The sequence below is a fragment of the Microtus pennsylvanicus genome, chromosome X (genome assembly GCF_037038515.1).
Source record: "Microtus pennsylvanicus isolate mMicPen1 chromosome X, mMicPen1.hap1, whole genome shotgun sequence".
Classification (NCBI taxonomy): Eukaryota; Metazoa; Chordata; class Mammalia; order Rodentia; family Cricetidae; genus Microtus; species Microtus pennsylvanicus.
Window position 1 is genome coordinate 93,367,160 of NC_134601.1, and position 144,179 is coordinate 93,511,338.

The window sequence follows — 144,179 nt, forward strand, 5'->3', positions numbered from 1 at the left end:
CCTCTTTTTTCATGAACTGGTTTCATGCATATGTGTATGTTGATGTATATACATATCTACTTATAAATATAGCCCCTCAGTGTTTATCATGTTACTTGTATGTATGCTTCCAGGACTGATCATTTGGTATGGGACAAACAACTGCTATGCTCTTCTCTGGAGAAGACTGTTTCTTCAGCTCTCAGTATTCCTTAGTTGCCTCATTGTTCTTTGTATAGGGACGAGGCCTAGCGGGCTTCCCCTGTCCATTTGGGCATGTCTGTTTTTGTCCTTGTTCAGCTTATGTTTGGGTAGTCACACTGCTGACACATTATGGGTAACTCATGGCATTACTAGGAGACAGAGCCTCACAGCTTGTTCCCTGATCCTCTAGTTCTCAGAATCTTTCTGCCTCCTATTCTAAAAATCTTCCCAGAGCCTTAGGTGCAGTTGTTTTGCAGATGTATCCACTGGGACAGGCTCTACAACTCCACAGCTTGACGGGTTGTTGTTTTCTGTAGCAGTCTCTGTCTGTTGCAAAGAGAAAAAAAATGATGAGAGAGGACTCTACTTATCTGTGAATACAAGGAGTTAAGAGCACCGTTAGGGATTATGATGGTTTAGTAGAGTGGTGGTTGTGGGTTCCCCTCCAAGATCCATGACTTCACTAGCCCTGGGTGGTTGGCTAGGTTTTCAGTACCAGCCGTGGTTTCTCTCCTATTAAGCAGGCCTTAAGTCCAATTAGAGAGCTAAAATTTTTAAATGGTGATACCCTAAAAGAACGAATAATGCTGCTCACAAAAATCATAGATTTTGAAACAAAAATCTCAATGCCAGTTGTGGGTTATTTCCTTCTGAGTTGTTGGCTAGAGGCTCCCAAACAATGGAGGGTACTGCCATTGTTAGGTCAGCCGCCAGAACTAGATGGGAAAACTACATTACTGAAGGACGCTAGCGCTAAGCTGGAAGCTTCCACTCTGCTGGCTGGTGTGCACAGTGCTGGAAGGCCCCATGCAGGTTGTGGGGGAAAGCCATCAATGCCATTACCCAACCCTGGATCCTATCCATGGGAAGAGTTACATACGTGGAGCCACAGGTCTGCAATGCTGTGATAAAATACCATGACCAAGAGCGACCTGGGAGGAGGAAATCGTTTCCTTCTTCTTAGCTTGTAGTCCACCATCCAAGGAAATGAAGGCAGGAACCTGGAGCCAGGAACTGAAAGAGAGAACATGGAGGAGTGCTGCTCACCGACGCGCTTGCTCGTCATGGCCTGCCCAGCCTGCTTTACTGTTTTCACCTTTTAATGTCTTCTTAAGTTAATTGTTATTAGTTTCCTTTTTTCTTTTATATTTGAGATAATAGAACTCCAACATTTTTGTATTCACTTTCCTCCTTCCAAACCTTCCTGTATAGCCCTCTTTGTTCTCTTTAAAATTCATAGTCTGCTTTTTGTTAACTGTTATTTTACACACACACACACACACACACACACACACACACACACACACGTCAACTGTACGAGGAGCCAACTATATCCAAGCATGTATGCTAGTAAACATCTCTCAACATCCTCAGCAGGCCCACCATCATTGGCTACTGATTCTGCTCACCCAAACTGCATCTCACCACCTCTCTGAAACAGAGCAGTCTTCCTCTGAGCACTCTGACCGATCTTGCATCTCCTCATTGACTGCTGCCACTGCAAAACATGCTGTCTTCTGGACATGACGTGGTGACCAGAGTCATGAACTGACATAAGCTGTGTGTACCTGCAGAAGATCAAGTCAGCCCACACTCAGAGAGGGGTGCTCTTCTGGATTCTCTCCTTAAAGAAGAAACGCTATTGACAGCCAACAGCTGCGGGGAGAAGGAGAACCGTTGCTTTTTGAGGGTTTTTACTGCTAGGTTTCCTTTAGGGAGCAATAACTGGGCTGAGAGGTTACAAAAAAGAAGACATGAAGTTAAGAGGGGGCGTGCTGGGGGCTGGGGGAACGTGACAGAAGTTGGAGAAGGAAACTGAGGATCACACATAATTATCTTTCATTGTAGCTATGTATAAAATTCCCACCAATTGTATACAGATCTATAAGTAGACACACACACATAATAGAACATAAAATTCCTGGATGCCAAGGAACTGTCTGTTTGGTGCCATGTTACTCTAGGGTGGAACACACCAAAGGGAATCAAGAAGTCCAGGGGAAGGAGGAGCATTTTTTGACTTTCGTTTGGTAATATCAAAAGGGGTTTCTGTTTGACATCACTGTATACCTGTTGTTAGAAATTTTTCTTAATTACAGCAGCAAAATAAGTCAAATAGAAATGTACGCCAATGAATTTTCTAGTGAGTATCTTTAAGAATAACCTAAGATTGCACTCAGAAAGTATCTTCTAATATGTTTTAGATTACTGTATCTCTATTGCTTCCAATCTGTCCCACTGGAAGGCCAGACATTGCCTCCTTCTTCATTCTTGCTGGTACCGCAGCAAAAAAGCAGGATCACCTGGAAGAGAGAGCTGAAAGCAGACAGAAAGCCACGCTCCGCTGTCTCCACTCATTGCAGCAATAATGTGGCACTTTCAACTGCCCAAAATTAGCTCAGCAAACCCTATTTTCTGGACAGCTGCTCCCCCATAGTGACCTGACCCCGGTTCCACACATGGGATGAGGAAGGATGCACAGCTCAACAAAGGTAAGCACTGACCTCAACCTTCTCACTATCACGTGCTGCTCAGTGGGCTATTTTGTACTAGACCGAAGACATGTCCTTACTCACCTCAAAAACACGAACATACCCCACTCTAGCGCAATGACTCCATGTCCACATCACAGATCCATGTAGACAAAGGGCAGCAACAGTAAGCAGCCAGTGCAGAGCATACCTGCTTTCTTTTTTTTTAATTTATTTATTTAACTTTATTATGTTTGTTGGTGTGAAGGTGTCAGATCTCATGGAACTGCGTTTTCAGACAGTTGTAAGCTGCCATGTGGGTGCTGGGAATCGAACCCGGGTCCTCTGGAAGAGCAGTCAGTGCTCTTAACCGCTGAGCCATCTCTCCAGCCCCCATACCTGCTTTCTGTAGGCACTATCTCCGTTAGATATTCCGAGCCTTGCAGAGACCGATGCTCATACCTTTCCTGATGCCAACACGCTCTCAAGAGACAGTCAAGATGCACACTTCAACCCTGGGAAAATGGGAAAATGCAACAGGATCCTGTCCAAAGTCAGTCAGTATCTCTTAAGTACTTGTCAGGATCTTTGGCATATGCAGACATTTCAGCAAACCTCTATGCCGCTGCCAGTGCCTTTTCCTAAGTCACAGGGATTTGGCACAGAAGTATTCCATTGGCACAAGAGGATACCAATGAAGAAAACAGGTGAACAACCACACAACTACTTCCACATCACTAAGCAAAGAGTAAGGCAGCAAGAAATTGAGAAAGGGGGGAAAGTATGGATGCACAGAGAAAAGGAAAGGAAGGGAGGGAGGTGGGAAAGATGGACAGAAAAGAGGCAGTTTAATAATTGAAATTGTTTAAGATATATTGTTCTGAATTGTTTCATTTTTCCTTACTTCTTTTTATGTAAAGTTCACACACAAGCAAAACTTTGTATGTTTATAGACATCAATAAGTACACAAGTTCTAAATCTATAGGCATACAAAGGACTATTTGATTCTATGTGGCCGCTAAGGCACACCACAAAGTGATGCGAGAGATAGGGTCATGAGATGAGCTTCATCTCTATCATGCTTTTTCTTTCTTTTTGGTTTTTTTTAGCAAGTTTTAAAAATCTAATATAATTACATCATTTCCTCCTCCTCTCTCCAGCCCCTCTCATGTCTGTCCCTAACTCTCTCTCAAATTCATGGCCCTTTTTCTTTATTATTCTTTCATATATATAAATATATATTTACATATGTACATGTATGTGTACATACATAAATATATAAATAAATCTTCTGAGTCTATGTAATGTTACTTGTATATATATGATTTTCAGGGTTGACCCCTTGTAGATAAGAGATTGGGAGGTTCAGTCCTGGGGAGACTAATTCTCCCTTTTTTAGCATTCTCAGGTGCCTGCAGTTCTTTGTCTAGGGGTACGGTCCCATGAGATTTCCCCCTTTAAAGTAAGCATGCCTATTGGTGTAGTCATTATTCGGGTTCATTTGGGCAGCCATATTTTTGCTGGTATCATGGTTGTAACTTCCCTGTCACTTCTAGTAGACACAATCTCACAGCAAACTTACCTGTCCTCAGGCTCTTGAAATTTCCGTGCCCTCTCTGATGTTCCATGAACTTTAGAGTTGGGGGTTTTAGGTAGATGGATCAGTTCAAGTTGGCACCTACCATCACTTGTTCTCTGCACTGTGACCACTTGGGGTTTTCTGGATTGTCTCTGTCTTTTGTAAAGGCAAGCGTCTTTGATGAGGGGTGGGAGCTACACATATCTGTGGGTATAAGGACAAATATTCAGAATGCAGTTAGGTTAATTACTGTTACCAGATATGGCACCAGTAGGTTCTACTTGAAGATTCATAAGCTCATTAGCAACAGGTAGTTGGTTGAGTTTCCAGTACCAGGCATGATTTCCCACTGTTTACCGGAGCCATAAGTCCAATTAGACAGTCGCTGGCTGCCACCAAAATATAACTGTTACTATTATATTTCTAGATCTTACCAATGCTGCTCATGCTTTGGTCATAGGCCTCACAGACTGGTAGGACAGTTGACGGCTTCCCTCTTCCAGCAGCTTGTACAGCGCCTTCCATTACTGGGAAAGCTAGTCCTCAGGGAAGAGGCTTTCAGGTCAGCTTCAGCTCAAATCCTCTAAGTCCTGTGTCTGGAGAGCAAAGAGTCGTCAACACTAGGAATTTACTTCATGGGGGCAAAGACAATAGCAATAGCCTATATTGTTTTGGGAGTGTCTTGGACTCCCCTGAACAACAACAGGAAAGGAGATTTCTCAGACTTTGTACTGGGGGTGGGGATTTTTGGTCTATGGTTCTTTGAGGAAGCATTAGTGAAAAGTTTCTGCACCCCGATAAGTCTCTCTCTGCTAATGCAATAATCTGAATCAGACCAAATCAAACTGAATTAGAAAAGACCCAGGTTTGACGGATACCAATACTCCAAGATGGATTTCCATCCTCCTAGAGAGGAGCTGGGGAAGGAAGACTAGAAAACCACGTGTTTGTTCTCTGAGGGGCAGTTTAAATACCCTGTGGGAGTGGTCTTGAGCATCTCTGGGGAGGGGGTCATCATTTGGCAGGCTGTCTTGGAGGTGGAGTCTGGGCTAAGGCAACTCCCAGGGGAGGAGGCTTGGGATGAAACTTCCACCCAGACATTCCAGACTCTTTGGGTATATGGATGCCAGGGGCTGGGGTGAGGCCTTAACACAAACATTCTAGACTCTTTGGATATATGGATGACAGGGGCTAGGGTGAGGCTTCCATCCGAACATCCCAGACTCTTTGGGTATAGGGATAATCCGCCAGGGACTGGAATGAGGCTTTAACCCAAACAATTAGTACCCCAAGTGATATAACTTCACTGAAATTATTCACATATATAGACACATATACCAGCTACAGATGAAGACGAGGTCCTACAGATGAAGCCCCAGATACACTGCCCACTAGAATTTGGCCACAGCACCCTGGACCACCCCTCACTTGGACTGACTGTAATGATCTATTCTGTCTCTTTAAGAGACAAGCCACGCCCACTCCCTCCCCTGTCTGCTGAAACAGGCTGATCTTCAGCTTCTAGCCTGAGTTCCTTCTCTCTTTCCAGTCTCCCTCTCAAAGAGGCAGCTTCTGCCTCTTCCCACTTTTCCCCTTCCCCTTCTTTCTCTCCCCTTTCTTCTCTCTCTCCCCTCTCCCCTTCTCCCTCTTCCCTTCCATAATCCCCAAATAAATATCCAATCTCACTCTGCATGGTATGACTATCCATGTCTCTGTCGCCCGCCACCGTGTGTCTCCCTGCCCAGGACCAGCCACAGCTCAGGGACCTGCAGCTGTCCCTGCCTGGGACTGGCTGCTCCCAGGGCCCACTGCCTGCTGCCACATGGCCCGCTGCCACTGCTTGGGGATCTGCAGCATTTTTAATTTTTCCATTACACTGACCCCCCCCCCCCCGATTCCACCTCCTCTGAGCAGAAAGTAAGTAAAACAGTCAATACCCACTCCTCCAACAGCAGGCAGTATCAATCTCTGAGGAGGTGGTATGTCTTACTCATTGCTCTATTGCTATCCAGGGCCACCATGACCAGAGCAACTCTTAGAAGGGAAGACATTTAGTTGGGAGCTCCTTTATAGTTTGAGAGGTTTAGTCCAAAGTCACCATAGTAGGGAGCAAGACACCATACAGACAAGCACTGGAGCAGTACCTGAGAGCAATATCCTTATCTGTAGGCAGAAAGAGGAACACTGGGCCTGGCATGGGCCTTTGAAACCTCAACACCCACCCCCAGTGACACACTTCTTCCAACAAGGCCACATTTCCTAATCCTTAAAATCCTTTTGAATAGTTGCCACTCCCTGGTGATTAAGCTTTCAAATATGAGCTTATGGGGACCATACTTATTCAAACCACAGGGCATTAAGCATAGTTAGAGGGACAAGAAAAACAAAAGCTGGCTCTGTGAGAGGGCTACTTATTGTTCCCAGAGGACTCCATGAGGAGAAATGACTACAAAGTCGGGGAGGGGGACAGGTATCCATACAGGACCAATAGGGGAAAGAAGAGGAACTGTAAAGTACCCAAGTCAGCCTCTGTTTAATGGACTTCCAGCTTTAGACTTCTCCCATCTTGACAGGAAAAAACTGTGTCTTCTGTCTTCCTAGTCATTCAATTCTTTGTTCGTGTCAGGGAGCAAATTCATCAATCCCCTAGACAGCTGTCACATCTCCATTACAACAAAGATGCCAGAAACACCCTGGACAAAGACGGCCTCTTCAACAAATGGTGCTGGAAAAACATGCAGAAGAATGAGATTAGACTCGTATCTATCACCCTGGTCAAAAAAAAAAGTTCCTAGTGAATCAAAGAACTCAATATGAAACCTGAAATGCTGAAACATATAGAAGAAAGTTGGGGCATATCCTACAAGAGCTAGGTGCAGGAAATGACTTTGTGAAAAGGACTCCCTTTGCCCAGAAATGAAGGCCCAAAACTGACAAGTGGCACCTCATAAAACTAAAGAGATTCTGTACAGTTATGAAAATAACCAATTGGTTGGAGAAGAAACTCAGCTAAACATCTGACCGAGGATTAATACCCCAAATACATAAAGAACTTAAAGAGTTACCAAAACAAATGAGCAATTAAAATAGACTATGAATCTGAACAGAATTCTCACAATGAATGAATATGGCTTAAAATGTTCACAATCTTAGTAACTAGGGGAATTCAAATTACAGCTCTGATTTCATCTTACCCCAGTCAGAATAGTTAGAATCAACAAAACAACCAACAACAAATACCTTTGAGAAAAGGGAACCCTCATTCACTGTTGGGGGCATTCAAAACTGGTAAAGCCACTCTGGAAACAATTTTAAGAATTCTCACAAGTCTAAAAATAAGTCTAACATATTATAAAACTACAGCACCCCTTGGCATACGTCCAAAAACCTCAACAGCCTGGTCCATAAATGCTTGCTCAGCCTTGTTCACTGTCACTCTATACACAATAGCTAGGATAATGATTTGAATAGGTATGCCCCCACAGACTCATGTCTTTGAATACTTGGCCCAAAGGGAGTGGCATTAGGAGGTGTGGCCTTGTTGGAGGAAGTGTGTCACTGTGGAGCTTGGACTTGAAGTCTCATATGCTCAAGCTATGCCCAGTGTGGGACACAGTTGATTCTGCTGCCTATGGATCAAGATCTAGAACTCTCAGTTCCTTCTCCAGCACCATGTCTGCTTGTACACCATCACAAAGATAATGGTCTAAACCTCTGAAACTATAAGCCAGCCCCGATTAAATGTTTTCCTTTATTAGAGTTGTTGTGGTTATTGTATCTATTCACAGCAATAGAAACCCTAACTAAGACAGGTAGGAAATCCTAAATGTCTGTAACTGATGAATAAATAATGAAAATGTAGACACTATATGTAATGAAAAATTAAATTGTGAAATTTGCAGCAAATGGAACTATAAAATAATATATTGAGAGGAATAACTCAGACCAGAAAGACGCATACTGCGTGTTCTCTGTTATCTGTGATTCCTAGATCCAAATCTTCAGATGTGACTATGTAACCTTGAGTGATTGAAGTAACCAGGAATTTTAAGAAGCACATGTGGTGGCGGACGATCCCTAGAGAGGGAAATAGCAGGACATGAGTGCTATGAAGAGGGAAATTGGAAAAACAAGGAGCGGAGCTTTCACTGGGAAAGGAGGAGGAAAAACAATGCAGAAGAAGAGGGCACAAACAACATCAAATATTTGGAAAATTAATAGTGAATCATATTATGCTGTATTTACCTAAAATTCCATAAAATACATTTATGTAGACATATATATAATGGTTTCAATTGGTACAAAAACTAACACTAATCACCCTGGAGAAACTATGGTGAAGGGACTATTTCTCAACATAATATGTTATTCATCATAAAGCTAAATGGATGAAAGTTGGACTAAGTTCAACTGAAATCAGAACAAAACAAGGGTATCCATGCTCCCCACTCAAATTCTACATAGTACTTAAAGTACTAGCTAGAGCATTAAGACAAATGAAGGAATTGAAAAGAAGTCCAAGTATCCCTATTTGCATATAATTTTTTCTGCAACTAAAAGACCCTAAAGACTCCCCTACATCTGACAAACACTTTCAGCAAGGTGGCAGGCCACAAAAATTAACATACACAAATCAATGCCCTTGCTATATACCAAAGGCAAGCATACCTTCACAATATCCTTAACTTATATAAATAAAATACCTAACCAATTGTGCCTGTTTAAATAAGAAATGTCCCCAATAGGCTCTGAGTTTTGAATACTTGGTCCCCAGTTGGTGACACTGTTCAGGGAGGTTGAAGAAGTATGGCCTTGTTGGAGAAAGTATGTTACTGTGGTAAAGCTTTGAGAGCTTAAAGTCTTGGCCTGCTTCCAAATTGCTCTCTGCCTCTTGCTTATCTCTAGGATGTGAGCTTCCTGCTCCAGCTGCCATGCGTGATGCTGCTATACCTCCCTGCCATGATGGATTCTTTATCCCTGTGGAACCATAAACCCAAAATAAATTCTTTCTTCCATAAGTTACTTTAGGGGGTAGTATTTAATCACAGCAACAGAAAAATAACTAATACATCAAGGAAATGAAAGAGCTATAAAATAAAAACTTTAAAACAATGAAGAAATTTAAAAAGACACCAGAAGATGGAGAGACCTCCATGAACATGGATTGATTAATACGGTTAATATTGTAAAACAAAAAATTGGCCATCCTACCAAAAGCAATCTACAAATTTATTGTAATCGCCACCAAAATTTCAGAGGAATTGTTCATGGATATTGAAAATGCAATCTGAATTTCATATGGAAGTACAAATGACCTTGAGTAGCACAAATAATCCTGAGCAATACACACACTACTGGAGGTATAACCATGCCTGATTTCAAAGATTTCAGAGCCACAGTAAAGAAAACAGTATTGTACTTGACACATAAACGGGCAAACTGAAGATCAGATGAAAGAACATATACCTACAGCCACCTGATTTTTTCGATTTGTTTATTAACTGAATGTTTTCATTTATTTTGCATCCTGACTACAGTTTCCCCTCCCCCTCCCTCCATTCCTTCCCTCCATCTCTCCTTTAACTCCTTCCCTCCATCACCTCTGTTCAGAAAAGGACAGGCCTCCCATTGGTGCCAACAAAGCATGGCATATCAAGTTCAGGTAGGACTTTAAGCTCCTCCCTTTGTATTAAGGCTAAGCAAGACAACCCAGCATTAGAAACAGGTCCCATATCCACCGCCAGGAGTCCCACAAGTAGACCAAGCCGCACAACCGACACACACATGCAGAAGGCCTAGTCCAGCCCCATGCAGGCTCCCTAGCCCAGGGACCTGATTTTTGACAAATGTCAAAACTAGACATTGGAGAAAAGACAACATCTTTACCAAATGGTGTTGTGAAAATTGGGTATCTAAATGTAGCTAAAATTTGCTTCTTATCTGTCAGTGTGTGTAAAAATCAACTCCAAATGGATCAAAGATATTAACGTGACCCCTGAGCCCCGAACTCTGAAACTTCTGGGAGCACACACACTTCAGGATAGGCTCAGACAAGGACTCTCACAAAACAGAAGCAACAACCAACAAGTTGGACTTCATCAACTTAAAAGGTGTCTATACTGCAAGATAAACTTTCAATTAACTGGAGTCATACAGAATCCGAGGACAGAGGCATGAGTCTTCAAAAGTACGTGTTACAGAGAGTTAGTATCTAAGGTACATAAAGAACTCAGAATATTAAACACCAAGAAAGCAAACTCAATTTTAAAATTGGCTATGGAACTGAACAGAACACTATCTAAAGAACAAACACAAATAGTTGAGAATATTTTTTAAAGTATTTAATACACTTAGCCATCAGGGAAATGCAAGTTAAAATTACATTTAGATTTAATCTATCCTATTCAGAAATGGCTAAGAAAACAAGTGACGACACAGGTTGGTGAGGATGTGAGAAAAGTTGAGCCCTCACTAACTAGTGTGCAAACTGATATAAGCAAGAGGAAAATAGTTGAACTGGAGTTGCCCTGCAGAAATGATAATGTTTCTCCCAGAAGCCAGAGGTTGCCAAATAAAATCCCGCAGTCCCAGGCATGAAATCCCCGCCCTCACGCTATTTGTCTGGATTGTTCCAGATATCTCTCAAACAATACAGATTGCTGCCATTGCTCTTGGTTGCCCACTAGAACTTGGTGGCAAGAGCCTAAGTGCTGAAGACTGCGGATTCGGAGCCTAATAGCTGAAAAGCCACAGGATTCCGAGTAATCAAGTTGGTACTGAGTGGGGAGCTTCCCCCTACTGGCTAGCTTTCATACTAATGAAAGATACTGCACAGGCTTCTGGGAAAGAGAAGCTGTTAACAGCCGTACCCAGCTGTGAACCCTGAAAGCTATAATAATGACCAGCCTGTCAAGGCAGAGGTACAGTGTGGTAACTTAATGTAAGGCATCAAGGAATTAAATTACTGGTGACAAGTACAAACAACACCAAACTGAAAGGAAGTTGAACTGCGGCATTTATATTATCTCTGTGAAGGAAAGAACATCTCCCTTTGAATGTTTGTCATTTTATTCTAAGAAAAGTCAATATTGCTACAAAATCACTAGTGGATTTCTTGGTATTTACATGGCACTGAAAGGTACTTCATAATTATATAAAGAATCACTATAGTAATCAAATAAGTTAGACACAAAGATATTACTTTTCTAGAGGTATACATCAAAGTGTAAGTGTGGCAGCATTGTGTTCAGGGTCATTTCAAAAAGCATTGCAAATACCTACTATTCTTCTCTCGTTTTCAAACATGCCAGAGGCTGTGCACTTCAGAGAACTGCTGTACATATGTGTCTGGCCTGGCACAAGATGTATAGCCTCTGCTTCGATTGGCGGATGCTGATAGAACCACAATGCTTTGCAAGGCCTGACTTCTCTCTGTGTGAGTGTACCCACTCCAGAGTTCCCACGCGATTCTCCGTCATCGGGTCTATGACCACACTGGATGCCTCCTTGCCCCCATCTCCATAACTCCAGGTTTAGGGATCTGAATCTGTCTCCCTTTCAATCTGCCAAGGGAGGAGGCCACCTCCTGTCCCCTCAGAAGGTACTGGCCAGTCTCTCAGTAGTGGCTGACCCATGTTCAAGTGTGTTCATCTACTCTTCTATAATAAGACGGCGCCTGAACTAAAGTAAGTAAGTGAATAACGGCCAATGACTATGTTTCAAAAGGCAGATAAGCAGGGCATGGCGGTACATGCATTTATTCCCAGAACTAAGAATTCTGGGACTGTAAAATGAATTTCAGGCCATCCAGGGCTACATAGTGCAACCATATATTTTTAAAAATAAAACAGGAAAAGTATCTCGTGTTACCAACCTCATTTTTTTAAAAAAAAAAAGCTGAAATCACTATGCAATATGAATTTCACTGTGTTTAACATGCACTTTTGTTTTTAAATTATTTGCAACTTTTCTACCCTAAAGCCATAATAAATGGTGTGAACTAAAATGCTCAGGGGAAAATCCACATCTACTTTAAACACTCTACAAAGCTAAGGACAGTTGGAATGTTGCAGGACCAAAGCCAAATTATCTTGGGCTACCACAATTCCTAAACAGAGTTCCACCCAATAGATGTGATTCAACATCCTTGTGACCAGTAGGTAAATCCCAAAGCTAAGAACAGTACCCGAGGTCTAGAGTAGAGCTCCCCCACTCCCTCTCCACTCCTCACTATAACCACTGCCAAGGAAAGAAACCGGTCTCACCTCAAAGTTAAAAAAAAAAAGTGTGGTTTTTCTGGAGTCAAATATGAGTTGCCATGGCATAGGAACAGAGATTTAGATCTCCCCAAAATACCATGTTCTAATGAGGTAGCAGTTTCATACACTTTATCACTTTATTGTGACAGAAGAAATCCAAAAATCAAGATATTTTTCCAAATACATCAGTGGGCACATCATGCAGGCAGGTTATAGCGAGATTGAGAGACCTCTGCTGTAGGCCTTCGATGCCACCTAACAATACTGTCCACCGAACAATACTGCCCACGGAACAATAACTGCTCACCGAACAATACTGCTCACCGAACAATACTGCCCACCGAACAATACTGCCCACCGAACAATACTGCCCACTGAACAATACTGCTCACCTAACAATACTGCTCACCGAACAATACTGCCCACCAAACAATACTGCTCGCCCTTTGGTTGGCTTTATCTGTTTGTCAGGATAGTGGATCTACGGAGGGGAAAGAAAAGGCCGTTCAGTAGGCTAAAGATCACCCAAGATAAACTGTAATTAGGCCCTGGAATGGCAACATTCCAGCCTCTCCACATCACCGCGGTAGGTTGTTTTGTTTCTTTGTTTGTTTGAGACAGGGTTCTCTTGACAGTCCTGGAACTCACTATGTAGACTAGGCTGGCCTCCAACTCAGAGATATGCCCACAATTGCTGGAATTAAGGCGGACACCACTATACCCCACAAGGTTTTATTTTTGTTTGTTTGTTTGTTTTTTTTTTTTGGTTTTTTGAGACAGGGTTTCTCTGTGGTTTTGGAGCCTGTCCTGGAACTAGCTCTTGTAGACCAGGCTGGTCTCAAACTCACAGAGATCCTCCTGCCTCTGCCTCCCGAGTGCTGGGATTAAAGGCGTGCGCCACCACCGCCTGGCCCCCACAAGGTTTTAAACAGTCAATAAGCCTTTGCAGACTAGGCTTCTTCAAAGAATTCTCACATCTGGCTATCTGAATGCATTTGAAAAGGGTCCTCAATTAGGATTTCCTTTGTCTGTTACTATAAAATTTCATGAAACCATCACCACGTCTTAACATGGTATTTAGGGTAACCCAAATCTATGTTCCAGGGTCAGGGTTACTCATCTCCATAATAAACTCTCTTCTTCTCTTAGAGGTAAGAGTTATGTTTTTGTGGTGATAATGGATAGATATTTCACTGAGTATTACACAATAAATGAATAAACAAAATTTCACACACCTCATAAATATATTCAATATTGATTTCAATGTATGAAAAATACAGTTCAAGAAAAATAAAACGTACCATTAGGAATGAAAAACTTGTAAGGAAAATTATAAGATACTATGGTCATGGTGACTGGATACCTTATCTGGATTCCAAATTTTATACAGTGATGCTAACTGATGTCTATGAATCAAACAGTATATGGCCTCAATACAAAATCAGATCCTTATATGCCAAGACAACTAATAAAGAGAAAATATGAGTAGTTGGAGTTACCCAAAACCAGATATTGCGTTTTAGTAAAAGAACCCTGAAAAAAAACCCTCATGAAAATCCCATGGAATCTATAGCATTTAAGGGAGAAGAAAAAGAAGGGGGGCAAAAGAAAACAGGTAAAAAGAAAGACCGCGGCACTTCGTCGCATTTTTTTTTTCAAGCACAAAGGGCGGGGGGGGGAGGGGGAGAAGCCAGGCAGCAGGCGGCAGCAAGGAGCAGCACTACCATCTACCGGCGAGAAAGAAAAAAACAGATCCAACCACAGGGAACAAAAATCTAACTTTCCTTCCTTCTTCTACCCACCGCCCAAGTGAGAAAGGATGTGGCAGACAGGAGGCATAAATGAGGAGGTCGGAGGCTACAAGATTTCATGCACTAAGTGCACCGGCCTGGAGAACATGCCCGGAAACGCAGCCTTTAGTCCCGCCCTCGGAGCCATAGCAACAGCAGCAGGCCATGCCAGACACACAGGAAGTACACAAGCCAGCAAGTCACTGGATTGGTGGGCTTTGGGTCTGCACAATGATCGCATGTGAGGTCGTGAGCATCAGCCCTCACTTCTGGACCCTAACAACCTACCTCTGAGCCCACGTGAGTGGGCAGGCTGTCACTGCAGTCTTTCCTTTTCAAGGGCCTTCTGCTTATCCATTCTAAAGTCTCCCCACCTGCAACCGGGCCCTGGGCAGCACAAGAGACTGCTTTTCTGTGCTGTCCAGGAGTGGCCAGTCGCCAGCACGCATCTGAACTGGGCGGGAGGCCTGCTCCTAAGAAAGCATTGCTTATATAAACAAAAGAGGTTGCATCCCCTGGCCTATATGATCTCTAAGCTTTTCTCTGTGTTCAGTGCTCCAGAAAGCAAAGGAAGCCGAGAAGACAAAGGAAATTAGGAAACCGAGTAAAGTTAGCATTCCTTAGGCGTACCAGTCACCCCAACTTAACCTCTAAGCTCCAATCCACAGCACTGACAAGCTACTGCAGCACCCTTTGACTTAAGCAATGATTTGTAAGGAAACGTCAACCTTTTAAAAATCTCATTTGCTGCCTGCAAAATAGCCAGTGGCTCACAGAAGCAACTACAGAAGTGCATCATTGAAAACTAAGTTTCATAGAAATTTTCGTCCTATTTTGTTAGTTTTAAAAATATGAATATATTTTCACATTGTTTCATCTGTGTGTATACACATTTTTCCAAATAGCTCATCATATTTTTCCCTATGTGTAATTCCTACTCGAATGTTAAAAATTGTTTTGTTGCAGGACCCTTTGCTTGCATGTTTGAAGATGCAAAGAAACTCTCCCGATTCCAGGGCTTAAAAATAATCCTACCCATTATACCATCATGTGACTAAGGGTTGAATATGTACTTCTAAGAACCAAAGCTTACATGCTTCGGGATGCAGGGAGACACCAGAACAGAGTGAGGGGGAGGCCTTGCATTGTGACCTGACAGTGGCGCTCCAGAATGCTCTGCCGTTGTCTACATTTTAGTGTGGACAGATTGTTCAGGTCATCCAGGGCAAGGTGTCATGTCAAAGGGAAAAACGGAGTGACTCAAGTTTAAGGGCTATTCATCTGACGCACAGCAAAGAGGACAGTGAGGCCAGACCACACCAGGGCTGACGCAGGGTGGAAATTTACTTAGGGAAGGAGTACGGCATGCAACTGTCAAGAGTCCCAGCTTTTGAAAGCGGTTAAAGATACTGGAAAGTTTCTGACTGCCAGAATGATCCTGAGAACGTCTTTCTTTCATCATGTTCCCTAGTGCCAGAGATTGATGCCAAGGCCTCCCCATTCCATGTATAGGCCCGGACGCTGAAACTACGTCCCCAGTTACAAAGTACTCACTCTAAAATCATAGTCTCTTACATGAAATCTTACATATTTAAGCTGAACATAGTGACATGCACCCATAATCCCAGCACCTGGGAGGTGATAGCAAAAGGATCATGAGTTCAAATTATCCTCAGCTACGTGGCCCAGCCGACCTTGAACTCCCGGTAAACTAAAGTTGCTGGGAAGAAATAACTTCTGCAAGGCCGAATGGTTTGAATTCATGACTGTGGAGAGCTGAAATGTTATAAACCCACAGCCAAAACTATCTCAGTCCCCTTACATAGCTATCAGTGCCTCCCTTCTGCCTCTGACCTACCATCCTTTCAACTAGTAGGTGGAACCTTTGAGGCAGGAGGATCAAGAGTTCAGACATGTCTCACACACACACACACACACACACACAGAGAGAGAGAGAGAGAGAGAGAGAGAGAGAGAGAGAGAGAGAGAGAGAGAGCGAGCGCAGTGGAGCATGATCAAGTACTTGAGTTCTACACCTAAAAAATCATGCTACACTCCCACCATCCATTTATGTATCTTAATTTTTTAATTAAAATATAATTATATCATATTTCTCATTCCCTTTCCTCTCATTCCCACTGTCCACTCTGTCTCAAATTCATGACCCCTTTTCCTTTCATTGTTAGTATTATGTTGTTAAGTGTTTGGGGGTGACTGCCCCTTGGGCTTTTTAGATCTGTAAAGTGTCCACACAAAACACACAGTGCTCACCTCAAAACAAATATGAGATAGTTCTCTCTTAAGCAAAACCTAAGTACTCATGACCTGGGACTATAGTACTCAGTCAGGGCACTCTGAATCCAACACTGTTTTTAGTTACGGAACAAAACAAAGTCATAAATCAGAACATTTCTCAAATACTTTGGCAGAACAGCACATTATAGCAAAGCAGGGGTATTCTGCACTGTCTGTCTCAGCTACTATCAGCTGAAATTCTTAGCTTTTGGGCTGGTGGAAGCTCTGACAGAAACACCTCACGAGGAGGGAATGAGGGGCACTTTACAGGAATCCCTACAGGTGTTTTACAAGGGATTAAGTCACAAAGTCAACGACCTCAGAGAACCAACAGTATTACAAGCACCATTATTGGGCAGTCCAAATGTTGTGTCCATTGTAGCTATTCATTTTAGAAAGGGCTTCTAACCTCTACTTTTGCTGCTTTCAGCAAATGGTACACATATATTACTCTAGGTCAGGGGCATGGAAAAACTGTGTATTTTAACATTATGGCTATACATTAGCTTAGGCTGTAAAAGTTGATTACATGGAAAATGCAAGGCAAGCAAGGTTGCCTTTTCTTAAAGGCAGGTTAAACAAACAGGCTGAGTACAGGCAGGATAGCAGTCTTAAGTCTTAAGTAACCTCAAAGTATATTATTAACTCGAGCTGTGAGGTCCAGCAAAAGTCCCAGTCTTTTACACGTAAGAGATACTTTACCACCTCTCTCCTCCCTCTCTCTCTCTTCTTCCACCACTCTCTTTCTCTCTCCAAAAGTGAGGAAGTGTTTGAATGCTTAAAGATAAACCATCATCTGGTATTCTAGCCAGTTTATATAACTACTTACTAACTCGCAAATATTTGGAAACTATAGAGGTTGAAGTAAAGATAAAATAACATGTACTACCTCCAAACTGGTTTTATCTCATACACTTACACAAAGTCCTAGGCAATAAAAATTTCTAAAAACACAAATAGCTCGCTTTAATTCAAATGTAAAATGCTGATAAAACTGCTAATCCATAATAAAGAGCTTTTCAAATAACTACACGAGTTAAATTAGATGCTAAAACAAATTAAGATTTGAGTTTATATCAAAACTAAAGATAAAACAGCTCCCTGCTCATTGAAGATCCAAAATTCCTCCATTTTGTCCTATGCTCCATCTTTGTGTCTTGTGTAAGCTATTTTCTATAAAACATTCCAGTCTTCAGAAATGGCTAGGGGTAAAAGTAACAGGGTAGCCATCTGGAAAGTACAAATAACTGCAGAATGTCCCCACCCAAAGGTCAGCTGATAAGAACACTTGACAAGCAACAGGTGAGGTTTGAAAATAAAATTTCTGAGAAGTCCCTAGACACGAGCCAATCAGGAGTGAAACCATCACCACACTCTGCTAATGTAACTTCTCTGGCTTTTACCTTTAAATAATGCCCTCTGGTGGAGCAGGGTACCTCCTCTTGCCACTGTTACGCTGACGAGGTCCCTGCCAGCTTGTATGTGGACACAATAAGCCTTATTCTTGCATTTCGGTGAGTCAGTCTCCCTGGTGGCCTTTTGGGGTCCCCAGGGACTGGGCATAATACTCATCTCTTTCTCTGCCCTTGTTTCTTTGTGTCTTATATGTCTTACAGTTTTCCTTGAGCAGCTTTTTTCTCCTTTTAACTCCCCTGTTTACATTAAAGTGACGTTTTTGTACAAACAAGTGCTAAAATTCCTTCCAGTCTTAAACCAAAAATCTCTTGCCTGAGTGGAGGCCCCTAGCTTAGGGGAACTGCTCAGAATGTTAAAGATAACCAAGTGAAGCTAGGTCTGTGTCCCCACCACAATATTCCTGGAGATTTATGCTGAAATTCATCCTAAAAGTTGAGGGGCGGGGGTCCTTGTCTGTCATGTGTCTGATGGGTCCTGTTAAATGTGGGTTCTGGGTTCCTTGGCTTCTGTTTTTCTACCCAGAAACCTACTAAATGTCTGAATGATACTCCCATCAGAAATAGACATTGCCTAGAACTCTGCTCCTGGGTCATATGTAATAGCACCTTTTGGGGGGTTAGTTTGGGGGTAACATCATAAAACCTGATTCCCTATGTAACTGGTCTGGCAGAAATAAAGATATTATAAAGAGACACAATCTGGCTATCAGACTGTTGAACACAGACTCTAAAGCCGGGCGGTGGTGGCGCACACCTTTAATCCCAGCCCTCGGGAGGCAGAGGCAGGCGGATCTCTGTGAGTTCGAGACCAGCCTGGTCCACAAGAGCTAGTTCCAGGACAGGCTCCAAAACCACAGAGAAACCCTGTCTCGAAAAACCAAAAAAAAAAAAATATGAAATTTCCCCAGAAATCTCATGCTGGGAGAAGAAAAGAGCACCAGGCAGAGAGGGGACTTGTCTTAGGAAAGAGATTATTTTCACAGTTCTAACAACTTGTCAGACCACCTTACAGGAGGAGACTGAAGCCGCCACAAGTGGCCTTGACCACACACTGGCCAGGACTGCTTGCTTGGCTTTCTCTTTAAACCTTGACCTTACTTGGAGGCCCTAAAAATGGATGTGAAGAGGTTTCTGTATTTCTTTGCCCCCCTTTCCAATGTGACTCCATTGAGTAAATTCTCCCTTTTCTGCTTTTTCACTTTTAGTTCGACTCTTTTAATCGCCTTGTTGAGGAAGAGTGACCAGATCTGACTTGGTACAAATTGTGACCTCCAAATTCCCTACCATCTGCACATCCTAAGTCACTTTCTTACCTCCTAGTAAAGCAGCCTGGTGCACAATTAAAAGCCCCTTCACTGTCAGCTAACTAAGGAGAGAAAGGTGAAAGGGGAAAGAAAATGTGGTACATTAACACAGTAGAGTATTACTCAGCCATTAAAAAAAACAACAACAACAGCAAATGTGTAGAACTAGGAAAAATAATCCTGAGTGAAGTATCCCAGACCCAGAAAACAAATATCGACTGTATTCACTTAGATCTGGATATTAGCTGTTAAATCAATGACAACCACGCTACAACACAGAACCTCAGACGGTAAGTATAGAGACATTAAGGGACTAGAGAAACAGACAAGGAAGGGAAATAGACTAGATCATTATGGATAGATGGGGTGGGCTGGAACTGGAGAAGCAAGTGGGGAAAGTAGAAGAAGGGGTTGAGGAAGGGAGTATGAGGAGAGACAGCTAAAATGAAGGAGCATCTAAGGGGTGGTATGGAAACCTAATACAGTAGAAACTTCCATATATATACACATATAGGTGATTTAAATGAAACTGCTAAATCATGGGGGAAGCAGAGCCCTAACTAGCCATTTCTTGTCACCAATGAAGTTTCCAGTACCAGGAATGGATTACATCGAGTTGAGTTGTTGGCCAAAGGGGTCCCATGGGAACCCCCAAACCCAGCTGTTGCTAAGACAATAGGTTGCTCTCCACAAACTGATGACAAGGCCCTGTTGCTAAACACAACACCCATACAACTCACTGAACATGGAGAGGTCCAGCTGGTGCCTGCATAGAACTTCCATTCCTATGTTCTAGTGTCTTGGCTATGGGAAGGCACTCTGCAGACTAACAAAAGAGAAACCTAAACACTAAGCAAGCCATAAACCCTCTGATCTACAATAGTGTTCTGCCTGCAAGATATGCTAGGGTAATGGTATCGCAAAGCTTGTGGGAGTAACAAAACAAATTCTGATTAGACTCCATGAGACTGAACCCTTACCACCAATACTACTAGGGTAACCAAGAACCAGAGACTAAATAGCCCAGGGACTAAGGTAAAATCAAATACTACTTGTCTAAAAGAAGGGAGGGGAGGTGGTGACAAAAGGACTCCTAATGACATTCTGCTATACTTATAAATCATTGCCTCGTTCAGCCATCATCAGAGAAGCTTCCTCCTGCAGCAGAGAACAAATAGAGTCACGGCTCGACACTATACAGAAAGTGAGAGACCTTACAACACTCAGTCCTAAATAGGGTGCATCCATCAAATCCTTCCCATCAGGGCTCAGAAAATGATGGTTCATACATCATTATGGGGTTCAGAAGATAACTGAGGAGCGGTGAGATGGCTCGCAGGTAAGGGTGCTTGCAGACAAGCCTGAGGACCCAAAAGGAGTGGAAGAGTCAGAGGAGTTAGACAAACCTGGGAGAAGAAGGCCCTCTAAAGCAACTGGAGCACATAGAAACTCAGAGACTCAAGCAGCACATACAGCTGTGGCCTGCACGGGTTCTGTACCAGAACCTCTGCATATATATTATGGATTCCAGTTTAGTGTTTTTATAGAATTCCAAAGTGGGCAAATAAGTGGATATGATTTTTATGCCTTCTCGTGGGCTCTTTTCCTTCTGCTTGTTTGTCAGATTCTAAAGTGATAGTTTTTGTTTTATCTTATTATATTTTATGTTATATTTGAGTATTATCTCTTAGAAGCCTGTTCTTTACTAATCAGATCCAAATGGGATAGAAACTGGGAAGAACCTGGAGGAATAGAGGGAGGGGAAACTGTAATCAGGATATATTATTTATGTGAGAAAAAAAATCTATTTTCAATAAAAGGGAAAACTAAAATAAAAAAAAGAAAGCTCTATTCATGTCTTTAGCAAGAACTGAAAGAACCAGATGTTGGAATGAGGAGGGAAACTCATGTTCCAAATGGCCTTTACCATCCTTAAAGCCACGAACAAACCTGGCAGCCATCAGGGTTCTCAGATATAGGCAGTGTTCTCAGACATAGGCTTGTAGACAAAATAAAAGAAAATCAGAGACATGCATTGTCAGAGCCTGTTTGATTTTTTTTCCCCGTTTAGGATAAAAAAATGCCCAGTGTTATTTAACCCTTCGAAACCTTTGTCCTTTCTATACTTCCCTGGAACACTGTTTTTACCCAAATCTAGATTCATCTTGGAGTAATGTGCCACTTATATGTCTGATCGTCTCTGATCCTTACTAATAGAACTTCTAGACTTCAAACTAAATTCAATTATTCCAGCCTCTTGATGATACAAGAATTTGTTTCCCCTTTATTAACTATTAATAAGAGATAATAGTTTTGACTATAAAACTTTGTTATCAGCACAGATGAATTAACAAGAGGACAAAAAAGAAAAAGACAGTTTGTACGTCATTATAGGATTTAGAAGCTAACTGAGGCCCTACGAGACGGCTAAGCAGGGCGAAGTGCCTGTGGACAAGCCTGATGATTCACGTTTAATCCCCACGCCACACATGACGGAAGCACATGACTGCTACACGCTGTTCTCTGACCTCCACACATGGACTGTGGCATGTACTCACCCATAAATAAATGCAAAATAAGATTTGGAAAAAAGAGCAAAAGATAAATTATAAAATCCCTATCACCTGACCCTGCCAGGCTAAATGCCATTTCCACATGGATGATGACTTTTAGAGAACAGTCATTTTTCCTTATGATTTCATACAAAGGCCTTACCCTGCCAGTATCACAGATAGTGTGCTTAATTGTATGGAATACCAATGCACCCTGTTACGTTTTGTAGGCGGAAATATTATATAAAGCACTATAAAGTCTCTTTACAAAAGGAACACGAGAACTAACCTATGATCCAGCAATACCACTTCTGGGCATGTATTAAAAGAAAGGCAATCAATATTGCAGATGAATGTCTAGTGCCCCCTGTTCACTGTACCACTATCACAGCATCTAGGGATGCATAGATAACTGTTCTGTGTTCTGAAAACAATGACATCTTGAAATTTGCAGGCAAATGGAACTAGAAAAAAGCCATCGTGAGTGAGGTAACCCAGACCCTGAAAGACAAATATATGTACTCACGCATAAGAAGATAATAGACATAAAGCAAAAGACAACCAGAGAACCTAGGTAACAAAGAGGACCCTAAGAGAAACATACATGGATCTGTCTAGGAAGGGGAAAAAAAAGACAAGATCTGAGTAAATTGGGAGCATGAAGGACAGGGCGAGAGAGGTGGGAAGGCAGAGGGTGGAAGGGGAGTGGGGAAAAATGTATAGCATATTCCTATCCAAACAATTAAAATGAGAAGGATTTACTAAAAAAATAAAACTGTGTTCTGGGTTACCATGATAACCTGTGGATCTCTTTGTAGAAACTCTTGGCTATTTCATATGTGTCCTATACACTACAGCTTTAAAAATATGCATGCGTATTAAGATACATAGGAACACAACATGATGAAAGATATCAAGTACTGATATTGTTCTTAAATGATTTATTTGCAGATGGGAGTATTTACAACAAGCATGAAACCAGCAAGGATTGATGCATGGAGTATGAGAGATGTTACTAGATCAACCCAGGCCAGAGATAATATTGCCCTAGACCAAAAGGACAAGGTGGATTTGGATACGGAAGAATCTAAACACATTCCTAGCACTTTCTATAAAAAGAAATCAATGGAACGAAATGAGTACAGGAGAATATTTTAGAGAGGACAGGTCACACAGAGCAAGGGCTGCAGCTCTGTGCTTTAAAATAATTCCATTGTACAGGTTTGCTACTTTTAGGCTACGACACAGAAAAACTCATTTAACCACTCTGTCTCGTGTCTTCAGACCTGTTGTAGGGTAAAAGGGACAACTGGAGTAGGAAACCAACCAATCACTGAGCACCTGACTCTGAACCCAGAGTCTGAGAAAGAAACACACCCTGTTTTTGAGACCTGGGCCAGGGAGAGAAATATCTTTATCCCTAAACCCAGGACTAAAGACGTGTGCCCTGGCTCTGAAACTAGTGTCACAGAAACACACTTTGTCCCTAGAATTAGAGTCAGTGAAAGAACTATACCCTGGTCCTAAGATTAGAGTCAAAAAGCTAAAAAGGACCAGTGAAAGAAACACATTTTGGCCACGAAGTCAGAGTCATCTCTGCCCCTGCGCAACTGCACCAACCAATCGCAGGGCAGGAAACCAACCAATCACTGGGCACCCTGACTCTGAACCCAGAGCCAGTGAAAGAAACACATTCTGGATCTGAGACCTGAGCCAGGGAAAGAAACATCTTCATCCCTGAACCCAGAACCAAAGAAACATGCCCTGACTTTGAAACTAGTGTCAAAGAAAGAAACACACTTTGTCCCTAGAATAAGAGTTAGAGAGAGAAATATGCCCTGGTCCTAAGAGTCAAAAAGCTAAAAAGGACCAGTGAAAGAAACAGTTTGGCCATAAAGTCAGAGCCACCTCTGCCCTGACCAAACTAAACTTACCAATCCCTGAGCAGGGAAAAACTAACCAATTCCTCTTCTCCCTGGGAAAACTCCGCCCCTAAGAAGCCCTGTATAAGCCTCTCTGCCCCTTCAGTTAAAGGCCACCATTTATCCCTCCCTGGCAGAGGCAGCCACTCTCCTGGACTCCTCCTTCCCAAATAACTTTCTTTCTCCAAAGAGTCTTGGGTGACAACCTTCATTTGCCTGCGCAGACTAGAAGAACCTGGCTGGGATGTCCCTTAGGGGACTGAGCTGAAAAACCTTGCTGAGATGCCCCCTAGGGGGCCTCAGCAAGGTGGAGCAGCACAGAACCTTGCTGGGACACTCCTTAAAGGGGGCTGAGCAAGGCTGGGCAGAAAAAAGTAACAACTTTTCAAACGAGTAGGGGCTTCCCCTTTAGCAGAGTGTTAGCAAGAGAAGAAACATCTTGGGCTGGAGAAGGAGAAGAAGCAGATAGCCCTGCTAGGACGCTCCCTTAAGGGAGCAGAGCAGAGCTCAGCTATAGCTGCTCTCCAGGAGAAAAGTAGGATCACTATATCCTGCCGGGAGACCATTCCTCATTGCACCCCAGCTCCAGGTAGCCTGACTTCCTCCAGGGCTGAGCTGTCCTATTGTGGCTCGAAGTATAACCTGGCTTCCCGATAAGTCAGGATATCTCTCCAACTCTACAACTGTAACATATTCCCCAACACCTGTAACTTGGTATAATATTGCCCAGCTCACTGTGTTATAAAATTTACATGGATTACAATATACTTCAGATAGTCCTGAACTGTATAGTGTGGAAAAATCAAATTGAACATAAGCAATCATGCATGTTGGATGTGCCAAGCTCCTGCCCCTGTGACTTGCCTGCCATATTAGACTGGAACCCAGAATTGTGAGCTGAGTCACCCTTTCTCTGCCTCAGTTTTTCTCAGGATATTTTCTCACAAAAACAAAAATGAAACTAGGATCTACCTTTTGTGTAGAAATGAGAAACAGAGCCAGATAGAAAATGAAATGAAAGTACCTCAGAATATGACGGTCAAAGTATAGAAAAAAGGAATATCCAATTTACATGATCCTGTGTGTGTGTGCAAGATATTTTGAAGGAGATAGTGAGGAACAAGGATTTTCATTTCATCCCTCAATATTAAGAAACATGAAGATGAAAACATTTGGTCTCTAGAGAGATGTTTCATAATGATCGGCCATCAAAGGACCACAGAGGGAAAAAGCTCCCACAGAAATTGAGGAACTTATTGGCTGTGTACCATCAATAGTAGCAGAAAATTATAGAAAATTTTGGAAGTTATGGTGAGAGGGAAGAGATGAAGGAAGGATTGGATCAGAGACAGGAAAGGAAAAAAGTGTAATCCCAACAAACAATAATGTTTAACATCTTGGATAAAAATATCTTATGTATGATTATAAATATATACATTGTCTAAATGTGATTTTTTCAACATAATTTACTCAATACAAGATTGGTTTATAAGTAAGTGTTCCCAAATGTGACTGGACAAAAAAAATCAGTGATATGATTCCGAATGATATTCTGCTATACTCACAGATCAGATTGGTTCATAGTTCAGTTGTCATCAGAGAGGCTTCACCCAGCAGCCGAAGGGAGCAAATGCAGAGACCCACAGTCAAACACTAGATAGAGAGAGAGCCCAAATGAGATCTCCATAAGGTCCCTCCCTTGAAGTTCGAGAAACCACAGAAGATGGGGAGGAATAGCGGGTGTCAGAGGGACCGAGGACACCAGGAGAACATCGCCCACAGAAACAACTAAGAAGAGGTCATGGGGAATCACAGAGATCGCAAAGCCTACACAGGTCTGTGCTAGGTCCTCTGAGTATGTTATGGCTGCTACCTTAGTGGTTTTGTGGGAGCGGTGGTGTCTCTGACTCTTCTGTCTGCTCTCAGGATCCTTTTCCTCCTACTGGGTTGCCATGCCCAGCTTTGATGTGAGAGTTTGTGCCTGGTTTTATCGTATCTTGTTGTGCCGCGTTCGGTTGATGTCCCTGGGAGGCCTAGTCTTTTCTGGGGGAAGACGGAAGACCTGGATCTGGAGAGCAGGGAGGTGGGGGAAGGACTGGGAGGAATAGTAAGAATATATTGTAAGAGAGAATAAATAAAAACAAAAATAAAACAAGTGTTCATGTAAACTAAAGTTATTAATTAACTTGGCCCAACTTCATTTTGGCTTATAGTAAAGTTAAAATTTTAGGAACAAAATGACAAACTACAAAGGAATACATTTACAGAGATGGCCAATGGTCTTAAACATTTCTTTGGAACAATTAGAATGAGTCTTTAAATTTATTTTTTTTAAAAAAAAACAATATATACATAATCATACAATTCTGATAAAGATGTTAGCTCCTTGATCCTTATCTCAATTCTGGTTCTACAACATGGTCCCTACTAATTGAGGGTAAAAATTAACTTTAAGAGAAGAGTTCTCATACTCTAGGATATACCTATTAATTGTCCCCCTTTGAAATACTAAACTCCTTATTCCAAAGATTAAGAGAATAACTCACCTCTGTGCCTTTAGATATGTTTTGTATGTGAATATGCATATAAATACAATTTTAAAACACTAAAAACTTTTTAGCCGGGCGTTGGTGGCGCACGCCTTTAATCCCAGCACTCGGGAGGCAGAGGCAGGCGGATCTCTGTGAGTTCGAGGCCAGCCTGGTCTACAAGAGCTAGTTCCAGGACAGGAACCAAAAGCTACGGAGAAACCCTGTCTCGAAAAATCAAAAAAATTTTTTTAAAGGTTTTAAGAATATTTATACAACTACTGCCTTTTAAAAAACAAATGAGTTTTTCAAGAGCCATGTCTTAGCCAAGCCTATGTAAGAGAAAACCCTAAACATATTTTTTATTGTCATTTTTAAAAAAACACTTCAAAAAAGATTTGGAAGCTCCTGGCTTTGTGTGTGGGCACAAAGTGGTGACTGCAGGAGATTCCTGTGGCCTGATCCTCTGTGGGCCTGGCAGGGACAGGCCCACTACTGGTTCTGCTTTCTCAGGATTTGTTCGGCTGGGGCCTGCCAGGTGAGCAGAGTGTGGCTGCCCGGCTGCTGCCCAGCTGCTGTCCCTTGCTGATGTTTCTGGAGGCACTAAGCCAAAGAGCCCGTTGGCTGGGATGGGATGAAGAATGTCCCATATCAACCAGGCTGGCATGGGTGTGCTCTATGCCCTGCCAGATGTGCTGGGGGTGTTGCTCCTGATCAGGACTGTCTGCTGGGGGAGAGGTAGCTGCGGTGGGAGACCCAGAGCCCTCGGGGGTAGCATGGGTCTCTGTTTACACTTAGCTGATAGGGTGTCATGCACGGGTCCTGTGGCCTCTGCCTAACCCACCTGATGTTTACATGCATTTGTCTGGAGGAGGTGCCAGCCCAGCCTGTTGGCTGCTCCCCCACACATCCCACACATTGCCCACAGCCTGCTCCCATAGTAAATGGCTGTCCAGCCTCCCAGCCCTGGTCAGCACTGTACAATTGTTTTTTCAATGCACAAATTGGTGTACCTCCTCACATTTAGTTCCGTTGTCCCTCCAGCCTTCGACCTGGCGTTGGTATCCTAATTGCCTGGCTTCTGGAAGGTATCGCTGTACATTGTTCTCAGGTGGTCTTGTGGAGGTCTTTCTGAAAATAGTTATTTTATATGATTTGTCATGAAATTTGTTCTAATAAATCATTCTTCCATGTGGCAGCAAAAATAAACAAACAAAAAATACTTTAAGGCTGACCAAGACATTTTAAGAGTTTACAGATAATCTTAATGTGTTACATCATAATGATATATTTAAAAATAATCATCTGAGTCATAAATGCCAAACTTCATCCTGCTCTGGACATTTTACCCTACTTTTGATGCCTCACAGACATTCAAAAAAGGAAATGCTTAAGCCAGGAGTGGAGGCAGAAGCAGGTATATGTTATGCCTCAAGTCTTTAACAAATAATTTAAATTGGGTTAAGAATAAAAAACTATTAATGCATTTTACCTTTATGCCTTGTAACATACGCATATTCACGTACATTACCACAAACAGGAACGGCACACATGAGAATACTCTCACATGCACACATGAGAATACTCTCATATATGACCATACTTGGAAAGTGCATATGTCTGTATATGTTCATGCTCAGTAACTGTAAACATGAGAAAACATGAATCTGTACTGACATGTGACCATGATGAGAAACTGCCCACATATGGACATGTCCTTATGCATTGACATATAATAATAGGAATTGCATACACATGAAAACACATATATACACTCACATATGACCATATATATGAACATGCATAGATGCACTGATGTGTGACCATACCCGGAAAGTACATGCACATGAACATGCATATATATGCCACTCTGTCTAGTGTCTTAGTTTTTCTCCTGCTGAGATAAACACCATGACCAAAAGCCACTTGGGGAAGAAAGGGCTGATTTGGTTACTTACATCTCCTGAGTCACCATCCCTTGAGGGAAGCCAAGGCAGGACCTCAAACTGGAGGAAATTGGAGACAGGAGCTGATGCAGACGCCATGGAGGGGCGCTGCTTAGTGGCTTGCTCAGCCTGCTTTCTTACAGAACCCAGGACCACCAGTCCAGGGACTACACCACCCACAACTGGTTGGACACTCCCTCATCAATCACTAACTTAAAAAATGGACTACAGGCCTGACTACAGCCCAATCTTATGGGAGCATTTTCTCAATTGAGGTTCCTTTCTCTCAAATAACTTTAGCACACGTCCAGTTGAAAGAAAAACACACACACACACACACACACACCCCAAAATACTAGCCGGCAAACCCAAGAAGTGCACACATCTGAACATGTGCCTATGTGCCAACATATAAACATGGTCAGGAAATACACATATGTGAACACTATATACATTCACTGACATGGCCTTGTATAGGACTGCATGTAGGTGAGCATAAACATGTACACCAATATGTGACATGCAACCACAGGGGACTCCACATATGTGAACATTTGCATATGCACCAACCTATTCCAATGATCAGGAACAGTACACATGTGAACACGCACATACGCACTAGCATATGACCACTCATGCTCAGAACTACACAAGTGACCACATGCATATGTACCAACATATGCCAGGACTCGGGATTTTCATGCATGTGAATACACCATGTGCCAACATATGACCTTGCTCAGGAACTGCCAGTGTGTAACCACGCACATACACCACCATGTGGCCATGCTTGGGAACTGCACTTGTGTGGACACAATCATATGCACTGGCATCTTACTGTACTCACAAAGTGTATAGGGGTGAATAGCACGTATGTGTTAAGATGTAATAAGTAACACCTAGGACTGCCTGCATGTGAACACTCACAATATGACCCAACATATTCCCACCATCCAGAACTGCACACAACACGCTGGGCATGGTGGCACACACTTTTATTCCCAGCACTCAGGAAGCAGAAGTAGGCAGATGTCTAAGTTCTAAGCCAGCATGGGCTACAGAGCAAGCTCCAGGACAGCCAGAGCTACACAGAGAAACCCTGTCTCAAACAAACAAAACAAAAAAAATCCAGCTGCACACAAGTGAACATATGTATACACACTAATATATTTGAGAACTACATGAATGTGAACATGTACATAAATACTGACATATGACCACATATAGAACTGTACACAGGTAAACAAACATGTATCACAAACATGACTATGCTAGGAAAAGTATATGCATGTGCTGGCATGATCATATTCAGCAAATGCACATGTGAACACATGATTATGTACCGACATGTGACCACACTTGTAACTTGCATGTATGTGAGCATGCACATATGTGCTGATATATAACACACTGGGAACTGCACACAAGTAAATGTAAGCACATACATGTGATTCATCTGAGAACTTAATGCTTGTAAACACACAGATCTGCAGACATGTGACCACACTCAGAACTGCACATGTGGAAACATGCACATAAGCACCGTGTGATGCCTTTTGTAAGTTACACACCTGTCAACATGTGCATATGAGCCGGCATGTGCTCACTCTCAGAACTTTGTGCACATGTTAAAATGTGCCATGTGTGTCAGCATGCACATATGTGCCAATGTGATCAGGATCAGAACTTCCACAGGCATCAAAATGCTCATACATGATATATGACCATGCTTAGAGTAGCATGCATGTAAACACATTTACAAGATATGTGTCTACTCAAAATGCACACATGTGAATATATATATGTTCTGACATGTGACCTCCCTCAGTACCACATGTCAGTACACACATATGCACCAGCATATGTTTGCTCTTGGCACTTGGCATCTGTGTAAAAAGTGCATATAGTGATATGTTACTATACTTGGATACCTATCAAAACACACATGAAAAGGCTCTGGATTCAATCCCCAGCGCCACACTAGCATGCACATACGCTATACACATGCACACACATGAAAAAGTAAAAAGAATTTATGACATGGGACTGAAAAAACAACACACATGTGCTAACGTGAAGAATATGCCAAGGAAGTAAGTGGAAAGAGAAATACAATGTATTCAAATATGGGTTTTGGTTTTGTTTGTCATGCCAGGGACTGAGCCAAGGGTTTCATGCATGCTAAGCATGCAATCTAGCATTAGCCACAACCCAAATCCTTCAAATAAATATATTTTATATTGCCAACAGTTCAGGATCCAATGAAAAATGTGTTAAATATAGGAAGAAAACAGCACAAAATGAAAACAAGATCTTTTGGTCCATTAGCCATGATCAAAAAATAGTCCAAAGGCAACTGATCTATTATGGTTGAGCAGTAACTTCTGTGTGGCACCAAACATGGAACAGCTCTGTAAGACTCAATCCTATACCCCCACAGAGAAGTAAGTCTTAGCATAGCTTTCAATCATGACTAAGAAGACAGCAGTGGGAAGCCAATACCTTTCAGTTAGGAGACAGTCGAGTACTATTGATTAATAATCTCCGGAGTGAGCTGAGGTGTAAATCAAGTAATCTCAGTGAAGAAACTTGTGGACTCTCTACCCTGCAGAGGTGACAAAGATAAGCCAAATGAAGAAAGCCTAAAATAACAAGAACATAGCTGTAATTCTGACGAAGCTTAAACACACACAGAGTACTGGTCCAGTAAAACAAAAGTACTTCAACATAAAAGAAAACAAAAGGCTTCTGGGTGGCCAGGAGAATTCTTATATCATCAAATTTGTTTCAGCTCATTAATCAGGTAAGAATACCAGCACTATTCCTGTCACTTGGCCCTATTAAAAGTACCCAATATTAATTTAATAAGTACACACCTATTTGTGTGTTTACTGTCTTTCCAGTTGCTATCAAATCTGGAAGGTCAACTAAACTGACAGCACAGGAATACAAAAGGATTAGTTTCCAAATCTTAATGAAATTTGGAAAGTCTACATTCATTTTCACATGCTGTACACATGCTAACCTTCTGGGCTGGCTGACCAGTCAAAAGAGGCTCCTGTTGGTCCCCCTCACCTTGGTAATTCAGAGTTCCATGAGCTGTGAGCTGAGGAACCATGAGAGAGGAAGCCACAGACAGGGAGCCAGTACACAGCAGTATATTCATCGCCCCAGCAGCTAAGAGCATGCGCTACTTCATCCTGCATTTCTCCCAGGCATTCAAGAACTGAAGACCTATACAACCAAGACAACGAGAGTCATTGTTACTGGTTTCGGAATGTGTCAGTGTCTGAGTTACTGTTGTATTACTGTAAAGAGATACCACAACCAAGGCAACCCCTTCAAAAGAAAGCATTTAACTGGGGGCTTGCTTACAGTTTCAGAGGGTTAGTCCATGATCATCCGGGCAGGAAGCAGACAGGCATGGCTCTGGAGCAGTGCTTGAGAGCTTTACATCCTGATCCACAGACAGAGAGGGTGAACAAGACTGGACCTGGCATAGGCTTTTGAAACTGCAAAGCCCACCCTTAGTGAAACACCTCCTCCAACAAAAGCCACACCTCCTAATGTTTCCCAAACAGTCCCATTAACTGTGGACCAAGCATTTAAACATATGAGTCTATGGGGGCCACTCTCATTCAAACCACCGCAGTTAGGAATCTGGTTCCTTCTGTTGATTTCTGAAGCATCGCCTCTATGTTCTCCTCCTCATTTCTGGGCTGTAGGGTCCAATCTGCTGACTGCCAACTGGTGTGGCCCTAAAGAGCAAATATTGTCAGGGAAGAGCACACTAGTTGGTTATCCAGTGCCAGTCAGCCCTGAAAACATAATACAAGTAACATTATATGGACTGAAGAGGTTATAGTTAGGAATGTATACGTATGTGTGTAAATATGTATATATGTGTGTGTGTGTGTACACATATATATGCATGCAATAATAATTGATGGCAAAAGACGCCAAGGATATAAAAATATAATGGAGGGGTGTATGTGAATGTTTGAAGGGAACAAAGGGAAGCAGGAAATGGTGTAATTAAAATAAATCTCAAAAATAAGCAAAAACCAAAATCTCAAAGTGAGGCAAATAAAAGCCAACCCTTAAAAAAAAAGAGTAAAAACATTGCCTTTGGCACACATGCTCATGCTCACACACATCCTCCATACGCTGCACGTGTGTGCATGCAGACAAACAGATACACACAGAGACACACACAGAGGAATGAGCCTCGCACGCTAACCATGTGTACACATAAACCACACAGATACAGCACTGGAGATGCTCACTTAAGCTGTTACTCAGATCAGTAAAGAAAGCAGGCCAGCTCTGTTTGAATCTGGATTTTAATTATGTACATAAATAGTGATAGAAGAATGAGGAGTTCTAAGGCTTGTACATTATTTCCATGTGAAGGGCTGCTGATTAGTTGGCCTGTAATATGGCATCACCCAAGATAGCAAAGAGGCTTAAAGTGTTGTTTTTCCTGAAGAAAGCCAGTTTACTATATCCAATACTGACTCTCTGCCATTTGTCTGTAGAAATACTGATTTACCGTCTGGAGTTTCCAATGTTTACCTATAACTAAAAGAAAGAAAAATATAAGTTAACTGTACACAGGAAAACAAAAATGACGCTAAAATTATGCATTTTGAAATGTATTTAGGTTTAAATTAATAAACAGTATAAGTTTTTACATTACTATTTTATCACCATAAAAAGAATGAGCTAGAGAACACAGCACCTAGGCTCATTTTGCCAAAACTCAGACTGTGCTCCATCCATACTATATCCAGACTTTCAACTGGCTGAGTACCCGAGCATACTGACGTATGTGGATGATGCCAAGTACATGCCTAAATGGCACAGCAAATACATGCACCTCTTGCCCTCTGAGGACCAGGACATACTTCCATGTATCACTGAAGGAGAGCGCAATCCCATCATCCTCAGACAGTTGAATGCCTCTCCTCATACCTTCCTTTCCCTCACACCCTTCCTTCCAGGGATGAAACACACACAAACGCACACCAAAGCCAAGCTTAATCTTCTCCAGACTGTCTTTTCCTTCATATATGATGAGCCTGCACAGCTCTAGAAGTTTCTAAATCTTTTATGTGCTGGGGATTGAACCTGGGGCCTGACACACGCTAAGCAAGCACTCTAGCACTGAGCATACAGCCCAACATCTGAGAAGCCAATGACTGACTATTCACTTGAGCTTTTAATGTAAAATCAAAATTTCTTAAACATGCAAACAACTAGCTAATTGGTCTCTCTCAGTTTATTCACCTTTTAGTGACATCCTAAGAATATAACTGATTTACTGTTTTGTTAAATTCTGGAAGCAACCTATATTAACAAGGATTAAGTAAGCTATGGTAAAATATAGACCAGGAACTATGTAAATAAAGAAGGGGCAAAGTAGGCCAACAAATACGGATGGAGAATATACACAATAAACCCAGTTGAAGAAGCAAATTCCTTATTAAACACACCTAAGCATAGTGCTATCTGTGAGATATAGTAACAAAAAAATGAAGCCTAAATCTGATCAAGCTTTCAGATCCAACTGTTGCTACATGGGAAAAGAAGAAAAGAAGGAAATGAAGAGAAAAGGAGAGTTGGCACTAAATGGATATATTTAGCCACCATTTGAACATGGCAAACTTAAGACCAAAAAAGCCAAGTTTTTCAATGAATAAATGAGGAACAAGAAACTAAAAGCCAAGTTTTTCAATGAATAAATGAGGAACAAGAAACTATTACATTTAAACGACAAATAAGAGATTTATTCACTAAAATGTGAAGGACAAATAATATTTGATAAACCAACTAAAAAATTATTATGAAAGGCCAGTATGGCTGAACAAGACTGTATCCCCAGCACTCAGAAGGCTGAGGCGGAAGGATCACAAGTCCTGAACGATGTAATGAGGATGTATCTCAAAATAACAACACCAAAGTTATTACTGACATAAACAGGAAAATCTATACACTAACTAGATATTAGAGGGTATTAAGGAATTACTGTTAGTTTCTTTTGGTATGATGATAAAATTATACATACCTTTTTGGAGTTTTTTGTGTACTTGCAGTCAAAAAAACCAAAAGCATACAAATGTGTATTATTTAAATCCATGCATACTTAAATGTCTATAGTGTACCAAATTATGAGCAGAAACTATCTCTGGGAAAGGAATAATGACCAGAAAGCTTTTAAAATTTTTATCAGAGATAGAGTGCTTGTCTACCATGTATAAAGTCCCAGGTTCCATCCCTAGCTTCCAAAACAATAGCTACAACCAACATAGACTGTCATTTTATTTTATGTGTGCATAGTGTGTGTGTATGTGTATGCATGTGCACGCAGGTGCACATGTGCCTGGTGGCCAAAGGTCGACATTGGGGATCTTTCTCAACACTGTATACCTTATTTTTGAGACAGACTCTCTCAGTGAACCTGGAGCTCACTGAATAGGCTAGATTCTAGCCGTCATGCGCCAGGAATCCATCTGTCTCTGCCTCTCCAGTGCTGGGACCACAGGAACATGCCACCACACCTAGCTGTTTATGTGGGTGCTGGGAATCCAATCTTAGGTCATCATGTTTACATGGCAAGCACTTGGCTGACTAAGCCAGCTACCTAGCCCCCTACTGCTCTTATAATTAAAAACTAAACCACCAATAAAGTTCTAAAAATTCAGGACTAAAAAAATCAAGGTTGTATATAGGGTAAGTTGAACCCTGGTCTAGAACCCTCTGAACACTGAAATGGCTTATTACCAACTTTTTCTTTGTTAGATCTCATCCCTATAGAGAAATACAAACACATTCTATATAAAGTATCTAAGGACTTGTATGGGCCTCTGGAAGCTCACTCTCTAGTCTCCCTTCTGCCGCCATATCCACGGAAAAGCTGATTCTGGGGTGGAGCCTGGGCCGCTACCCTTTAACAAGAGCTCGGGGTAGTTATTAAATTGTTTGTCTAACAGCAGAGAACTACCGACTTTGCATTAGCATCAATGTCAAAGGGGAACTAGATTGCTGTGACACGTCAACCAGGATCAGGACCACTGTTCAGGAGTCACAAGACAATATCTTTCACTTACGATAAGCAGCAGCTTCCTAAACTGTCAGGAGTGTCCAAAGACAACTGCCTTGTGATGTGTTTCCTACCAATGGAAGCGTAAAAGGGGGTGATGAGCAGAGCAACAGAGGATTCTGCTTAGGGCTGGGGTTGCACTGCATGACCTCTCAAATTTCAAGTGATGTGACGCTCTGGCTCTCTAAGAACATGGAGATAGTTGAGAAAGGAAAGCCTCAAATGCAGAGTTTGGGGCATTTTAAACAGTAACTGTGATAAACAACAATATAACACAACTTTTTAAGATGGGTAGAATGCTTGCCTGGCATGTGTGAAACCTTGGCTTCAATCTCAGTGCCACACACACAACTTATCATAAAAGAAAACTCATATTCATGGCAGGAAATATGAAAAAAATAAAGTTCAAATAAAAATGCACATTTAAATTTTCTATATACCTCCGGATCTAACAAAATATACCACCTTTCTTCTCTAATTAATAATTGTAGCTCTGGGTTTGTCATCCTAGCTACACAGGAAGCTGAGACTTAAAGATCATAAATTCAAGCCCAGTCCAGGCAACTTTATGGAAAAAGTGTCTAGAAAATAAAAGGGAACGTGAGGGCTATGGGTATAGCTCAGGGGTAGAGAGAGAGAGTGCTTGCCCAGCATGTGTGACGCCTTGGGTTCAACCCCGGTACCACAAAAAATTGTACATGCTCCCATGCAATTAAGTATAACTGAAACAATAATGATCCTCTTTATAGATCTATCATAACTAAGCTAATTTCATGCAGCTGAATACCCAGGTTAAATTTTAATTCCTTATAATTTGCTAATTATCAGGAAATGACAAGATCTATTATATAATTTTAACATATACACAAAATACTAATAGAATTAATACTTTTATACTTAGTAGGTGCTAGGTAAGTAAATATTAAACAAACATGAGTAATAGTGAGTTGAATATAAGATCAAAAGAAATTGCATTCAGTTTCTAACCTCTGTCTGGTTCTAGTTTATCTAAAAAAATTCTGGCACTTCTCAAAAAGAAACACAAACATAATTAAATAAGCATTTAAAGCCAGAAGTTAAAGACAGAATAAAATATGACCCTTATGTTTCCACATCAAGGTGAAAGTGCTATAATTAATTAATTAACAAGAAATCATTTTAGCTAGCACTAACAATGCTGAAAATAACCAGGTCTTTGTTTTATTTTTTACCTGATTAAAATGGACAGAACATGGAGTTTTCTATTTATTTCCAGGTGAGTTCTTCACATTTCCTGGCTTGTAAAAGAAAATACAAAGCTTTAATGTCAAGATGTCTTCAGTATTTGGCTGAACATAAACATGAATTATTATTATTTCCTTGTAAGGTGGTCAAGTCATTTTGTTGAAGGTCTGAGGTGGGGTGTCAAAGAAGGACTTGAGACCCCGAATTATCAACTAGGACTGCAATGAGATATGTTAAAGGAGGATATAATACAGGATGACCCATTTCTCAGGAGACTGAAGAGATTAGTCCATTTCCTTCAGTGTCCTGTTGGGAAAAGTAGCTTAGGTACAGAGAATAGAGAAAAGGGCTATAGGAATTCTTATTCTATAGATCCAGCCAAACAGTTGATTCCATAAAAGCAAAATCAAATCAATATTCAAAAGATTTATTTCTTAAAAGTTGTATTTATTACTACATGCCACTATCACTGACGTAGAGGGCTTGAGAGACGTTAAGAGAGCTTCTTGCATTATCCACAAGGTCAATTCATTAAACGTACACTCTCAAAGAGCTTTTAATTGAGCCATAACCATTCTGCCTGACTATCCTTGGGGAACATATAATTAATTAGGTCATATCCATGGAAAGACATGTAGAAAAGGTTCTAGTGGAGAAAATTCATGTGCTTAAGTTCAGGCTTTCCTTTTCTGTATTTTTTAAGACTTAGATTCTGAAATCCTATTAATAAGACCTGCTTGGATATCAAAGATCAAAACTCATGAACTGGCAGTCCGAACAACTCTGGGTTGCAGCTGGGCAGGGCGTGAGGCTGTGCTTCGGGAGACTAGACTTGGTGCAGGTGGCCCTGGTGGCCTCTCTCTCATCAGCACTAATGAGTGAAGGGGGGTGCGAAAGCAAGAGCATGTGACCGACTGTCAGTGCACAGCATAGCTTCTGGGCAATTCTAAAGTCTGCTCGAGCGGTTTAGAACAGTTCTCTATGTGTTGCTTTATGCCCATCATACCAGCATAATGAACAGAGTCCTCTCTCATTCACAGGAGCATCCAAGTTTCGATGATAACATGGGCACCATGATAACACCATAGCACTTTATAGAGGAGTTCTGGGGAACAAGACCATATGCACTGCCTGGTGATTCAACACAAAATACAGAAGCTGGCCCAATGGAACTCTAAAGGACCTATTATTAGTGCTAAGCCCTCCCTGCACAGTCACTTCCCTCCTCCATCCCATGTGTGTGTCCATATGTGTGCACACCGCATTCAAATATTTGTTGCATGAACAAATGGAATAGGAGAGAGCTTAGGGGTCTAGCGCTGCAGACCTATCATCTAAGCACTAGGAAGGCAGAGGAAGGAAGACTGGGAGCTTATGGCCAGTCTAGTCTACACACAGAGTCTCAAGGGGGGAGCGATTCATTAAAAAATAAGAGATAAGGCAGGGGTGATGGTCCACACCTTTAATTCCAGCACTTGGGAGGCAGAAGCAGACAGATCTCTGTGAGTCCGAGGCCAGCTTGGTCTACAGAGAGAGTTCCAGGATAGTCAGGGCTACACAGAGAAACCCTGTCTCAAAAATCCAAAGACAAAGATATAAAAAGAAAGTTAAGAAAGTAACACAATCATGGCTAACTACTGGGGCTGCCCTAAAGTAATATGGCTTCCCACCTAATTAAATTTATTTACTACTTGCCAAGTATATCTAATGATATTCTTTAGACACATTCTATCCATACCTACCAATGTCTCAACCTCAAAAAATAAGGTGCCAAATTTTCAAGCTTCTGAAAAATAATTCAGATGAAGAAAATAAGCAGGCAAAGCATTCCATTCTACTGATTGAGAAAAACAATCTGTTGCTAGGAACATGGCCTTGTTCAGATATATAACACTTATAATAATACAAATCAGAACCAATATCTCACTAAAAAAAATACTGGACCTAGCCACCCATGACCACGTTACAAATTAAGAGCTCTCGAGACAGTACCATGATCTCAAAGGAAACAATATTCTCACTTCAAAAAGCAGTTTGTGGCTGGGCGATGGTGGCGCACGCCTTTAATCCCAGCACTTGGGAGGCAGAGGCAGGTGGATCTCTGTGAGTTCGAGACCAGCCTGGTCTACAGAGCTAGTTCCAGGACAGGCTCCAAAGCCACAGAGAAACCCTGTCTCGAAAAAACAAAAAAACAAAAAAAAAAGCAGTTTGTGATTTAAGAATAAGCAAAAAAATCTACTGTATTTTCAGAACAAGTTTTCTTTAAAAAGATTATTTTCCTTATGTGATTGTAATTCATATTTGTTTTTCAATGTTTTACTACCATGTCTATGAACACAAATAACAATTTATGTTAGAAAGACTGAAATAGTTTCTGAAAAGCTCGAAACATCAACACATTGGTCTCTAATTATTACGTACTGCTATGTCAAGGTGGACTGTCAGTGTGGTGGTTAATCTTCATTGTCATTTTAACTGGATTTGGAATCAGACGCAGAGTTGTGTCTGTAAAAGTGTTGCCAGAGAGGTTAAACTGAGGCAGGAAGCTCTCCCCCAAGTGTGGGGGCATCATCCCACGGTCATGGTCTCTGGTCGCAGACTAAGCATACAGGAAAGCGAGGGGAGCGCCAACACTCCTTGCACTCTTCTGCTAAGATGTAAGGAAATAAGAGTCACAGCAAGAGCCACGCCATCACCATGCCTTTCCAGCCATGAGGACTGTGCCTTCATAACAATACCCCAAATAAGCTCTCCCTCTCTTAAGGTCCCCTTATCAGGTACTCGATCTCAGTAATAAGTAACTAATACGGCCAGCCAAATATTAGAAGCTTTGCATCCTCCTAAAATCTGTGAGTCCTAGAACTAGACAGGAATTTGTGACTTTGACTCCCAAAATCCATGATTGAAAAAAAATGCAGGTATGGTGGCACGTTCTTGTAATCTCGGAAGTGGGAAGGTAACAACAGGAGAATCCCTTGGGCTCAGAAGCCAGCCAGCGTAGACTAGGGAAATCCCAGGTCAGTAAAAAAGCAACTCTCAAAACAAAAGAACCCAGATGAACAGCACTTGAGGATGACACTGTCCTCTGGACTCCACTCCCACGTGTGAGTGCACAGCAAACAGACACACAAACACACACGCCTGCAAGTGTGTGTGTGCGCGCGCACACACTCTAGAGTCCTGAACTATTTTCAGCAATTGCTTAACTCCTCAAAAATGCAATTTCCCTACTTGTAAAATGAAGGTAATAAAAACGTGCCTGTCAGGCTCCTGAGTAAAGAGCACTCTGAGCTAGGCTCAATGGATATAACCTACTGTATGATAGGTCACTTCTTTTTAATAAGAAAAAGTAGTTAATAAATGAAACCATCCTAAATGTCCATCGGTAGACGAATGGACAAAGTAAATGTGGTATGTATCCCTTAATAGATTATAAATAACAAAATTTTTGTCATATTTGCAAAAAAAACGTAGTTGCAAAAAAATGAAATGGATACAACTGAAGATTATTACGTTAAGCAAGGTAAGCCAGACTTGGAAAGACAAACACTGTATGTTTTCCTTCCTATGTGGCTCCTAGATTTTAATTTGTATATGTATACACACACATACATACACACACAAATACACATAGATACATGTCGGTATGGGTGTGAGTGTAAGCCATGAGAGGTGAAGAAGGGGTCCTTAGAGCAGGGGGGTACTAAACATGTCTGATATTAAATACAGGGGTTACTGTATAGAGAAAGACTAAAAGGGCATGGGGATAAGAGGCATGAGGAAGCAGGATCAACAAGAACAAAGTATGTATGGAAATACCAGAGAAAATCCATTATTTTGTATGCAAATGTAAGAAAACAATGCAAAGTATAAAATAAATAGGTGAGGACAGATGACCTGTTAAAGAGCCTATGATAAGCAGGATAGTGACGCCCCAGGTGTCTGTATCTGAGACCTGTTACTTTCTGCGACACCTTCAGATGGCACACTCATCAGAATTACCTTGGCTTATGCGAATGGGCCCAGTTGACCTTGAAGAGCTAATAGAGGCTAAGATGGAAGCAAAACAAGGGGGTCAGAGAGAGCACCTTGAAAAAGAAGGCCTATGCTGCTGGTTTTGAAGGCAAAGGAAGGAGACTGCCACGGAAAGTCTCCAGAAACTGGGTCAGCCTCAGTTGCCAGGCAGCAAAACAGACCTAGGTTTACAGCAGAAAGGAACAAAATTCTGTCAACAACCTAAGTCCACAAGAATTCTGTTCTAGGACCTCTGGAGAGGAATGTGGCCCTCCTAACACCTTGGGTTAGCACTGGACTTCTGACCTACTGGGCAAAGATAGTAAGTCCGCATTGTGTTCAGCCTGAGTACAGTCATTGGTTCAGGGACAACGGAGACAAGGTTGTGCTGTAAAGTTCCGAAGCTGTTAAGAGCAGAGAGCGTTACTCTTCCTACCTTAGAAAATTAAAAAGAAGGTAAGGGCAGCATGGTAGATTTTCCAGAAAGCTAAAGCTGTTCTGGATGTATGTCATTTCTCTTATATAAGACTATTATAAATAAAGAAACTAGGTAATAATTTTTCTCTTTTTTAAAATAAGGTTGAAGAGCAGACCTTCAGAACTTATTCATCTTGTCTGAAACTTTCTACCCATCAATCAGCAACTTCCCATTCCTCCCTCCTCCAGCCCCTAGCAACTCCTGCCAGTCAATCTTTCCTTTTGTGTGTTTAGTAACTCCACATACCTCACATAAGTGGAATCACATGGTATATGACTGCATTATTTCAAGGGCAAATTTTTTATATGTAATGTAACTCTTTATTGACTTCTCTGGGAATTTCACACCAAGCACCCAAATCCTGTTCACCTTCCTCCATATCTACCCATTACCCCTGCATCATCCTCCCCAAAAGAAACCACCCCCCAAAAAATTAATTAGAAACAAAACAAAACAAACAAAAAACCACCTTGCTCCTCTTCCATTTTCCTACCTCTCCAACCTCTTCACTCATCCCGCTGGCACTGGGAGTGTCAGTGTGGCACAATCAGCCCCACCCAAAAACGTTCATTAACTGGTGTGGTTCACAGCCTCCAGCCTCTGACACGCCATTATCACTGAACCTCAGGGACCTCCTCTTGTATACTCAAAGGCAAATCTTCGATCATCACGTAAGCTACTCTCAACTAAACTTGTGTTTAAAGAGCTAAGAAATCTAGAATGCAGAAAGAGAGTGCACAATGTTTACTTAGGGTGGTGGCTACTGTTTCTCTTGCATTTTCCTGTTGAGCCAGGAAAGGCCAGACTAAAACTATTAAAAGCTCAGCATGAGAGGTTCTACCCAGTTCTCGTGTTGAGAAAAGTTTGTATTTCTGTGTTTTTCTGACCTTTAAATAATTATTTTTGGCTTTTAGCAGTCATTTGAAAGTAACTTTTTGCAGATTTTAAAAACCTAGTAAAAAGAAAAATCTGCCATTTACTGGGAGACAGTTGTGTTTAGCTAATTGTAAGAGAACTTGAGCTCTGAGAAGCTGCCTATGGCAGGCGTGCATGCAATCCTCCCAGCAAACACAAAGACAGCCACATGTTCCAGCCTAGCCCAGATTACAAAAGAAGGCCGTGTCTTTAAAAAAGAGCTATTTGGGGGCTGGAGAGATGGCTCAGAGGTCCTGAGTTCAATCCCCAATATCTGCATGCTGGCTCACAAATATCTGTAATGAGATCTGGCGCCCTCTTCTGGCCTGCAGGCACACATGCAGACAGAACACGGTATAAATAAAAAAATAAATCTTTATCTGGCGCCCTCTTCTGGCCTGCAGGCATACATGCAGACAGAACACTAAAATAAATCTTAAAAAAAAAGATCTGGGTTGGCATTATTCTGAAAAGGTTTTAGAATACTCATGTTCTAATTAAGTTTCTAAAGTAAAAGAATTCTGGAGAAGATGAGTAAATCAACTGTATAAAGAATTTCCGGCTGTCAGTAAAAGACAGCAGCCACGTTTGCTGATGCACAGCTGGAACCCCAGCACTCCTAAGAATGAAGCAGGACCCTACCTTCAAAGTCAATCTGAAGTACACAGTGAGACTCTCCTTACAAAAACAAAACAAACCAGACTTCTGTGCCTACACAGAGCTTTCAAATAATCAAATAGGAAGGAAGCAGCCTCTGGATTAGCTAGAAGTCATAAAAACTTGGCATGGTGGTGCGCACCTTTAATCCTAGCACTCAGCAGGCAGAGGCAGGCGGATCTTTTGAGTTTAAGGCCAATCTGGTCTACAGAGTGAGTTCTAGCCTGAGAGGGTTACATAGCAACACTTTGGGGAAAGATACAGGCAGGCAGGCTGTGCCTCCTATCAGCTACCTCCCCAGAAGGTTAAGTGGAGAGCTGACTGATCCATTTTCATCTTAGGTCATAGTCAACAAGTATTTGCCTTTTAACAATGCACAGCTGTGAAAGTTTCTAGAAGGTTAAAAGCAGTTCAGTGGGGGAAACTAGAGAAATCTTGAGTGTGGGATATATATTAAGTAATATTACTATCAACAATGAAAGAGCTTTCCTAGGTATGATGTTACCATTGCTGTTCATATCAATGAACCTACATGTTCTTTGGAAATACATATTGAATTATAGATGATGTATGGAGAGTACAATGAATATTTAGAACTTTCTAATGGTTCCATAGAAGAACATACGTATGTGTGTATATGATCAAATTGCATATATTAAAAGATGGTAAGACAAAATAGCAGGTGCTAATGGGTGAATCTAAGTGAACAGTGCTAGTCTTACAACTCTCCTGTAGGTTTAAAGCTTTTCAAGCTGGTGGCTCAAGCCTTTAGTATCAAATTCGGGAAAGACAGACAGGTGGGTCTTTGTAACTCTGAGGTCAGCCTGTTCTATACAGTCAGAGTTACATAAAGAGAGACCGTCTCCAGAAGAGAAAAAAAAACCTCTTCCAAAATAGACACTAGTAAATATATTCTCTTTCTCTCTCTCTCTCTCTCTCTCTCTCTCTCTCTCTCTCTCTCTCTCTCTCTCTCTCTCTCTCTCTCCCCCCTTTCCCCTCTCCCTCAGAGTTAGAGGTGCTGGCACACTCCTTTAATCCCAGCACTCAGGAGGTAGAGGCAAGCAGTTCTCTTGAATTCAAGGCCAGCCTGGTGTACAAAGCAAGTCAAAAAACAACAAACAAACAAACAAAAAACGCCCATAGTTCTGTATACTGCCAACAGTATGCTGAAAACTACCCAATTAGCCATCAATGGATATATTTTTCCACACAAAAATATAGCCTACAGAAGTTAAAATAAATAAGCTACTGCCTTATATTGCTTATAATCATAATATTAAAGTACAAATAAGTCTCAACTGAGAGAGCTTATATGTCTGTAAGTCAAGATAAGGAAAATTACAAAAGCTGAACTGGATGTGAGGGCCCACACTTGTAATGCTAGCACTCAAAAGACTAAGGGAGGAGGTTCAGGAGTTCAAAGTCATCCTCAGCTATATAGTGAATTCAAGGTCAGTCAGGACAACAAGAGACTATGGCTAAAACCAACAAACAAAAAAGAACATGGAAGAACCACAATGCTTTATAATATATACATACACGGTTAAACAAAATACAAAACTTGAAAGAAAACCAAGGATTAAAGAAACACATTTCAGTTAGTGACTCCCTCTGGGAGATAGGAGGGGCCTGGGTAACTTCCTAGTTTTGAAGGTGGGTAGATGTGTGGCTTTACTGTTGGGTTTGAAACTGTACTTCAATACTTTTCAAATTTATTTTTTATGAATACAGTGTTTTATATGCATGTACACCTGCAGGTCAGAAGAGGGCACAAGATCTCATTACAGATGGCTGTGAGTCACTATGTGGTTGCTGGGAATTGAACTCGGGACCTTTGGAAGAATAGCCCGTGCTCTTAACCTCTGAGCCATCTCTCCAGCTTGAAACTGCACTTATAGAAAAAAGAAACACAAACCATGTTGTGATGCCCCTCTTTCTGGATGCACCTATCTTTACATTTTAGACATTTAAATTTTAGCTGAAGCAAAGAACTTTAAGTGACCAATGACAATGACAAAATAAAATATGCCTTTATCCTAATAACTACTAGAAGACAAAATGCAAATGTTTAGAATCAATTCCTAAAAGGAGATGGCATATGGCAGAGCAGCAAATTGCCACAGATTTGTTGTAGGTACTTGAGAGTGCTATAGTTACATGAAAGAGAATACAGCTAAGAACTGAGCCACTGACGGTCAGCACACACCTGGAAATCAAAGCTACTTAAGCAACTAAGGCAGGAGAACAGTGTTTGAGGTGTCCGACTCTCCTACATAGGAAGACGGTCTCAAAAAAAAACAAAAAAAATCCTGGCCATCACTCACACCATTTTAATTTGTGTATGTCTATGTGTACAAACACACATGCATAGTATACCTGCATGTGTATGTGCATGCATGTGTGTGTATATATGTATGCGTGCGTGTATGTGTAGGCCAGAGCATATTAGATGTCATCAGGTGTGTGTGTGCATGTGCGTGTGTGTGCGTGTGTGTGTGTGTGTAGGCCACAACATTAGATGTCATCGTGTGTGTGTGTGCATGTGTGTGTGTGTGTGTAGGCCACAACATTAGATGTCATCGTGTGTGTGTGCATGTGTGTGTGTGCGTGCATGTGTGTGTGTGTAGGCCACAACATTAGATGTCATCTTGTATGTGTGTGTGTGTAGGCCACAACATTAGATGTCATCGTGTGTGCATGTGTGTGTGTGTGTGTGTGTGTGTGTAGGCCACAACATTAGATGTCATCGTGTGTGTGTGTGTGTGCCACAACATTAGATGTCATCATGTGTGTGTGTGTGCATGTGTGTGTGTGTGTGTAGGCCACAACATTAGATGTCATCATGTGTGTGTGTGTGCATGTGTGTGTGTGTGTGTAGGCCACAACATTAGATGTCATCATGTGTGTGTGTGTGCATGTGTGTGTGTGTGTAGGCCACAACATTAGATGTCATCGTGTGTGTGTGTGTGTGTGTGTAGGCCAGAGCACAACATTAGATGTCATCGTGTGTGTGTGTGTGTGTGTGTGTGTGTGTGTGTGTGTGTGTAAGAGAGAGCACAATATCAGATGTCATCAGGCGCCACGTGCTCGTTTTGAAGAAGGGGCCTCACTGGCCTGGAGCTCTCCTGTTAGGCTAGGGCAGTTGTCTAGAGAGACCCTGGGATCCGCCTCCCTCTACCTCCACAGGGTTGGGATTATAAGCGCGTGCCAGCATGCATTAACTCTTCTTATGTGGGCTCTACGGTTCAGGCTCAGGTCCTCATGCTTGCAAGGCAAGCACTTTACTAGGTTTTCTCCCAGCCTGCATTTAAGACTTTAGGTTCCTGCTTTAACCATAATGTCCATTAATTTCTTTGACTGGACACAACCAAAAATATGTACTACATCACTACAGTACAAAAAATTCCAAATTAGAAGACACTAATTGAGACTGGTAATACACTTGACTTGAGAGCAGTGGTGCCACACACCTTTAATCCCAGCACCTGGAAGACAGAAGCAGACCAACCTTTGAGTTTGAGGCCAGCCTGATCTACAGAGTAAGTTCCAGGCAGAGCTACACAAAGAAACCCCACCTCAAAAAAACAAGGGAAAAAAAGGAAAACTAACTTCCAAACAAGTCTCCCTTTATGAAGTGCCCACCTACCCCAGGGTCCCTTCAGAAAGCCTTGTCTGTGCCTTTCTTGAGTGCTTCTGCTTGTTTGGATTTTCAGTTGTATGCTTCATCCCCTTAACTATATTGTGAGCTGATATATATGTAATTGTTTTGACATTCAGTGAAGAGAGTACACTCAGCTTCAAGGCCCCCAAAGATTTCTGTTCCAACATAGCTTAACTCTTTGCTTTCAATTAAAAAACAAATAAACGGAGCTTAACTCTTCACCATATGATTAATATGCATAATAAAAAATAAACACATGGAAATAAAAATAAGGGGGCTGGAGAGATGGCTCAGTAGTTGAAAGAACTGGATGTGCTTCCAGAAGACCTGGGCTCAATTCCCAATTCCCAGCCCTCACATAAGAGCTCACAACTATCTGTAACTCCAGTTCCAGGGGATTCGGTGCCTTCACAAAGAGGTATGTGCAGGCAAAACACCAATGCACATAAAATAAGAATAGATTTTTTTTTTTTTGGTTTTTCGAGACAGGGTTTCTCTGTAGCTTTGGAGCCTGTCCTGGAACTAGCTCTGTAGACCAGGCTGGTCTCGAACTCACAGAGATCCGCCTGCCTCTGCCTCCCGAGTGCTGGGATTAAAGGCGTGCGCCACCACCGCCCGGCGTAAGAATAGATATTTTTTTAAGTTTAAAAAAAAAGAAAAGAAAGAGAAGAAAGGCAGTACCCCTATAAAAAGGTAATCAACTAAAGGCTAAACCATTTTTTCCTGCTTTCCAACTGCAAAGAGCTTTGAACCATGATCTCCTTCTACTGGGTTTGAATTAGCATTTGATTAAGTAGTAAATTAAAATGTACCTGTGGTTTAAAAAAAAATTTAAAGAACTCTGAAAACCATGAAACCCAACAAGGTACTATGGGGGGATCACAATATGTCATCAGAGAAAAGGGTACTTCATTATCGAATACTGTCTGAAGTCTACGCCTATCAAACCTTGAGCTAACATGATTTCCTACTACTTTTCACTGGAAACTTGCAGTAAACATCGAACATAGTCAACATCAATTTTATTCTCTCTTGTTGAGGACAGCCATTGGGAGGAGCCCTGGGGTACATCATTAGTTGAAACAAAGCTTTAAAATAACTTCAGGTTAGATCAGATACTTTGATAATAGCTTAAAGATGAAAAACCCTCTGGGCCGTGGTGGCACACATCTTTAATCCCAGCACTCGGGAGGCAGAGGCAGGCGGATCTCTGTGAGTTCAAAAACAGCCTGGTCTACAAGAGCTGGTTCCAGGACAGGCTCCAAAGCTACAGAGAAACCCTGTCTCAAATAAAAGATGGAAAAACCTCAGAAAACAATCTAAAGTTCACTAGGATACATAACCGAGTTATGGATTCATTAGGTTAGTGATGGAGGAGGGTCATTTGTCTATTGTTACTTTCAATGGTTAATAAAGAAACTGCCTTGGCCTTTGATAGGACAGAAAATTAGATAGGTGGAGTAGACAGAACAGAATGCTGGGAGAAAAAAGCCGAGTCAGGCAGTTGCCACGCCTCTCCTCTCCGAGATGGATGCAGGTTAAGGTCTTCCTGGTAAGCCACTACCTCGTGGTGCTACATAGATTATTAGAAATGGGTTAATCAAGATGTGAGAATTAGCCAATAAGAGGCTGAAACTAATGGGTCAGGCAGTGTTTAAAAGAATACAATTTGTGTGTTGTTATTTCGGGGCATAAGCTAGCCAGGCGGCCGGGAGCTGGATGGCAGGAAGCGGCCCGCTGCTCCTTACTACAGGTTAGGGTCAAAAATACAAAGCAGCCCAATTGTTGCTAGCTGACACACTTTTCTTGCTAGGTTTGGTTGGTGATCAAGGGTGATGATTAACTCATTGTACCCATTCTTGCCCTCACTTTCCTGAAATAAGAAACTCTTGAGTATGTGCCCTAAAGATTTAAAGTACAGATGGATGACTGGTTTTATGCATAAAGGTTTAGATTTGTGATCCCTTTAAGATTATAAGATTACCCATCAAGATAAACAATAAAATGATTGATTCTTTGTAACTGTAATATGCAGTCTGCCAACAACAGAGTTGGCTGAGAAAAAAATGTTCTCTGCTTGCTCATGTTAGGTTAATCCATAACAAGTTACTTAGATGTAAATGTATGTGGGTTACCAGGGTGGCTTTGTTTTTAATAATGTAAGGAAAGGGAAAAACATGCTTTTACTCGTACTCATTATAATCATTCACTTGAAAAACAGAATGTAACCACATTGCAATTTTTATATTGCTTGAAAGATTTTGTTGGGGTATATAAGCTGTAGGAAAATAAGTATACAGAAGAATAGAGAATAAAGAAGGAAACTATTAAGAGAGTGTGTGAGAGTATTTTTCCCTAACCCCCTCAGATAGAAAGTCTTTGTATACTGCTGGAGGCTGCCCCCCCCCAGGCAGTGATACTTTCTGTTGTTGTACTGAGTGGTACTGGGGACTAAACCTGGGGTCTTGCACATGCAAGGTAAGCCCTCTACCAACAAACTACATCCCCAGTCCTTAATAAAAGAGCTAGTTTAAATGGGCTTGAAAGGGACTAACTCCTTATAAACCACCAGTAGAAAAATCAATCTTAGGGCTGGAGAGATTTCTCAGTGGTTAGAGCGCTTGTTCTTGCAGTGAACCTATATTCAATTCACAGCACCCACACAGTGACTCAACCATTTGTAACTGAAGGTCCAGGAATCCAACACCCTCTTCTGACCACACACACGTGAGATATAGACATACATGCAAGCAAAACATTCATATATATAAAATAAATAAACTCAGTCTTAAGACTGCACTGAAAGGATATTTATGTATACAATGAGGAGAGCTTATAACTTACTCTGGAGTGCTACTCCTAAATCCTGATATTTACACATATATATGTAAGTGTGCTTGTGGTGCTGGGGCCTTGTACATGCTAAGCTCACAGTTTACTTTTCCCTTTTTGCTACTAAGCCACACTTTGATGAATTTATTTAAAGACATTTTGATGGGTGTATATTAATGGTACAAAATAATGAGCTTCACTATGACATTTTCATGCATGTTTTTAATTTACTTTGATCATATTTGTCCCTGTTACCTTCTATTTACATATTTTATTTGAGTATTTTCTTTTGAAATAATTGGAGCCAAAATGAGCTTTCTGCAGAAAGTCTGTTAACACAAGAACCCAGTTTGCCTTTAGCTGGGTCTCTGCACACACAAGAGGCACTACACCTCGTTCTGTACTAAGTCTTTATCACAAAAAGAGACCATTTCTACAGGCCACTAGGAGACGTGAAAAGTGGCACATCCTTATGATGGCACAACTTCCTTTCTCTGCTACTCATCCACCAGATGGCACAGAGAATGTGTGGCCTAAGACTATTCCCCAACACACTGGAGCCTCAGATGGGAGATGAACAAATAATACTAGACAAGAACAGAGCTTATGATTAAGTGTAAAACCAGGGAAGGAATATGTCTCAATTCTGCACTTTTGTTTCTTGAGAGTATAATATATTCCACTTGAATCCAGGGCTTTTTTTTTCAAAGACAGGGTTTCTGTGGTGGCTGTCCTGGAACTCATTTTGCAGAGCTGACCTCAAATTCACAGAGATTTGCCTGCCTCTGCTCCAGAGTGCTGGGACTAACAGTGCTACCACCGTCTGACAAACCCAAGGCCTTTTTACATTACTTAATTACTTTCTATGTGTAGATGTTTTGTTTGCACATATGCATACGCACCTTGTATGTGCCTGGTGCCTTTGGAGGCCAGAAGAGGCAGATTCCCCAGGAATGGAGTGATAGACAGTTGTAAACCCACTGTATGGGTGATAGAAATCTAACCCAGGGCCTCTAGAAGAACAGCCAGTGCTCCTAACTGCTGAGCCATCTCTCCAGCCCCAAGTATTTTTAATCACATTTATTTACATGTGTGTGAGTGAGTGGACTTGTGGGCATGAGTTTTCTCCTTCCACCATATGGGGTTCCCAGGACCAAACCCAGGTCATCTGGCAGGAAGCACCTCTACCCATTGAGCGATCTCACTGGCCTTGAATCCATTTATGGTACAACCTTTATACAATATGCTACACTCTGAAGAAACTACATATAGAACAGAATAGAAATTACAGTCTAAGCTACACTGGAATGCATTTTAGTCACTATTTTTGACCTATTAGGAGACTAAAAGCCAACAAAAGCAGTAATTAAAGGAATAAGATCGTTTAAGTATTTTACAAAACTTTAGAAGAATCACATATTTAAACCAAAGGGAAAACAATGAAATCTCTCACCTTCTGAAAATGTTGCTTCCACAAATCTTCTGCAATTATGTACCCTTGTAATCCCCAGTCATACAACTTCTCCCCGCTGACCTTGAGATGCAAATAGAAAAGACTGGTGAACAATTCATTTGTGAATGATAAACAAGAGAATTTCTTTAGGCCTGCATTTGACTACTTTGTGTGTGCGTGTGTAACTACACAGGAAGTCTTGAGACACGTCCATTGTACCTGCATAACATGCCGGGGATACAGTTCAATGGTAGAGCATGTGCCCAAGAAACATCCCAGCTTCATTCTCTAGTACCACAAAAGAAGAAAAGACACTCCTATCTCAGTATGGTGGCTCACACCTATAATCTCAGCACCCAGGAGGCTGAGACAGGCAGATTAGTGCAAATTCAAGGCCAGCCTGAACACCACAGTGACATCCTGTCTCAAAGGCAAAACATTATAAAACAGAAACAAGTAAAAGATAAATAAAATATGCAAAACCAAAGTTAAGGAAAAAAGGCAAGAAGAAATAGTCTGGTTACATTTATAGTTATCTCTTAAAATGACTTGCTATAAATTATAAGTATACATCTTTTATTACTGCTGCTAATGATCAAACCTGGAGCATTATACATGTTACTGATACCTACATCCTAGCTCCCAAAAGGTATATCTTCTAAACTAAACGTATGAGACTACTGACAAGATGGGGAATTCCTAAACTCATACAGAAAAAGCAATTACCTAACGCATCTAGTACCCAGTCTGGTATTGTACAATCAACCAAGTCAAGGTAAAGTGAAAAAAATCATTAATTTTAATGACTTAGATGTAAAATATGTGGTCCCAATAAAGATATGTCCAATTTTCCCAGGCACAGTCATGATAAAGTCTTTTGATTAATATAGGGATTTTGTAGGTAGCATGATCCATAATCATCCTTCCAACATCTGATGAGGCCTGAGCCTGAGAAAGGTCATGACTTTAAAATGTTTTTGCCTATCTTTGGCTAGCTGACTTGAATTACTAGAATTTGTGTGTGCTTCAGTGTTTTCCTTGCATGTATGTAGCATACCACACATGTGTCTAGTGCCTGTGGAGGTCACAGGAGGTCAGAAGAGGGCATCAGAGCATCTGGGACAGGAACTACAAGCAGTTGTGAGCTGCCATGAGGACACTAGGAAACCTGGGTCCTCTGCAAAAAGAACAAGTGCTCTTAAGCACTGAGCCAACTCTCCTGAAAATGTTTTCCAAGTATTGGGTCTTCAAACAATGTTTCTAATAATTTATTCATTGGTTCTACTTATAACAAAGAATGCTGATTGATCCACTCCATGATAATACTTCAAACTGTTTTTATTTGGTGTGCATGCTCAAGTGCACACAGGCATATGTGTGCCTGTCAAGCGTACGCAGCTACACTTGGAGACCAAAATAGAGCCTCAGATCCCTTAGACTGGCTGTGAGTTGCCTCACGTGGGTGCTGGGAATCAAGCACTTCCTCTGGATGAGCAATGACAGCTCTCTACCCTGGGGCCATCTATCTAGCCCTAACACTTTTTTCTTTTTTGGTTTTAGAGGAGACATGGTTTCTCTGTGTAACAGTCCTGACTATCCTGGAACTCACATTGTAAGCCAGGCTGACCTTGAACTCAGAGAGCTGCTTGCCTCTGCCTCCCCCCAAGTGCTCGGAATTAAAGGTATATGCCACCACTTAAAATTCTCCTCTTGATTTTTGTAATTAATCTTCGCATAGTGCTATTTTATAAAACACTTTCACATGAGTTATCCCTATCTTACAGAACAGTAAGGACAGGAAGACCGTAAGGACACACTCAAAGGCCAAGTGACCTGTCTAAGTCCCAAAAGAGAGGCTCTGTAACATGCTGATTTCTGCATGTCACATTCCTCAGCTCAATGTACTGCTCTTAAAATGTATAATATGCTAACAATCTGGACCCTTGTTAGATATGGGGAGCATTTACCATATATGACACTGCTGTTGTTGGTGTTTCACATTTCCGAAAGGAAAATAACATTTGCCATCGATATGAGGGCATTTTCTTTCTTTTTTTGTGGTTTGGGCTTGGAATCTTACATATGCTGGACAAGTGCTCTACCACTGAGCTACTGCTTCCCCTGCCCCAATCTGTGGGATGTTATTTTTAGCTACAAACTACAGAACAGAGCAGGATTTAAGTGGCTAAGTGGTCTGTCCAAGTTTGAGGTTTCTCAAAAAAAAAAAAAACTGAAACTGTAAAAAAAGAAACTAAACAACATGATATAAGATCGGAGAATCTCTTTCAAAGTTGCTGCTCCTCTGGCTTGGTTTTCTTGTAGTAAAATATACAGGACATGATTTTTAATAGTAAAATTAAAAAGAGGAAATAATACGCAGCACAAAGTTTATCGCCTGCACTGTTTAGGAGTATAGCTCAGTGGCGGTGGGGCACTGAGGATATCCTTACTGCTCCACCACCACCACTACCCACGTTCAGATCCTCTTCATCACATCCTACTCCCTTGGGGGTGAATACAGAAAATGTTCTGCAACAAATGCTGAGGCGCAGAAGGCTGTAAAATAAGTGCCTCTCTCCGAGGACAACCACAGCTGCTTCACGACCAGCAGAGAGCCCCTGCCTACCAGCTACTTCTTAAACTGTAAGAGACTAAATGATGTCTAGTTTTCATCTTTTATCTCGGCAAGGCAGACATTATTCCTTCTTCCTGAGTTGGAGCAAGAGCAGGGACAGGAACATTAACTTTCTACTTCCAGAACGAAACCCATCAATTTCTAGATTCCCAACTACAACTGCAGACCTGTCTGGGAACTGGAACGTCTGTCATTAGGAATCCAAGGGCCTAGTGTCAAGCTGGCCTGATTCTGAGGACTATACCCACTGTCTCTTCCTAGGACAGCATTTCCATGAGATATGGAAGTTCTGGCCAGTGGGTCCCTATGTCCCTAAGCTGTTAGGGACCTCAAAACCTAAAGCCTGTCTTCCATGAATTATGTGTTTACAGTACCACTAATTCCAAACCAGCACCTAAAGCTTGTCTGTGTAAATCAGTGCTTCTCAAATATCTTGGCATGTGAATCGCCTGGAAGCCCTGCTAAAAACGGAAATAACTAATGCACACCCTTATACTGCTGGGTTCAATTAGTCTGGGATGAGACCTGAGAATCTGCATCTCTGACAAGTCCCCAGGAGATGCTGATGTTTCTCATCCTAAGGCCATGCTTCGAGAACCCAAGTTTTCAGTCAACTATTATCTACTTGATAAGATATCATCAAACTGAGGTCTGAAGGGTAAGAAAAAAGACAGTCAAATAATTGAAAGGCCCAAATAGGGCACCTCATGTTGCCATAGGGAAAGTGAGTAGGGCAGCAATACCAGGGAAGAGCATGGAGGCCAGAGCGCAGCCGGTGCCGACAATGCCAGGAAGGGCAGGCTGAAAGTGGCCTGTAAGTATCAGACTGAGACACTGAGTCTTTAGACTTCTGCATAAGTATACAAATGGTATCTTAAATTTTCTTGGATTACTATTCAAATTAGGATACATTCTTTGAAGATTGACATTACTGGAAGGAAGGCTGATACGGAGGAAAATAGTGAGGAGAAACAAATTTTAAGTTGGCGAAGAAATAATTCTCGGTTTGGTGCAATAAGAACTGCAAAATAAACTAAGCCAGTGGAGCTCCCAGGCGCACAGAAGCAGGAATGAAGAACATCTTGCTTCCTGGGTCTCACTTACCTGGGCAAAGGTGATGGCTTGTTGTGGGTAATAGACAGAGGCACCTAATCCCATGAAAAAAGGAGGGTACACCAGCTTCTTTAGTTTTGAACCTGATCGATTAAAAAGTGGTACACTATCAGTTGATTTGAAACACAATCTACATTATACTTTTAATGCCAAACAAGATATCTCTGACCATAAGTTGAAATGTTACTTAATAATATTCACAAAGCTATGTAACCATCATCACAATCCACTCTGATATTCTCAAAAGAAACCTCCACCTTTGATGGTAAAACACATGCTTAGCATGCACAAGGCCCTGAAATCCCCAGCACCAAGAAACAATGAAAGGTACGAAGAAAAGGAGGAGAGAGGGGGAGGGAGGGAAGGAGGGAAGGAGGGAGGGAGGGAAGGAGGGAGGGAGGGAGGGAGGGAGGGAGGGAGGGAGGGAGGGAGGGAGGGAACTGGCAGAAGCCAGCCAGCCAGCAACATCCCCCATCCCTACCAACAACCACCTAAGGCTGAGAGAAACCTATTTTCTTTTTTGTTTGTTTGTTTGTTTGTGGCAGGGTTTCTCTGTACCTTGGAACCTGTCCTGGAACCAGCTTTTATAAACCAGGCTGGCCTTGAACTCACAGAGACTCACCTGTCTCTGCCTCTCAAGTGCTGGGATTAAAGGCATGAGCCACCACCGCAGGGCAGGAGAGAAACCTATTCTCAATCTCTATGATTTGCCTCCTCTGGCAATTTCATATACACAGAGTCATATAAAGTGTGATTGTTTGTGACTGACTTCCTTCACTCAACAAGTATTTTTAGAGTCATCATTTATTAATTATTAAGGTGTCAGGTGGTGGTGGCAGATACACACCTTTAATCCCAGCATTTGGAAGGCAGGGGTAGGTGGATCTCTGAGTTTGAGGCCAGCCTGATCTACAGAGTGAGTTCCAGGACAACCAGAGCTACATAGAGAAACCCTGTCTCAAAAATAATCAAAAAAATAACTATTAAGGCAATGTAGTCTAAGTTGGCCTACAGGTATGTACTGCTCTGCCTTTTTTCCAGGTTTTGTTTGTTTGTGCTGCCTTGCTTTTCTGGATTCATTTTGCTTTTTGAGACAGTGTCACTATGTAGCCCAGACTAGTCTTAAACTTGTGATATTTCTGCCTCTGCCTTCTATATGGTAGGATCACAGGTGTGGAGATTACATTACAGTGTTAAGACTACCTGCACACCCAACTTGAGAACATCATTTCTAAGGAAACCGGAAGAAAAATAAACAGAACTTTTGCTTCTAGGGTTTGATTTTTTTAAAACAAACTGATCATCTTCCTTTTTAAACACAAAAGACAATTATTCCTTTCTTCTCCTTCCTGAGATTTCACTAAAGCAGCAGTAAGAAAATAAAACACAGTCCTGTAAAGAAGAAAAAATGTGTAGAGGGGGCACTGGCAGCTAAATCATCCAGGATGGGGATGGAGAACAGTGGTAGATTACATGCTTAGCCTAAGGAAAGCCCTTGGTTTCATTTCCAGGACCACAAAGCACAAAAAGGTATTAACTTCTACAAATATAGCACAGTTGGCAGAGAACTTGTCTGGCATGCATGAGGTCCCAGGCTGACCACACACACACACACACACACACACACACACACACACCAATTTAAAAAAGTATGAATGGAAATAAAAGACCAGCTGGTACTGTCTTGAAGAAGGGATCCGTGGCAAAGGAGAGAGCGTATCTTCCACAGATACAGATGGGAATGACTATGGGCAATAGAGTGTGCAACCAGGAAGACAGGAAGACAAATACAAGTCCTGGCCTTTCCCTCCATGTCATCCCAGTGCAAACTTGCTCCTGGGTGTCATGACAGGCAATTTTAAAAACAGGCAAAGTCTCACTAAAAAAAAAATCATGACTTTTATGCTGAGAACCAATACTGCACACACACACACATACCGATGTTAGTCTTAAGTATAAAGACCTTCTCCACACAAAGCCAACTCCCATCCAGCTTACCCTAACATAGAACCTGCCTACCAGCAAGCCAAATCTATACACAGAATTCTTACTAGCATTTCAATTGCCTCATTCAGAAACATGACTGGACAACCAGGGATCAGCAGACATTGGAGGAGAGCCTGCAACATAAAAGAGAAAGACCAAGACAAGCAAGAAGAAAACAAAAATGACCCAACAGGAAACAAAACTTTACAAAGAAAGCTAAACCTGTTAGGTGTCATGAAATCAACAGAAGAAGCTACTACACTACCAGAAAACAAAGTTCAACATAAAAACAAACATCCAGAGAACAAGACCTCATGGAAATGACCAAAGGAAAATAAAAACTGAAAAAAAAACAAGAAAACTTAAGACACATTATGGGCATTTAGAAAGAACTATTAATTAAAAGCATTCAGGGAGGAAAAAGAAAGCGAATCCTCAAAGAAAAAGCAGATACGGATCACTCGAACTAAAGAAGGCACACCACCAAAGGCTGAAAGTATCTGTGTGGAGTCACCATGCCACAGAAATTCAGAGCACTGGAAAGCCTCAAATTTTCCAAGATTTAAAAAAAAAAAGGAGAAGCAACAAGTATCCAGACTGGCTATCCACTCTGCCATCTGCCATGCCAGATGCTAGTTTGAATGGAAAAGAACTCCAAGCTATCCAAACTGTCAGCATGAGGAACAGACATATAAGGTGTTAAAAGTTTGCCTTTCACATGTAATTATTTTAAAGCAACTTAGGCACATACTTCAACAACATGGCTGAATACACCAAGGAGAAGGTGACATAGAAACCCAGAAAACAGGGCTCCACACTGAGCGTGAAAAGTCCATGACAACCGTGTGTTAGTCTCAGGCCAGGTTACAGGCCAATATAGAACTAGGGGGAAAGTGCACTACATACAACAATCAGCAGGATACGAGGTTTGGAGAAACCTAACAACGAAATGGACACAAACTGGAAGAGGATGAGTCAGGAAAATGCGCAGGACTTTTCTCCTCGGGTGAACCAAGGGGGCACCAGTGCGGTGCTCACCGTCCTGACTCTAAGATACACCTGATGCATAGAGGGAAGTGGTCTCAAATTAGAGCAACCGCTGGAAAACTAGGCCTCTCTCTCTTTTATGGTGGTCAGATTAGAGCTCTTTCCTGGGATATTTCTATTTTGAATTTTTGTTTGTTGTATTTGTTTGAGAGAGAATCTCACTCTGTAGGCCAGGCTGGCCTGGAACTCACTATGTAGCCCAGATTGGTCATAAGGCAATCTTGCCTCAGCCTCCTGAATGCTAGAATTACAGGTGTGAACTATCACACCAGGCTTCTAACTGAAATTTTCCTAATATCTGCATTTTATGCCATAAACATTTATTTTACAACTAGTAAAATTTCACATAGATCATAAAAAATAATCTCTTCATAGAGAAGCCTTTTATTACCATTTTGTGATAGAGCAGTAGAACACAGTGGTATTTCCTGTGCTTGGGATAGATCCGAGGGCCTCAAGCAAGCCAGGCAAGCATTCTGCCAGAGCTAGATGTCCCAGCCCCTACAGTAATATTCGGGGATACTTACTAGGTTCTTTCATTTTAAGCATTTTTAAAGTTTTTATATCATCACTAACTGAAGGTGTGATACCTGTTAATAAACTCCCAAATCACTGTCTACTTGCTGTGATGTGATTAACAGCCTGGCCGCAACAGCTGAAACATTTACAGTCTGTCAGGCGTGAAACACTTTGTTTACTCTTTCTGTACCAAAGAGCAACAGGTATTTGAACTGGCAGATGTGTTTATTAAGTATACCTAATTTATTTTTCTTACCAAGAGTATACAATTTCTACATATGTTTAAAATCAAATGAAATGAACAAGAAAATGAATTATATGTTAAGAAGTCCACATTCAGGAACCAACTAATCAGAAAACTATTAATATAGATAAAGAACCTAACATATATCCCATATAAACTGAGGGGGGAATAAATCTACACAAACTGCACCTACCTCTAGCAAGAAGGAGTCCAACAAAACCAGCAAAACCGATAACACCAAGTCTTGGGAAAAATCCAGGAGGTGCGTTTTGGAGATATTCATAGTTGTCTACAATAGAATCAGATTAGGAAATAACTCCATAAATGACTCATTAAAACCAAAATCAAAAGTCTCATATATAACTAGAATATATAGTACCCAATGTTTCCCAACCACACACCCTTTACTTTCTGCTAACCAACATCTGTTTTTTTATTTAAGTCTGGTTTCATTTAGTATGGAGTGGCCTTGAACTCATGATGCATGATCATCCAACCTCACCTCCGAAGTGTTGGAATTAGAGGTATGTTTTAGCAAGCCCAGACAATACATTTTAAAGACAGTCTTGCTATGTGGCACACACCAAATTTAAACTTGCTTTGTATCCCAAACAGGCCTGGAACTGACAATCCTGCTTCACCTTCTGAGTGATGGGATTATGAATACACACCATCAGGGCCAACTGTGCCAATATGCTTCTTTGCAGCACATTCTTTTGGGAACCAAACACATTCAACTCAGAAAAGCAAGCATCCTTTGGCATCTGAACTCGTTATTTGAACTCAAGAACAATATATTTGGATAATTAAGGAAATTTTGTACTGGCTAGGTTCTTGTCAACTTGATACAAGCAAGGGTCATCTGGCAAGAGGAACCTCAACTGAGAAATGACTAAATCAGAATGGCTTATAGGCAAGTCTATAGGGCATTTTCTTGATTGATGGCTGATCATGTGGGAGGGCCCATCTCATTGGGGGTGGAGCAACCCATGGGAAAGTGGCCCTGGGTGCTATAAGAAAGCAAACTGAATGAGAAACCTTGGAACACAGTCCTAAACGGGAAGTCTCTATCAAATCCCTCCTCTTAAGGCTCAGAGAACCCCACAGAAGAGGAGGGAGGCATAGTGAGTATAAAAGCCAGAGAGGATGGAGGACATCAAGGAAACAAGGTTCTCTAAGTCAGCATGAGCAAAGCTCACATGGACCCACAGAGACGGAAGCAGCATGCACAGGGCCTGCACGGGTCTGCACCAGGTGCTTTGTGCATATATTATGGCTTCCTGTTTAGTGTTTTTATGGGATTCCTAAGTGTGCAAACAAGTGAGTCTCTGATTCTTGTGCCTTCTTTTGGGCACTTTTCCTTCTGCTTGTTTTGTCAAATTCCAGTGTGTTAGTTTTCATTTTATCTTATTATATTATATTTTAATATCTCTCAGAAGCCTTTTTGTTTTCTAATTAGACAGAAAGGGAGTGGATACAGATGGGAAGGGATGTGGGGAGGAACTGGGAGAAGAGGGGAAACTATAATCAGGATATATTATGTGAAAAAAAAATCTATTTTCAACAAAAGAAAAAATTCCATTAGTGTGAAAAAGAAAAAGAAAAGAAAAGCAGGCTGGGCAAGCCATGGGGAACAAGCCAGTAAGTAGCATTCCTCCATGGTCTCTGCTTCAGTTCCTGTCCTGACTTCCTCCATAATGGGCTATACTATAAACTCTACGCTGGAATAAACCCTTTCCTCCCCAGCTTGCTTTGGTCATGGTGTTTTGTCACAGCAATAAAAAGCAAATCAGAATAAAGCTGATGCTGAAAATAAATAGCCACTCTTGGTGGTGACAGAATTTAATAACTGAATAATAATAAACACAGCAGTAGGCCTACTCATGTAATAAATAAGACAACACAAGACCTTATTTGCCATGCCTAAGTACGTCTTCAGACTTGGATTTGCATGATGTCTCCTCTCCTCTCCTCTCTATGGAGCCAGTCTCACAGCGAATTAGAGCCTGCTCAGGCACTGTCTCCTCTGGAAAGCTCATCCTAAGCTCACTGGCACAGACCCTGCCTCCTCTGAAGTACCATCAGATGTTTTTCTCCGTACCACCCTTGCTATCTCATCCTCGGGCACCTTGTATTTCAGCATGCATGTGAGTATATTCTCCCCATACGGAACATATGTTCCTTTGTGGTGGATTGCTTAGGCATGTTTTAAGTCTGCACCTGAAGCCAAAGCCTAGCTTCTTCTGGCTACGTGCCTTAGCTGTGACTGCTGGAAAATGGACTCACTGTCTTGGCATAATGGAATGCTTCTTCCTAAGAGTCTTTGTAGTAACTCTGTGTTCAGGAGGTAAAAAACAATTATCTCAAATAATGCCAGCTGCCATTGATCAGTGGGAAATGACAGGTTATCAGTAAGAGTAATTCCTCGGTCTTATTCCACCATGAGAGCAAACCCCTGGGAAAGCAAGACCCTAATATGCTGAGATGCCCCAAAGAGAATAGAAGCTCAATTCCTTCCTGCATCTAGATTTGTACACCCTCTTTTGAAAGTTTTTTGCCTTTGTTTTTTGCTTTTTGGTTTTTTTTGGGGGGGGAGGGGGGCAGGATCTCTATATATAGTTCTGGCTGCTCTAGAGCTCACTATATAGAATAGGCTCCCTTGAAATTGCAGAGTTCCACCTGCCTCTGCCTCCTGAGTACTGGGATTAAAGGCATGCACCACCACGCCTGGCCTATGCAACATTTATTAATGACAACTAATGAATTACCATGATTCAGAAAATCTTGTGAGGAGTAAGCACGTTATATTGCATTGCAATTTTTTTTTTTAGCACTGGACCTCACAGATGCTAAGAAAACATTCTGCTACTGAACTACATCCCAAGCCCTGAACATTTTTTTTAATTCAGGGCACAAGTACTTGCTAACCCAACAATCCTAATAATAGTTTAGAGATTCATGAACTACTACTATGAAACCAGATTCAAACATAGATTGTCTTCAGAAAACATCTACATAGCTCTAAATTCTCCATACAATTTCAATGACTCTATGGTCTCGAGCACCTATTCACGAAAACCCAGTTCAGTACTTCAACAGGATGAAGTAACTGATTATGCCTAATTAAAACTTAGCATACCTATTCCCCACTGGACGAAGCGTTCCACCTTGGGTTTAGTGTGGGAGTATATTTCCTAAGAAGATAAAAAGAAATAGAATGAATAGGGTTTGTCAATTGGAAAGCAGCAGAATAAATATACTTGTCTTTACTGAATAAATTACCATTATTAACACTGTTCAGTACAAGGAATAAATCTGGGGCCTCCAGCAGGCTAAGCATATACACTACCTATATACCTCCAGCTATTACGTTTTTAAACTAAGGGATACCCTTTCAGTTTTATTGCTTTATTTTCTCTTCTGTAATTTCCCTTTCACTAGTAGCCTGGTCATCAGCATGCTTTACTACTGTCATGGGAAGCAAAGACTTGAAATAAAATGGTTTGACAACCTTCTCTTCTCACTCCTGAGATTGAAGGAAATAAGACAGAAAATTGAGTGGCTAGAGAGATAGCTCAATGGTTAAGAGAACACACTTGTTTTGCAGAGGACAAGAGTTCAATTCCCAACAGCCATGTCAAGTGGCTGACAACTACGTAATTCAAGTCCAGGAGGATGCAATGCCTCTGTTCCTCACAGGCACCTGAAGGCAGGTGCACATAGCCACACATGTAGACACAGACACACACATTTAAAAATGACAAAAAAAATCCTAAAATAGGGGGCTGGAGAGATGGCTCAGCAGTTAAGAGCACTGATTGTTCTACCAGAGGTCCTGAGTTCAGTTCCCAGCAACCAGATGGTGGCTTACAACCATCTCTAATAAGATTTGGTGCCAACTTCTGGCCTGCAAGGACACATGCAGGCAGAACATTGTATACATAATAAATAAATCTTTTTAAAAATCCTAAAATAAGACAAAATTGATATTCTTGGTAATCAGAGGTGATCATTTCCCCATTAGGTTATTAACACCATCTTTCAAATTAAGTCTATTTTATGATTTGCAATACTTTTAGAGCCTACATTTGGAAAATGCTTCTTTGAAGCAGGAATGAGCAGCTTTACTGAGACCAATGAGTTGATAACTCAATTTTAAAAAGACATCCCAATCCTAAAGTAAACAAACTTATCATCATTCTCCTAACAATACAATGGTTTTGAGGAGCTAGAGACGTACCTCAGTGGCAAAGTGCTTACCTAGCATGAGTAAGGAACTGAGTTTCTTTACTAGCTCTGGCCAGCAAACAAATATATAAGTCCCCACCCCCAAACAAAATAAAAGTGTAAATAATAAAATGGATTAAACATAGGCTGGAGCAATGGGTTTGATTGCCAGGACCTGCACGGTGGCTCACAGCTATCTGTAAGTGCAGTCCCAAATGTTGAGTGTGGAGGAGGATGTAAAGAACTAACATCACTTCATTAGAAATCAACTATTTTTTAGACAAGATCTCCTAAGTAAATTGGGAGCATGAAGACCATGGAAGAGGGTAGAAGAGATGGGGAGAGGAAGGGAGGGAAGCAAAGAAAAATATATAACTCAATAAAAACAATAAAAAAAATCAACTATTTTTAAAGTGTTGACTATACCTTTTTCCATCTATAAGAAGAAAAAACAGAGGGCTAGAGATATGGCTCAGTTGTTAAGAACACTTGTGGTACAGGCATGAAGTCTGGAGTTCAGATCCCAGCACCCACATAACAAGTCAGCTATCCCCAAAAAAAACACCTGTAACTCTAGCTCTGAGCAATCTGATGCTCTCTTTTGGCCTCCATGTGTGCAGACACTCCCACAGGTGCACATAATATGCACACATACACACACAAATAATAAATGAATCTTTTTAAAACAGAAAAACTACACATCAAAGTCTAGAAGAGCAGTCTATTTCTTTTGCTGGACTAATCATTTTGCCATTTTCAAGAAAGAACAAGAAATTTTCTGATCTAAAATTTTTTTAAAAGGCCAGGAATTAGAAATATTTCTCTTCATGAAGAAATCAATGTACCTAATAAAGCCATCCTAATTACAAGGAATTTTTCCCGTTTATCAGTACTAAAATAAGCATGTTGATAACTAGCATATGATGTCGACAGATATTTTGTTGCACTGAGTATCACAGAAAAAAAGTATTAAAAAAAAAACCCTCAGGTTGAAAGGCAAACAAACAAAGCCCTTTTTTCCTAAGACAGGGTCTCCTTACAGAGCCCAGGCAGGCTTCAACCTTGCAGCAACCATCCTGCTTCAGCATCTTTAGTGTTGGGGTCACAGGCATGTGTCACCACAGCCAGCTGACAAATTGCTTTCATTACAGAACTAGGCTGGGGACTAGCTCAGCGGTAAGGTGTGTGTGCAGCATCGGTGATGGGGCTCCTGGGCTTTTTGTCCTCCAACAGCATAATTAATGAAATTTAATTTTTTACAGAAAGTTCTAGATGAAAATTGAATTTTCAGATCTCAATTAAAATAAATCTGGATCATCTTGTACTCATATGCATTAGTTTATTCGTTTTTCCTTCCTTTTCTCAAAACCAAGATCACGTAGAGCAAATATGTATCAAAGCCTACAAAAGCTGTCTATAGATTATAAACTTTGGTTTCAGTGTTTTAAAATCAGATTATATTCACTTCCTGGAACAACAAATGCCTGGAACCTAAAACATGAGCAAGGACAGAGCCAATCTGTACTTAGAGTAGTCTGTTCACTGGAGTGAACCGTTCAGTACGCAAACATATAACTCTACCTTATTATGATATCTCCCTTCTATTACAGCACTCAAACACTCTATAGTCATGCCTAGCATTTTCTGTTTGCTTGGTTGGTTTTTCCTTGCTTGTTTGTTTTTAAGACAGGATCTCTCTGTGTCGCCCTGGCTGTCCTAGAATTATATAGACCACACAAGCCTCAGACCTCACAGAGATCCGCCTGCTTCCGCCTCCAGAGTGCTGGGATTAAAGGTGTGCACCACCATCACTTGGGTACTCATGCCGGTATGAGTAGGTCTTATCTGAAATATATGGGAACAAATGTCTGTTAGGTTTCAAGAGTTTTTGGCTTCTTAAGTTTTTTGGACTTATAGATTGAGCATCCTTAGTGTAAAAATTCAAATCCAAAATAATCTTGGATTAGGGATGCACAGCCTATAGGGATTTGTAGAGTTTCTAGAGGGAGATAAAAATCCCAATTTTCTGGATGTATGTACATGATAAGCGTGTACAGGTATGTGGTGTGTACACAGGTTTGTGATACCTGTATGTGAGTGCAAGTTTGGATACAGGTATCCATTCACACATGTGTGTGCACATATTGTGAGAAAGCCACACAAAGTCAGCCGTGGCTTTCTCTCCTCCGGAGCCATCTACCTTGTCTTATTAAGATGGAACCTCTCACTGGGATCTGGGTCTTGCTGATTAGGCTAGGCTGGCTGGTCAGTGAGCTCCAGGAATCTACCAAACTGTTACCCTATCTATCACTGAGATTGCAAGTATATGCCATCACACCTACCTGAACTGGGGCCTGAACTCAGGTCCTCACTCAGTAACTGAGTCATCTCACCAGGCCATCATTACAATTTCGATATACATTTTAACGTTATTTTCATTTCTTTCAATTAATGTCCCATGTTTTTACTTTATACTACAAACCAACAAGGTAATTGTTTGCCCTCTGCTCTGCAGTCAAGGTGCCACAACCCTTCTGGTGAGAGAGAAATTCCTCCTGCTGCCACCAGGATGCTGGGTTTCATTGTATCTGCTCTCTGGTTAGAACTGAAGAACACTTAGAAGTTAGACACTCTTAACTTAGGACTCACTATTATACCTTTTTCTAAAAACATGCACTCAGGGCTGGGCATGATAGCTTATATCTGTAATTCTAGCACTTATGCTGGTCAGTGAGGCAGGAAGATCACCAGCCAGTCTGAGGACAATGCAGTAAATTCCAGGCCAACCCTACAGAGTGAGATCCTAAGAACCTCAAATAAATAAATAAATAGAAATTAATTAGTAAATAATGAAACTAAAAATTAAAACATACACCCAATATAGACTTTTCACTATTAACTGTTAAGCAGCTGTACCTGACACCAACTTGTATATGGCTCACAATGATGTCGGAGTTGCGAGAAGTTTTCTTCAAGTTGAGTCCTTGGCTCCTCCACATATTTAGATTGACCCTCAGGAACTGAGTAGAGTGAAAGCTACACATATTAAAAACAAAAAAGTATATGCTATGAGATCATGCAACATGATCAATTTTTTTTATTTATTATGTATATAACATTCTGCCTTGATGTATGCCCGCACACCAGAGGAGGGCGCCAGATCTCAGTACAGATGGTTGTGAGCCACCATGTGGTTGCTGGGAATTGAACTCAGGACCTCTGGAAGAGCAGCCAGTGCTCTTAACCTCTGAGCCATCTCTCCAGCCCCCCAACATAATCAATTTTATAGGTTAGCATCACTAATAACATAAATTACGGTTACATTCAGGGTTGTACGCAACCTCTAACTTTACTTCAGATGATCTTTGTACCTTGTTCCCTCGGTAAGGATAAGGACAAGAAGGCAGGACTACAAAGGGCCCTGTCTTCTCCCTATCTACTCTATCTATTGTTTTGTTTTGGTAGTGTGGGTTAATTATTGAACCTAGGGCCTCAGGCACGCAAGGCAAGCACCTCCAGTCCCCTCAATCCACTTTAGAGTGGTAACTGGTATTTTACCTCAAACTTAAAGTGGAATACATCCTACTGCTCTAAAGAGTGAACGGAGGCTTATTTCGGGGAGGGCACAGGCCATGGTGCATGTGTAGAACCCTGAAACAGCTTTCTGGAAGTCAGGGCGCGTTGTGGCAGTCTGAAGACAACTTTCTGGGTTTTTTTTGTTTTTGTTTGTTTGTTTGTTTGTTTTCGAGACAGGGTTTCTCTGTGGCTTTGGAGCCTGTCCTGGAACTAGCTCTGTAGACCAGGCTGGTCTCGAACTCACAGAGATCCGCCTGCCTCTTGAAGACAACTTTCTGAGTCAGGTTTCTCCTACCGTGTGGGTCTCAGGGATCGAACTAAGTCTTCCAGCTTGGCAGCAAATGTTTTTATTATAACTCAGTCATATTACCAGCCGTTGAGTTTTGTTTTGTTTTGTTAAGAAAAAAGCTGAGAGGAATTGAAGAAAATCTGGCTACCTGGATCAAATATCAGAATGCTACTGATCAAAGCAGGTGAGCAAATCCATTGCCTACCTAGAAGAGTCTTCTCAGTAGGCACTACTAGTTCTAAAGCCTGAGAGGAGAGGAAAGGAAAAGGGCCGCTAACAAGCTTCACATAAACACCATTCAGGAAACCTTGCCGGGCCACTACTGACTTCTGTACAACATTTTATTACAAGGTAACAGAAATTGAATAAAATAAAAAAAATCCAAATAATTTCTGTGAGGTACAGACAAAAAAAAAGAATATAAATAACGGAGAGAAGATGTCTTACTTAGTTCATTGATCTATTATATACAAATATTTATTTAAGCATCTCTAATCTTGCTAGGAACCAGGAAGAACCCAGGCATTTAAATCCTTTGAAAGAAAAATGTGAAAAGTATCCTTAGCTTGATAAGCCGTCCAGACTCAGGCAGGCCCCTCTGAAAAGTGAGTCGTCCAGAGCCCCACCTGGACAATGTGCAGAGAGTGAAAGATTTTGGAACCCTGAGTCCAAATAGGATGTCTTCTCCAAACCCCTCCTCTCAGAGCTCTGGGAAGCATACAGAAGAGGAGAGCTGTAAGAGCCAGAGGGGATGGAGGATTCCAAGAAACAGTGTCTTCCAGACACTGTATGGCTGAAGCACACATGAACTCAGCATGCATAGTGTAATGATTGTTCTGTCTCTTTAAGACACAAGCCACGCCCACTCCCTCCCCCATCAGCTGAGACAGGCTCATCTTCAGCTTCCAGCCTGAGATCTCTCTCAGAGAGGCAGCTTCCGTCTCTCCCTTCTCTCTTCTCTTTCTCTCTCTCTCTCCCCCTCTCTCTGCTCTTCTCCCTCTCTCCCCTCCTTTCCATAACCACTAAATAAATATCCAATGGCGTGCCTATCCATCTGTCTCTCATCCGCTGCCAGGGACCAGCCACCTTCGGAGATCAGCCGCGTGGTATTGTGCGCACGCAGTCCCTGCCTGGGATCTCATCTAGGACCCGGCTGCCCCCTGCCTGCCACCACATGGCCCGCTGCCTGCCGCTGCCGCTTGGGAACCTGCAGCATTTTTAATAATCCATTACACATAGGGCCTGCACAGGTTCAAGCTGAGAGAAGGAAGTAGACACAGGCCCCCATCCCTAACCAAGAAGCTATCTCCAACTGACTACCTCTTGCAAAGAAAAAATTAGTTCTCTCCAATGGAGTCTCGCTGAGGATTAAACACACTTAAGGGCAGGTCCCATGCCTTGCAGTGGATGACCAACACAAAATAAATTCAATGATATTTTTATAGACTTTTGTCCCATATTGTTTCATTTGGTCATTTTTCAGTTTTTTACTTTTGCTTGTATATTATGGTTTCTGATTTTGTTTTTAATGGAGAGAGAATGGTTTTTCTTTGCTGTTTTTAACTATAGTTTGCTTGGATTTTTTTGTTTGCCTACCTGTCTTCTCAAGAAAGAGAAGTGTAGAGTTGGATGGGTGGTAAGGAGGAAAGGTTCTGGGAGGAGTTGGGGGAGGGAAAACAGTGAGTAGAATATATTGTACGAAAAAAAGTCAATAAAACAATAAGTACTTACTAAGAAAACGGAAAAGTGAGCTTTGCTTACAATCTGGGATAGAGTAAGCTCTCCACTAAAAACTAAATCTATCTATGAGCTATTCCTAACAACATTCAACTATCATCTGTGGAAAAATCAGAGTTCAGAAGTTTTCCACAGAGAAAACAAACTCTCAGAAAATGTATGTCTTCCTTTCAAATATTGTCTAAGTATGCTAAGGGTATATGTTAATATCCAGTACCTCAAAGAGTAGAACAAACTACAAACCTTTTATCACCTTGATACATAATTTACAAAAATTCTCCTAACTAAATCTGATGTTAATTATGTACCAGACAGTATCAGCACATTACCTCATCAACCTTCATGTAATTTTTGTGAGGTGAGTCTTTTTTTGGTGCTGCATAGACTCTGAAGGTGAGCAGACTCAGGCTGGCTGGCCCCACACATCTCTGAATTACCTGAAATACAAAAGCAATCTTAAATCGTTTGTCCATACTACATACAAAGTACTACAAGGTAAGCAGGCCAATAACCTCAGACATTCCCACTCAGAAAAGCTTACTGTCCTTTCTGAAAAGTAAATGCATTTCTGAAATTCAGAAGATGTCAAAACTTAAGCATATACTCTAAGAGGTCAAGTTTCAAGATTTTATCTTAATTTCCCAAAGATAAAAGTTCTAAAGCCTTCAACTAAAAAATTAAAAAAGACACCAGGCGAAAGCTAGGCAAATTGATACCAATCTATATTCGATACATTACATCTCTGAAAAACCTCTAACTCATCATTTTATCACACACACCTGTCTTTCTTTCTCTACAGCGTGTCTCAGGAATAGTGACAACCTCACCAGAAAAACTGAGCTCATTTGAAATTCACTCCCAAAATATAATAGATCAATATTAACTACAATCACTATGCTATGCAATAGATCTTTCCAACTGTATCTTCCTAAAATTTTGTATTATTTGACTGATAACCTTCCTCAATCCAAATCCAAGACACTGGTTGCTACCATTCTCCTATCTGCTTCTATCAGTTCAGTATTTTTAGATTACATTTAAATAAAGGGAAAATATGAAATAATGAACAAGTTAGTTACTTCCATTTAGACACACTATAATACATATTTCAAAGCATCATATATATATACATATATATATTAAATACATGCCTTTTCCCCATTTAAAATTAAAAATAAGCAGCTGGTGGTAGCCCACACTTTTAATCCCAGCACTCAGGAGGTAGAGGCAGATATGAGTTCAAGGCCAGCCTGGTCTACAGAATGAGTTCCAACACAGTCAGGGCGACATAGTAAAACCCTCTCTTAAAAAACTAGAAAAACAAAAATAAATTAAAATTAAATCCCAAGGTCATCGTCAGTACCACCATCAATCCTTCTGGTCACTAAGCTCTGGCAACTGTGCCTATTAAATGATAAATATGATATCACTTCTACTTGCTTTTCTTTACTCCCTCCTGTACAGTCCTTTCTAGAGCTCTCATTTCTTTCCTGAATTGTTTTTAGCAGCAACCTAAATAGTTGCCTAGGCCTCTATGGATTCAAAAACACCACTGGATTCGATGCATCTGCTCCCATCAGTTGCTGGATGCAGGTTCTATGATGACATTTGAAAATAGTCACCAATCTGACTACAGGGCAAGGTCAGTTCAGGCACCCTCTCCACTATTCCTTAGGGTCTTAGCTGGGGTCATCCTTGTGGATTCCTGGGAATTTTTCTAGTGCTAGGTTTCTTGCTAGCCCCATAAGGGCTCCCTCAATCAAGAAAACTCTTTCCTTGTTCTCAGTGTTTGAGCTGAGCTCCCAAAGTCCAGTTGAAGAGAGGAAGAAGTGAGAATATGAGCAAAGAGGTCAAGACCATAATGGGGACACCCACTGAAACAGCTAACCTGAGCTAATGGGAGCTCACCAACTTCAGCCTGACAGCAAGAGAACCATCATAGGACTAAACTAGGCCCTCTGAATGTGGGTGATAGTTGTATGGCTGGGGCAGACTGTGGGGCCACTGGCAGCGAGACCAGGATTTATCCCTGCTGTTTGTTCTGGCTTTTTGGAAGCCATTCACTTTAGAGGCAATATGCCGGAGACAGATGCCAAAATGACGGAGGAAGGTCATTGGCTAATAAAGAAACTGCCTTGGCCCATTTTATAGGTTAGAACATTGTTGTTTCTTTATCTCTCCCTTCTGAAGCTTGGCAAGGACTTATGATTACAAAACTCCCCAGCCCGGTAAGCAGTATTACATGTGATAACAATTAGAAGAGCCAACTAGAACTTGAATTCACGATGTTTCTTACACACCCTCTGGAAGTCAGACACAGGAAAGCAGATATGGTCCCTGGTTTAAAGAAGTTCAGAAAAATTTAGGTTACTCAAAAAACTCAAGCAGCCAACAACACAGACTTCTTGAGTACAATGTCAATCCTGGGCTACAGAGTGTGATCAAGGTCAGCCTAGGCCTCCTAGCCAGGCCCTGGCTCTAACAAAAACCAAAAAGACTCAGGCACAGATTAACTCTTCAGCTCTAGCCACAAGAGTAGATTTCTGGAAGTCAGCCAAGATAATGAATCTGGCAAGGTCATAAACATTCAGATCATAATAGGTACACAGAAAACTAAACTGTTTTTGCTGCTTCTCAAGTTAAAGAGCACTGCCCAGAATTCAGCAACTTGGGGATACTACAACCCAGTAAAATTGCTTTGAAAACAAGTGGAAAACTCAAGTTAAATAGGATACCTCCAATTTCCCAAAGCCCAGACAACTTGCCTTCTAACTCTCTGGAGTATCCAGTGGATAGACTCTTCCATTTTTAAATAGGGGACCTGTGCTGGTTTCATGTTAATTTGCTACAAGCTACAATCATTTAAGAGATGGGAGCCTCAACTGATAGAATGTGCCCAGAAGATCAGGCAGCAGTTTAGCCTGTGGGGCATTTTCTTAATTAGTGAGTACTGTGGATGGGCCCAGCCCATCGGGCCACCCCTGGGCTAAGAAAGCAGGCTGAGCACACTATGGAGAACAAGCCAGTAAGCAGCAACCCCCATGACCACTGCATCAGCTCCAGCCTCCAGGTTCCCGCCCTGGCTTCCTTCAGTGACGGACTACAGTGTGGAAGTGTAAGCCTAATAAACCCTTTCCTCCCCACCTTGCTCTGGATCACAGTGTTTCAGCACAATGATAACCATAACGAAGACAAGGCCCTTTATTTATTCTCCCAGATGCATACCTTTCATCTTACTAGGCTTTCCATTTAAATTGTGTAGCTCTATCCTTTTCAATAGAAGGCCTTTTTGTGTGCCTATGGACAGGTGGGGTTTCAGAATCATCCGAGGACTGTTTTAAAAGCAAAGATTCCAGCACCTTCCCCTAAAGAGTCTGACTCCGTAAATCTAAAGGAACCCAATAACATATTCCCACCACAAGCCAAGTTTCAGAAACCATTCTACAAGATGCTTAGGGAACAGACACTCACCATAAGCTGGGCTGCAAAATCAAGTGCACTTATTTTTAAGAACATTTTAAAGACAATGAACTGAAATGAAAATTGCCCAAAACATTAAAAACAATAGCATGATTAATTTATACTCCCGAAAACTCTCCCATCTTAATCAAGGTACAACTAATTTTGTCCTCTTCCTTCTCCTCCTTTCCTGGGGGTGGAGAGAGTACTAGGGATTAAGCCCAGGGGCTTGGGCATGCTAGAAAGTGCTCTATGCAGCACTAGAGTACAGCCCCAGCCTGACCGACACTCACTCTAATACTCAACGACTACCTTAACCTCTATCAGTCTTCTACCTCCCGCCAGGAACAAATCTGGTTTAGCTTTCTAAGGCTGATTTCTTTGTTGTGAGGGAGGGAGTTACAGGCGCTTGCAAGTCACCTGACGAGGGTTCTGGGCACCAAACTCTGATCTTCTGAAAGAGCAGCAGGTGCTTTTAACTGCAGAGCCCCTCTTCAGCACTTTTTCTTTCCTTTGTTCTTTTTTAACAATTTCTGGAGTTTTGGTTTATAGTGGTGGTGGTACTGAGACTAGACCTCAGGCCCTCAGGCATGCTAGGGAAACTCTCTACCCAGTTTATAAGAATCTAGGGTTTTAGCCGGGCGGTGGTGGCGTAGGCCTTTAATCCCAGCACTCGGGAGGCAGAGGCAGGTGGATCTCTGTGAGTTTAAGGCCAGCCTGGTCTACAGAGCTAGTGCCAGGACAGGCTACAAAGCTACAGAAAAACCTTGTCTCAAAAACAAAAAAGAAAAAAAAACAAAAAAAAAACAAAGCAAAAAAAAAAGAATCTAGGCCTTTGCACATGAAAGACAAAATACTCGGATAACTGGATTATATTTCCAGTCCCTAACTTTATTTTAAAATAAGCAGAAATCACAAAAGTATGTATAGCTTTTATTTAGCAAAGTCACCCAACAGACTGATGTTTGGAGTCAGTGTTACTGGGAATGGCCTCTGTAAAGAGAAGTAACCAAAGAAACCAAAGGTTTAAAACATGATGATTTTTTAAACACATCACAATCTTTGCAGCTTTATCCACAGAAACTATATGGGATCCCATTTAACAGCTGTTATTTTTGTAATATTAAAAATAATTTCAATCAAGTTTTTGTTTTTTGTTGGATTTTTTTTTTTTTTTTTTTGGTTTTTCGAGACAGGCTTTCTCTGTAGCTTTGGAGCCTGTCCTGGAACTAGCTCTTGTAGATTGGGCTGGTCTCGAACTCAGAGATCTACCTGTCTCTGCTTCCCAAGTGCTGGGATTAACGGCATACGCCACTACTGTGCGGCAACTATAACCTAATCGAAGCAATTTGATTGCAAAACTTGTATGAGCAAATCTATAATGTTTCATTTTTATTTTCAAGTATCTCCCTACTTGGCCCAAACTGGCCTTGAAAGCTCCATCCTCCTGCCTCTAGATCCTGAGTGCTAAGATTATGAGCATGTACCATCATCATAGCTGGTTCTATTGCCTTAATTATTGCATTCTAGCTATTTTATCACTTGGCTGACTGTCAGATAACCTGTACACTAAAATGCACAGCTCTTTCCAAAGTTATATAAAAGCATATTAAATCCCTGTGGAAAATAAATATTACCTGAACATTTTAAAAGTAAATGTCATTTAAAATTAGATATTCTTATACTTACAAAAGGAGGCATACCCATGTTTTTCCCAAAAATGTTATACCAATTCTTTGATTATTCGTCTTGTCTCCAATAGCTTCCAATCTCAAAGCATTTATCCATTTGAAATAGAATGCTGCTATGATTAAGGATACAATATAGTTCAGTAGTAGTAGGGTACATGCCTAGTATGCTTCAAGACCCTGGGTTCCATCTTCCGTACCACACACACTAAAAACCTTTTCTTTTGACTTTCCAGTCTTAAGAGGTAAAAATCTGAAATGAGGGAGCTGGAGAGATGGCGCAGTGACTACGAGCACTGGATGGAAGCACCCAGGTTCCATCCCAAGCTCGCAAGCGGCAGCTCACAACTGTCTATAACTAGTTTCAGGGATCTAATGGCCTCTTCTGCTCTCTGGGCACCAGGCACACGCATAAGAGCACAGACATGCAAGCAAGCATAACACATTTTTAACATGTGAAATGGACTTTTTTCAAGTCTATGAAAACTGACCACACTTTCAAGGCTATTCTTGTTCTAAATAATTAACATAAAGCCAAAAGATAAAATGTGAATTTTTAAGGTAAAACAAATTAATACAAATAATCAACAATCTGGTCCAAATAACATTACACAGGTATCCGTAAAAACATATTAACAATTTCTTTAATCTGAATTAAAAATAAAGAGAAACATTTCAACTGGGCGCTGGTGGCACACTCAGGAGGCAGAGGCAGGCAGATCTCTGTGAGTTCAAGGCCAGCCTAGTCTACAAGAGCTAGTTCCAGGACCCCAAAGCTACAGAGAAACCCTGTCTCGAAAAAACAGAGAGAGAGAGAGAGAGAGAGAGAGAGAGAGAGAGAGAGAGAGAGAGAGAGAGAGAGAGAGAGAGAGAGAGAGAAACATTTCAAATCCACTCACAAAAACAGACTACCTCTCCCTATAATAGGAGCTCAATGGGGATGTCTGTGTCACACAGCGCCCCCTCCAGCTCTGTATGCAAACAAATGTTCTACCACTGAGCTATATCTACCTCTATCCCTAGCCAGCTTTTCTATGATAGGCACACATCCAACACAACAGAGACTCGCTCTGGGTAGGGGGCGAAAGGGAGGTAGACAATAGACATGTGGTTGCTATCTGTACCATCTGGACTTTTGAAAGGAAATATTTCAGTATTGGTTATAAAATTTTTTTTAAACTATGTATTTTCGAGAGTTTGCTTTGCCTCCCTTTCATCCACCCCCATCCGAGGCCGCTCTTGCCGGTGCGTGGAGGAGGTCAGAGCCTGCGATGCTGGTGGCACTGAGACAGGCAGGGCTGTGCGACCCGCAGATGCAGGGCTCGCCCGCCGTCGCCGCCCATTCAGCAAGATCAAGGTGAAAAGGAGAACCCCATGCGGGAACTTCGCATCCACAAGCTCTGCCTCAATATCTGTGTTGGGGAGAGCGGGGACAGACTGACCCGGGCAGCCAAGGTGTCGGAGCAGCTCACAGGTCAGACATCTGTCTTTTCCAAAGCAAGCTACACCGTGAGGTCCTTCAGCATCAGGAGAAATGAAAAGATTGCTGTTCAGTGCACTGTCAGTGGAGCCAAGGCAGAAGAAATTCTGGAGAAAGGCCTGAAGGTGCGAGAGGATGAGTTGCGGAAAAATAACTTCTCAGATACTGGGAACTTTGGCTTTGGGATTCAAGAACACATTTACCTGGACATCAAATATGACCCAAGGCCAAACACAGAATCAGCAAAGAGGAAGCCATGCGCTGGTTCCAGCAGAAGTATGATGGGATCATCCTTCCTGGCAAATAAATTTTATCCAAAAGGCCAATAAAATTTTTCTCAGAAAAAACATACGTATTTTCTAAGCGACGTTGATAAATCATATACAGCCAGAATTTATCGCCACCATTTATACAGCATATAAAAAAAATGAAAATTACTTTTTATATGTAATCACAGCTTCCATTTCTAAATGCCTCTGAATCAAAATGTAAGCCTATAAGAAATTCATTTTCCATCTATTTAAAATGACACAAAAGCAGAGCTGGAGAGATGGCTCAGTGGCTAAGAGCACTGGTTGCTCTTCCACAGAACCCAGGTTTGATTTCCAGAACAGCTCACAATTGTCTGTAACTCCAGTTCCAGGGGACTGGATGCCCTCTTCGGGTTTCCACATGGTGTACATACACACATCCAAGCAAACACTCTAACACAGGAAATTATAAATAAATCCTTAAAAAAAAGAACAAAAGCCTATTGTAAAATGACATTTGTCTTAAAAAGTAGTGGAGGTAGACTGTAGTATAATTCCATGGATGTTTTTAAAAGGTCACGCCAAGGGCATATATAGGTATACTAAGGAACGAGCATGGAAAGATGCACCCCATGGTTGCTTAAGAGTGGGGCTATTAACGGTGATTCTTTAGCATTATCTATATGTCTTGAAGTTCTGAGGTGAGTACTGATTTGTTTACAACACAGAAAGGAATAAAACTAGCTGACTCCTGAAGACATTCTAAAGAATATACCACAGAGAATGAAGATCCTTCCAAACGAAGGATAATAATTACTTTATAAATACATCAATCAGTGATAGAGTTTTAGGAATTAAATATATTGAGAGGGTAATTAAATCCATGTTCTCAAGATGTCTGTTTTGACAGACACTATTTGGGTGTACAAATACAGACCACAATCACCTCAGTCCAACTTACAGCACTGGGGACTATAAAGCTCAGGTTCACAGTATAGGCCAGGCAGGATCTCCCAGCAACATCTTCCCTAGTACTGGAGGCCCAGACATACACCGTTAACACCAACAAAGCCAATACTTCAAACGTGTGGTGGCACTTGGAGTCTGAGAAGGACCAGTTACAGACCAGCCTGGGTTACACAGTGAATTCCAGGCCAGGGAAGGAAGAAAGGGGAAAGAAATAGGCAAAGTTCACACTATGAACCGCATCAGTTACAGGTCAACCTGGAACTGTAAGACAATGAATTCCAGGATAGTCTGGGCTAAAGAGTAAGACTCCCAACAGAAAGAATCGAACAGAACAGAACAGGAAGGGAGGGAACGAGAGAAGAAAGAAATAGGAAAAGTTTTGCCAGGCGGTGGTGGCACATGCCTTTAATCCCAGCACTCAGGAGACAGAAGCAGGAAGATCTCTGAGTTTGAGGCCAACCTGGTCTAAAAGAGCTAGTTCCAGGACAGGCTCCAAAAGCTATAGAGAAAACCTGTCTCGAATAAAACTAAAAAAAAAAAAGAAAATAGGAAAAGTTTACACTATGAACCCCCAAAAGAAAAAATACCTTCTAGGCATAGTGAGTGACACCTGACTATAATCCTACCATTTGGGAGGTGAAGGCAGGAAACTCAAAACAGTTCAAGGCCAAAAGCTGGAGAGAGGGCTCAGTGGTTAAGAGCTCTTGCTGCCCTTGTAGAGGACCTGGGCTCAGTGTCTAGCACCACAAGGTGGTTCAGAGCTGCCCATGATTCCAGTTCCAGGGGCTTCAATACCCTCTTCCAGCCGCCACGAGCGCCAATCAATCATGCACATGGTGCAGGTAGTTACACGCAGGTACAACACTCATACACATAAAGTAATATAAATAAGTCTAAAATAATTTAAGCATTCAAGGATAGTCAGTCATGGCTATGCAGAAAGTCTGAAGCCGCCCTGGGCTATTTGAGACCTGCCTAAACCAAAAAAAGGAAAGGAAAAGAGGAAAAAAGGTACTTTCTGGTTTTGCAAACAGAACTATTTATGAGAAGCTTTCAATTCTGCAGTTTTGTGCCAAAGTAGCTAATATTTCCTAGTTCTTCTGTATCTACTATAAAGACCATAATAGTCTTAAAAGAAAACAAAAAATGAGGCTTAAAAAAAGATGTTAACATCTTTTCCTCACAGAAAACAATTTTATTTTCTTTGGGGGCGGGGGCAAATATTACTACAAAATTACACCAATAAAGCAAAGAAAATACATTTCATCTGTAATTGTTCCATCTTTTTAACCCTGTAAAAACAGCTATCTGATTCTGTCAAATAGAAATAGAAAAGTAAGAAACTTGTGTAAGCTGGGCGGTGGTGGCACACACCTTTAATCCCAGCACTTGGAAGGCAGAGGCAGGTGAATCTCTGTGAGTTCGAAGCTAGCCTAGTCTACAAGAGCTAGTTCCAGGACAGGCTCCAAAAGTTACAGAGAAACCCTGTCTCAAAAAACCAAAACAAACAAACAAACAAACAAACTTGTGTAATAAGCAGGAAAAAATTCTAATCTACATGGAAAGTATAAAGTAGAAAAAGACAAGATCTCCTGAGTAAATTGGGAGCATAGGGACCTTGTGAGAGGGTTGAAGGGGGGAGGGGAGAGGCAGGGAGGGGAGCAGAGAAAAAATGTAAAGCTCAATAAAAAAAAGCAATAAAAAATGGGCTTTTATAACTCCAAAAAATAAAATAAAATAAAAAGGAAACAATGATCAAAGTTTAAACATTACCCATAACAAGCTACACACATTGAACTTCCTTATACTATAGTACAACACCGATACTATCAAGCCTAGTACCTTCCAAGCTGGCAATTCTCAAAGCCAGACTAGTCCCTACCATTTATTCTGTCCCTTCTATGTAGAGACTTATAGTAGCAAACCTCTCAGCAGAGCCTTTGCAACCCCCCTTTTTTTTGGTTCTCTGGTCAGTGCCTCTTCCAAATCTTACCCTATTCATGAAATCATCAACTTCAAAAGCACAGGGAACACGCACTAAGGATCTTACTAAATAAATTCTTAACTATTCAAAGTGTGATGACCAGCAGCATCAATGACACTGAGATGCTAAAATAAACAGGAGCATCTGAAGGGCCATCCCACTCTAGATTTTAACAAGAGTCACACGCACATTAAAGTTTGATGGACTGTGGCTCTCAACTGCTATTACCTGGTAACACAATAAAATTTTTTCATTCACTGACATACACGATTTTATTTATATATAGCATATACTTATTTTTATGCATAATATAGTACTGGAGGTACTCTGTATACTACCAGAGGAGAATGGTAAACACCAACCCAGCTACAAACCCTGTGATCAACAATGGTGACCTGCCTGAAACATATGTTGGTGCAAAAGTGCCAAAAATTGCCAGGCGGTGGTGGCGCACGCCTTTAGTCCCAGCACTTGGGAGGCAGAGGCAGGCGGATCTCTGTGAGTTCGAGACCAGCCTGGTCTACAAGAGCTAGTTCCAGGACAGCCTCCAAAACCAGAGAAACCCTGTCTCGAAAAAGCAAAAAAAAAAAAAGTGCCAAAAATTGTGGAAGTAACCAATCACTATTTGATTGGAACTAAGGCCCCATATCATAAAAATGAACCCATGCCTGACACTGCACACGTACCCAAGAGCCTGAGACTTGCTAGGCCCAGGGACATAGGGGAAAACTAAACACTACTGTTCTGCTAAAGAATGTAACGATAAAATGACTCCTAATAGTTTGCTGTACTCATAGATCAGTGCCTTCCTCAACCATCACCAGAGAAGCTTCCTCCTGCAACAGATGGGAACAAACACAGAGACCCATAAATGGACAATATTCAGAGAGTGACAGACCTTGGAACAGTCAGTCCTAAATGAGATGTCTCCATCAAATCCCTCCCCTCAGGGTCAGGGAACCCTGTGGAAGAGGAGGAAAGATTATAAAAGCCAAAGGGGGATGAAGGACACCAAAGAAACAAGGCCTTCTAAACACAGCATAACAGACACAGATGGATTCACAGAAACTGTTGCAGCATGCACAGGGCCTGCACGGGTCTGGACCAGACGGGGCACAACACTGAGAGAAGTGGACCCAGGTTCCATCCCCAGCACCCATATGACCTCTGACAACCATCTGTAACTCCAGTTCCAGTGGATCATGTGCCCTCTTCTGCCCTCTGTGAGCACCAGGCTCGTGTGTGGTACACAGACATACATGCAGGCAAAACATTAATACACATAAGATAAAAAAATTAAAACTAAAACAAATGTTCAACATAACTAAAGACACAAAGAACAACCCCTGGAATTTCCAAAACATACCCAAAGGGGGTGGAACCAGTCAGCTGAGAACCACTGTTCTACAATCACAACATTCTTTTCCTTCCCTCTTTCTCACTCCTGTAAAAAAAAACTTATCTGAGTCATCCATCTGTGTCAATCTTTCGTTTCCATCAATTAACTTACATATATGACGATCACGAAAGAGTTTCAAAGACCCCAAGTCAATGAACACGTACACAGACTCATGAATATACCGGACGTGGACACTGCTGGCTGTGGTTCCACTTTCCACTACACCTCTTCCTCCCTGAAGAACCGCACTGTGGTCAGGAAACCATTCTTTTCCCACGTGTTTAAGCAAAGTGATCCTGGTTAACTTAAACTAACCAGAGCCCAACATTCCCCCTGGTAACTGTTATGGGGCTAGGGACAGATACCTGACCCATGTTGGTCCAATCAGACCTGAAGGAAAAACATAATCCAAGCGTGGAAGTTTTATCCTCTCCTCTTCCCCTAGTGAATGACAAAGTATTGTTATTGGCAGTCAGCTTGCAACCATAAGGAAAATCGACAACGCCATAGTAAACCCAGGAGCCACATCTTTGATGATAGTGAGCCAACAAATCAATGCATTCAGTGTCCATCCTTCCTCTGGGTTTAGGGAGTTAATTCTCCTCAGTAGTTAACAGTTAGACGTTTATTACCCTAACTTCAACCAATAGAAAAAAACACTCATGGAGGAGTTACGTGACATGCCCACTATCACATAGCTAGGCACTGGCAATACCACAGCACTGGAAGGCAGAGACCATGATCTGATTTTGCAGCCCTTATTAATGCGCCCCGAACACTACAGCTGCAAGAAACTTTTAAATGGGAAGCACAATTTTGAGGTTGTATTGGCACTATTCTGTGAATATTACGTTTCTTGGAGGGCTGATTTTATAGATTTTGGGCTGCTTATGTGTGTTTTGTTTTGTTTTGTTTTGCTTTAGAAAGGGTCTCTTTTTGTAGGCCTGGTTGTCCTGGAAATCGCTATGTAAACCAGACTGGCCTCGAACTCACCTGCCTCCGCCTCCTGAGTGCTGGGATTAAAGGGTGCGCTGCCTGTGATATTTTTTATGACAAAATATAGGTGACTTTAGGAAAGAATAACTTAATGCTAAAATACAGGTTTTTGAAAGTCTTCACTGTAAATGCCTACCTTATGGTGGGCAGGTGTTAAAAAAAAACACCTGTAAGGAAGGGGAAAGAGTCGACTTCTCCACAATGATGCTCACTAGAGCGTAAGCGGCAGCTTCCCCCACGTAGCCTTTCCTTCCTCAGCCTCCCCGACGTCTTCGGAGGCTGACCCTCCCCCCACCCACACGCCAGGTTCTGAAACCCGATCCTGCCAAGCAACCAAAGCCATAAAGGCTGCAGCGTCGGGACCTGGCCTCATCCTACCCACGAACCCAAAAGGGCATTAGCTGGGGAAGTGGGTAGTATAGTGTTTCACTCGCGAAAGAACTAGCCCAAGGCCAATCCCACCCATCTAGGGTTCCAAGCCTCAGCGTCACAGGTGCTGGTACCAAGCAGTGAATGAATCGCCGGGCCAGGACTTAGCCAGCCCGGAGGTGGGCAAAGCCTCGGGGGGAGCCGAGTCTGATCCACAAAAAAAGGCCCCACGGGAGCGTGGGAAGGGCTCCCGGAGTCGGAGAGGGGGAGATGACAACCGTGACCCGGTTCCACTCTCTCACCTTGAACATGTCGCTGGCAGCCGCGGCTCCGGCAGGGTCACCCCTCGCTTGGTCCCGCCCACTATAGAAAAGCGATTACGGTGGCCGGGTTAGATCCTGATTCCCTTGACCGCGAGCGGGCTGGGGCGCACGAGATGCTGTTGCTCCCCGCCTCCCATTCAAAAGCGCCAATCAAACACCGCCAGACAGCGCGTCACGTTGCTTAGCAACCGACGTCGCCCACGCGCGGGAGCCAGACGAACGCAAGCCCCGCCTTCTTGGCGGTTTTGCCTCCCCGAGGGCTGTTGCTAGGCGGCTTAAGGCTGGAGCTCCGTGTCGGCGGCAAGCTGTGGTAAGAGGGCGGCTCCTTGGCACTCTGCCGTGCCGCGAACCTACTTTCGCCTCCACCTCCACCATTAGGCACTAGGCTGTGCCATATGGCAGCCCTGTGAACTGAAGTAGCCAGGCGGTGGCGCCCGACGGACCCGGGAAGGCTGCGCCAGCCTCTTAAGGAGAAGCTGCGGATCGACGGTGGGGCTTCGAGTTACCTCACATAAGGTTTTTTTCCCTAAAAAATGTACCGTATACTGAATGTTCCTTAAATTTTTAGGTTAAACTAAATGCCCCACGTCATTTAATCGCGAAAAATTGATATTTTTAAAAAGAAAAGTACTAAACTGTAAATCTGATAATCAAATATTTGTCCCATTTAATACCTGTAGACGGTAAGTGATGGTATTTAACTATTATCAAGAAAAACAAGCATTATTAAGGACGTAATTTTATTCCTCCCACGCAAGTCGATAGGCACTGTTCTCATTGCCGAGTGTCCAAGGCTGCGCTGCGGAAAATCTAAAGCTAGGATCCAATTCCAGATAGTCGGCCTTTTAAATCTCTGCGCAGTCTCGGCAAACGCTAGCCCGAACCAGAAAGATGGTGTAATTCGTATTTCGTTCTGCCTTTCTGTCCTAATTTGACAGAAGATGGAAGCCACATGGGCATTCTGACGATTTGGAGGTTTGTTCAATGGAAGGTCACTGTCCTCTTGTCCAAAGATGGTGCTAGAAACCTGCCCTTGAAGAAATTAGGGGTTTTTTTTTCTGCGAAAGAAAAAAAAAAACACAAAACAACAACAAAAACGCCCACCTGGGGCTAACTGGAGCATTCCAGTAAGAAAGTGTTAAGTTTGTCGTAATATTTGAGTTTTGACTTGGTGATATGTGGTTAAGTATTTTTTAAAGCAGGACTTGGAAGTGTTAGCAAGCTTCAGGGTGGGAAAAACGCTAAGGCTCGACCGAGTGCCAGAGCAACCCCCAAATGTTAAGGGCAGCTTTTTTCCTTCTCAACAGAATTGTATGTTCCAAGCCACCCCATCTCCGATCCCAAAGGAGAAATACTGACTAGATCCCGAAGGCTCTGCATCAGTAAGGTAATATCTTAGAAGTGCGAAGCACGGTGAGAAATCACAGCGGGAGCTCTTAGTGCTCGGGGTACAGGAACCAGGGAAAGAGGGAACTGACAGTTTCACCTCCACTAAACTCTGCCTGAACTTCAGCATTTCTTCCAAGTACAGTGGAGGCAACAAGCCTCCAGTATTAGCAGTACCTGTGAGTGTCACCAATAGAAAGCGGAGATATTTTCACACCACCTACAGTCACGGCAGCCAACTAAAAATATCACTTGTGCTCATTACTACAAAAGTACAGTGGTTATTAAGTTTTTGTTTTATGCATAAAAAAGACACATCGTACTGCAATTTCATTTTTAAAGGGTATTTTGAAGATATAATTAAGATTTTGAGAGCTTCATCCAAACTGGAACATAATCCTTCAAAAGAGTACAAAAAAAAATACAGGCAGCTTCAAATAATTTCATACATGCCTGCTCACATCACCAAAGGGTCACTGAGCCACTGGGGGCAGGGGGGGATTATGTAATTTGCACAAAGTCTCACAAGTAAGCAACTAAAAGAGGACTAGGGAGATGGCTCATAAAAACTGGACCAAAAACTCGACAGAAAATGTGTAAAAACCCTCTGCCCGGTTTCCATAGTCAGCAAAGTATCTCCTGCCACTAAGGAATTTGTGAGAATGAATATCCCTGAATTACTGCTCCAAAGGGTTAGCTTCCAGAGTCAGGTGTGGTGGTGAGCCGCTGCAAATGCCAGCACATGGGGCGGTGGGACAGGAGAATCGGTTTAAGGCTCTCCTCTATGCATAATGAGACTGAGGCCAGCCTCAGCTACAGGAGACCCTGCGTCACAAGAAGAAACATTCGCTTCCACTGTAGGGTGAATAGGAGGAAAAAGCTAGGAGAGAGGGGGCCAATTAGGAGGGTATGCATAGATTCACTGTCTTTCCCACAACCACACGACAGTTTAATAAAAGAACATAAACTGTAAGCAACACTAGACGCACAGTGCTTTCTTTTTAAAGGGATTCTAGAATTAACACAACAATCATATGACATTTAAGTCTAGTCCAAGTGTAATAATGTGAGGATTATGACTTTAATAGCTTAATGTATGTGTGTTCAGATTACTTCTTTGTAGGGAAAATGAAAAAGTCCTCAAACACAGCAGTTACTGATGCTCCAAAATCAGATAGTCAGCTCTCAGAAAAAAGCCACAAGACACAGTCCGCACGTGCTGCAAAGATAAAGGCAAGAAAAGAGTAAGAAGCCATCTTTTTGCCTTTTGTCGTTTTTCCACAACTAGACAAATTACAAACTTACCCGGGTTGCTTGTTTGTTTGTATGCTTTCTGTGTTTTTGTTTGTTTGTTTACACGACAGGGTTTCTCTGTGTAGCCCTGGCTGTCCTGGAACTCCCTCTATAAACCAGGCTGGCCTCGAACTCACAGAGATTCATCTGCCTCTGCCTGCTGAGGGCTAGGGCTAAAGGTGTGCCCCACCACCCCGAGCTAAACTTGCCCGAGTTTACTCAGATAACTTTAAACATTCGTTAATGTGTAAATTAAAATTTTGGTGGTTTAAAAAAAATTCTCTTCAAGTTGAATATTCTAGCTTTAGAATTTTATAATTTGCAAAGTGTAGTCACACGCCTGCTTGCTAATCCTGCAGCCTTCTGAAACAGTTTTGTTAGTGCACATCGTAAGTAAGTGAAAGAGCACTGGGGAGATGGCTCAGTGATTAGGACCCCTCACCTTAGGTGCCTTACAATTACCTGAAATTCCAGTTCCACAGGATGCAATACCTTTGGCCTCTGAGGACCTGCACTGACATGCCCAAGCCCAGGTGCAGACACATACATCCATGTAATTAAAATATTTTTAAATCTTCAAAAAAGGGAGAAAAAAACACAACTGGGAAGAAAGTTAAACCAGTTAATGAATGGCATCAGCTAGAATTCAAAAGGTTTATTTCTGTACTTTGGGTCTTTTTCTTTCTTTCTTTTTCTTTTTTTTAAGAGGGATGACTGGCCTAGAATTCACAGAGATTTGCCTGCCTCTGTTTTCAGGTGCTGGGTGCTTTTCTTTTTTCTTTTTTTTTAATTTTTTTTTTTGAGTCAGGGTTTCTCTGTGAAACAACCCCGGCAGTCCTGGAACTCACACTGTGAACCAGGCTGGCCTAGAATTCACAGAGATCTGTGTGCCTCTGCTGCCTAAATGCTGGGATTAAAGGCATGCACCATCATCCATGGGATTTTTTTTTTGAGTCAGGGTTTCTCTGTAAAACAACCCAGGCAGTGCTGGAACTCATGCTGTGAACCAGGCTGGCCTCGAACTCACAGAGACCTCCCTACCTCTGCTTCCTAAGTGCTGGGATTAAAGACATGCACCACCATCCATGGGATTTTCTTTTTTTTCAGACAGGGTTTCTCTGTGAAACAACCCCGGCAGTCCTGGAGCTCACTCTGTGAACCAGGCAGGCTTTGAACCCACAGAGATCTGCGTGCCTCTGCTTCCTAAATGCTGGGATTAAAGACGTGCACTGGCACCACCAAGCCATTTTCTATTTTTGGTTGTTTATATGTGTGTGTGCATGTGACAACCTTGAGTGTCATCTCTAGGAATGCCGTTTAACTCCTTTGAGATACACTCTCTCATTGGCCTACGGTTTGTCAATTAGGCTAAGCTAACCAGCAAGCTTGGGGGTCCTCCTGTTTCCATATCCCCAGCACTGGGATGGCAAGCACATGTGGGCTCTAAGGAGCAAACTCGGGTCCTCATGCTTGCATGGTAGGCTTTTAGCAGCTGAGTTCTTTTCCCAGCCCTCCTTGGGCCTTTTGTTCTCTAAGTCTACATCTTGCCAACCGGTGGGGAGATTGGACAGATGTCCTTGTCTTTGCTGATAGCACTACAGGAGACACTGGCTGGGCGGGAGAGCACTGGAGGAGAGACCTGTGAATCAGTTACTACTGGGACATTATCTAAAGGAAATTCTTTCTCTAGCTGCACTGGAGTGAGCCTTGCTGGAGCAAAGATCAGAAAAGGGAATTTCTTTTTCGAGGTCACACTCATAAGCCCCTAGAAAAGCAATGGGGCCTCGTGTCAATTCAACTATCCTAGGTTACATTTTCGATGCACTCCAGTCAGCTAGACCGTGCTTTTAGTAACTAGCTGCCTGTAATTCCAGCACAAAGGACCTGAGGCAGGAGGATCTTGAGTCTGACGTCAGCCTGGACTAAGTTCCCAGCCACTACGCAGTCCATAGTGAGACCCTGTCTGAACTTTTGTAAGAGCCTGACTATAAAGTAGCGGATTGCTGTAGAGCATGTGCATGCTCGTGTGGGTGCGTGCAAGTTTGTGCAGATGTGCGTGCGTGCACTTGGATGTGTACATGTGAAGGTCAGAGATCTTCCTACGCCTCTAGGTGGGGGCAGGGTGGGAGGGTGTGTATGTGCGTGCACAGGAGCACCCACCTGCCCTGTACGCGGACGGACAGAAGTCAGAAGTAGACACCGAGTGTCTTCCTCTGTCACTCTCCACTTCGTGTATTTGTTTCTTGACATAGGGTCGCACACTGAATCTGAAGTGTACAGCTTCAACTGGAATCCTGCCTGCACCCACCCCACCCAGTGCCCTGATTACGGAAGTGCACCACAGCACCCACCTTTTACATGGGGGCTCAGGCTTGCTCAGCAATCTTTACCAACTGAGCCATTTCCCAAGCCCTTTACCTTAGTTTTTGAGAGAAGCTCTCTCACTGAACTGGAATTCGCTAACAAGGCTAGGCTGACTTGCCTAGAAGCCTTGGGGATCCACCTGCCTCCACTTCCCCAGTGCTGGGATTACAAGCATTTGCAAATACATCTATCATTTTATATGGTTTTGGGCTACCAAACTCAGGTTCTCATTCTTTACCCACAAACCTATTTCACCAGCCCCATGAATGCTTTTAGAAGGCAAATTTGCCTTCTCACACCTTCTATTTATTCGTATCCTATCTCCATCCCTTTCCCTTCTATCCTCTCACCCCTCCCTCTTCCTCCCTTCCCTCTCTCTTCCACCCCCAACTCCCCAATAGTAGTAGGAGTTAAACCCCAGGATTTCTGACTAAGGATATACATAGTAGAGTTCTTACTTAGTGTGTACAAGTCTCTGACTCAATTTCCTTCACCACATAAACCCAGGCTTGGTATAATCCCAGCTCTAAGAAGTTAGAGGCAGGAGGATCAGAAGTTTAAGGTCATACTCAGTTGTGTATCCACCTCTTCAGAGTCATGAGACACTGTCTCAGAGAGAGAAGAGAGAGGAGAAAGGAAAGATTGGGGGAGAGAGGAAGGAAGGGAGAGAGAAAATGTCTCACACACACTAGGACTGTAGCCTCAACCCAAATTCACTGTGTAGTCAAAGCTACGTTTCTCTGTAGCTTTGGACCCTATCTTGGAACTAGCTCTTGTAGGCCAATCTGGTCTCGAACTCACAGAGATCCACCTGCCTCTGCTTCCCGAGTGCCACCAAAGTTGGTCTTGAATTCTTGATCCTCCTGCCTCCACCTGCTAACTGCTGGGAATATAAGAATAAATCACCATGACTGGCTTTATGTATGTGTCTTGATAAAATTTTAGCTGATTTTTTTTTAATCTCAGGGGAAATATTAACTATTCCATATTCTCATTCTGATTAGAGACTACAAAAACTAGTTCCAATTGCTCCATCCAAATGTTCCTTATTAGGTCAGTCTTAGTAATGGGGAAATTTAAGAGGATGCATACGTTGAAACTTGTTGAAGATTTTAGGAAAATGAAAAGTACTTCATAAATTGCTAACCTCTTTTCCCTCTTATAATTAATAGAAATATTTCAGCAAAAATAATACAGAAGGCCTGGTTCATTTATGCGGACAAAACATTGTTTAAACTCCTAAAACACACAGTTTGTGCAGCGGTAGGTGGTTTTTTTTTCCTCTGGCAGCTATTTCTTAACTAATTACAGAGAGAACAAATAACCCTAGTTATCTCTTTGACTTAGATATTAGTAAGATTGTGTAAAGTTATAAAATTGCTTCTTCATTAATCTTAATGACTATTTCCGGTTGATTGTTTTAGATCTATTTATTTTTATTTTATTTATATGTATGGATGCCTTCAGGTTCATCTGTGCACCTAGGCATGCAATGCCTGTAGAGACCAGAGAGGGCATTGGATTCCCCGGGACTGGGGAGTGAAAGACAGTTGTAATGTGAGCATTAGGAATGAAATCTGGTTCCTCTGAAAGATCGGTCAGGATGTTTAACTTCGGAGCCATCTCTCCAGCCCTCTGGATTTATTTTCAATATGAATGAGTGTTACTATTTTTCTGAAATTATTGCAGTTGTATTTTAGTTATTTTTAATTCAAATCTAACCATTAAATCTCTGAATTAAGAACTGGGGGTGTAAGCCAGGCAATGGTGGCGCACACCTTTAATCCCAGCACTCTGGAGACAGAGGCAGGCAGATTGCCAAGTTTGAGACCAACCTGATTTACAGAGTGAGTTCTAGGACAGCCAGGGCTACAGAGAAACCCTGTTTCAGAGAAAGAAAAAAGAAGAAGAAGAAGAACTAGGGGTGTAGCTCAGTGATAGAATGTGTATTATCATGTGTGAAGCCCTGGGTTTGATCCCCAACACTTCAGGGAAAAAACCCTGAATTTCAAAGTGCACTTTTGCCCAGCAGTTTCACTTCTTTTTTTAAAAGAATTTATTTATTATACGTGTGTGTATGTACATGAGCCTGAGTGAGTTTATGTGCATGGAAGAGCCTGCAAAGGTCAGAAGAGGGCGGAAGATCCCCTGGAACTGGAGTTACAAGCAATTGTGAGCCGCTGGGTGAGTGCTGAGAAGCAAAGCACTGAGCCATCGCCAGCAGTTTCACTTCTAGGAGCACACTCTACAATATCATTTCATTGCAGCATTGGTTCATGCAAGAAAGGAAATGCCTCTGCCTTCACGTGTAGAGCTTGCAGTATTAACACGAGTCTACAAATACAAAGATAACCAAGACAGCTTGTTAGTGAAAAGGGCAAGTCAGAGTGGTATGAGGGATATAATCCTATTTAAATAAAAATCACAGATGCCCATCCTCCTTCCCTGAAAAAAAGAAAGAAAGAAAGAAACCCTGGAAACTCAGCAGAGTATTAAGCCTTGCTTAAAGTAGTCTGCTATCTTCTGATATTCTCATTAGAGGAGTTTTGCAGCCCTGAGAAAGTTTGAGCAATATGTATAATTCTTCACTACCTTACCCACAGACCTATATGTATTACCATACAGAACTCATTTTTAATTATTGTGTTACTGATTTCTCATAATTTCAGTAAATAAATGAAGTTAATAAGCTATTTTTTTTTACATCTTTGTTCCAGTGCTTCACAGTAATACTTCACATTAATAATGCCTTATCTTACCTGGGCAGTGTTGGTGCATGCCTTTAATCCCAGCCCTCTGGAGGCATAGGCAGGGATATCTCTAAGTTCAAGGCCAGTCTAGTCTACAGAGTGAGTTCCTGGATGGCCAGGGCTACACAGAGAAATCCTGTCTCAAAAAATAAAAACAAGGAAAAATGCTTTATCTTGTTAAAAATACTATTATTGTACATTTTATGGAATTATCACAGGCATAAAATTGAATAGAGTCATTTAAGGAAAAGAGTGGCAATTTTAGAGTCAAAAAATCTAAGTTTGAGACCTATCTTTCTCATCTATGAACTGAGTTTTCTGGGCTGTCCTGCCCAGAAACTATTCTTAGGATTAAATGAGGAGATAGATAATATTCTTAATTAAATAATATTCTTAATATTCTTAATTAATGAGGAGATAGATAATATTCTTAGGATTAAATGAGTAGATAGATAGATAGATGGATAGATAGATAGATAGATAGGTAGAGATAGATAGATGACTATGATACCACCATATTATATGGTAAATAAAAGGTACTTAAAAATTAGTCACTTAATACCATTATCATCCCCATATTACCATGATTCATTTAACATTAAACACTTGCTAAGTTTCTTGTGTATTTCAGGGTACTGTATTAGATGCTAGGAATAATAACAAAGAAGAAAGATGCTCTCTCTACCTACGTGATGCTTATAATCTAGTTGGAGATACGGATAAGTCTATAGATAAATTCAATAGATTGCAGGAAAGTGTTTTCATAGGGATCTCAAATGCCTGCGATCTCAAAAGGCGTGGATACTCACATTTGGAGACCCCTGAGTTGAAATAATAGGCGAAAGGCTGCATAGACGATAAATTGAGGAGTCAGGAGTAGAAATTCATCTCTTTAGAGCCCTGCGCTCAGGCTTCATTTCACTATGCTTCCAATGTTTTTGTTGTTGTCGTTTTGTTTTGTTTTCTGGGCTCTTCTGGAGCTTGCTCTGTAGACCAGGCTAGCGTCTAAGTGACAGAGATCCACCTGCCTCTGCCTCTTTGAGTGCTGGAATTAAAGGTGTGTGCCTCCACCATGAGGCTGCTTCCATTCTCGTAATCAGTAAATGACATCTGGACAGGACACCACTTTCTGTTTACAGTGTTGTCCTCTATTTCAGGAATATTGTGTGGCACACGAACTGCTGACGAGAGTGAGCCCCGTAGAGGCTGCACTTGTTAAAGATCCTAGCATGAAGTGTAAAGTCAGATTCAGGTAATGTAACTATGCTGACTTATTTTCAGAGAAGAAATAATAGAAATGATTTTTTAATACTGATTATTTTTCACGACAAAGTTTAAAAGTAAGTATTTCCCTGTTTGCATTTGTTATGTAAAAAGGCTAAGACATGACTCTGGCTATAAATTGACATAAGGTCTCACCACCATGTGTCCATTCCTTTGCTTGATCTTTATATGCAAATGGCCATTTCTCTCCCACCTACCAGTTCCCAAATAACACTCAAAGGCTTAATATTGCTTATAAATGCTTGACTGATGGCTAAGGCTTATTATTAGCTCTTACATTTAAATTAACCCGTATTTTTTAATCTATGCTTTGCCATGTGGTTTGTGGCTTGCTACCTCATTTTTTATATGTCTTGCTTCCTCCGTGTGGGGCTGATATCTCCAAAACTCTGCCCTTTTTCTCCTGTAGTTCTGATTGGATTTCCTGCCTGGCTCTATTCTGCCTTGCAATAGGCCAAACAGCTTTATTTATCAACCAATGTGGGCAACATATATTCACAGCATACAGGGAGACGATCCCACAGCATTTATATATTCTTTCTATGCCCTATATTTGAAAAACTATATGAGCTGTGCTAAGTACATGAGAAAGAAGCAATGGATCCCCACAACTGATGTCATATCACTAATTTTTTATCTTTATTTCAGATTTGGTGGTGAAACGTTTCCACCTTTTATCGTGTTCAAAATTTTTTTTAAAAACGATGGCCATGGTTACAAGTATTTCAGTGGGAAAGATTTACTAAAGCCGTCAAGTAAGGTGATGTTTCATGATGGATGTTTTATATTAATATTGCTTTATAACATCTATATGATATCTAAATTGCATTCCAAGTATACAGGCTACATTATTTTGCTATTAGTCAGCCCACCACGCTTGTTCCTAAGCACCATATTTCAGAGTGTCTCCACTAAAAACAAACATGAAATCTATTACTTATATGGAGCTCCAGAAAAATATCTTATCAGCTTTCTTTGCATTAAAACTTTAAATTCTGACGAGGCAGAGGCAGGCACACCTGTGAGTTCAAGGCCAGTCTGGTCTACAGAGCAAGTTCCAAAAACCAAATATTACAGTATAATATATATTGGTTTATTGAGGCAGGGTTTCTCTGTGTAGCCCTGGCTATCCTGGAACTTGCTCAGTAGACCAGGCTGGCCTCGAACTCACAGAGAGCTCCCTGCCTCTGTCTCCCAAGTGCTGGGATTAAAGGTGTGTACCATCACTTCAGGCATGAGAAGTATATTTTCATCTTACTCTTGAGGGATAAATTCATGTCATGTTCATCGTTAGATTAAGACGAGGTTGTTTCTATAAAATACCACCGATCGTTTCTATTGTAAGATTATATAATCAGACTTTTCCAGGAACTGAAATTCTCCTGGGTCAATCCCACTGTCCCTGTTGTTAGGGTTAAGAAAATGACAACCTCAAAAGGAAGAAGTCACTCAAAAACAGTATTTAAACATTAAAACATGGTATAATAACTTCATTAATTTTTTGTTTATTCCTGAAGTAAATGTTGGAGGGGGAGGAAATAGCCCAGTGATATAAAAAAGAAAATGTGGCTTCCCTTTTCTCCAGCATCCTGTAAGCTTCATCACATGCCTTGCTGTGTCTCCGCCATCCACCTGTCTGAGAACCTGCTAACAGACAGTAGGAAGATATCTGGGTTTTAGAAAACCCCAGATCAGCAAACCCGAGGAAGACTGACAAGACTCCAAAATGATGGCTCAAGTAGTAAACCCTTACATGAAAACTTTTCCTAACAAAAACATTGAAATTCAAAATTTACAGAATCTGAGAATGCCAAGGGTACAGAATGACCCCCCACCAGTAGAGAATCCCGGGATGAAATGCATTGACTGTGGGGCCTTTGGACACACTTTAAAAAGCAGGAAGTGCCCTATGAAGACTTGGGATGGTGCCATGGTCCCACTGCCCTTGGGCTTTAGGAAGGAAAGGGAGAGCCAGAACCCACGAAAGCCAAAGAATCCTTGGGGTCCTGACCCAAGGAATGAGACAGAGAGAGAGAGAAAAGACAGAGAAAGACAAGAGAAGCAAAGGGAGGCGCTCCTGCTTAAATATCCCAAGAAGCCCCCAAAGAGGAGGCGGCCGTGTTGGAAGGATTTGGCACCTTTTGGTAACCATCTGAGGCGTCCAAACAGACCAACATTTATCCATATAAGGAGGAGATCATCCGCGAAGTCCACTCAAACTAACCTGCCATCAGTCAAGAAATCTGATGAGGAACACGTGTGTGATACAGCACCTTCCACAGAAGACACTAATATCTTACCTCTTAAGGAAGAGAAATGTCAGACCTTGGAGGTCCCTAACATGCCACAAACAGCATTTGGGCACAGTGGTGAGAACCCAGCTTTCAGTGAGAATCCAGCAGACCAAAGCACAAAGGATTGCTTCTATCGAGTTCCCCAGGCTGCTTCCAAAGTGCAGGAGATGGGCCACATGCTGAACACCCAGTCACTAGCCCAGTGTTCCAATGAAGATAAACACCCCTGTTTGTACTCCACCGCACATCCAGATAGCCTCGAGGCAACCCATGAGGGAAATCTCCAGTTCCCCAGCCAGATTATCCAAAATCCTCAGGAGAAATGGCAAATAAACTTATCTCAGAAACAGCAGAAGCCTATGTTGGAGGCTTTTCATGATGTGCCATGTTCTAGTGCCAGTCAAATTGACCCAAAAGGGTTACCTCAAGTGACCAGTGTTGGACAACAGCCTCCACCCAGCGGAGCTTTCCTGAATTTCTGCCACTCTTTCACTGAGTCCTGTTATACAAAGTCCAACCACGTTCCAGTCGAACCTGTCCGAATGATGTTCACTAGATTGAGAACCGGCTACTGGAGCTCCAAGATCTTGGAAGCTTCCTCATCCCATCCTGCTGAAAAGAAAATGTCTCCGGATAGGATCTCGCCTTCCCTGGAGCACTTTGAAGGATCATACATACCCCTGGGTCCCACTAAGCAGCTTCATAAATACCCTTCCAGCCTCTCCTTTGAGGAGAGGAAATGAGGAGATCACATCAGAAGAAACTCTCTCCAGTCTCAGAGGGACTTGTGGAGGACTGTTGGAAGGAGGAGAGAGTAGAGGAAGCTGACTGAGCCAGTTGAGTGAGGTCCTTGGACCGTGAAGCATAAGGACTGGGGGAATCCCATCAACTGAACAATAGAAGAATCATTCAGAGCATAAAAAACTGCACTTCAAATGGAGTTTGCAGAGGGAAAATGTTAAGGAGTCTCACATGAAATCTGTAAGAACTTGAGTTGGTATGTACATGTGTTTATTCACACATAAGTAGAAAGCCAGAATTAAGCTGTTTAGCATCCACGTGTGTATTAGTAGAAAGTCTGGATGGTTGTAGGACTTACATCTTCATCCTGACCTTGGAAAGGCGCTCTTGACTCTCAGGTGTGTAGGCGGAAGCCGACGTGAAGAAAAAGCTCTCTTGCACTTACACAGGCTCTTTAAGGACTTGTACATATGTTTTAGAAATACGTTTCAGTGTTATTAAAGTTCTATAAACTATACCAAAGAAGAAAGAAAAAGTACTCACTGCTACGCCTTCCCTAAAGTGCTGCGGCTGTCACTACTATTAGAGTAGTCAGTCCTAATCGTTCATGGTGTTGCCTTCATTTTATAATGAAATTTTAGAGCTGTGTTTGTTCTTGTTATGAAGATGCTATAGTAGTATTCAGCCTGGCTGTTTCGGTGAACACTATAATGGTCTTTTAATGAGCAGAACAACCCCAACTTGAAGAGGACAATTTGGACTGCCCCTGTCCCTTTCATTCCTCTTCAAAACAGACTTCTTCTGAAGTTTGCAATGGGGGGAGGGATTGTTCTTATTCTAAGTTTACATGTTTGCTCTTTGAATAAAGTTTTTGGTATCAAATTGATCCAACTTTTCTGTTTACTTATTTCTTTTCAGTGTTTGTTTGTGAAAAGGTTTCTCTGTGTAGCCCCGACTATCCCCGGAAGTTTCTACATATACTAGGCTGGCCTTGAACTCTCAGAGATCTGCCTGCCTCTCCCCCTAAAGCTCTGGGATCAGAAACGTGCATCACCACACCCGACTCTTGAACTTCTTGAGCTTCTGCTTGCACTGCCTCCACCTCCAGAGTGCGAGGATAACAGGTACGCCAGCACATCTGGTGTGTGCAGTGGCGGAGCTCAAATCCAGGGCTGCTTCATGTGTGCTGGGCACCAGGTGAGCACTGTACCAAATGAGCTACCTCCCTAGCCTTAAGTTCATTTACTCTTTCATTTTATTATGTTGTTGTTTTTTGGGGGTTGTTTTTGTTTTTGTTTTTCGAGACAAGGTTTCTCTGTAGCTTTGGAGCCTGTCCTGGAACTAGCTCTTGTAGACCAGGTTGGTCTCGAACTCACAGAGATCCGCCTGCCTCTGCCTCCAAAGGGATTAAAGGCGTGCGCCACCACCGCCCAGCTCATTTTATTATGTATATGGGTGTTCTGCCTGAATATATATATCTGTATGCCACATTCCAGTCTGATGCCAGAGGAGGTCAGAGAAGGATGTAAGATGCCTTTGAACTGGAATTGGAAATGGTCGTGAGCCACATGTGAGTGCTGGGAATCGAACTCCTATGCTCTGTAGGAGAAATCAGTGCTCTTAACTGCTAAGCCATCTTTCCAGGCCCTCATTTATTTCTTTATATAAGTGGGCCAGTTTTAGTTTGTTCAGATGTCTAGTCTAAATCCACTTATCTTTGAAAATACTTTTATTATTCTTATGTGTTGGAAGTGTTTGCCTGCACGTCTGCGCACTACGTGCCTGCCTGGTGCCTGCACGTCTGCACGCTACGTGCCTGCCTGGTGCCTGCACGTCTGCGCGCTACGTGCCTGCCTGGTGCCTGCACGTCTGCGCGCTACGTGCCTGCCTGGTGCCTGCTGGTCTGCGCGCTACGTGCCTGCCTGGTGCCTGCTGGTCTGCGCGCTACGTGCCTGCCTGGTGCCTGCACGTCTGCGCACTACGTGCCTGCCTGGTGCCTGCTGGTCTGCGCGCTACGTGCCTGCCTGGTGCCTGCACGTCTGCGCACTACGTGCCTGCCTGGTGCCTGCTGGTCTGCGCGCTACGTGCCTGCCTGGTGCCTGCACGTCTGCGCACTATGTGCCTGCCTGGTGCCTGCTGGTCTGCGCGCTACGTGCCTGCCTGGTGCCTGCACGTCTGCGCACTATGTGCCTGCCTGGTGCCTGCACGTCTGCGCGCTACGTGCCTGCCTGGTGCCTGAGGAGGCCAGAAAAGGGCATCGGATCCCCTGGAACAGGATTTACAGACAGTCATGGGCCTCCAGGTGGGTGATGGGAATTGAACCCGGGTTCCCTGGAGGAGCAACCAATTCTCATAACTACTGAGCCCTCTCTCCAGCCCCTGTAATTTCACTTCTAAGGGAAGAGGAATTCAGCACACTTTGCTGCAGAATTCCCCTCCGAATCTCCATTTCTTTTCTTTTTTTTTCGAGACAGGGTTTCTCTGTGGCTTTGGAGCCTGTCCTGGAACTCCCTTTGTAGACCAGGCTGGCCTCGAACTCACAGAGATCCTCCTGCCTCTGCCTCCCGAGTGCTGGGATTAAAGGTGTGCGCCACCACCACCTGGCCAGAATCTCCATTTCTTGTTGCATGTCCTCGTCGGTTCCCAGCCGCCTCTCTCGGGTGTTCCCAGCAGGCACAGCAAGTGAAAGGGGAGGAACAAAGGAAGTTAGGCAAAGCTACTGTAATCAAGACAGAAAAATGTGGCATAAAGACACACATAGGATCCTCCAGAAAAAAATAGAACTGTATCTATATATAGATGATCAGTGTTCTTTCCAAAGGCGCCAAGGCAGGTCAAATAGCTCTAGAGCAGTGGTTCTCAACCTTCCAAATGCTGCGACCCTTTAATTCAGTTCCTCTTTCTGTGGTGACCCCAACCGTAAAATTATTTTTGTTGCTCCTTCATATCTGTAATTTTGCTACCGTTATGAATCCTAACGTAAACGTGTTTTCCAGTGGTCTTAGGAGACCCCTGTTAAAGGGTCTTTTGACCCTTCCCCCAAAGGATCGCAACCCACAGGCTGAGTTTCGCTGTTGTAGAATAGGATAATGATTTGTGCATGCATGCGCATTTGCGCGTGTGTGCGTGCGCATTTGCGCGTGTGTGCGTGCGCATTTGCGCGTGCGTGCACATATGTGCGTGCGCGTGCACACACATGCACGCATGCTCTCTTGTTTTGTTTTCGACTTTGACGATCTATTCTCTCAGCATTGGTAATTTACAAGAGGTTCTCATTATTGTTGGTCCACCAGAGAATTTTCTAAAACCTTGCTACCCAAAGCATGTCTTACACACTGGCATCCACTGGGCCATTTTAAAACGCAGAACCTCGAAACTGGAGAGACAGCTGAACAATCAAAAGTATGCGCTACTCCTGCAGAGGACCCAAGTTTGGTTCTCAACACCCATATCAGGTGGCTCACAACCACCTGGAACTCCAGCTTCAGGGGATCTTGGGTCTTCTCTGGCTTCCTTGGGCACATACGTGCATGTGCATATATGCACACATAACTAAAGAATAAAAATAAGCCGGGCAGTCGTGGCGCACGCCTTTAATCCCAACACTTGGGAGGCAGAGGCAGGTAGATTTCCGTGAGTTCAAGGCCAGCCTGGCCTACAAGAGCTAGTTCCAGGACAGGCTCCAAAGCTACAGAGAAACCCTCTCTCAGGGCTCGAGAGATGGCTCAAAGGTTAGGAGCACTGACTGCTCTTCCAGAGGTTCTCAGTTCACATTCCCAGCAACAGCATGATGGCTCACAGCCATCTGTAATGAGATCTGGCGCCCTCTTCTGGCCAGCAAGCATACAGACAGAACACTGTATACATAATAAATCAATCTTTAAAAAAAAAAAAGAAAAGAAAGTTTAAAAAAAGAAACCCTGTCTCAAAAAAAAGAATAAAAAATAAGTATTTTAAAGAAAAAAATGCAGATGCACCTGTCCCACACCAGACCCCCAGGCCCAGCATATACATTTTAACAAGCCCCCCACACAGTGATCTTTGACAAGAAATCATTTATGAGGACTACCCTAAAAGACCTCCTATTCCATGGCCCGGAGTACCACTGGGTAACTGGCATTTTTTTTCATGTCAGACAGTATTGTGCCTACATGCAATGGTGTTAAAGGAGGCACATCTCACATAATGGTGTTAAAACCCAGTTACTACACTTACAGGCTACAGAAGGATCCGTGGATCCAACTGACAAGCCTTAAGTGTTGACATATAGCAACCGTTGTTTTACATTGAAAAAGGCCTGTCCTTTTAAACTTTTTTCATATAAGAAAAACATTAATAGCTACCCTTGTTACTTAATTATTCTCTCTCTCTTTCTCTCTCTCTCTCTCTCTCTCTCTCTCTCTCTCTCTCTCTCTCTCTCTCTCTCCCTCCCTCCCTCGCTCTCTTCCCCTTCCCACCTCCTGCTCTTTTCCCCTCTTTGTGGCAAGATTCATATATACTAGGCTGGCCTCGAATTCCTGTAACCAAACTAGAACTTCTGATTCTCCTTCTGCTTTCCTATGCTGTTAATACAGGTGTCCACCATGATATCTGATTTGTACAGTAAATTCGGAGGATCAGACTCAGGGCTTCATGCATACTAGGCAAGTGCTCTGCTAGCCTTGCCATCTTTGTCAGTCCTGCTTGATCACTTAGGGGTGAAGGAGTACCCACGCTGGAGGTTAACGTTGAGGAAGTCCTCCCCATTTGTTTTCCATGTTGATTTTTGAGACAGGATCTGTCATTGAACATGGGCTCATCAATTTTTTGTTTGTTTGTTTGTTTTTCAAGACAGGGTTTCTCTGTGTAGCTTTGGAGCCTATCCTGGAACTAGCTCCTGTAGACCAGGCTGGCCTCGAACTCACAGAGATCCGCCTGCCTCTGCCTCCCAAGTGCTGGGATTAAAGACGTGTACCACCACGGCCCGGCTGGGCTCACCAATCTAACCAAGCTAACTAGGCAGTAAGATTCAGGGATCTGCCTGTCTCTGTCCCACGGCAGTGGGGTTTCAAGATGTATGCCACAATGGATACTGTAGGATATCTTACATGGGTGCTGGTGGTCAGAACTTGGGTCCTCCCACTTAGGCAGTAAGCACTTTACCAACTAAGCCATCTGCTCAGTCCCTCTGGCCCAACTTGATCAGTTTCTATCAACTGTAATCTCGAATGTGCATCATCTCGTTTAATTCCCATGAAAACTAGTCTGTACGTTTTGTTAATCTATCTTTACTCCTTAGAATGTATATGAAAGTAGAAAAGAGACTAATGGAGAAGTGAGAGTAGGAGGGAGATATATATGTTATAAATATATAACATATATATGCCTAATAATAAAAAATAAAAGCACACATGCAAAAATAAATAAATAAAAAGACCAAGTAAGTGACTTAAAATCTCCCAATTAGAGAGTGAAAGAATTGAGACCAAAGTCCGTGTTCTTAACCACTCCGGAGGTCTGGGGTGACACTATACATGTTCTCTCACATGGCCCTCCTCCCGTTCTCTATGCTGAGAAACACTGTTCCCACTTTGTGGAAAAAGCTAGAATTTGAAACCGGGCATGGTGGTGCATGCCTTTAATCCCACATTTAGGAGGCAGAGGCAGCTTGGTCTACAGAGCACGTTCCAGGACAGCCAGGGCTACACAGAGAAACCCTGTCTCCAAAAAAGGAGAGAGAGAGAGAGAGAGAGAGAGAGAGAGAGAGAGAGAGAGAGAGAGAGAGATCAGCTTTTGAAGAGAGACTTGGAGATGTATAAGTGAGATTTGAATGCTAATCTGTTTCTACCATACTGCATACTTTTCAAAGCTGAAACAATCCCAGCAGTTAGCGAGCTGTTAATTATTTATTCTGCATCTGCCTATACTGAATTATTCCAAGTCAAGTGCAAGGGTACCACTTCCATAAGTGGGAATTTCCAGCAAAAAAAGAGCAACTGGCTGGATGTGGCCAATTTCTGACAAAGAACATTTTTACTATTGGGCAGCACTCTTTATTTTTTTTTTCAAACACCTCTGGGCTTGTTTACATGAGCATGAGGACCTGAGTCCTGACCACCAGCATCCACGTAAGATAAATCACAGTATACATTGTGGCATACATCTGAAACTCCCTGCTGGAGGACAGAGACACACAGACAATAAGCTGACATGTTTAAGTACCTGGTCCCTGGTTCGAGGTTCCTATTGAAGATGTGATCTCTTAGCTTCCTGCTCCAGGCACCTGCTGCCATGTTTCCTCTGGTATTTGTGGAGTCGCCCTCTGGAGCTGGACGCCAAAGGAAACTCTTCCATAAGCTGCTTTTGATCATGGTATTTTCCACAGCAACAGAAACGTTACTAATACACTCTTTCACAAGTAGGCAGAGAGCTTGTCCAATGCTTCTGGGCCTGGTTTTCTTTGCCCACGGGACTAGAATAGACCCAGTGCATCTCAAGCAATATATGGATGAGAAAACTGGGTCTTGGAAAGATCGGTGGTAGTGGCTGAGTAGAGCGGTGGAGGGAAGAGCTGATAATACATGCCTTCTCTAGGTAATCGGAGCTGAAGTAATCTATAGTTATTCCTAAAGAAACCGTGAAAGCAGAAATTGCATGGTTTTATATCTGTTCAGTGTGCCAGGATTTGTTTTTACCTTTAGTGCGTTTGGGCTGGTTAATTAAAATCCGCAGGACATTGTAATAAAACACATCAGAGAGATGCACCAATATCATCTTTTCTCCAGGTCTATGATGTGCAAAGAAATTGGTGAAATGAAAAGCAAAAATAATCCGCCCATGGAAAAGCTCCTCTGATTTTCATTAAACTGTTCATTTTGGTGCATTAAGAATAAAATATGACCACTGAAACATTTTCTCCCCATTTCATCTTCCATGTGCATTACCAAAGCTTTGGAAGTCAAAACAAAATACAAAGGGACTATTTTGGATAATAAAAGAGAATTAGAGAGGAAGATATGTGAAGGCTAGCTATTGTGTCGTGCTTTAGTGAAAGGAACAGAAGCTCTGAATTTGACTCTGACCGAGCTCTCTCTTATGGCCTCCTGGGTGGGGGACACAGCCTCCATGCTCTGCCAAGAGCACATTCAGAGGTCCAGAGAACGAAACTGATCTGGAATAGAAAGAGACTCGAGTTTTCCTCCGCCAGCTTCCCTCCACATAAGCAGACCCTTTGTGGCCAGAAGCACAGATCCACCTTAGAAACGGTGTTAGATGATTCTGCACATACTTAGGGAGGCTTGGCAGTACTTAAGTCACTCCCAGTGTGGCCAGCTAGTATCCACAGGACAGATATGTGGGAGGATTTGGTGTGACTAGAGCCAAGACAAAGAACTTCAGCCCTGTGCTGTCTATGAATTTTCTCTCATTGGCCTCTCAGACATTTTCCTTGAATGCAAACTGTTGGCATTGTAGAAAGAAGGAAAAATCCTTTATTTGCTTTTCTTTGACTACTGAAAATGAAAGCTGGAAGGCAAGGGAGGTAGAAGCAAGGCAACACATCTGCCATTTCCGTTTGAAACAATGAGTTAGCTGACAGAAAATATTGTGAATTCCAGCAGCACATTGTCTTCTCGGTCCTCGGGCACCCCGTTTCTTTTCTCTGATGCACAAATGACAGTATGGTGTCTTTTGTTTTCATTTAAATGAAAAGAATGGGCCGGGCGGTGGTGGCGCATGCCTTTAATCCCAGCACTCAGGAGGCAGAGGCAGGCGGATCTCTGGGAGTTCGAGGCCAGCCTGGTCTACAAAGCTAGTTCCAGGATAGGCTCCAGAGCCACAGAGAAACCCTGTCTCGAAAAACCAAAAAAAAAAAAATGAAAAGAATGCTTTGCTTTGTTTTGTTTTGTTTTCGAGACAAAATTTCTCTGTGTAGCTATGGAGCCTGTCCTGGAACTAGCCCTGTAAATCAGGCTGGCCTTGAACTCACAGAGATCCACCTGTCTCTGCATCCCAAGGGCTGGGATTAAAGGTCTGTGCCACCACTGCCACCTAGGTAAAAAGAACCTTTTGTAAAAGAAAAAAGTCTTAAAAACTATGGTCCAGGCTGGAGAGAAAGCCTGGTGGTTAAGAGCACGTAGTGTTCCTGTGGAGGACACTAGTTTGGTTTCCAGCAGGCACATCGGGCAGCTTACAACGGACTGTAACTGCAACTCCAGCAGATCAGATGCCCTCTTCTTACCTCCATGGGCACTAGATTCATATTGCAAAATTCACATACGTATACACATAATCAAATATAAACATAAAATCTTTCCTAAGATTTGGTGTGTTGTTTGCATGTATGTCTGTTCACTGTTTGTGTGCAGTGCCCACAGAGGCCAGAAGAGGGCACCAGATTTCCCTGGTTGTGAACTGTCACGTGAGTCCTCTGGAAGAAAAACAAAGGCTCTTAATTGCTGAACTATCTCTCCAGCCCCAAATTAAAACCTTTTTAGAAAATGTGGTCCCTTCAGGACTGTAAACTCAGCTATACCTGTGGTTTTATTTCAAAACTATGCATCAGTATCTATGTGGACAAATTTCAAATGGTTTTAAAATGCCTATATAAACCTGACATGAAGATCCATCCCTATAATCCCAGCACTTGAGAGGTGGAGGCAAGAAGTATAAGCTCATTCCTGACTACGTAGCAAATTCAAGGCCAGCCTGGGTTACACGTGACTGTGTCTCAGAACAAATCCTTATGTGGCTGGGCATGGTGGCTCATGCCTGTAGCCCCAGCATTTAGGGAGCTAAGGCAGGAGGATTACTAGTAAGTGCTTGGTCAACCTGGGCTACATAGTGAAACGTTATTTTAACCCCTTCCCTTCCTCCCTACCAAAGGCAGCTATATAATTTCCTTTTTGTAAACGTAGCCTTTCTGTTACTAGCAAGACTGTAAAAGACAGAAACAATATTTGCTGTATTTGTCAGAAAATAGAGAAAATGTGTGCTAGTGATTTAAAATATATTATTTTGAAAATCGGCTTTCTTTATAGGCAGTGACTGATGCCTACAAGATAATGGGGGAAAGAAAATTTTATCAACAAATTATGGAAGATGAGCATTTTTCCCAGAAATTCAAAATAGCTGATCGTATGGATGTTGTCACAGTGAAAGACTACATGCAAGTAAGGAATTATAGATATTGAAAAATCAACAAAAAATCTTTCCTGACCCTACCATCTAACAAGAAAGAATCATAGTTTTTGTTTTGTTTTGTTTTTTAATACAGGGTTTCTCTGTGTAACAACCCTGGCTGTCCTGGAACTCACTCTGTAGACCAGGCCTCACTCTGTAGCTGGCCTCGAACTCACAGAGATCCGCCTGCCTCTGCCTCCCGAGTGCTGGGGTTAAAGGAGTGCGCCACCTCCACCCAGCTCATAATTCTTTTAATTGTGGTAAAATACATGCAACATAAAATTTCCCATTTGGAGGACTGGCGAGATGGCTCAGTGGTTAAGAGCACTGGCTGCTCTTCCAGAGGACCCAGGTTTAATTCCCAGCGCCCCATAGCAGCTCACAACTGTATGTAACTCTGGTTCCAGAGGATCTGACATCCTCACACCAATGCACATAAAATATTTAAAAAAAAACAACCTAGCATTTGGAGAGCCAGAGAGATGGCTCAGAGGTTGAGAGTGCTTGCTGTGCTTCCAGAGGACCTGAGTACAGTTCCCAGTTCCCAGATCAGACAGTTCACAACTGCTTTTAACAGCAGCCTGAGAAGACCCAATGCTGCTGTCTTCTGGCCTCTGCAAGTACAGCATACACATGCTATGCATGCTTGAGCACATATGCGCGCACGCGCGCGCACACACACACACACACACACACACACTGAACAAAATGTAATTTTTAAAAAGATTTATTTGTTTGTTATGTATACAATGTCCTGCCTGTATATATTCCTGCATGCCAGAAAAGGGCACCAGATCTCATTATATATGGTTGCAAATCACCATGTGGTTGCTGGGAACCCAGGTCCTCTGAAAGAGCAGTCAGTGCTCTTAACCACTGAACCATCTCTCCAGCCCCCACAAAATGTCATTTTTTAAGCCAATGAGTGAAAAGCTACCTCTGGCTGCAGGGTACAGAAAGAATTAGGAACCAGCAACAGTTCTGTTCAAAGGCTCTTGATATTCCAGGGGAAATGGTGGGTGCTCGGTTTAAGAATATATGTCTACAGATGCGAGATTCAGAGTAAAGGCTATGGGCCTGGTGACAGACAGGGAGAGAAACGGAAGGAATCCATCTGGCATGACTCGTGGGTTTCTGGTTTGCATAGCTGGACAGAGAAACGCTGAACTGGGGCACTTAAGCAGCATACTGAATAATAATAAAATAATAATAATTAATAATAATAATAAATGTTTTTGTAACGCTCCCTCCCATTTTTCTGACAATCCAAAGAGGCAAACATTGGCAATACGAAAATTACCAGTACTCTGACTCCTAATATAATAACTATGTGACCTTAGCTTCTTCATTTGGAAGCCTCAGCTTCACGTTGCCATCTGAAGTTAATATAGAGCCTTAGAGACTCTTGATTGTGTTTTCTTTCTTCTAAGAGGCTGAGCCTCAGAGACTAGGGAATTAGATCAGAAACTAAAGGAAGCTAGAGATGCCAGCTATCTTTGCCAAGGACATGAGTCACGAACGCACAGGTTGTGAATATGTCAAGGACTGGGGTCCCAGACAGAAGGCCCCAAATATTTCCACTGGAAAAGAGATAAGATTATTTGTGGGCATGAATGGCATTTGGAAAGACCTTTCCGGGCTTGTCATTTCCTTTGCTCTTTAAGTTTGTAAATTCTGCGACCCTCTGTAGGGATGAGAGCAATGAAGCTTTAGTGAGTTCTAAAGACTCGCCCAAGGTCACACAGTGAGTGAGGGGCAGAGTAGCTCGTTGACAGGTCTGAGACAAACGAAAACACAGGCATTCTCACTGTGCATGTGGTGTAGGGCTGAAATAACCGAGGATACTAGCTGAAACTATACCAAGCACAGCTCACATTTTTCTATTTTTTTGAGCCAAGTTCTCATGTAGTCCAGGCTGACCTCAGGTTGGCTGTGTAGCCAAAGGATGACCTTGAACTTCTAATCTTCCAGTCACCACATCCCAAGTCTTCTTGTGCCACCTCTCCTGGCTGTTTGATTTCCAGTGTGTGCGGATCTGATTTTTTTTTCAGCACGGGAGCTTGAATCCAGGGTTCCTTGCATGACAGGCACGCACGCTATCCTTAAACCATGTCCCCAGCCCCATACAAAGCAAACTTAATAATCAATAGAGAAAATCTGTTGGCACATTAAAAACAGCTAGATGTGCTGGTGCGTGGCTGTAAACTCGGCGCTCAGAAAGTTGAGGCAAGTTTGAGGCCAGCCTGGGCTACATAGAGAGCTCCAAAGCAGCCCTGAGTTACATAGAAAGATCCAGTCTCAAAACCAAAACAAAAACAAGCATTAAAAGCTCTCTTACAATAGAAATGAAAGCCTCAAAATGTTTACTATGGTATTATTTAATACATCTAAAAACATTGAGAGTGAAAGTTTCATTTCTTTGTATACACTAATCAGCTGAGAAGGCGCTAAAAAAACAATGAATTGACCACTTTAAGTGGGTGAAGTATATGATACGTGAACCTCAATAAAGCTGCGAGTATAACAGATTGGGGGTATAGCTCAATGGTACGGTGCCCTGAGTTTGATCCCTACCTCAGTCAAAACAAAGAAAAGGCATGGGGAAAAAAGCATAATCAAAAAAAAACATGAAACCTGTGGCTCAGGCCTATTATCCTAGATGTTTAGGAAACTGATGCAGAAGGATCACAAGTTCGAAGCCCGCCTGAGGTACAGAGTAAGTGCAAGGCCAACCTAAGTAACTTACCAAGATGGTATCAAATTTTTAAAAACTGGCTGGAGAGATGACTCAGAGGTTAAGGGCACTGCCTGCTCTTCCAGGGGTCCCGAGTTCAATTCCCAGCAACCACATGGTGGCTCACAACCATCCGGCGCCCTCTTCTGGCGTCCAAGCATGCAGGCAGAACACTGTATCCATAATAATAAATAAATAAATATTTTTAAAAATTAGTGTTAAAAAATAAATTTAAAAAAAATGTAAAGGTCGAAGGGTAGAGCACTATGCACACAGCCCTAAGTTCTACCCTCAGCCCACCTAAAGAACCCTTGGAAGGATGCCGGCCTTCTTGTTCTCAGAGAAGTTACAATGGGGTCCAAACTGTCGTTGCTGTGTCTTTGTCAGTTGTCACACTCCTAAGCTTGACTCGGCTGCTGACATTTTAGTCTTCGTATTGTGTATGTTGCAAACTCTGTTAGATTTCTCCCAAGAACGAAGCTTTTTCCGCCAGAGCCACTGCATTCGTCTGGTCACACCATTTATGTTGGTGAGTTCACCCTCTCCAAGCCCCTCCGGCGATGCAACATCTCCAGTTCCCTAAGCCCTGGCGGCCTCATAAAGCCACCCGTTTCTTCTCCAACTCGCTTTGCACTGGATCCCAGCTTCTCTTCCAGGGATACCACGTTTGGTTTCTCTGCTGGCCAAGTCTGTCTTTGAAAAGAAAAAGGTCATTTTTATTTTAATCGTGTGTGGGGCAAGATTATGTGCACGTGTGTGCAGGTGTCCACGGAGGCCAGAAGAGGGCGCTGGAGTTACAGATGGTCGTGAGCCAACTGGCACGAGCGAGCCCTAGGAACCTAACTCGGTCCTTTCCAAGAGCAGCATATGCTCTTAACCGCTGAACCGGCTCTCCGGCCCCCAATTCCCTCTTGTGATTATCCATTTTTGTCACATGGGCTTAAATATCATGAGACAAAAAGGCCACAGAACTGCGTATTTTCTGTCTGTATGTGAACTAGTTACAGGACTCACAGTGAGCAAACGCTGATGTTTTTAGAGACTTGTCACTAAGGATGACGGCACACTTGTCACCAGTGCAGTAGGCTGTGAACGGAAGATCCAGCTGCAGAGTCTGCTTTATGCAAAGGTTTGTAGTGAGAATTGGAATCGGCTGCTTCTCGGTGAGAGACTGGTAGGACTTAACAAAATGGTGGCAGCTGACGCTTCTGCATGATGCCACATGGGTACGTGTGTGTGTGTGTGTGTTTGTGTGCGTGTGTGCATTCGAGTGCATGCGAAAGTGGGTGCACACGAAAGTTTGAGAGTATGTAGTAGGCCCTAAAAGCCTTATTCCTAGCACTCTAGCTCCTAATCCCCTATACCTATCTCTTAAACACACATTTATATTGTTGAATTGAATATATAAATTGTGTTTTTATTTTTTTAATTTATTTATTTATTAAGGATTTCTGCCTCCTCCCCGCCACCGCCTCCCATTTCCCTCCCCCTCCCCCTTCAAGTCCCCCTCCCTCGTCAGCCCAAAGAGCAATCAGGGTTCCCTGACCTGTGGGAAGTCCAAGGACTGCCCACCTCCATCCAGGTCTAGTAAGGTGAGCATCCAAACTGCCTAGGCTCCCCCAAAGCCAGTACGTGCAGTAGGATCAAAAACCCATTGCCATTGTTCTTGAGTTCTCAGTAGTCCTCATTGTCCGCTATGTTCAGCAAGTCTGGTTTTATCCCATGCTTTTTCAGACCCAGGCCAGCTGGCCTTGGTGAGTTCCCGAAAGAACATCCCCATTGTCTCAGTGTGTGGGTGCATCCCTCATGGCCCTGAGTTCCTTGCTCGTGCTCTCTCTCCTTCTGCTCCTGATTTGGACCTTGAGATTTCTGTCCGGTGCTCCAATGTGGGTCTCTGTCTCTGTCTCCTTTCATCGCCTGATGAAGGTTAATATCCAGGAGGATGACTATATGTTTTTCTTTGGATTCACCTTCTTATTTAGCTTCTCTAGCATCGCGAATTATAAGCTCAATGTCCTTTATTTATGGCTAGAAACCAAATATGAGTGAGTACTTCCCATGTTCCTCTTTTTGGGTCTGGCTTACCTCACTCAGGATAGTGTTTTCTATTTCCATCCATTTGTATGCAAAATTCAAGAAGTCCTTGTTTTTTACTGCTGAGTAATACTCTAATATGTATATATTCCATACTTTCTTCATCCAGTCTTCCATTGAAGGACATCTAGGTTGTTTCCAGGTTCTGGCTATTACAAACAATGCTGCTATGAACATAGTTGAGCATATACTTTTGTTGTATGATAGGGCATCTCTTGGGTATATTCCCAAGAGTGGTATTGCTGGATCCAGGGATAGGTTGATCCCGAATTTCCTGAGAAACCGCCACACTGCTTTCCAGAGTGGTTGCACAAGTTTGCATTCCCACCAGCAATGGGTGAGTGTACCCCTTTCTCCACAACCTCTCCAGCAAAGGCTATCATTGGTGTTTTTTATTTTAGCCATTCTGACAGGTGTAAGATGGTATCTTAAAGTTGTCTTGATTTGCATTTCCCTGATCGCTAAGGAAGTTGAGCATGACCTTAAGTGTCTTTTGGCCATTTGAACTTCTTCTGTTGAGAGTTCTCTGTTCAGCTCAGTGCCCCATTTTATAATTGGGTTGATTAGCCTTTTACGGTCTAGTTTCTTGAGTTCTTTTTTAAAAAATATTTATTTATTATGTATACAATATTCTGTCTGTGTGTATGCCTGCAGGCCAGAAGAGGGCACCAGTCCTCATTACAGATGGTTGTGAGCCACCATGTGGTTGCTGGGAATTGAACTCAGGACCTTTGGAAGAGCAGGCAATGCTCTTAACCTCTGAGCCATCTCTCCAGCCCTTGAGTTCTTTATATATTTTGGAGAACAGACCTTTGTCAGTTGTACGGTTGGTGAAGATCTTCTCCCAGCAAGTGGGTTGCCTTTTTGTCTTAGCGACAGTGTCCTTTGCTTTACAGAAGCTTCTCAGCCTCAGGAGGTCCCATTTATTCAATGAGGCCCTTAAATTATGTTTTTAAATTGCTTGCCTGATATCGTTTTAAATTGGAAAAAAGTAAAGCAAGATTCCTACAAGTATTACAAATAAAGACGGTAAAATTCTCCACTTAGCACCAGAGATTAGCTCGTTATCCCTAAAACAGTGTGTGCCAGTGTTGCTGCATTAGGGAAACATTTAGAGAACGTGGAGCTGTGGGAACAGAAGCTTCACGGCACGGGGCCTGCCTTCCAGTAAGGGAGCTAAGGTACACACAGATAACGGAAATGTCCGGCTGGGATAAAAGCCAGAGGAGAGAGCTGTCGGCAGTGTTTGGAGATGAGCTCTAACCACTGCGCATTCTGCATTTTTCCCCATGTAGTACTGCAGTCTTCTGGATGACACCCCTGCATCATCTGGTGGCAAGAATAACCAGTGGCGAAGATTAAACCTCAGAAGCATTCCCAAAACAATGATGATGTACGACATCGTTGATTACGCAGAGTCCGGAGTCATCTCGAACCGTTTACAAAAAGAAATGAAATATTTGGTGCAGAAGCCACTAACAGAAGCGATGCGCCAGCACCAGCTAGAGGTTGTTTCTAAAGTTAGGTAAGAGACCATTTTTCTGGAGTTTACAGTACTAAAAGCATTCCTGAAAATGTTCCCTTGCTGAGACACAGTAGACTAAAGAGAACCACAGGGCACATGGGAAAGCCTGAGTTCGGAAAGATGGTCCCAAACGTATGCAGTTTTGTAAGCAGAACACTAACAGAAAGGCCAGTTGGTACTGAGGTGGTGACTTGTGCCACCAGGCGGGCGCCTAGGGATGCCCCGGCAAATGAGAAGGCAGTGCAGTGGTAAGGAGCTGCTGGTGACTGTCACTGGAGCAGGCACCCACGGAGATGCTGCAGCTGCTGGAAGAGAAGCCCTCAGGCCAGCACGGCTTGCTTTCAAGAGAACATAAGACGTGGTGCAACCTGGGAGCCATCCTAGGTCAGGAAGTGGTGGGCCACAGTAGAGTGAGTCCAGGGCTAAGTGTGCCTCCCTGGGGAGAGGGGCCTGCGTGCAACTGTTGATATTTTTCTTTTCCTAAGTGAAGCCAAAAAGGCTCGCATTGTCTGTGTGGCACAGAGCTGAAGGCTTTTCCTTCCTGTTGAAAGCTCGAATTGGCCGGGCGGTGGTGGCGCACGCCTTTAATCCCAGCACTCGGGAGGCAGAGGCAGGAGGATCTTTGTGAGTTTGAGGCCAGCCTGGTCTACAGGAGCTAGTTCCAGGACAGGCTCCAAAGCTACAGAGAAACCCTGTCTCAACAAAACCAAAAGAAAAAAAAAAGAAGAAAGCTCGTATTGGACTCTCACTCTCCTGGCTCCCATTGCCTAGGATCAGTTGTATATAAATTGCAATGGCATTATTCCCTTCCTTACCAATAGCAAGCAAACCGATTCATATTTTGGACGACCATGTTGTAACAAGATATATGGATTAGGAGCAGAAATGACAGGGACAGAACGCTATTATTCCAATCAGATTGCTTTTAATGTCCATTACTAAGACTTACCTGGCCCAGCTTATTTACAAGTTAATCTGTCTTTCTTAAGAAAGAGAAAGCGGGGCTCGAGAGATGGCTCAGCGGTTAAGAGCATTGCCTGTTCTTCCAAAGGTCCTGAGTTCAATTCCCAGCAACCACACGGTGGCTCACAACCGTCTGACCTGCAAGCAGACACACAGACAGAATATTGTATACATAATAAATAAATAAATAAATAAATATTTAAAAAAAAAAGAAAGAGAAAGCGATGCTAAGGCTGAAGGGGACTTGCTGGCAATATGTCTTCACACATATACTTGCAATGAGAAATGGTCCTTAGACCACAAAGAAGACACTGGCAAGGAAACACACTGGGGACTCTCGAGAGCAGAGATAAAAGGTGTTGGCTCGACAATGTAATTTAGCTTCTTTATTTTACAGTCAAGGCTGTGCACTTTCCAGGCAGATAGCCTGGCTCAAGACGCGGTCTGTCATCATGAAATAGATTTTCTCTAGCTCATGCATGTGAGCATTGAATATAGAACTTAACCCTATTACCACCAAGGTCAAATAAATGATGTCATTTTCCTCACTGCCATCCATAACCTTCATCTCCCTGCTATTTGGATTCATGCTACTGATTATCCAAGAATGAGTCATGTGGAAGCCAGACAGCTAGCCAAATTTTAAATCAACTGAAGAAGAAAAATATTTTCATAAGAGCATCTTTGGATAAAGTCCTAGGCTGGGATCTCCCAGAAGTAAACCCCCAAGAGCAGGAACTGAGTCGGAGCAGTTTCTTTGGGACCTGCTTAGGGTTAGGGCAGTACCATAGAAACGAAAGCCTGTGTGTTAGCAAGAGTTACCACTGGAGCTACCTGGAGCTTTGTGTTCTTTTCTTTTTGTTTGTTTCGGTCTCTAATTCAAATGTCTTCTAGGTACCCATGCATTACAACCATCCGTCCTTTTTACCAGCCTTGGGAAGAGCAAGGTAAAGCGAAACATCTGGGCCGCCGATCCAAGCAGGCACAAAAGAAGGTTGAAAAAATGAAAAAAGCCTATATGGCAGCTAAAGAAGACAAGGCTTCCTCCAAGGTAACTCAAATTTAACTAGCAGGGAACTCACTCGCTAGCTTGGGCAACCTTCAAACTGCCTGTCCGTAACTTTGTTTGCACAAAGAAATGCAAGTTCAGGGCTGAAACACCTTTCGCATACCAATACCTGGGGAGTGGGAAGCTACTTTCTGGTAACACCCGTTTTCTTTTATTATATGTTTGTTTGTTTGTTTGTTTGACTGTGTATCCCTGGCTGCCCTGGAAGGCTGTATAAAGCAGGCTGGCTTCGAACTCACGGAGATCCTCTGCCTCCTGAGAGTGAAAATGAAAAGCATGCGCTGCCACACCCAGCTGCATTTTCGGCTCTTAAATATCCACACACTTTCTAGTCTTGGGGAGGCAGAGGCAGGGAGAGCCTGAGTTCAAGGCCAGCTGGATTTTATTACTGAGCTCAAAGCCAACCTGAGCTGCATAGCAAGACCATTTCAAAACAGAAAAAAAAAAGGTGGGGGAAGCAACCTGGAGAGAGGGCTCAGCAGTCAAGAGTACTGGCGTTCTCTTCCACAGGACTGTTTCAATTCCCAGTGCCCACACTGTGGTTCACAGCTATCTTTGACTGCAGTTCCAGGGAATCTGATGCCCCACTCTGGTCCAGGGGATCTGATGCAGTACCAAGGTCACTGCACGCACATGGTACACAGACACATGTGCAGACAAAACACCCAAACACATTAAATAAAAACGAAGGCTAAAGCTTTTTTTATATATACAAAAACAATTCTTGCACAATATTGGTAACTATTCTATTAAGCACCCGCTGTTTGAACTCCACATCAGCAAAAGCTGGCAAAAAGGAAAGAGTGACTTATTGTCCCACAGGTTCGATCCAGTGTGTCTCTGCGGGTGCTTTTCTCAGAATGAAAGCCTTCTGATGTGTGTGTTCAAAACTAAAGCAGAGCTTCCCAGGTGCTATACACTGGCCTCTATCCCTACCTCTGTCGTTTTTGAGACATGGGGTCTTCCTGTGTTGTCCAAGATGGCCTCTCCTTCTGAGCTCGAGTGATAGTCTCGCTTTAGCCTCCTGAGTAGCTGGAGCTATAGGCTGGAGAGGTTCTCTTTAACCATAAAAGAGCTATGCTATATAAAATCTGCCTCTATACTTCCACATTGAAGGGATATTTATAATGAACATGTTTTGATGCACTACCATGTGATTTTTATTTTTATTTTTTTTTTGGTTTTTCGAGACAGGGTTTCTCTGTGGTTTTGGAGCCTGTCCTGGAACTAGCTCTTGTAGACCAGGCTGGTCTCGAACTCACAGAAATCCGCCTGCCTCTGCCTCCCGAGTGCTGGGATTAAAGGCGTGCGCCACCACCGCCCGGCTTACCATGTGATTTTTAAAACTTTTGCCGGGCTGGCGAGATACTCAGCAACTAAAGGCACTTGCTACCAAAGCTAATAACCTGAGTTTGAGCCAGACTCCACATGATGGAAGGAGAGAACCAACTCCCCAAACGTTGCCTCTGGCTTTGACACTTGTGCCATGGTACTTGTGTGCTTTATATTAAATAAATACATGAAAATATTCTTAATTCTGCTCAAAATTTGTGGAGGGTGAAGCTAAGTAAAAAGTAGAGAATAAAAATACAAAGTGGTGAAAGCCAAATGCGAAACCGTCTGCTTTTATTTGTAATTCCACCCAGGAAGCACAGGCAGACAGGTTCGAAGGGAAGGAGAAGAGGGTCATCTTCAGCAGCCCGTCTTTTGAAATCCTGGCAATTGAAGACTCCTCATCAGACACCGAACTGGATAAAGAAGAAAGGGAACTATTTACCTGGTATCAAGACCTGTATGTTAAACAGTCTTCATTGTTTTGAAACACTAGTGGACCCAAAGCGACAGTTGTTTGACAATGTTGTTGGCTATCTATAAATAAAGAACAGCCCAAGTAGAAAAAAGGCTTTGGCATGCTTTCTTAACCAGATGGCTGATGTATTTGAAAGCCCCTTTGTATTATCATAGGTGGGAATGGTTTTTAACCTGAATTGATTACTTCCATTAGAGATCCTGAAACTAGAAATATACAGTTTTATCAAAGAAATGAGAAGCAAATTAATGCCTAAGTGTTTGATTCAACATTGATTTTTTTTTCATTACAATTATTTGAACAGGCCATGCTTACCACAAATATTTGAATTCACAGAATAAAGGGCTAATCTTTTTTATTATTGATTTTTATTGCGCTCTACATTTTTCTCTGCTCCCTTCCCTGCCTCTCCCCTCCCCTTCAACCCTCTCCCAAGGTCCCCCATGCTCCCAATTTACTCAGGAGATCTTGTCTTTTTCTACTTCCCATGTAGATTAGATCCATGTATGTCAAGGGCTAATCTCGAGTTGGCCTCCATTACTATTGTTTTTACGGAATGGTTCTGGAATGACCTATTGTGAATTATAATAAAATGATGATAGATCTGTTATAACAGCAGGCATGACACAGCATACCTAATCATTACTGCGCACTGCAAGCATCTGGGGCACAATGTAGTGTCTGCTTTGGAGAGTTTTCAAATATAAAGACTGTTTTGAGCAATATTTCTCCATTTCATTTTGAATTGACAAATTTGCCTTCCTAATAAGAGCAAATTATTGATTTCGTCTGCGATCCAAGCTCCTGAATCATATCAAATATTACTAGAGACTGCAATAGCTAAACTGAACCCAGTTGTTTATTGAACTCTTAAAATAGAATATCTTACTTTGCTTGGGATTTCAAATGCACAGGTTTATTGTTAAAGCTACTCGGGCATGGCAAGGATCTCATTCTCTATTAAAAGACTCTTTTAAATTATAAATATTGGAAGAAATGTATATGAGTCACACTAGAGCATATTTAACATAAGCATGTATTTTTAATATTAATAAATAGCCTCATTTGATATCCACAAAAGAAGCATAATCTCTTCTCTTTAGAATTTGTCCTGACACTGATCAAATAAAACACAGCTATTTGTCCTCCTGACTCCCGCATAGACTCATTCATTAACTCAGGAAGCAGCCTCTCATCTGGTCAAACGCATACGAGATTCAATCCAGCCCCAGTACCTGCAATAGCAAAACTAAGGAGGCTGTCACATAGAAAGACGAGAAACAGGACAGAGGCCACACTCTTTCTGCCTCAAAGAACCCATTCCTCCTATTTCTTTAGCTGTAACATCTGCCTTTCCAGAGCACACGCCATTGCAGCCATATCATAGAAACCCTTTCCAAAGCAAAGGTGCACACAGTCCAGTCTCGGCAATGGCCGCTTTCATTTCCCTGTACCTTTCTATCCGTGGGAGTGCCTGTATTGGTATTTCATTGGATAAATTATTGTAGTGATACTTTGCGATCTAACAAATTAAGCTTGCCTGAAGATCAGAGTGCAGAGCTAGGCCACTAGAGAAGCCAGGGTGTGGTGGCACGCACCTTTAATCCCAAGGCTCAGGAGGCAGAGGCAGAGAGATCTCTGCTACTTCAAGGCCACCCTGAGTTACACAGAATTGATCAAGTCTCTAAGAGAAACAGAGCTCATGGAGAGGTGATCCTACACCGTTAATCCTAGCACTGGGGAGGTGAAGACAGGAAGGGGGATGGCTGGGTAGAGAGACAAGTATAAGGCAGGAGGAGACAGGGGCTCAGTGCAGTCTGAGGATGCAGCCTGCGATGCAGTCTGAAGTAGTTGGTCAGTCTGAGGACAGGATCGCCCCTTTGGTCTGAGGATTCAGTAGAGGTCAAAGGTCTCTCTAATGGCTGGCTGCACTGCTTCTCTCATCGCTCAGCTTTCACCCCCTAATATCTGACTCCGGGTTTGTATTAAGAATAATTAGAATTCGTGCTACACCAAGGTCCAGCTATCCAAGTAATAAAGTTCAGCAAGCAAAAGCCCTCTTTTGGCTGCCCTAGTGAACATGTCAAATCAAAATGAACCAACTCATCCTAACATGGGGCTTCTCCTTTTCCCTTTATAAACTGCCATTTGAGAAACAGGAGTGAGTGGGGTTGGGAGGGAGGAGGGGAGGAGAGGGAGGGACTGGAAGGAGAGAAAGGGGATACTGCAGGCAGGATGTAAAAACTAAAATAAACAACAAAATTTTAAAAAATAAACTGCCCTCCGCCTATGGGCTATATCTGTCTCCTCCCAGCCCTTTGACCCTCTGCGGCAAACATCCTTTCCCCATTCCCCTTGTTCCTTTCTCCTTCTCCCTCGTCCTCTTTCTCCTGTCCTTGTCTCTTATTCCCTGCCCTCTGTTCCTCTGGGACAAATATATCTCATTTGCGCTAAGAACTTGACCTGGGGGTGTCCTGCCTGGGCTCCAGTCCTTTCAGTGTGCATGCGGACATGCTCGTGTGTGTGTGTGTGTGTGTGTGTGTGTGTGTGTGTGTGTGTGTGTGTGTAAGAGAGGTTGATGTCAGTCTTTCTCAAGCACTCTCCATCTGAGTTTTTTGAGAGAGGGTTTTGTCACTCAACCTAGAGCTCACCATTTGGGGGCACTGGCTGGCCAGAGAACTCCACGTGTTTGCCTGTCTCTGCCGTCCCTCCACCTACACACACACACACACACACACACACACACACACACACACTGTGCTAGAATTACAGAGATTTCCAGCCATGACTAAGGCTTTTCCACAGGCACTGAGGATTCGAACTCTGGTACTCAGGCTTACACAGCAAGCATTTGCCCCACTGAGTCATCTCTCCACCCCCATATTTTTTTGAAATTCATTTTTGTTTTCTCTGTAGCTTTGGAGCCTGTCCCGGAACTAACTCTTGTAGACCAGGCTGGCCTTGCACTCACAGAGATCCACCTGCCTCTGCCTCCCGAGTGCTGGGATTAACGGAGTGCACCACCACCGCCTGGTTTATTTTAGTTTTTTTGTTGTTTTGTTTAGTGGCTTAATATAGTTTCTTTTTATTTTTAATTATGCGTGTATGTGTGTATGTGTGGGGGGAATTGTATATGTGTGTGGTCCCTACAGAGACCTGAAAAGGGCATCAAATCCTGAAAAGCTGGAAATTAAAGGCAACTGTGAGCCTCAGACTTGGGTCTAGAAACCCTATTCAGTTCTTCTAGAAGCGCAGTAAGTGTACTTACCCACTGAGCCATCCCTCTAGGCCCTGTTTTGGGACTGTGGGTATTTGGTTTCGTGGTTTTAGTTACACGTATGTGTCTGTCTGTGCATGTGAGTGCGCGGAGGTGAGGCACAAGAAGGACATGGATGCCCTTAGAGCTAGAATTACAGGCAGTTGCGAACCTCCTGACCCGGGTGCTGGAAGCTGAGTAATAAATACCCTCTGCAAGAACAGTACATGAGCCGGGGCAGTGGCGGCGCACACCTTTAATCCCAGCACTTGGCAGCAGAGGCAGGCAGATCTCTGTGAGTTCTAGGCCAGCCTGGTCTACACAGTGAGTTCTAGGGACAGCTAGGGCCGTTACACAGAGAAACCCTGTCTTGGAGAAAAACGAAAGAGTAGTACATGCTCTTAGCAACTGCACCATCTCTCCTGCTTCTTGGAGTTTTCAAATGGTGTCTAATGTAGATGAGGCTGGGTTTGAACTCACTATGTAAACTACTGACTCTCCTGCCTAAGCCTCCCAACTGCACAGACAGTCAGGTGGGGCCTAGGGAGAGGTTTTCAGGTCATTTGGTGAGTAGCTTAAAGGAAATGGTATGACCTCTGGCTTCTTCTTTGTCTCTTTTCTAGACCATGAGGTGATTCAGTTTTATTTCACTGTGATCTGTTGCCGTGATATGCCACCAAAGGCCCCAAACAAGCGGGATAATTAACAGTGGACAGACATTTCTAAAATAAACTCTACTTGATCAGTTGGTTACAGTGGGCACTTATTACAGAGACAGAAAGCTGACTGACACATTCTGTTGGTTTTGTGTTATGCTATTTGAGGATGTGGTTAAATACATATATAATTTCAGAATTAAATATGAATAAAGCCTACTTTATCTAGCTTTGGGGTTTGGGGTTAGTCTTCCTGGAATATCTAAAATAATTTTTCATCTTTTTTAGAGTCAGGAAACTTTAAGCAAAACATTTCAAGATATGCTAGAGACAAGAACTTTCTGAACAGGACTTCAGTAGCACAGGAAATAATTCCAAGAACTGACAAATTGGGTGTATTGTGCTCGAAGTCTTAGTCAGAGCAATTAGTTTAAAAAATATAGAGAAATAAAAGAGATCCAACTAGGAAAGGAAGAAGTTGAATTATTTTTCCTATTTGCATAAGACATAATCACAAATTTAAAATATCCCAAAGACTCCACCAAAAAACAAATATGATGCACTTTCAGCAAAATAGCAGGATACTAAATCAGCACACAGAAATAAGAAGCTTTAGGTCAGTGTGGTGGCACATGACTTTAATTCCGGCACTCAGGAGAGAAGACGAGTGAATCTGTGAGTTTAAGGCCAGCCTGATGGACATAGCAAGTTCCAGACAAGCCAGGCCTACATAGTAAGACCCCAGTCTCCAAAAGGACAGTAGCTTTGCTGTGTGCTAACAATGGAGTTTCCATGAAAGAAATTAGGAAAAAGAATCCATTTGCAATCACTTCAAAAATTATCTAATGGGGCTGGAGAAATGGCTCAGAGGTTAAGAGCATTGCCTGCTCTTTCAAAGGTCCTGAGTTCAATTCCCAGCAACCACATGGTGGCTCACAACCATCTGTAATGGGGTCTGGTGCCCTCTTCTGGCCTGCAGGCATACACACAGACAGAATATTGTATACATAACAAATAAATAAATATTTTAAAAAATCATCTAATAATGAATCTAATCAAAAAAGTAAAAGACTTCTAAAAAGAAATTTTAAGATACTGAACAAAAAAAATTTAAAGAAGACACTAGAAGATGGAAAAGACTTGCCATGAATTAATACTTCCTAAATGACTATTTTACCAAAGGCAACCCAAGATCTAACACAAACCTTATCAAAATTCCAGTGACATTTTCACAGAACTAAAAATAATTCTAAGATTCAGATGAAAGCACAAAAGACTCTTTATAGCAGAATCTTTTTTCTTTTTTTCTTTTATTATTATTATTACAAAATTTCACCTCCTCCCCTCCTCCCATTTCCCTCCCCCTCTCCCCACTCCCCACCCCCACTTCCTCCCCCTCCCTCTCCAGTCCAAAGAGCAGTCAAGGTTCCCTGCCCTGTGGGAAGTCCAAGGTCCTCCTCCCTCCATCCAGGTCTAGGAAGGTGAGGATCCAAACAGACTAGGCTCCCACAAAGCCAATACGTGCAGTAGGATCAAAACCCAGTGCCATTGCCCTTGGCTTCTCCGTCAGCCCTCATTGTCAGCTGCGTTCAGAGAGTCCGGTTTGATCACATGTTCCAACAGTTCCAGTCCAGCTGGCCTTGGTGAGCTCCAGCTCCACTGTCTCAGTGTGTGGGTGCACCCCTCGTGGTCCTGACTTCCTTGCTCATGTTCTCCCTCCTTTTGCTCCTCATTTGGACCTTGGGAGCTCAGTACAGTGCTCCAATGTGGGTCTCTGTCTCTATCTCCATCCATCGCCAGATGAAGGTTCTATGGTGATATGCAAGATATTCATCAGTGTGACTATAGGATAGGGTCATTTCAGGCACCCTCTCCTCAGCTGCCCAAGGAACTAGCTGGGGACATCTCCTTGCACACCTGGGAACCCCTCTAGAGTCAAGTCTCTTACCAACCCTCAAATGGCTCCCTTAATTAAGATATATACTTCCCTGCTCCCATATCCACTCCTTCTCCATCCCAACCGTCCCATTCCCCCAAGCTCTCCTCATCCTCACCTTTTCATTTCTCTCTCCCCATTTCCCCTTACCCCCGTCCCACCCCCACCCCCAAGCTCTCAATTTTGCCTGGAAATCTTGTCTACTTCCAATATCCAGGAGGATAACTATATATTTTTCTTTGGGTTCACCTTCTTATTTAGCTTCTCTAGAATCACGAATTATAGGCTCAATGTCCTATATTTATGGCTAGAAACCAATTATGAGTGAGTACATCCCATGTTCCTCTTTTTGGGTCTGGGTTACCTCACTCAGGATAGTGTTTTCTATTTCCATCCATTTGCATGCAAAATTCAAGATGCCATTGTTTTTTACCTCTCAGTAATACTCTAATGTGTATATATTCCACACTTTCTTTATCCATTCTTCCATTGAGGGGCATCTAGGTTGTTTCCAGAACAGTTAACTCTGGAGGTGTCCACTGTATCTTACCTTACGCCATCCTACAAAGTCATAGTGATAAAAACAGATATGGAAACAAATGGGCCAGAATAGAGGATAAAACAGAATAGAAATAAACACAAACAGGTACAGATGCTTTATTTTGACAAAGGTGTCAAAATCACTCATTCAGTTAAAGAAAAGAAACAGAACACCAGCATCTTCAACAAATGATGCCGAGAACGTTGAATGTCCACACATAGAACAATGAAATTGGGTCTCTGTCTCTCATCTTTCACAAAAATCCATTCAAATGGATCATAGATCCTAAACGTAAAATTTGAACTCTTGAAACTTCCAGAGGAAAACATGTTAAACACTTTAAAATACAGGCACAGGCAAGGAATAATCCCAACAACTGACAAGTGGGATTACACAAAGCCAACAAGTTTCAGCAGAGAAAAGAGAAAGTCTATAGACTGGGAAAAATATCTTTGCCAATGAGCTACCAGTGAACTGATATGCAAAACACATGAGGAACTCAAAAAAAATCAAGTATCAGGTTGGCAAGATAGATCAGGGTGTAAAACACTTGCCACAGAAACCTACAACCTGAGTTTGATCCCCAGAATCCGAGAACTGACTCCTAATAATTAGGCTTTAACCTCCACACATGCATCATGGTATGGCCACACCTACACGGGAATGTACACATCACACTCACACGTATGCATGCACGCACGAATCACACACACTAATAAAAAATAGAATTTTAAGTTAAACACCAAAAAGTCAAAATCAAACAAGTAGTAAATGGACTAATATAGTTAGCCAACAGTTCTAGAAAAAGAGAGAGAGAGCCAGGCAGTGGTAGCGCACGTCTTTAATCCGAGCACTCAGGAGGCAGAGGCAGGCGGATCTTGATGAGTTCGAGGCCAGCCTGGCCTACAAAGTGAGTTCCAGGACAACCAGAACTGTTACACAGAGAAACCCTGTCTCAAAGGAAGGAAGGAAGAAGGGAGGGAGAGAGGAGAGAGAGAGAGAGAGAGAGAGAGAGAGAGAGAGAGAGAGAGAGAGAGAGAGAGAAGAGAAGAGAAGAGAAGAGAAGAGAAGAGAAGAGAAGAGAAGGAAAAAAGAATGAAATACTAATGAGCAACAAATATTCAAATGGTGGCGATGGGGTCAGGAGAGAGGGTGATGAAATTCAAGTGACATGAAAGCAGAAGTCAACCAGAAAACGCCACACTGATACCCATGACTTGGTATACTAACCTTACATTTTAATTTTTAAACATCTTGTATTTTAGGGGCTGGAGAAGTGGTTCAGGGATTAAGAGCATGTACCCCTCTTCCAGAGGACCTGAATTGAGACTTCTGTCACGAGGCTCACAACCACCTGCGATTCTAGCTCCAGGTTGATCTGACACCATCTCTGGCTCCCTCACACACCCGCACTCAAGTACACACACCCCCACGCAGACACACACATACAAATCATCTAATACAAACCAATTTTTTTATTTCTTGAGACAGGATCTCTCTGCATAACCCTGCTGTCCTGGAGCTGCCATGTAGACAAGGCTGAACACACAGAGGTAAGCCTGCCACCACGGCCAGCACTAAAATAAATCACTTTTTAAAGTTGTAGTTTGGGGACCGGAGAGATGGTTCAGCAGGTAAAGGACCCCGGTTTGCTTCTCAGCACCCACATGGCAGCCAAGCAAGGTCTGTCACTCCAGTGCCAGGGGACCTGACACCCTCTTCTGATGTCCATGGGCACTGCACGCATGTGGAGCACAGAAATGCAAGAAGGCAAAACAAACACCCACACATATAAGATAAAAAGAAATAAATCAACCAGACATGGTGGCACATACCTTGAATCCCAGCCCTCCAGAGACAGAGGTGAATTCATGGCCAGCCTGGTCTACAAATGAGTTCCAGGTCGGCCAGGGATGTTACACAGAGAAACCCTGTCTCAAAAATAAAGACCAAAAGAAAGAGTAAAAAAAAAAATTAAAAAATAAAACAAAAATTCTAATTTTATACATAAACAGAAGAACCTGTTGTGATGGCATACACCATTAATCCTAGCACTTGGGAGGCAGAGGCAGGCGGATTTCCGTGAGTTCGAGGCCAGCCTGGCCTACACAGAAAGCCCCTGTCTCAAAAAGATACAGAAAAGAAGAAAGAGCGAGTTGCAGGGCTGGGGCTGGTTCTCAGTAGTAGAGTACTTGCTGGCAGCCCTTGGCTTCGTGCTCCGCGGCAAAGGAGAAGAGGGGGAGGAGTAGCAGCTGGAGGAGGAGGAATTAAGACTATCAAATCCATTCTCCGTTAGTAGCAGTTGGAGCGTGCTCACAGTCGTCCGCAAACCACCAGAGGGAGCAGTAGGCCCACGGGTGCCCCCACCTTCCAGTTGCAGCCTCCGGAACTACCGCAGTCTGCTTCTCCATTGTGTGGTTTGGTTTGGTGGTGGTGGCTTCTGTTGAGGGGTTGTTGCTGAGCCTGCTGTTTGTTGCTGTTGTTTGAGACAAGGTCTCTTACAGGGTAACCCAGGCTGGCTGGAAACTCACGATCTTCCTGCCTTAGTTTCCCGGTGCTGGGATTTTACACAGGTAAAAAGCGCGACTGATTCATTTCTGTAACCGCAAACCACCTAATTTGGAGAACTCAGTCACATCCTCTCTGGGGGAACTAATATACTTATCCTGAGACAGGCAGCGCGCCGTCCTGCCTGTGGGCATGAGAATAGACTTTTTGCCTGCAAGAGGGCTTAAGAGACAAGGTACGGCTAAAGTGAGGGGACCATAGCAGATGCGGATCAAGCGCATGCTCATTCACCGAACATTAAAAAACCCTGCTCACGGGGCGGTGGTGGCGCACGCCTTTAATCCCAGCACTCGGGAGGCAGAGGCAGGCAGATCTCTGTGAGTTAGAGACCAGTCTGGTCTACAAGAGCTAGTTCCAGGACAGGCTCCAAAGCTACAGAGAAACCCTGTCTCGAAAAACCAAAATACATACATACATACATACATACATACATACATACATACATACTCTGCTCTCTGCTCCGACCAGACACTCATGAATCTGGGAGTTAGACTTAAACTCTCTAGGAAGTTTAGAAGAGACTTTTCTAGAAAGCCTGACCAAGGGGAAAGAGCCTTCAAAATACTGGTGTGGGGAAAGACAGTCCTACAGCTAATGGTTCATGCAGCCAGGGAGGACACAGTAGCAAGTTCTACTGTGCACAGAGCCTTGGCTCTGGCTTTCGAGGAACTGCTTCTTAAGTAAGCACAAGAACCGGGCATCCTTGGACAGCTGGAGATAAAGAAAGCTTCTAGTGCGTGATATTCTGGCCTGATCTACAGAGTTCACACTCAAGAAACACATGCCCAAATTACACATACAAACTACAAAAAAACTCATAATATTAGTAAATTTACAATTTATTGTGGGCCCCCTTCTTAACCATCCTGAGTCACATTCGGGCCATTGGGCACTGAACATCTAACGGGGGGAGGGGGGCGAGAACTTGGGAGAGAATAGACCCTCTGAATACAGAAACCTTTTAGAAAAATATAACCGCAAGCCAGAGGTGGTGCACACCTTTTATCACAGCACTTGAGAGGCAGAGGCAGGCAGATAGATCTCTGTGAGTTCAAGGCCAGCCTGGTCTACAGAGCTAATTCCAGGACAGCCAGGGCTACAGAGCTAATTCCACAACAGTCAGAGCTGTTTTACAGAGAGACCTTGCCTTGAAAAACTTTAAAACAAATGTATTTGCTGAGCAGTGGTGGCACACAACTTTAATCCCAGCACTCAGAAAGCAGAGACAGGTGGATCTCTGTGATTTCGAGGCTGTGGTGTGCACATGCCAACACGCATGCACACAAAATAAATTTTTTAATGTAATAAAAAAGTTTTCACGATTTTAAAATCAAAGAGAACTCCGTAAGGAACAATTGAAACTGAAAATTTTCAAGCAAAACAATGGTGACTCACACCTGTGATTCTAGCACTTGGGAGGCTGGGGCAGGAGGATTGCAAGTTTGAGTTCAATGTAAATTACTGAACAAGACCTAGATTTTTTTTGTTTTATTTATTTTTTGTTTTTATTTATATTTATTTATCTTTGGTTTTTGGAGACAGGGTTCCTCTATGTAGCCCTGACCATCCGGGAACTCTACTTTTTAGACCAAGTAACCCCTAATTCACAGGGATATCACAGAGATTCGTCTGCCTCTGCCTCCCTCAGGAATGCTGGGATTAAAGACTTGCGCTGCCACCACCCAGTGAGAACAACCAGAAAGTTTCATTGTAATATTTTAGGATACTACAGACAAAAAGACAAATAGCAGCCTCCTAAATTTCCAGGAAGGAGAAAGTAATCCCACCCAAAGAAGTTGAGGCAGGCCTCTCACCGGTAGCCCTAGAGGCTCCAAGATGGTGAAGAGAGACCTTGAAAATCCCGAGGAGAAGAATATCTCCTAAATCTTCAAAGCAAGCCAGCTTCTCACTTCAGGGAAGATAGAATAAGGGCATTTTTCCCAGTTGTGCAAGATTAGAGCAATTTCACCTCCCAGTTGCTTTTCTCGAACAACCCTAGAGGATATGGTTTCAGCAACAGCAGAGCACAAAGAGAGAAAGATGAACTTGGAATCCAAGAGCCAGGGTATCTAACACAAGAGAAGTGAAAGAAATACTCGAGATAATGGGAGAAGCCTCAAAATAGGAGCTATGGGGCCCGATCTGGGAAAACAATGCCACTGGGCCAATCAGATGACTCCAGAAACTTCTTAGGAAGACAAAAACATGAACCTAAGGAGTCTTAATTATGAAAAGTTTTCCTAACCGAAAGTCAGAGCATACATACCAAACTCATAAAAAAAATAGGACAATGAGTGACTTCAGAAAAAAAAATGAAAAGGTTTCAAAGAAAGGAAGGCTAATGGTAGCACATGTTTGAGCATTAAAGAACATTCCCACACTGCTGTAACAGAAGTTAGAATATGATCACATGGGAAACCTGGAGAGCCGGCAAGTGTGTACAGTACAGTTGGGAAGGTCCAGGTAGCTTACAAGCAGCAGCCGTTGATTTCCTGCGATTGTGGAGACCGCAAAGTCAGGAATCAAGGCACCAACAGACTCCGCGTTCCCGCGGGGAGGACTTGTGTGCAGTCTTTGAAGAATGTCTTTCTCTGGGTCCTCACAGACCAGAAAGGGGCATGATCTCTCAGGAGTTCTTTTTCTCAAAAAAAAATTGACATTTTGTGTGTGTGTGTGTGTGTGTGTGTGTGTGTGTAAGTTCTGTATGTTGGCTTATCAAGATGAGACAACAGAAAAAAAATGTACTTGCAGCAAAAAGTCTGACAACCTGAGTTTGACTGCCAGGGCTCATATGATGGAAGGAGAAAATCAACTCTCAAAAGGTGTCTTCTCCATACATGTGCTGTGGCGCTCTCTCTCTCTCTCTCTCTCTCTCTCTCTCTCTCTCTCTCTCTCTCTCTCTCTCTCACACACACACACACACACACACACACACCAGTCACTTCTGCATATGCATGTATTTGCTTTAAATACTAAAATTAAAAAATACAAGAAAGGCCGGGTGGTGGCAGGGCACACGTCTTTAATTCCAGAGCTTGGGAGGCAGACACAGCAGATCTCTCTGAGTTCAAGGCCAGGCTAGGGCTTGTTCTAGGACAGCCAGGGACACACAGAGAAACACTGTCTTAAAAAAAAAATACAAGAGGGCTGGAGAAATGGCTCAGTGGTTAAGAGCACTGACTGCTCTTCCAGAGGACCCGGGTTCAATTCCCAGCACCCACATGGCAGCTCACAACTGTCTGAAGATCCAGTTGCAGGGGATCTGACACCTTCACACCAATGCACATAAAATAAAGTTAAATAAACCATAAAAATATTAATAAAAAATACAAGAAAGTAGAATGATTAGCATTGTTAGGTAGTTGTTATATTTTCAGGGATTCTGTGAGCTAATTATTAACTCCAGGCATTGATTGTTAGCAAACTAATCTGCAAAACCTTGTAACCAAGTAAAGTATACAGGAAAGAGATTTCGGGACTGGAGAGATAATTCAAGGGTTAAGAGCCCCGGCTGCTCTTCCGAGAGGACCGGGATTCAATTCCCAGCATCCATATGGCAGCTCAAAACCGGCTCTAATCCAGCTCCAAGGGATTTGACATCCTCACACAAACATACATGCACGCAAAACAGCAATGCACATAAAACAAAAATAAATAAGTAAAAAGATTTCACTGCTCAAAAGCCACCACTTTTTTGGTGATGGAAAATAAAACCTGAACCTCGGCCACACCAAACATGTTCCCCATCACAGCCACTGTGTTCCCAGATGGAAATGCATTGTTCAAATTCTTGCCTTTGAGGCAGTGGTTAGAAAGACAGCTCAGCAGTTAAGAACGCTTGTCGGGCCAGGGTTTGGTTTCTAGCACCCTCGTGATGGATAACAGCCACATACAATTCCAGTTCCAGGGGATCTGACACCTTATTCTGGCCTCTGAGGGCACTACACACAAGGGGCACAAGCATACATACAGTATTACACCCATACACACAAAATAAAATACAATGAAATGATTGTGTGTTTATGATGGCCTTTGCACTTAGTATTATTAATACGTACTTTCAATGTATGACAGTAGTGTGGCATGCTGGGAAAACACAAGACAGCTCTTTCCTATGTTTGATGTCGTGTTGGGAATTATATGCACACACATCTTTTTTAACTGTTATGTGATTATTTTTATGTGTATGGGTGTTTTGCCTGCACATATGCCTGTGCTCCGTTTGTGTGCCTGGTGTCCTTGGAGGTCAGAAGAGGGCATCAGATTCCCTGAGTTACAGACTGTTGTGAGCTGCCACGTGGGCTGAGCAAACTGAAATCTGATCCTCTGTTCTTCATGCAAGAGCCACTCTTAGTCCTAGATACATGCTTTTTGAAACTTCAGGGAAGGGGCTGGGGAGATGGCTCTTCTGGAGGACCTGAGTTCAGTTCCCAGCCCCCATGTGGCAGTGCACAATTGTCTGTAACTCCAGTTGGGAGGAGTCTGACGCCCTCTTCTGGCTGCTGAAGGCACTATATGTGTGTGATATACAGGCATGCAAACAGGCAAAACGTTCATACACATAAATATAAAATTAATAAATTATTAAAAACTTTTATTTTAAAATATATGTGTGTTCTGGGTGTGGCATCATTGCTTGTCTTAATCCCAACATTCAGGAGGCAGAGACAGAAGGGTCTCTGTGAGTCTGAGGCCAGCCTGCTCTACAGAGTGTGTTCTAGGACAATTAGGGCTGTTACACAGAGAAACCCTGTCTCAAAAAAAGAATGCCTGGCTGGGCCGTTGTGGCACAAGCCTTTAATGCCAGCACGCAGGAGGCAGAGGCAGGCAGATCTCTGTGAGTTCGAGGCCAGCCTGGTCTACAAGAGCTAGTTCCAGGACAGCTAGGACTTTAACACATGGAAACCCTGTTTCGAAAAACAAACAAACAAACAAACAAAAGTCTGTAGAAAACTATATAAAACAAATGTACAGTTTAAAGATATCTTTTAGATGTCATAACAAGCCTTGGCTTTGAAATTTACCTTTTTATGAATTGATTTGATTGGTTTGCTTTTCAGAACTTGATTTGTTCACTGCCTTGTGTACAGTCGCCCCGGCCCTTCTTTGGAGAAGCTAGTTTAATGGGCAGTAGAAGCCCCAGGGACAACTTCATACTTGCCCTCCATAGGCACAGTCGTGTCTACGAAGGGCCTGAGCAACACTGTGTCACACCAGCTTTCCTTTCCCTCCTCCTCCAGGGCTCCTGCTCCATTCTCGGCTTCTCTCAGAGGCCCCCATCAGGCAAGAGCAGAACTGAGTGTCCAGAGGTCATCGCCTCTTCCCCTTGAGACAGGAGCAGGCGACTGGAGAGGACACCTCCGCAATTACCACAATGTCAGGAGAACCTCGACTGGCCAGCCCAGCAACCACCTACCCAAGGTGGCTCTACCAAGAATAAGCGTACTCCTTACTTTAAATCCCCCCAGCTTTACGGCAGCATCACCTAAGCACACATCTGCAAACATGCTCTCTAGTTCACCTTTTTTAAATATGGCCTTCACTTCTTTTTCATCTAGACGTTCCCTGCATACCTCTTAAAAATGTATTTATTAATTTATTTATTTACTTACTTACTTAATGTTTTTTTTGGAGACAAGGTTTCTCTGTGTAGCCCTGGCTGGCCTGAATCTATGTAGAACAGGCTGGCCTCGAACTCACAGATCCACATGCCACTGCTTTTGCCTCTGCCACCAAAATGCTGGGACTGAAGCCATACACCACCATGCCCAGCTTGTTTTTCTTTTTAAGATTTTGTTTTTATTTTCTGTGTATGAAGGTTTTGCCTCCATTTATGGACCACACTGCCCCAGGCCCGCAAGTAGGTCTTCTTGTCCCTGTCAGTCCATCGTGGCCCTGAGCAGGACCATGTTTCCTTGTCAAAAAGAGATCGTAATAGCACGACGGCAGACTCCTGGTTGGTGGAGGCTGAAGAGATGGCTCAGAGGTTAAAGAGCATAAGAGCATTGCCTGCTCTTCCAAAGGTCCTGAGTTCAATTCCCAGCACCTACATGGTGGCTCACAACCATCTGTAATGGGGTCTGTGTATGGCCTGCAGGCGTACACAGACTCCTGGTTGGTGTGGCGGTGTTGCTGGAGTCCTCTCTCGGGCCAGATGTGTGTGTGTATGAGTGAGTGATTTTGCTTGCATGTATGTCAATATACTACGTGCATGCACTACCTGCAGAGGTCAGAAGAGGGCACCAGATCCCCCTGGAACTGGAGTTACAGACACTTGTTAGATGCCATGTACCTGGTACTGGCGACCAAATCCAGGTCATCTGAAAGAGCAGCAAGTGCTCATATCTCCGGGCGCCACCTGCCTACCTCTTTTTCATCCTTACAATTTGTTGATTTAACTGGCTGCATCTCCCAGGATCTAAGGAGGAGAATCGAGCCAGGGTCTCTCTACACAGCCCTGGTTGTCCTGGAACTCACTATTTAGACCAAGCTGGCCTCAAACTCAGAGTTCACCTGCTGCTGCCTCCCCAGTGCTGGGATCAAAGATGTGCACCACCATCTTTGTGTACCCTGCTAGGATCTGGATTTTTTTTTATTGAATATCCACAGTGTGGCTAAAATATTATGTGCATGAGTGTTTGTCTGATCATCTGCATGCCTGGTGTCACGGAGACCAGAGATGTCAGATGCCCTGCAGCTAGAGTTACAGTCAGTTATGAACCCCATGTGGAAGCTGGAACTCAACCCTGGGTGCTCTGCTTCAGCAGCTAGTACTGTTAACCACTGAGCCGTTTCTCCAACCTCTCGGCGTCATTAAAAACGACAATAGCCTTGTGCACCTTTAATTCCAGCACTGGGGAGGCAGAGGCAGGTGGATCTTTGTGTGAGTTCAATGCCAGCTTGGTCTACAGAGATAGTTCCAGGACAGACAGTGCTATGCAAAGAAACCCTGTTTCAAAAAAAAGAAAAAGAAAAAAAGCAATGAAAACAACCGGGAAAAAATGAATTCAGAAATATATTTGCTGAATACATATTTTATATTTGTTACATATTTGAATATGCAGTCAATATTACATATTTGAATAAATATAGATTCAATATTTATTACATATCTGAAAAGGATAAAGGTATGAAATAATTTCAAACTTTTTATCATTTCAAGCAACTTGATAAGACTGATTTAGGAATTAGTTGTTGTGGTTCACATTATAACATTAGCCTGTCTCTGTATTAGTCAGTTTTTCATTGCTCTGACAAAATGCCAGAACTGGTCAACTTATACAGAGGTTTCAGGCCAAGGTTGTTTGGCACTGTCCTTCTGGGCCTTGGTGGCACAGTGCACTGTGTCAGGACTGTGGGACAAAAAAGGTCTGTTTACCTCATTGCAATCACGAAGCAAAGAACAGGAAGGTGCCAGGGTCCCGATATTCCTCCTCTCATACCATGCCCCCGTGCATCAGCTTTTTCCTACTCCCACTGGGCCCCACTTCTTAATGGTTCCACCACCTCCCAGTAGTGCAACCAGCTGGGGGACAAACCTTTAACAATACAGCCCTTTGGGGAATATCTCCAAACCATAATGGTCTCCAGCTCAGAGGAGAGCTCCAAAAATGGTAGGCCTAGCCAGCCAGATGTAGGGGTCCACACCTGCAACCTCAGCACTTCGGATGCCCGGGTTGGAGGTCTGCTCTGAATTTTAGCCAGCCTGAGTTCCTGAGTAAGTTCCAGGACACCCTGGGCTGCAGAACAAGTCTCTATTCCAGCAAAGGAAAAAGAAAATGGTCAGAGTTTATGTGTGAAACCGGTAACAGACAAGGCACTCCTGACAAGCAAGCAGAGGCAATAGAGCAATGCCTTCCTAAAGATGGTAATAACCGCGTGCCCATTTATGTAGGAGCTGCCGGTCTACTTATCAAGGTGGGTTCGATAATGCTATACTTAACAAGTACCACTAATAATGACTGCAAATTTCCGAGGAGCAATTTTAGTGGAGGAGTGCTGTCCTGGAACTCTCTCTGTAACCAGGCTGGCCTCGAACTCACAGAGATCCGCCTGCCTCTGCCTCTGCCTCCCGAGTGCTGGGATTAAAGGCGTGCGCCACCACCGCCCAGCCTAAGGAGCAATTTTTGGTAACCAGGTAATCAAGGACTTTTTTGAAGAGAAGAAGGAATATCATGGACATTTCTAAATGATCCCAACCTTAGTGAAAAGGGGGTGTGCAGTAAGTGACTTTACATCCTATAGAACCTCTTCCTATGGCGATACCACAGGGCAGCTCCCCTAAATAGTGCTAATTGTCCCTAGAATATGATTGATGACTTGAGGAAATGTTCATTCACATCAAGTCACATTTCAAGGCTTCCATTTTGTAACCTGTAGCTCATTAAGTTATTTTACATGTCCTTTCATTTCAAATTAGCTTATGGCATATTTTTACATCAAACTGATGACTGTAATTTAGTAAGTATACAAAATTAATCAGGTTTTAGTAACAGGAGAATATTTTTTCCATTTCCCTCTTAAATCTTTGTTTGGAAGCAACATGAGAGGCCCAACATCTTTGGCCAAGAAAGGTAAGAAAAAGTGAATATGGCCCAAAATTCAAAACTGTGTGAGCCTAGTCTATAAATTTACAGTATTATATTCAGCTATGATTCATAGAAATGACATTAAGCTTAAAATATTCAAGTGTATCGTTTTTTAAAGTTCTCAAAGAGTAAATCATTTCCTTCTGTATTTTGGGAAAAGTGAATATTCATTTCTCCCTGGCGATATGAAATTATGACAATCTTTGGCATTCAAATTAACCTGTCAAATTACATCTCCCCCAATTCTCCAACATTCGCAGAAATGAGAAGCTTCTGAAGACGACAATAAAAAGATATGATGGTTATGGGCCACGGTAAAAAAACATCACTCCCTCATGGAATCTTTTAGAGACTCTAATACAATCTAAGCCTATTTTAGATCAATAATTATTACAGATTTCTATAAATAAGCTTTCAGTGTTAAAAGATGTTGGCTCAGCATTTCCGGAAATCTATGAGTAATGTCATTATACTCTCTGTCTGAAGAGTTTTATTATGACATCATCTCTTCAGAAACTTTAAATATTAATCCATAGGTTATTCTTAGCTTGTTGTCATTGTTTTCTGATTCAGGGTGCTTTGCCATGTTGTGCAAATGAATGTAACTCTTTAAGCACGCTCTAGTGAATACAGCCAGTCGGCCTCCATTTCAGTCAGATTAAAATGCTCTATGCAGCGGCAGCACCTTGCCAGTCTCTCTCCTGTCGCAAGCTACTTATGAAGGCACAACATCAAAGGGATTGTGTTTTGAGACCTGTCTAGTCCTGTAGCCCAGACTGCCCTCCAGCTCTGGGTTCCTGGGCTCTCCTGTCCCAGCTCTCCAGATGTAGCCAAGACTTGAGGCACGTGCCACTGTGTCTGGCAGGAACATTATTTCTCACAAAAACATTTTAGAGTCATTTGTGTGGAATACATTTCCATAGTTCAAGTAATTTTTGCAACAAATTAAATCACCCTATTCATGGTTTCCTTCTAATATCATGCAAATATTTCTCTGGAAACTAATTTCTCTCACTGTGTCCAAAATGTAACTTCCAGCCCTACTGTGGATGATGCTGCAAATGGGCTACCTGGATCTCCTGGCTTTTACTGCCTAGAGGACTTTCAGTCTGCCAATCCCTAGGCATCTCTGTTCAGGGTAGTCTCCCACACCAGGGCTTATGCAAGCATGCCAAAAAAAAAATAGGTTAGGTCAATTTGGCTCTTGAGTTGCTCTCCCTCAGAGGCTGAGAGAAGCTGGTGCAGAGACATCCCAGCTGCTTCTGTCTTGTGGGGTGACTGAAGAGTGTGAGAGCCTGTTCTCAGAGTGTGAGAGCTGCTTCTCAGAATTTTCCAGCAAAGTAGATTGAAGCCCCCATAGTGGTTACTGAAGTAACACACCTCCTTTCTTTGCTACCTTGCCTCGACTTCCTTCCCTGGTGATTTCCTCATTTTCCTACAAAGGTCTATTTTGTTTCTGCTGTGTGTTTGCACCTTCTCAGGGCCAGAAGCTGCCTTGCCTGCATTCACTCCCCTGCTTCTGGCAGCCCGAGGCTCGGCAGCCCTGCGGCTTTGCTTTGTTCTCTCCTCTGCATTTGAATTTGTCATTTCCTGGGCTTACAGTGCAGTGAGCAGAGCAAATGTCAATTTTGTTAGGAAATGGCTTTTCCGGCTACTCTGGATCTGTCTTCTTTGTACTCTGTGTCAAAAAACAGTCATTTTATTCCTCAGTTAATCCCTCAAGATAAACAAATCTACAATTGGTTCTGGCAACCTGGAGAGAAAAAATTGGGTCTCTGGAGTCAATAGTGAAGCACAGGTTCCAGTCAGTGATTTCAAGGGTGTTAACTCGGCTTTAAAATTCGGTGAATTTTATCCCCAACTCTACAGAAACTATCTCATAAAATTGAAGAGGAAAGAATATCTCCCAATTCATTTTATGAAGACAATGTCATCCTAATAGCAAAAGCAGACAAAGGTCGTTTGAAAAAAAAATCAAAACTTACACAAGCTTGTTTATGAACTTGGATGCAAGATTCTGTGAAAAGGTTACAAATCAAACTCAACAATATAGAAAAAGAACTGTATGCACCATGATCAATTAGAAGTGTGTTTCAGAATATAAGTGTTTGATATTCCGAAATCAGCTGGGACTGGAAAGACGGCTCAATGATTTAACAGCACTAGATTCCCAGCACCCACATGCCAGCTCATCCCCATCTGGAACTCCAGCTGTAACTCCAGCTGCAGGGCAATCTGTCACCCTCCTCAGACCTCCATGGGCACCCGGCATATGGGACACACACATACATGCCGTACAAACATACACATAAATTTTTTTTAATCTAATTTTTTTTAAAAAAACCTCCAATCTAATTCTTTAGCCATATTAATAGGCTAAAGGAATTGATTCAGAAAAATTACTTGAAAAAAAATGAACACCCATGCACTTTGTAAATTAGGGGAACTTGGTTAACTTGATAAATCCTATAGTTAGCATCATATTCAATGGTGAAGACGAATGCTTTCCTCTTAATGAACATAGTACTGAGAGTCGTAACAGTTAAAATAAAGCAAGAGATGGAAATAAAAAGATTATAGATGGGAAAGGAGAAAGAGAAACCATCCATCCCTATTCGTAGGTGAGAAGATTGCCTCCATAGAAAATCCTCAGGAATTTATTGGAGAGGAAAAAAAACTTGAAGAATAATGAGTTCAGCAAGACTCTCTTTTCTTTCTCCTTTACATCTTTGTTTTTCTAGACAGGGTTTCTCTGTGTAACAGCCCTGACTGTCCGGGAACTCACTCTGTAGACCAGGCTGGCCTCAAACTTACAGAGATCTGCCTTCCTCTGCATCCCGAGTGCTGGGATTAAAGGCACAGGCCACCACCAGCCAGTTTATGGAAATTTCATTGTCAAAATTCAAAGCACAGCTGGGTGTGGTGGAGAATGTGGGAGGGAAGGCAGGAGGAACAGAACAGCAGTTCAAGGTCAGCTACAGAATGAGTTTAAGGGCAACCTGTGCTGTATGAGACCCTCTCTCAAAAAAAGAAGAAAAAATGATAATAAAAATTAAAAAAAAACCACGATGCCATCTAAAATTGCTATTTAAGCACGGAATGTGTGGTAGCACATGTCATCGGCCCCACCACGTGGTAGGCAGAGGCAAACAGATCTCTGTGAGTTCAAAGGCAGCCTGTTCTACATAGACAGTTCCAGATAGGTCAAGACTACATAGTGAGAATCCTGTCTCAATTTTTTTTGGGGGGGAGGGGGGTTTCGAGACAGGGTTTCTCGGTAGCCTTTGGTTCCTGTCCTGGAACTAGCTCTTCTAGACCAGGCTGGCCTCGAACTCACAGAGATCCGCCTGCCTCTGCCTCCCAAGTGCTGGGATTAAAGACGTGTGCCACCACCGCCTGGCCCTGTCTCAAAATTTTTATGTTTCAAAAACTACCTAGATATAAATCTAACAAGACATACATAAGTTCTGTATACTGAATTTTTTTAAATGCTGATGAAAAGAATCCAGTTTAGAAATGGCAGACTTAGCAAGCATGTAAATTCTGCCCGAGCTGATATAGAAGTTTAACACACGTTCTATCAGAAACCCAGCAGGACTTTTTTTGGTAGACTTAAACAAGCTTATTCTAAAAGGTCTGCGACAAAAAAGAGGAACATGGGATGTACTCACTCATATTTGGTTTCTAGCCATAAACAAAGGACATTGAGCCTATAATTAGTGATCCTAGAGAAGCTAAATAAGGAGAACCCAAAGAAAAACATATAGACATCCTCCTGAATATTAACCTTCAGCAGGCGATGAAAGGAGACAGAGACAGAATCCCACATTGGAGCACCAGACAGAAATCTCAAGGTCCAAATCAGGAGCAGAAGGAGAGAGAGCACGAGCAAGGAACTCAGGGCCATGAGGGATGCACCCACACACTGAGACAATGGGGATGTTCTATCGGGAACTCACCAAGGCCAGCTGGCCTGGATCTGAAAAAGCCTGGGATAAAACCAGACTTGCTGAACAAAGCGGACAATGAGGACTACTGAGAACTCAAGAACAATGGCAATGGGTTTTTGATCCCACTGCACGTACTGGCTTTGTGGGAGTCTAGGCAGTTTGGATGCTCACCTTACTAGACCTGGATGGAGGTGGGTGGTCCTTGGACTTCCCACAGGTCAAGGAACCCTGATTGCTCTTTGGGCTGACGAGGGAGGGGGACTTGATTGGGGGAGGGGAAGGGAAATGGGAGGCAGTGGTGGGGAAGAGACAGAAATCTTTAATAAATAAATAAAAGGTCTGTGGAAAAGACAAAGGAAAGAGAATGGTGAAAACAATTAAAAAAATAGGAATGAACTAAGAAAAACAACAAGGGCCGGGCGGTGGTAGCGCATGACTTTAATCCCAGCACTCGAGAGGCAGAGGCAGGAGGATCTCTGTGAGTTTGAGACCAGCTTGGTCTACAAGAGCTAGTTCCAGGACAGCCAGGACTGTTACCTGGAGGAGGGGGAGAAACAACAAAAAAGAATAACAAAAAAGAGTAAGTCAGGAATAATGTGTCGCCAGATAGCAACATTCTCTGCAGCCACAGGAACCTAGATGGCGTGATGTCAGGGGAAGAAGACGCACAGACATCCATGGAGCAACGGAGAATCTGCAAACAGACTAAAATAAGCACGCAAATCAATTTCCTTTGTTACAAAGGTGCAAAAGCAATTAAATAGAGAAAGAGTAGTCCTTTCAACAAATGCCACTGAACCGATGGGACAGTCATCAGCAAAATTAAAAACACAAAAAATTTACACTGAATAGTACACAAAAAAGAGATTAAAAATAGATCATGAATTTTAACATAAGACAGCAACTTAAAAACTTTTTAGAAGAGCTGGGCAGTGGTGGCACAAGCCTTTAATCCCAGGACTCAGGAGGCAGAGGCAGGGGGATCTCTGTGAGTTTGAGGCCAGCCTGGTCTACAGAGTGAGTTCCAGGACAGCCAGTGCTACACGGAGAAACCCTGTCTCAAAACACACATGTGCGTACAAAACTTATGAAGGAAGTTCAAGAGAAAAATCGTAGTGGTTTCTTAGACAAAACATGAAAAGGATAATCCACAGAAGTCAATAGATTGGACTTTAGGAAAATTAGCTTTTGTACAATAAAAGACCCTATCAAAAGGATGGAAATACAAGCTACATGCTAGGGGAAAATATCTGCAAATAACAGGCAGGCCCCCAGACCTTCTTTAGAAGGCCCCCAGACATTAGCACAACTGACTCCATGATGAAACTGCCATTTAGGATGTAAAACTCAACACATAGACAGTACCACCTGCCAAATCTAAAATAAAGGCCTAATCCGTCAAAAATCCATAGATCTGGGAAAGTCTGTAAGTACACTAACCTTGCTTTTTGGTTTTCTGTAGTTCTGGTTTTGGCTAACTGCTCTTGTTAACTGAGTATGTCAATCCAGAACATGGTTTTTGCTTAAAAGCTCAACCTGAGAAAGGCTCAGGGTTCCACTGGGATCCCAATGTAGTTTTCTGTTAGCTAGTAAACATTTTTTATTAGTTTAAACTCATGTCCGAGCAGTCTCCTCTGGTGGATACCCCACAACGCTACAAAGGACTTGTTTCCTGAATATACAAAAGAAGGAGGAGGGGGAGGGAAGGCAGAGAGAGAGGGGAGAGGAGCAGGGAGGCAGAGGAGGAGCGCACTGTTCACTCAACAGAATTGCAAAATAAAAAGCGATAGCACCAAATGCTTATGTGTGCTACAATCCAAGTCACCGCAGAGATTAGAAGAAGGGGGAGTAAGATAGAGTGGTACAGAGAGATGAAGGGAGGGTAGAACAGGATTGCATGAGGAGCGGATGCGAGAGTAGGGTAAACAGAACGAAGGCTATGGGAGGACAACAACTAACACTAAAGGCCTCTTAAAAACCCATATGGGGCCGGGCCGTGGTGGCGCACGCCTTTAATCCCAGCACTCGGGAGGCAGACGCAGGCGGATCTCTGTGAGTTCCAGGCCAGCCTGGTCTACAAGAGCTAGTTCCAGGACAGGCTCCAAAGCCACAGAGAAACCCTGTCTCGAAAAACCAAAAAAAAAAAAAAACCCATAGGGGAACTGCTGCTCAAGAAGCCCCCTAAAATATGAACATAAACGAAATGAACTTAAATGGAGTCCCCATATAATGGAGGAAACAAGGCCCCCACATCTTATGCCACCAAATACAAACTCTAGCCTCACGAATGGGTTATAGCCTATTGAGTCATTGGCTGAAGGGGCTCTATGACCCCCGCAAACATCATAGGCTGTCACCAAGACTGTTGACTACCCTGTGTAGCCTGATGGTAAAACTATTGCTGGAGACACCACTTACTTAAGTCATTGAACAGGAAGAATTGGATTGGTGCTCAAATAAAAGTTTGACCTCTACTGACTAGCATCCACGGTGCTGGAAGGTACTCTGAATGCTACCAGAAGGGTGTGGTAACCATCGATATCACCCAACTACCAACCCTGAAACATGAACCAGCTGCCTTCCTGCAAGATACTCTGGTGCTATAGTAGCACAAATATTATGGGAGCAGCCAGCCACGGTTTAAACTGGATTTAAGGCCCAGTCTGTGAGACAGAACTCGTACCCGTCACTGCTAAGGTGGCCGAGCCCGAGACTAGAAAGGTCACGGGTTTCGGGGGAAGTCTGCTGCTATTATTCTGCTAAACACAGCAACAAACGACTTCTAATGACATATTGTTCTAGCCATAGATCAGAGCATCCCTCCGCCTTTATCAGAGCAGCTGCTTCTTGCAGCAGATGGGCATTAGTCAGGACAATGTGCAGGGAATGAGATGGAGCACTCAGCCCTAAGTGGGATACCTTCCTAAAATCCCTCCCCTCAAGGCTCGGATCTAAGCAGGAGAGGAGGCTTTAAGACTTTAAGAGCCAGAGGTGGTGGGCAATTCAAGGGAAAGCAGATTCCTGATACTGCAAGCCTAGTGATGCTCCGAGGCGCATATGAGCTTGCAGAGACTGTGGCAGCGTCACCAGGCCTGCGTGGGTTCCAGACAGACAAGGTCCCAGTATGAGAGGGGGGAGTAGACACGCGGCCCCACCTCCAGCCAAGAAGCCTTTTGCAACTGATACTCGCTGGTAAAGGGAAAGTCAGCTTTCTCCAATGGCACGTCACTGGGCATGTCAACCACACTCCAGGGCAGTCCCCATGCCCAACACAAAACTAACTCCATGGGGGTTTGTTTTGTGGGTGGGCGGTGAGTGATTTTTGTTTGTCTGTTTATTACTTTTCATCTTGTTGGTTTTTTTATTTGTTTGCTTTGGTTTTTGTTCGGGGAGATTGTTTTTGTTTTCTTGAGGAGGCAGGAAGAGAGAGAACATCAGGTTGAGTGGGTTAGTGGGGAGGACCTGGGGAGGAGTTGGAGGAAAACTGTGCTCAAAACAGATTGTCTGAAAAAATTCTTAGGGCCTGGAGAGACAGTTGAGTGGTTAAGAACATGTGCTACCTTTGCAAGGACTAGGGTTCGATTCCCAGCACCCACATGGCAGATCACAGTGTCTGTAGCTCCAGCTTAAGGCCTCCTCTGGCACCTACACATATAGATACACACACAAAAATAAAATAAATTTAAAAAGCAAAATCTTAACAAATAAAATAATACCAAATACTGGTAAGGGTGTGAAGGATTGAGTCACTTCATAACTAGCTAGGGGAAATGGAAAGTGGTCCAGCCACTCTGGAAAACTGTCAAAACTAAAACACGCATTAACCATGTGACTGAATATTCCCACTGTTTAACATTTATCCCAAAGAAAACTTTGTTCAGAGAAAATACTGTGTATGAATGCTCACAGCAGTTTTACTTGTCATAGCAAAATGCTAGACACATCCTAAATCTATCTCAGTGGCTGAATGATTGGGCAAACTTCGGTACATCTGTAGATTGGAATAGTATTTTGAAATCAACAGCAATGAATTATTGATATTTTGGCAACAACTTGCATGGACCTCAAGCTCATTATTCACAGTGAAAAAAAGTTAACCTCAAAAGGTTATACACTGTATGATTCCATCCGTATAATATGCTCGGAATAATAAAACCATAGAGGAGAAGAACAAATTAGTGGTTGCCAGGCAACAAGAACAGGAGGCCAGAATGGGAACTACATGCAAATGCAAAATTCTGAGATAGTATTCCTTAGTGATGATGGAACATGTCTGTGTCTTGACTGTGATGATTAGTACACAAAGCTACACATATGATAAAATGTACTTGCAAATCCACACAAACAAACGCAGGCTAAAAATGGTGAAAACAAAGCCAAGTCTGGTGCTATACGCCTATGATCCCGACACTCTCGAGGCAGGGGCATCAGGAGTTGAAAACAAGCCTTGGCTACATATCAAGTTTAAAGCCTGCCAGGGCTACGTGCAACCCTGTTTCAAGAAAACAGTAAAACAATGGAGAAAATTGAATATCTACAGTACAATTAACAGTAATTAACTGTTTTACAGTAATTTTCAATTTCCTGGTATTTTATATTATATTATGGCACGTGGAGTGATTTGCAATATTTTTGACACTTCCTATTAAGATTGGCTCTAAGGGAAAGAAAATTTTAATTCTATGAGTTTGTCATCATAGTGAGAGACAGAGAAAAAACATAAAAGCTCTTTGATTATTAGAGAAAGAATCTTTAGATTACACTTAAAATTGCTGTAAGTACTTCAAATAGAAACTTGTTAGGCAAGGGATGTAGCTCAGTGGTAGAACACTTGCTTAGCATGAGTGACATCCTGGTTTTCATCCCCAGCAAAGGAAAAAAATTAAATATATATATACATATATAATATATATACACAATATATACATACACACAGATATATATATACATGTACACACCTACATATAAGGTAGAACAGTAAACATTTTGTTGCGCATAAATTTCTGGCAAAATGTAAATTATCTGTCACCATCAAAGCCTTAAGAGAGTGTCTTGGAGCATGAATGAGCAAGAGGGGCTTGGGAGCAGCGGAGTGGAAAGCTCTGACAGGACATTTTCTGACTTTTCTCGTCGCTGTGTTTCAATCTAATCCTCTCTCTTTGTTTTGCTACTGTTGAGGGTACATAAAGGTTCATGAATTATACATTATATGATGATAAAATACCGTTCTTTGTCTTATTAAATGTTTGCTGTTTTGAATTCTATTTGTCTATTATAAAGAATTTCCATAATGCTTTCTTTTCCCAGAATCTGCTTCGTCTAGCTTCCCAAATTATACTTGTGACCTTTGCTCGTTGCTTATGTGTGTCCTTTTCTTCTTTCTTTCTCTCTTCCTTTCTCTCTCTCAATCTCTTTCTCTCTCTCTCTGCATACTCTCCTGTAGCCCAAGCTGACCTCAAACTCACTACAAGACCAAGGATGACCTTAAACTCCTGCTTCTACCTCCTAAGTGCTGGGAACACAGCATATGCCACCATATCTAGTCTTTTGTGTGTGTGGAGGGAACAAACAACTGTGTGCGCACCTAAAACCCCAGCACTTGTGAGGCAGAGGCAGGAAGCCCGGGAGTCTCAAGGCAGCCTGAACCATATAATGAGACTTCATCACAGAAAGTATAAAAGGAGAAACAAAAAACTTTACCCATTTTTAAAAGATGTTTAAAATTTTATCTGTGTGTCTGTGTGTAGCTATGCCCAGAAGAGGGCATCAGGTCACCTGGGGCTGGAGTTCCAGGCCTGTGTGAGCTGCCCACCATGGGTGCCGGGAAACTGTGGGAACTAGCAAGCACCTTTAACCAGTGAGCCGTCTCTCCAGCCCTAAGCAATTTTGCCCGTTTGTTTTATTGTGACAACTCAGTTTTTGAGTTCATCTTTTTGTGTGTTCTGTGTCTCATGTGTTATTTCACTTCCTCTTTCGACTTTTGCTAGGATAATCCAGTTTCCAGTGTTCTCCATTTTTCCCCTCTAGTGACTCGTAAGGTTTTTACACTACTTTCATTCTAACATGATTTTGTTTGATTTCTAATCTTTATTTCTAAAATTTCTAATCTTTATTTCTAAGTTTGAAAGTGTACTGTTTAGGGCTGGGTGGCAGTGGTGGCGCATGCCTTTAATCCCAGCACATGAGGCAGAGGCAGACAGATCTCTGAGTTTGAGGCCAGCCTGGTCTATAGAGTGAGTTCCAGGACAACCAGGGCAACACAGAGAAACCCTGTGTTAAAAAAACAAAAAAAAAGCATACTCTTTAGTTATGAAAATTGGAGAATATCTCCATTTCCCCCACCCAGGCCCACTGAGTATTTGTCGCACTTACTCAAGCATCTAAAATTTTGTTGAAGCATTTTGCTCGTGTTTGTATGCAACAAAGCTCTTTGGTTTGCAAGATAGGAGTACTCAGTAGTCCCAGAAACATTCCTTAAAGAGATTATCTTTTTAAAAAATACCTTTGGGGCCAGCAAGATGACTCAGTGGAAAAAGACAGCTGCCATCAAGTCTGACAGCAGAAGTGGACGCTCTGGAACCCACATGGCGGGAGAGGTCTGCTCCTGCATATTGTCCGGAAGTGTATGACTTGTGTGTGCATACCATGGCACACACACCCACACACAAACACACACACTAAAATGTAGCACATTTTCAATGAAAACAATAAAATCATCTTTCTACTTCGTGGGTCTACACCATCCTCTCTGTTCTAGTCCGTGGACCATTTGGCTCTTTTCTTTTCCCGAGATCTCACTGTCTTACTTCTGAGACCAGTTCCTGAGTTCTCCAACTTTGTGTGCTTTTCCAAAATTCTTTGGACTATTACAATCCCTTTGCTTTATCAAAGACATTTTAGAGTTCATTTGAAAATTTTTACAAAAAGCCTTTCTGGGGTTGGGTTGTTGACAATCTTTTCATAAATGTTGGGAGAAATGACATTTTATTGTCTATTACTACACTAAATTTAGTAGCTGTAACATCACATATTTCTTAGCTCACAAATCCTATGATTCAGGAATCTGGGTAGCGTTCTGGGCCTGCTACCTCAAGATCTTAGGCGCACAAGGTTACAATCAATTTGTCAGCCAGAGTTGAGTTAAGGATCAAACTGGGGGGGGGTCCATACTCAGCGCTGTCAGCAAGGTTAACCTTGCTAGTGGCTAAAAGCACAGGTTGCACTGGGTGGGTGTGGTGGCGCATGTTTTTAATCCCTGTACTTGGGAGGCAGAGGCAGGCAGATGTCAGTGAGTTCGAGGCCAGCCTGGTCTACAGTGTGAGTTTCAGGACAGCCAAGACTGCTGCACTGAGAAACCCTGTCTGGAAAAAACAAAGGGGTCGGGGGAGAAAGAGAAGAGAGAGGAGAGAAAGAGAGCGAGAGCACATGACAGCCTGTGAGGGCACCGCACACACCATAACATACATGGTGGAGAGATCCTGGAGATAGCCCAGTTTGCTTTCTATTGCCATGATAATCACCATGGCAAAAGCCAACACGGGGAGGAAACTGTTTCAGTTTACAGTTCTACACACATTCTATCACTTGAATACCAGAAGCCATGGGGGAATGCTGCTAACTGGCTTGATCCCATGGCTTGCTGTTCCATAAAACGCAGTACCACTTGCCCAGGGGTGGGACCACCCACAGTTGGCTGGGCCGACTCAATGAAAACTAAAAGAAACAAACTTTTCCTTTTCTAGGCAAGAACTTCCTGTGTGTCCTATTGACCACTATTCCTTCTTATATCCCAGAGGCTTCTTCTAGAAGTTCCTTTATCCTTCTGGGATAAGGTTCTGGAAAGTTCTTTTAGGGACCGCATTGCTACGGTGCTTGCTATGTAAGCATGCAAGCCCAATCTGCAGCCCTGACACCCACATAAAAAGCTGGGTGAGGTAGCATGTGCCTATAACCTCAGAGCTGGGGGCGGGGCAGAGACCAGAGGCTCCGTGGGGATTGCCAAGCAGCCAGTCTACCTCAGTCAGTGAGCTTCAGGGTTCAGTGAGAGCTGCTGGCTCACAGGCTAAGGTGATGAGCCACTGAGGGAAACAGCTGGCACTGGCCTCTGACCTCCACATGCATATGTGCTCATGAGCGCATGCACAGACACACACACACACACACACAATTAATTAAATAAATGCACCAAAGTTCTTTTGATGATATCTGTTTATGGCTGAAAATATCTTTGTTATGTAATCATTTATAAATGCTTACTTAATGAATATAAAAGTCTAGGCCAACAGTTCTTTCTTTTGTTGCTTCAAGAATACTGTCTCATTGTCTTCCAGCTGTCAGTATCATTGGCTTATCTTTGATGTTCTGAAGTTTTAGCACTCTGAGTACGAATTCATTTTTTTTATCATACTTTGAACTGCTTTGGTTTCTGCGTACGAAGATTAGCGTCTTGGGCTGTGGCCTGACGCCCACATGGTGTGAAAGAGAGAATTGATTTCCTTAAGGTCTTCGCTGACCTCCATGCTTGTGCTGGAGGTCACACACACACACACACACACACACACACACACACACACAAACACACATACACACAAATAAATAACTGTTAAAATATCAACAACTAAGATCTTTCCTGATTTCTGAAACTCGTTTTCTTTGTATACTTCCTTCTCCTCTATTCTTGCTGTTACTTCCTCCCGGAATGCCGGTTAGAACACACACTGGACTTCTCTCCCGTCTTCATTTCTCTTAACCTCTGATTCATGGTTTCTATCATTCTGTCTTTTGTCTTCAGTTGATTTTTTTTGTTGTTTTTGTTTTGTTTTGTTTTTGTTTTTGTTTTTTTGAGACAGGGTTTCTCTGTGTAGCAGCCCTAGCTGTCCTGGAACTCACTCTGTAGAGCAGGCTAGCCTCGAACTCAATCAAGCCCTAAGTGCTGGGATTAAAGGCGTGCGCTACCACTGCCTGGCTCTGGTGATAGTTTTTAAAACTATCTTCTAACTCTCCAAGTTTTCTCTTTCGTGTTTATAGCATTATTGTGAGTTTCTAATTTGAATTATAATTTGTATTGTTTAAGTTTTTTTACAGACTTGTGTATTGTTTAAGTTTTTTTACAGACTTCATGTGTGGGGGTGTGTAAGTGCCCTCAGAGCCCAGGAGAGGTGCCAGGGCCCTGGGACTAGAGTTATGGATGAGTGTGATCGCGTGGTGCATCCCTAGGCCCAGCTTATTTCACTTGTCATTAATGACCTCCTTTTCCAAGCGTGCAGCAAATGACGGATTTCATCCTTCTTACTACCCCAGAAACCTTATGTGAATATAGCATGTTTCCTTTATCCGCTCGTTATTCAAATGGCTAAGGCGTATATAAAAAACTGGCTCTCTGGCTTCTTTCCATTTACTACCCATTGTAGACACCAAGTCCAGCAAAGCAGAGGCCTCTTCACTGTACCCATTTCATTTCATTTAGAGAAACACTCAGAAGTGGGATTGCGCCATCATATGGAAGTTCAGTCTGTTAATTTTTAAGGTATCCACACGGTTTTCTCCAGCAGCTGTGGAAATTTATATTATCTCCAAAATTGTACAAGAGGTTCCCTCTTCTCCACATTTTCCCCAGGACCCCTGGTATTCTAAGTAGGGTGAGAAAGTACCCAGTGTTCAGTTTTGTTATTTTTTTGTCTCGTTTTTCTCATTCTTTTTTAAGAAAAAAAAATCTCATGCGAGCCCAATCTAGCCTTGACTCACTTTGTATCCAATAATGGCACTCCCCCACCCCCGCTCCTGACCTTCCATCTCCACCTCCCAGCACTAGAATCACAATTTACTTTATGGTGATTATTTCAAGTCGATAGAACGTGTATGTCCAAAGTTTGTTTCCAGTCTGGTAGTTTTCTCTTGGGTATGCCTAAGGACCGCGCTGGTTTTGGCAGGGGTTATATTGAACATCAGAGACTGAGGTTTCCATCTGTCCACACCGCTGGGAGAGGGCACGTGCTTGGCTTTCCTTGGGCATGGGCTTTCATTAGCTGAACTTCCCTAGGATGCGCTCTGTGTTTCCAGCCTTCATATGTGATGGAATGGGGCTTCCTTTTGTCCCCTTGAGTTTCTATGGGGGCTCTTTGGCTGCACCCCAAAGCCCAATTAATACAAGCGCTGATTGGCAAGGGGAGGGGAGAAAAGTTTTGTTAATTTTGTGAGTGTGGGAAGCACCACAAGGGTAAAATCTGAAACAATGAACAAAAGAAAGAAAAACACATTTGTGCTGGAATGACCGGACACTCGGGGCTCCAAACAACACAGTCCCTTCAAGTTGTACTTAACATAGTTGCTTTTCCTCACTGACTCTAA

At 42.6% G+C, this 144,179-nt stretch overlaps 2 protein-coding genes, 1 long non-coding RNA gene, 1 other non-coding gene and 1 pseudogene across 8 annotated transcripts in view; 2 read left to right on the plus strand and 3 right to left on the minus strand.

Annotated features, from left to right (window-relative positions):
* LOC142840917 (uncharacterized) overlaps nt 1-28,425 on the minus strand; it is a 29,600-nt gene extending 1,175 nt beyond the window's left edge. Inside the window, exons 1-10 of the long non-coding RNA XR_012908983.1 lie at nt 28,257-28,425; nt 27,312-27,429; nt 25,644-25,865; nt 25,336-25,423; nt 6,752-6,959; nt 4,669-4,830; nt 4,338-4,438; nt 1,593-3,169; nt 1,027-1,197; nt 1-510 (exon numbers count right to left, since the gene is read on the minus strand). The exon at nt 1-510 is cut by the window's left edge and continues 1,175 nt beyond it. This is a non-coding gene — a long non-coding RNA (uncharacterized LOC142840917). The remainder of the gene's footprint in view (nt 511-1,026; nt 1,198-1,592; nt 3,170-4,337; nt 4,439-4,668; nt 4,831-6,751; nt 6,960-25,335; nt 25,424-25,643; nt 25,866-27,311; nt 27,430-28,256) is intronic.
* Nucleotides 28,426-32,569: 4,144 nt separating this feature from the next.
* Nucleotides 32,570-80,970, minus strand: Apoo (apolipoprotein O). Of its 5 annotated transcripts, XM_075957572.1 has the most exons (10): nt 79,151-79,218; nt 78,683-78,746; nt 68,283-68,390; nt 65,268-65,387; nt 61,264-61,318; nt 58,318-58,413; nt 54,320-54,411; nt 50,581-50,661; nt 36,558-36,623; nt 32,570-32,825 (listed from the first exon to the last, which is right to left on the minus strand). In XM_075957572.1, exons 3-9 carry the CDS (start codon nt 68,295-68,297, stop codon nt 36,588-36,590), a joined length of 495 nt encoding a protein of 164 aa, XP_075813687.1. In that variant the 5' UTR covers nt 68,298-68,390; nt 78,683-78,746; nt 79,151-79,218; the 3' UTR covers nt 32,570-32,825; nt 36,558-36,587. The 5 variants fall into 5 exon arrangements, with proteins under 5 accessions (XP_075813687.1, XP_075813686.1, XP_075813689.1 ...); XM_075957571.1 differs by lacking the exons at nt 78,683-78,746; nt 79,151-79,218 and adding an exon at nt 80,851-80,970; XM_075957574.1 differs by lacking the exons at nt 78,683-78,746; nt 79,151-79,218 and adding an exon at nt 80,316-80,338.
* On the plus strand, nt 74,448-74,921 carry LOC142840916 (large ribosomal subunit protein uL5-like; annotated as a pseudogene).
* A 2,255-nt stretch (nt 80,971-83,225) lies between the features above and the next one.
* Nucleotides 83,226-112,347, plus strand: CXHXorf58 (chromosome X CXorf58 homolog). The gene is made up of 8 exons (XM_075958222.1): nt 83,226-83,501; nt 87,087-87,177; nt 89,822-89,916; nt 90,597-90,708; nt 102,001-102,132; nt 108,266-108,495; nt 110,353-110,509; nt 112,174-112,347. Exons 1-8 carry the CDS (start codon nt 83,350-83,352, stop codon nt 112,345-112,347), a joined length of 1,143 nt encoding a protein of 380 aa, XP_075814337.1. The 5' UTR covers nt 83,226-83,349.
* Nucleotides 97,113-97,213, minus strand: LOC142841905 (small nucleolar RNA U13). Its single transcript, XR_012909143.1, has one exon. It is a non-coding gene; the product is annotated as a small nucleolar RNA U13 (small nucleolar RNA).
* Nucleotides 112,348-144,179: the final 31,832 nt, after the last annotated feature.

What these genes read in the sequence shown, in the direction of transcription:
- CXHXorf58 (XM_075958222.1), top strand. Translation starts at nt 83,350, where the DNA reads ATGTATGTGTGTTCAGATTACTTCTTTGTAGGGAAAATGAAAAAGTCC. An exon ending in TACTAAAGCCGTCAAGTAAG is followed by an intron (nt 90,709 to 102,000) that starts GTGATGTTTCAT and finishes CTTTCTTTATAG; the next exon opens with GCAGTGACTGATGCCTACAA. An exon ending in GAGGTTGTTTCTAAAGTTAG is followed by an intron (nt 108,496 to 110,352) that starts GTAAGAGACCAT and finishes AATGTCTTCTAG; the next exon opens with GTACCCATGCATTACAACCA.
- Apoo (XM_075957571.1), bottom strand. An exon ending in ATTACATGAAGGTTGATGAG is followed by an intron (nt 65,388 to 68,282) that starts GTAATGTGCTGA and finishes TAATATGTGTAG; the next exon opens with CTTTCACTCTACTCAGTTCC. An exon ending in AAGCCATCACCTTTGCCCAG is followed by an intron (nt 50,662 to 54,319) that starts GTAAGTGAGACC and finishes TTGCATCTCAAG; the next exon opens with GTCAGCGGGGAGAAGTTGTA.